The sequence below is a fragment of the Heterodontus francisci genome, chromosome 8 (genome assembly GCF_036365525.1).
Source record: "Heterodontus francisci isolate sHetFra1 chromosome 8, sHetFra1.hap1, whole genome shotgun sequence".
NCBI classification, from domain to species: domain Eukaryota; kingdom Metazoa; phylum Chordata; class Chondrichthyes; order Heterodontiformes; family Heterodontidae; genus Heterodontus; species Heterodontus francisci.
The window spans coordinates 120,990,141-121,134,319 of record NC_090378.1 but is presented as its reverse complement, the minus strand read 5'-3'; the positions used below and the strand labels follow the sequence as shown (position 1 = coordinate 121,134,319).

General features: G+C 43.4%; 1 long non-coding RNA gene and 1 gene segment (V, D, J or C); one reads left to right on the top strand and one right to left on the bottom strand.

The window, feature by feature from the left end:
- Positions 1-49,009: 49,009 nt before the first annotated feature.
- On the bottom strand, positions 49,010-129,667 carry LOC137373120 (Ig kappa chain V region Mem5-like). The segment is given in 4 exon segments: positions 49,010-50,026; positions 60,814-60,847; positions 129,026-129,321; positions 129,508-129,667. Coding segments are annotated over 4 exon segments (708 nt in total).
- LOC137373121 (uncharacterized) lies at positions 60,372-139,174 on the top strand. Its single transcript, XR_010975590.1, has 2 exons — positions 60,372-60,607; positions 136,172-139,174. It is a non-coding gene; the product is annotated as an uncharacterized lncRNA (long non-coding RNA).
- Positions 139,175-144,179: the final 5,005 nt, after the last annotated feature.

Genomic DNA, 144,179 nt, shown 5'->3' with positions numbered 1-144,179 from the left:
TTATCCCAAGTTACTTCACCCTGACTTGGTGAACTGCTAGTTTGGAGCTCCCCCTTTGGTGAATCCTTGTTCACCGCTTTCCAAACATAAGGCAAATAAATGAGCACAAACAGGCTTTCTTAGGTTTAAAGAAGAAAAGTCAACTTTATTAAAATTTAAACGGTAATTTGGTTAATGCCCACGGATACACATCACGCCCCACGCCCTGTAGGGTGTTTCAGATCGTGGGAGGTTCATTCAGCCTTGCTGGTCAAGACCGAACCCACTTATTTACAGTCGAAGGTCTGGGCTTACCTTCATGAATCACAGTGAAGGATGATGAATGATGCAATTGACAGAGGTTTCAGATTTTTAATAATGAAAGTGTGTTCAATATGTACTGCGAATCTCAATATGGCAAAACCCATGCTAATGTTCCTATATGACTAACAAAAAATAGATTACCTTCCCTTGGACTTCTTAAACTAAGCCCCTCTGTGTTCCCTAACTCACAGCGGCACAGTGGCGCAGTGGTTAGCACCGCAGCCTCACAGCTCCAGCGACCCGGGTTCAATTCTGGGTACTGCCTGTGTGGAGTTTGCAAGTTCTCCCTGTGTCTGCGTAGGTTTTCTCCCACATGCCAAAGACTTGCAGGTTGATAGGTTAATTGGCCATTATAAATTGCCCCTAGCATAGGTAGGTGGTAGGGAAATATAGGGACAGTTGGGGATGTGGTAGGAATATGGAATTAGTGTAGGATTAGTATAAATGGGTGGTTGATGGTTGGCACAGACTCGGTGGGCCGAAGGGCCTGTTTCAGTGCTGTATCTCTAAAACTAAACTAAACTCCCAACACGACACTAACCCCCTTTTCTAAGGTTTGGTCGGGACATGCAGAGGTAACTCTCCACATGGCTGTGAGTTGAGTATTCTACAGGCTGTGGATGAAATGCTCATCCTGCTGACTTTGGATGCCGGGTCGTGTCTTCTACGATCGAAGTCCTTGGAGCCGTAACCATTCCTTAGGGCATGCGACTTCCTTTGGTCCTGGTTGTAGAGGGAGCAGCGTGCTCTGATCTTCTGTCCTGGAGAGCTGTGTGGCTGCTGTCCATTTGACATTAACTGTTCAATCCTCTCCTTCCTCAGGCTGCTTCACTTCTACTGATCAGCGGTCTTGCTTTTTCCACCAAAACCGGAATGTTCCCTTTTTTTCTGACTGATCTTGTCAGACGATGGAAAATGTTTTGATTGGTCCCTGGAGAGAAAGCTTTGTTTGAATCTGTAGTATTTTCCCGCCTCTCATCTAGCTGGTTTCGGTGGGGGAGGGGGGGACGGACAGTGGGAACTGTTGGTCTTGCGTCATCTAGTTGAGTACTATACAAGGTGTGAACTGTTTCCGATGAGTTCTGTTGTCCAGACCGATTGACTTGATTATATCAACTGATGGATTTCATTGTCTCCTGGGGCAGCTTGGAACCTGTGGTGATGTGGGTGGCTGGCTGAGAGCAGAAGGCAATGTCTCTGTTGCGTGGAGTGAGTTTTGGTTCAGCATTTGAAAAGCTTGTCCTTCCTGGTCTGAGACCAACAGCCTGTCCTCTGGTAACTGTGTTTTAATCACTGTCCTTTTTACAGCCATTTTCCCCAAACTGGGGTGTTACTCCTGGCGAATAAAGTCTTGGATTAAAAATGATAATCCTTTAGTTGCCCCTACGAGGATCTTCTGTCTACCGAGACTGAGACCCCTTGCACAAATATCTTCCTTCGTCCTCTTCTTGTCGTGTGTGAGCACCCCTCATGTTCAAATCAAACCATATCCTTCCCCGTTAAACTAAACTCTGGGGAAACCCTCCCTCCCGCTTTAAACAAACTTACTATTGCTAAAACACATACAAACAAGACAGTACATTCCTCTTGTCAAAACATATAGCCTTGGCAAAAACTCTCCTCTCTTATGCCACATAGAAACTTCACTTTACAGTATACAGAAAAGAGAAAAACCTTTGTACATACAAGTACTGGTTTTATACAGTCTGCAAAAATAACTCTTCCCTCCTGACCCAAATCTTTAAAATCACAATTTTCTCTCGGTGAGAGCAATCCATTGGCGTCGGAGGGCTTTCTTGCGTTTCTGCAGTCAATAAAAACCAAGTAACACACTACTCTAGACTGTGCCACTGCCAGGAGGTGAAACATCAATTGGGATCTCTACATTTAAACTGAAATCCCACCATGGAGGGGACGTTATGTCTTTTATTTCTTCCACCTTCTCCCACCTTCTCTCTGTTGCATTGTTCGAATGTGTAAAAATGTTTTTGGGACACCACCACTTGTTTTAGGAGTTTTTTGAGATGTACGGGCAGGGCTGGTATCTCATACCCGTACGTGGTGATGTAACTCTGTAGATTGTCTACAGACTTGTTAATGTCGAGGTGAACTGTGGTCTCGATTGTGGGAAGAATTCTGAACCTCTGTGCGGGGTTTAAAGCAGAAGGGCCGCTTGTTCACAGGACACCAGGTGTCGTTGTGAACCCTGTCGTGGTCGAGGCGAGTCGTCACACAGTATGTTCCACTGCCAGAATATGCTACCTGAGGTGACACGTGGGCCAGGACCATCACCTCCATGGTGCAATTGACTGGCTCTAAGCCTTTGTATTTAAACCCACACACAGGCCTGCACCTGGCAGCCTTTGAGGTCACTGTCAGTCATGGCTTGCTCCCACCTAACCACGTACAGTGGGACCTCACGATAGTGCACGTATACCCCAACTCAGATGACGCCGATGCTCTCCACGTGGTACACCGGTGCAGGCGTTTGGGTCTAGCTCAGTACTGGCATCCGCAACACTATCCCCATAATCATGTGGTTTGACTGACCACAGTCCACAGGAACCGGGTAGGCTTCTGAAGCCAGCCTGAGCTGACACGGGCTCAAACGGTTGCTGTACAGACTGAGGTGCCTGTTACTAACCCAAGAAGGAACGTGATCTTCCCTCAGGTCCTCCAATTACTGCGTCCTTCATTTAGCAACCAGGCCCCATAAAGTACACACGTGTCATTCCTTGCAGTCTGAGCCGAGGCATTCCTATCCTCCTTGATTAACTCGTTAATGGAGTGTGCCTGAGACTCCAACTGTGCTATGACCTCCCTTAAATGGATAGTCATAGCCTGGTCTTCATGCAACTCCCCTGCCTCGACCGCGTTCCCCTCTCCCAGGACCTTTCGTAACTGGTTCTGAGGGTATTGACCTGAATCTGCAATTCAGCATCATCTAAACTATTGATGGCTGACGTTCCTGTGCCGAAAGCGGTTGCAGCATCATTTATCAATCCCCATTTGTACCTTATAGAGCCAACGCTGCTCTCCTTATCCTGTGTATACAATACATCTAACTGTACATCCCATTAAATTAACTCATAAAATTGATGGTACATTTCCTGGAGCAGGGTTTCATACAAATGCTCCATTTCCACCAGACACCATTCTGGCAGATGCACACAGATCAGGTTTCAAACAACTGAAATGACCTGATGGTGCACCATGTGGTACAGTATCTTTCCTGTGGGGACTAAAACCAAGCCATTCCCTGAGCCCGGTGTGGTGGCGGGGCAATTGATCTCAGCTCCCCTTACCAGTGGGGCTGTGGACAGAGGCTTTCTTTCCTGGGCAACAAGTTCTGTGGCATTTACTGTGTTGGGATGTCTCAGGGTTTCCCCGGAGACCATATTCCTGTGCCAACCCACCCCTGCCCTGAAATCCTCCCATTGCCTTATAAACGCAATCGACATTCCTTTGGGGCAGGCCCTCAGAGACCCCCCCACACACACGTAAATGCCCTGTTCCTCCTTCCACCACTTGTTCCAGCACACCTCTACACCCCTTTCTACCCCGTGATCATCCGTTATGTGTCGTTCCCCAGTCATTCCCGGTCCGTGGTCTGGTTCCCTTTTACTGGGTCTAACTTTCTCAACCACCACCAAATTCCCGGGGAATGTTTCCTTCACGTCTGAGATAGACGCTTTTCCCTTCAGTCACCCTAACCCTCGTGGCAGTAACCTTTATTTTTACACACGGCATGGAAGCCTCCCCGAAAGTGTAGCCAGCGTGGTTCATGTGCCTGGCCGAATTCGACCCCACCCACCCTGGCCACCTTCCCTTGTGGAAATAGACCCTCTGTCCGTCCATCACCCCTGTATCACCTTTAGTCACAGTGGGTCCGTGTCCTCCAGAGCCCCCGCACAGAATGGATGCTTCAGTGTCTCCCCTTCTCACCCTGCCGGTCTATACGGCCATCAATAATATGAATTCCCATCGGGAGGTCTGCATCGTTCATTCTTCTGATGTTTCCCTGCTTGAAAACAAACTGACCGAATGCATAATCCTCTGTGAGAGGTTTGATCCTCCACAGGTCCAACTGCTTATTTACAAAACATGGAAAAACTATCTACAAAACTCCACTGCCTTACTTGAGGCACCCACGGCCAGATGGTATCCAGCCAGGGCCTCTTGTGTTTCTGCACTGGCTCGTCGGGAGATGGCCATGGAACTCTTGGCCTTGAGGTCCTGTTGCTCCTCCTTACAGCCCCGGATATTGGGTCCTCGTCATCGTCCCAGATGAACAGTGACAGGCCCGTATCCACCAGACTCATGACTGGGCCTGGGCTCCTTTTGACCGTTACCTTCCCTTCCTCAGGAGTAAACAGTTTACACTGGTTGATGTGAAACCATTTTGTCCTCCTGGGAGGCTTCACTGCATAGACCATGGGGCTCGCCTCATCAACGATGTTGTACGTCCCCATGTCCAGTGGTTCGAAAACCCCTCCCCGGGCGTAATTCCTCACCATCATCATGTCTCCTATCTTCCATTCCTGGCAGCACTGTGGTTCTTGCAGCAACTGGCTCTGGCGATGCTGCTTCCCCAGATTGCTGACAGCCTGTCAGTGAATGCTCTGGAGTGTCTCGTACAGATTCTGCACAAAATGATCCTGGATGACCTCCCTCACCTGTAGCTCTGATAGCCCTGGAGCTGTCACATGTATGGGAGCTTTCATTACTCTTCCCGTCATGAGCACATGTGGGCAGTACCTTGTGCTTTTAGAGGGACTGGATCGAACTCCCATTAGAATCAATGGAAGGACTTCATCCCAGCACTGAGGGAACAACCCTATCTCCTTCCTCATCCTTTCTTTTAAAGTTTGGTTCATGCGCTCCACAATCCCTGAAGACTGGGGATTGTGAGACACATGCCACCTTCCGTGTATTCCCAAGAGTCTGAGGGTATTCCTCCTGACCTGGCCTGTGAAATGACTCCCCTGGTAGGATTCCACCACATGTGGTAATCCCCACCAGGATTACAACTCTCTCCCCAGCAGCCTCACGGTTGCTAGTGCGGTGGCTGATCTACAAGGAAAAGCTTCGACCAACTTGGCGAATACATCGACCAGGACCAAGCAGTACTTGTTCCCAGCCTTTGTCCTCGGTAGCAGTCCAATAAAGTCGATCTGCAAAGACCACCATGGCCCCTCTACCCTTCTCGCGTGTCCTAAGGGTGCCTTTCTTTTCTGGGGATCAGGGTTGTTCACCGTGCACACCAAACAGTTCACACAGAACTCCCAAGCTTCTTCCCTGAGCTGGGCCCAACACCCTACCTCCTCTACCCTCTTCCAGGTGGTTTCTGGCCCTGGCTGCCCTGTTCCCAGACCCACGTGGGCCAACTGAAGAAATTGTTCCCGGTGCTGTTCGGGAACTACCCATCGATCCCCCTTAAAGAGCATACCCTCTTTGACAACCATGTCCGCTGCCCCGACCGCACCTTCAACCTTTTCTTCCCGAACCAGCTTTTCTCGGACCGCTCTGATAGCCGAGTCCTCTGCCCAGACCTTGGTTAGGTCAGGGGCTAACACTATCTCCTGGGTCCCTCCTTTGTCCCGAAGTGCTGTGAGCAGCCCTGCCTGATAGGGATCCCAGAATTCTCTCTCTCTTGTTCCCTGTTTTTCAAGCTCGTTGGCCTTAAAGTTTCCCTGCCACCTCGGCTCTGACCTGGAGTGGGCTTTCACTTTGTGGATGTAAAAGTCCTCTCCACTGCCTACGGCCGCAAGGATCATTTTCAACAAAGGGGCCGTTGTAAAGGGTTTCCCGTCTGCTGCTTTAAAGTCACGGTGGCTCCAAATTGCCAGATATTCGGTACACGGGTTGCAGGTGAACATCAAGTCCAAACAAATGGTGAAAGGAGGGGGGAATTCCTCGGGATGTGTAACCACATACGCCACCACTGAGAATTCTGTGTATCGGACACTCATGGTGTCGGGGAGTTTAATTGCCTTGGCCACCTTGGCCTGAAGGTCACAAATCCCACATCCCGTGAGTCGCGTCCCGTTTACGACAGAACCTGATCCAGCAACATAGGTGTCCCTGCCGGAAGGTTGGACTGCGGCCTTGACCCCTACATCGCGATCCCAAACCCCTTCAACGGTGCACCTAAGAGCTTCCCCTGCATATGTGAGGTTCATGGTGAGTTTGGGCTCCGTGAGCCCCAGCACTTTCAAATTTAGCTGAGACAGTAGTAAAGTCCAGCGCGCAATGTGAGCACTGGTCTCTGTGCCGTCCTTTATTCTTCCGTCCAGCAGTATTTGAGTGGGGATATGGATAGTTAACAATGTGATGAGCGAGCACCCCGTGAAAAGCTGAGAGTGTTTCATGGCCCAATAGGTGGTATAGAAGATGCCTTTCGCAATTGGAGTATCCTTGCTCCACGTCTATGAGGACCCTTGAGGAGTACACTCCTGGAGCAACACTGCACCTAAGGTATCCCCACTGGAGGTTACTTCCAAGAAGAAACTCTCACCCCCATTAATCACCACTCGTGCTGGTGCCATTTGGAGGTCCTCCTTGAGGCACACTAACACTGCCTGGCAGTTCTCATCCCACTCCCATCCGACTCCCTTCAGGAGGAGCCGGAGCAGAGAGGCTGCTGTGGTGGTGTAGCGCTCAATGAAGTTGTGGCAGTACCCTGTGAGCCCCAGGAAAGACCTTACCCCGGTCACGTCTTTCGGCGCTGGCAACTCCTGTATTGCCTTCCTCCTTGCCTCATCTATGCAGCGCTTTCCTGCCAGCATGGTCAAACCCAGAAATTTTACTTCAGGCTGACCAATCTGGGCTTTCTTGGGATTCACCTTGAATTCCATTTCCTTCGTTAGCCCCAGCAACTCTGCTAATAATGGGCCATGTTTCTCCTCCCCCTCTGAGAAGAGCAACAAATCGTCCATGTATTGGACTAGTTGGTGTGGCCGGCTGAACGCTTTGAGTGCATCAGCCATGCTCTGGTGAATGATAGATACAGTTGTAGAAGCCCTGGGGAAGACAAGGCCAAGTATATTGTTGGCCTTTAAAAGTGAAAGTGAACTTATACCAGTCCTCCTATTTCAAGGGGATTGAACAGAACCTGTTTGAAATATCCAGCACTGAAAATGTGGTTGCGGTGGCTGGCATGCTCCCTATGAGGTCAGCTACTGCTGTCACTGCAGGCGCGTATGCTGGAATGTTTTTATTGAGGACTCGATAGTCCACAGTAGCTCTCCACGAATTGTCCGGTTTCGTGACCAGCCAAAGTGGTCGAAGGTCTGGGCTTAGCCTTATGAATCACACTGAAGGATGATAAATAATTCAATCGACACAGGTTTCAGATTTCGAATTATAAAAGTATGTTTAATATGTACAGTAAATATCAATATGGCAAAACCCATGCTAATGTTCCTATATGACGAACAACAAATAGATTACTTCCCCTTGGACTTCTTAAACTAATCCCCTCTGTGTTCCCTAACTCACAGTCAGTTAACTCCCAACACGACACTAACCCACTTTTCTAAGGTTTGGTCGGGACATGCAGAGGTAACTCTCCACATGGCTGTGAGTTGAGTATTCTGCAGGCTGTGGATGAAATGCTCACCCTGCTGACTTTGGATGCCGGGTCGTGTCTTCTACGATCGAAGTCCTTGGGGCCGTACCCATTCCTTAGGGCATGCGACTTCCTTTGGTCCTGGTTGTAGAGGGAGCAGCGTGCTCTGATCTTCTGTCCTGTAGAGCTGTGTGGCAGCTGTCCATTTGACATCAACTGCTCGACCCTCTCTTTCCTCAGGCTGCTTCACTTCGACTGATCAGCGGTCTTGCTTTTTCCACAAAAACCAGAATGTTCCCTTTTTTTCTGACTGATCTTGTCAGACGATGGAAAATGCTTTGATTGGTCCCTGGAGAGAAAGCTTTGTTTGAATCTGTAGTATTTTCCCTCCTCTCATCTAGCTGGTTTCGGTGGGGGAGGGGGCGGACGGACAGTGGGAACTGTTGGTCTTGCATCATCTAGTTGAGTACTATACGAGGTGTGAACTGTTTCCGATGGGTTCTGTTGTCCGATTGACTTGATTATATATAAAACCGGTGGCTTTCATTGTCTCCTTAGGCACCTTGGAACCAGTGATGATGTGGGTGGCTGGTTGAGAGCAGAAGGCAATGTCTCTGTTGGGTGGAGTGGGTTTTGGTTTGGCATTTGAAAAGCTTGTCCTTTCCGATGTGAGACCAACAGCCTGTCCTCTGGTAACTGTGTTTTCAACACTCGACTTTTCACAGCCATTTTCCCCCAACTGGGATGTTACCCCTGGCGAGTAAAGTCTTGGATTAAAAATGATAATCCTTCAGCTCGCATGCATACGCAATAGGCACATGCAAATAGAGACAGAAAGAGAAGAAAAATCAAGTGGAGAGATTTGAGGCAATCTCTGAACAGTTTCTTGTTACTGTGCTTCGAGCTCACTGTAGAGTCCTTTTGTCGGTAGTTCTTTCTTGTAGGTAATTCTTGCTTTTCATTGGGGCCCAGTATTCTTAAACCTTGCTCGCTGTCGGAGACATTTCTTTCTCTTGGGTTTCTTGTGTCTTCAATGGATTTCAAAGCTGGGGAGAATGAGATGAGAGCAGACAGGAGTGAGATGTTCTCAATCCAGGAGCCAGTAGCTTTCTGTCTTCAAATTCACTGTGGCGAGTTCAAAACCTGCAACAGCCAGTTAGTCATGTGACTCAAATAAAAGCACAATACTGCAAATGCTATATTATAATTATTTATTACAGTCATGTGACTAAACTAGTCTAACCACGTCGTCTGTGTATCGGGAGCAGGGACTGGTTCCTTTGTGCCAACACTGTCTGCTAGTTTGCAAAAATGTATTTCTGGCCAGGGGCCTGGAAATTTCTTGTAAGAGGCCCTCTTTTCCCAGCAACAATTTGAAGTTTAACGTGCATGTGGTGAAATTAATGTGCCTCATTCTTGGCTGGTGGGGGCCTGCATGACAATGTATATATATATTTGTAAATGTTAGCCTTGTTTGGGAAAGAAATCTTCAAAGGATGCAGAGGGGGGACCAGATCCCTGAGATATGAATACTTTTACACTTATTTTTGTCCCCCATTTATCCTTATTTGTGTTCAATTACTTGGAACTGCCATTATCCCGTGTGGGCTAGCCTACAGTGATCTGTTAAAAGAATAAGCAATACCCTTTGTGAGTGAAAGTGCAGGGGCCTTGATGTTCAAGATCCTCATAAGACACCAATTCATTGACCTCTTCATTTTAGTGCAATCACTTCACAGGTGTAGGACAGCATTGATTCTGTATGTTCACTCAATAGATTTATCCAAAACAAAATCCCTTCAAAGTAGCAAAAATGCCAAGAATGTCTTAACAGTATATGAGACCCAATGAAATTCAGTTTTGCACTATGTGTAAATTAACCAGCAGAGAAAGCAAGTGTTGAAGCACTTTAACATTTCTAGTGTCTTCCACACACACTGTTCAAGTGTCCTTTCCCAATATGAATCTATGTGCTGTGATGAGGAGGGTCTTTATGGAGCTCATTACCCTGGTTTTGGGAGGCCTATGTATTTTCTTTCCTCCTCCTATCCATCACTTGGTGCCCTGTAAAGGATTTACTAATCAGACACAATTACAGAAAGCCACTCACTATAAAAAGGTTCAGAATCTGGGCTTTGCCAACAACAGTAGACACAGATATTAAAGGAAATCATCTGAGTTATTTGTGACATTTTCTAAGTGTACATTTTTGTAAATATTTTCCATATTCCTTTTATATTATGTAATTTGTTTTAAAAAGTTACTAAAATACATTTCAGTGCATAAATGTTTTGTGATTTTATTTTGAAATGGAAGCAAAGTTCTGGTATGATGTGTGTACTTCATATATAAATAATGTTACTTCACTGCCCATAATTACTGCCATCTGCATGTTTCATGAATTGAGAGCTCACCTACTTGAATGAGACCATCTGACCTTTATTGATAGCCGTATCCTCGAAACCAAGGCCAGTGACTGGGTAACAGCAGTGTTACCATGTTTTTACAACAGCTGATCAAAACAGAGTAACAAAGCCACATACACTTCAATGGCCTAGTCGCTGGAAAACAATATAGTGAACTATTTGCATTCTTCATATGCAAGGTCTTTGTTTTTCCTCCTGATTTGTACCAGTTTTCCCCAGTAAGTATTTTTTATTATTGATCATCAGCTGGAAAATGACAGTGGGCATATCCACAGAATATCTGATGTGGTCAGTATGACTTCCAACATCAGCCCACACCTCCGACCCCCCACCGCCCCCACACCACCACCAACACCCCCCCCCCCCACCCGCCCTCCCCGCGCCCCCACCGCACCCACACCACCACCAACACCCCCCACCCCCCGCCCTCCCCGCCCCCACCACCTCAGGTACTCAGGTACAACACACTTCACAATCCAGTCTGTGTACTCAGGTACATCACACTTCACAATGCACTCTTTGTACTCAGATACATCACACTTCACAATCCAGTCTGTGTACTCAGATACATCACACATCACAATCTGGTCTGTGTACTCAGGGACATCACACTTCACAATCCAGTCTGTGTACTCAGGTACATCACACTTCACAATCCAGTCTGTGTACTCAGGTACATCACACTTCACAATCCAGTCTGTGTACTCAAGTACATCACACTTCACAATCCAGTCTGTGTACTCAGGTACATCACACTTCACAATCCAGTCTGTTTACTCAAGTACATCACACTTCACAATGCAGTCTCGGTACATAGGTACATCACACTTCACAATTCAGTCTGTGTACTCAGGTACATCACACTTCACAATCCAGTCTGTGTACTCAGGTACATCACACTTCACAGTCCAGTCTATGTACTCAATTACATCACACTTCACAGTCCAGTCTGTGCACTCAGGTACATCACACTTCACAATCCAGTCTGTGCAATCATGCACATCACACTTCACAATCTGGTCCGTGTACTCAGTTACATCACACTTCACAATCCAATCTGTGTACTCAGGTACATCACAGTTCACAATACTGACTGTGTACTCAGGTACATCACACTTCACAATCCAGTCTGTGTACTCAGGTAGATCACACTTCACAATCTGGTCCGTGTACTCAGTTACATCACACTTCACAATCCAGTCTGTGTACTCAGTTACATCACACTTCACAATCTGGTCTGTGTACTCAGGTACATCACACTTCACAATGCAGTCTGTGTACTCAGGTACATCACACTTCACAATCCAGTCCGTGTACTCAGGTACATCAGACTTCACAATCCAGTCCGTGTGCTCTGGTGCATCACACTTCACAATCTGGTCTGTGTACTCAGATACATCACACTTCACAATCCATTCTGTGGACTCAGGGACATCACTCTTCACAATCCGGTCTGTGTACTCAGGTACATCACACGTCACAATCGAGTCTGTGCACTCAGATACATCACACTTCACTATCCGGACTGTGGACTCAGATACATCACACTTCACAATCCAGTCTGTGTACTCAGGTACATCACACTTCACAATCCAGTCTTGTACTCAGGTACACCACACTTCACAATCCAGTCTTGTACTCAGGTACATCACACTTCACAATCCAGTCTGTTTACTCAAGTACATCACACTTCACAATCCAGTCTGTGTACTCAGGTACATCACACTTCACTATCCGGTCTGTGTACTCAGGTACATTACACTTCACAATCCAGTCTGTGTACTCGGATACATCACACTTCACAATCCAGTCTGTGCACTCAGGTACATCACACTTCACAATCCAGTCTGTGCACTCAGGTACATCACACTTCACAATCCAGTCTGTGTACCCAAGTACATCACACTTCACAATCCAGTCTGTGTACTCAGATACATCACACTTCACAATCCAGTCTGTGTACTCAAGTACATCACACTTCACAATCCATTCTGTGTACTCAGGTACATCACACTTCACAATCCAGTCTGTTTACTCAAGTACATCACACTTCACAGTCCAGTCTATGTACTCAGATACATCACACTTCACAGTCCAGTCTGTGCACTCAGGTACATCACACTTCACAATCCAGTCTGTGTACTCAGGTACATCACACTTCACAATCTGGTCCGTGTACTCAGTTACATCACACTTCACAATACGGTCTGTGTACTCAGGTACATCACACTGCACAATCGAGTATGTGTACTCAGGTACATCACACTTCACAATCTGGTCCGTGTACTCAGTTACATCACACTTCACAATCCAGTCTGTGTACTCAGTTACATCACACTTCACAATCCAGTCTATGTACTCTGGTACATCACACTTCACAATCCGAACTGTGTACTCAGATAAATCACACTTCACAATCCGGTCTGTGTACTCAGGTACATCACACTTCACAATCCAGTCCGTGTGCTCTGGTACATCACACTTCACAATCTGGTCTGTGTACTCAGGTACATCACACTTCACAATCCCAACTGTGTACTCAGATACATCACACTTCACAATCCATTCTGTGGACTCAGGGACATCACACTTCACAATCCGGTCTGTGTACTCAGGTACATCACACTTCTCAATCGAGTCTGTGTACTCAGGTACATCACACTTCACAATCCAGTCTGTGTACTCAGATACATCACACTTCACAATCCGGACTGTGTACTCAGATACACCACACTTCACAATCCGGTCTGTGTACTCCGGTACATCACACTTTACAATACGGACTGTGTACTCAGATACATCACACTTCACAATCCGGTCTATGTACTCAGGTACATCACACTTCACAATCCAGTCTGTGTACTCAGGTACATCACACTTCACAATCCAGTCTGTGTACTCAGATACATCACACTTCACAGTCCAGTCTGTGCACTCAGGTACATCACACTTCACAATCCAGTCTGTGTATTCAGGTACATCACACTTCACAATACGGACTGTGTACTCAGGTACATCATACTTCACAATCCAGTCTGTGTACTCAGGTACATCTCACTTCACAGTCCAGTCTATGTACTCAGATACATCACACTTCACAGTCCAGTCTGTGCACTCAGGTACATCACACTTCACAATCCAGTCTGTGCACTCAGGTACATCACACTTCACAATCCAGTCTGTGTACTCAGGTACATCACACTTCACAATACGGACTGTGTACTCAGGTACATCACACTTCACAATCTGGTCCGTGTACTCAGTTACATCACACTTCACAATCCAGTCTGTGTACTCAGGTACATCACACTTCACAATCTGAACTGTGTACTCAGATACATCACACTTCACAATCCGGTCTGTGTACTCAGGTACATTACACTTCACATTCCAGTCCGTGTACTCAGGTACATCACACTTCACAATCCATTCTGTGGACTCAGGGACATCACACTTCACAATCTGGTCTGTGTACTCAGGTACATCACACTTCACAATCCAGTCTGTGTACTCAGGTACATCACACTTCACAATACGGACTGTGTACTCAGGTACATCACACTTCACAATCTGGTCCGTGTACTCAGTTACATCACACTTCACAATCCAGTCTGTGTACTCAGGTACATCACACTTCACAATCTGAACTGTGTACTCAGATACATCACACTTCACAATCCGGTCTGTGTACTCAGGTACATTACACTTCACATTCCAGTCCGTGTACTCAGGTACATCACACTTCACAATCCATTCTGTGGACTCAGGGACATCACACTTCACAATCTGGTCTGTGTACTCAGGTACATCACACTTCACAATCCAGTCTGTGTACTCCGGTACATCAAACTTCACACTGCAGTCTGTGTACTCAGGTTCATCACACTTCACAATCCAGTCTGTGTACTCAGGTTCATCACACTTCACAATCCAGTCTGTGTACTCAGATACATCACACTTCACAATCCAGTATGAATACAACATGCAGTGTTTCACTCACAAGTCTTATCCTAATTCTACTTTGTCTACATCTACATTCCATTCATACTGCCACTGAATCAGAGGACATCAAAGATACATAAAAGTGATATTAGAATAACCACATGGAGCCAGCATAGGCTCTTTATTCCTCTCTATCCCTTCAAATCATCCTGTTTCAATGGTTATATTGCCCTCTGAAGCTCCATGATTATATTGCTGTTACAAATTCCTCTGATGATTTGAATATTATAAACACAAGTGAGCAGATTAACATTTCCAGACTATCAGAGACATGGATGAGTGAATTGCAGTACAAGTAGAGGCCACCCCAATGTCTGAGTGCTGCAGTGGAAGCTCAGACTGAGGTATTGTAATCTGAGCTTGCTGCCACACAGGCTCAGACTGCTGCCATCATGGCTGTGGATGCCAGTGCTCAAAGGGGCTTGCAGGCTCACACAGCAACCCAGCACCAAGTCCAGCTTGATGGAGTACTGCTTCAACAGATACCTAACTCGGAGAATTGGGGATTGAGGGAATTCAGTGCAATGACTGAAGAGGTTCTGTTCTGATCTTTTGCAAAACACGGAGCAGTCTGAGTGATGAAGCGGGAGACAGCGAGACCTGGTGATCAGCTCTAAGTGTTTCTAGATATTAGTCTAGAAAGTAAAACATGGCAGGGAACCTCAGCCCCGTGGAATACACACCCTGTGTCATGTGGGAAATCCTGGACACTTCACATGAACTGGATGACCACATGTACAGGAAGTGTCACCGGTGACAGCAGCTCGAGCTCTGGGTTTCGGAGTTTGTGCAGTGACTGGAGTCACTATGTAGCATCCACGAGGCTGAGAGCTTTCTGGAGGTGGTCAGCCTGCAGTTTAAAAATGTGCTGGCAGAGGGGGAATGGGTGAGGGCCAGAAGAACAAGGAGGACCAGGCATGCAGGACAGTGATCCCATGAGTACATCTCACTCTCCAACTGGTATTCAGTTCTGAATACTGGTCAGAGTGATGGTTCCTCTGGGGAGTGCAGGCAGAGCCAAGTCCACTGCACCATGGGTGTCTCAGCTGTACAGGGAGGGAGGAAGAAGAGTGGAAGAGCAATAGTGGGAGGGGATTCGTTATTGAGGAGAATAGAGAGGTGCTTCTGTGACTGCAGAGGTGTCTCCATGATGGTATGTTGCCTCCCTGGTGCCAGGGACAAGGATATCACTGAGCGGCTGCAGGACATTCTGACGGGGAAGAGTGAACAGCCAGAGGTCGTGGTCCATATTGGCACCAATGACAGAGGCAGAAGGAGGGATGAGGTCCTGAGGCAGAATTTAGGCAGCTAGGAGGGAGATTGAAAAGCAGAACCTCAAAAGTATTAATCTCCAGATTACTCCCAGTGCCACGTGTTAGTGAGTACAGAAATAGGAAGATAGAGCTGATGAATACATAGAGCTGGAGATATTATGCAGGAGGGAGGGCTTTAGATTCCTGAGGCATTGGGACTGCTTCTGGAGGAGGTGGGACCTGTACAAGACGGACTGTTTGCAAATCAACAGGGTCGGGACCAATATCCTCACAGTGAGTTTTACTCGTGCTGTTGGGGAGAGTTTAAACTAGTTGAGCACAGGGATGGGAACCTGAGAGTAGATTCAGAAGGGAGAGAAGAAAAGTTGGAAATGGAAGGCAGTAAATTAGTCAGCGTGTTTGGAAGGCAGAGAAAACGAAGGTTAGAAAATTAACAAGGGAGTTTGACAGAGCTAAATAATATATACTTCAATACAAGTTGAGGAAATAAGGCAGATGAGCTGAGAGCACAGATTGACACACGGCAGTATGATATTATAGTTATTACTGAGACATGGCTGAAAGAAGGGCAGGAATGGCAACTCAACATTCCTAGTTACAGGGTTTTCAGACGAGACAGAGATGGGGATATCTCAGGAGGGGGTGCGTTGCAATATTGATTAAAGAAACAATTATAGCTGTGAGGAGAGAAGATATGGTAGAAGGATAAACAAATGTTGCCATATGGGTTGAACTGAAGAACAAAACAGGGGCAATCACATTACTGGGAGTGTGCTGTAGACCCTGAAACTGTTAGAAGGAGAGAGAAGAGCAAATATGTAGACAAATTTCAGAAGTGCAAAAACAATTAAACAGTAATAGTGGGGGATTTCAACTGCCCTAATATTAAAAGGCGTAGAGTTTATGTGAAAGACTCGGGGCATAGAATTCTTAATATACATTCAGGAGAACTTTTTTTATCCAGTATGTATCAAGTCCAACATGACAGATTCTGGTTCTGGACTTAATTTTAGGGAATGAAGCTGGGCAGGTGGAAGGGGGATCAGACGGGGACAACATTGGTGGAAGTGATCATAATTCAGTTAAATTTAGGGTAGTTATGGAAAAGGACAAAGACAGACCAGGAATAAAAGTTCTCAACTGGGGAAAGCTAATTTTACTAAGCTGAAATGTGATGTAGCTAAATGGGATTGGAAACAGTTACTTGAAAGTAAATCAGTGCTGGATCAGTGGGAGGCATTCAAGGAAGAGATAGTGAGGGTTCAGAGCAAGTATGTTCCCTTAAAGAAAAAGGGTGGGACTAACAAATCCAGAGTCTTGTGGATGTCAAGGGGCTGAAAGGAGAGGATAAAGTAAAACAGGAAGATTAATGACAGATACCAAGGGCCGAAAATCTAGAGGAGTATAAAAAGTGTAGGGGAGAAATTAAATAGGTAATTAGGAAAGCAAAGAGAGGGCATGAAAAAATATTGGCAAGTCAAATCAAATCAAGGAAAACTCAAAGATTTTTAAAAAATACATAAAGAGCAACATTATAACTAAAGAAAGAGGAGGGCCTATGAGGGTCCACAAGGGTAACCTGTGGGTACAGGCAGAGGATGTTGGTATGGTTCTTCATAAATAATTTGCATCTGTTTTCACTAAAGAGTGGGATGACACAGAAATTGCAATCAGGGAGGAGGACTGCGAAATACTACATAAAATTATTTTAATGAGATGAGGTATTAAGGGATTTAACACGTTGAAAGTGGTTAAATCCCCAGGCCCAGATGAAATATATCCTGGGCTGTTAAGTGAAGCAACAGAAGAAACAACAGAGGCTCTGACCATAATTTTCCAATATTCTCTGTCTACAGGTGTGGTGCCAGAGGACTGGAGGACAGCTCACATTGTACCATTGTTTAAAACGGAAGAAAGGAATAAATTACAGACCAGTCTGCCTACCTCCGTTAGTGGGAAAAATATTGGAAAAAGCTCTGATGGACAGGATAAATCTTCACTTAGACAGACATGGATTAGTCACAGACAGTCAGCATGGATTTGTTAAGGGAAGGTCGTGTCAGACTAACGTGATTGAATTTTTTGAGGAGGTAACAAGGAGGGTCGATGAGGGTAGTGCATTTGATGTAGTCTATATGGATTATAGCTAGGTTTATGATAAAGTCCCACATGGCAGACTAGTCATGAAAGTAAAAGCCCAGGGGATCCAAGGCTAAATGACAAATTGGATCCAAAATTGGCTCAGAGGCAGGAAGCAAAGAATGATGGTCAATGGGTGTTCTTGTAACTGGAAGACTGTTTCCAATGGGGTTCTGCAGCGTTCAGTAATAGGCTCCTTGATTTTTGCGGTATATATCAACAGTTTGGACTTCAATGTAACGGGTATGAATAAGAAATTTGCAGACGATACAAATATTGTCCGTGTGGTTGTTAATAAATAAGAAAGCTGTAGACTGCAGGAAAATATCAATGGACTAGTCAGGTGGGCGGAGCAGTGTCAAATGGAGTTCAATCCAGAGATGTGTGAGGTAATGCATTTGGAGAAGGCTGACAAGGTAAAGGAATACACAATAAATGGTCGGTTACTGAAAAATGGAGAGGAGCAGAGGGACCTTGGAATGCACGTTCACAGATCCCTGAAAGTGGCTGGACAGGTAGATATGGTGGTCCGAAGGCACATGGGATACTTGTCTTCATTAACTGAGACATGAAATATAAGAACTGGGAGGTTATAATGGAACTGTATAAAACACTAGTTAGTCCACAGCTGGAGTACTGTGTGCAGTTCTGGTCACTGCACACCGCAGGAAAGATGTGATTGCACTGGAGAGGATACAAAGGAGATTTACAAGGATGTTGCTGGGACCGGAGAATTTTAGTTATGAGGAAAGATATGATTGGCTGGGGTTGTTTTCTTTGGAACAGAGAGGGCTGAGGAGAGACCTAAATGAAGTGTATAAAATTATGAGGGGTCTCGATAGAGTGGATAGGAAGGACCTATTCCCCTTGGCTGGAGGGTCCATAACCAGAGGCATAGATTTAGGGTAAGATGTAGGAGGTTTAGAGGGAATTCAGGGGGACTTTTTAACCCAGAGTGTGGTGAGAATCTGGAACTCACTGCCTGAAAGGATGGTAGAGGCAGAAACCCTCGTAACATTTAAAAAGTTCTTGGATATGCACTTGAAGTGATAAAGACTATGGACCAAGAACTGGAAAGTGGGATTAGGCTGGATGGCTCCTTGTCAGATAGTGTGGACACAATGGGCTGAATGGCCTCCTTCTGTGCTGTAAATTGTATGATTTCTGTAACTCTGTGCTCCAGCAGATTACTAGGATTGTGGAGGTGTCACCCTGGGCAGTGGCAGTGGCTCCGTGGAGCACAAACCTGCTGTCCTCTCTCAGGATGAAAGTGTTTATATTCCCACCACTGTCACTCTCCAGTACCCCTGCTGTTGCCTGTTAGTCAGCCAGCTAAATACTGCCACCCATGCTGTGGTGCTGCAGTCTGAAGCCAGGCCTCCTAGGCCTAGAGCAGCTTGAGGACTTCCTGCAAGGCTATCTGCAGTCTCCCCCAGTGAAAGTCAGTAACCTTCCACCAGCCATGCTGTATCCACTGGGGTAGCACTGTGTAGGAGCACTAGAACAGGCAAAGGACCCACAAGGCAGGCACTAAGGGAATGCACAAGGGGGATTAGTTGAGTTTTGGAGGGATTATTGGATGTTTTGTTGCCTAATGGTGGGGTGGAATGGTTGTTTTGTGGTGGCTTTTATTTCAGGAATGTTTTGAAGAAGATTCTGTGATGGTCAGTAACAGAGGGATGGTCAGGTGTGGGACTGTCAGACAATGTGGATCTGGAATTGTATTCAGCAGAAGCAGAGTCCAGTTAGGTGCTCTGTGGCCCACGGAGAACCCCTCTGGCAAAACCTCCACCTCCCTGGACTCCCCTCCCCCTGGAATTCATCCCCACCTTCCCATCCCACCTCACTGGGGCCTTCCAGACCGGCCCCGACGACCCTGCCTCACTTACCTGAGGTCTGTGCTTCCAGTGCTGGGTCTGGTTCCAAGGCCTCTGCAGTACCTGTGGTGCTGCCGATACTGCTGAGTTACTGGCCCTGTAATTGGCCGGCAGCTCTTGGAGGTGGAATCCCTGTCTTTAAAGGGACAGGGTACCCGACACCGGAAACTTCACCTCTGGATCAACGGAGGATTGTGACAGTGGAGGGTGGTGGGGGGCATAAGAAGGCCGAGGTGGGGCTCCCTGCCTTTTGAACCTGATCCCGAAGCCCCATCACCTCCATAAGAGACCAACCAAACATTGGCGGCACAGTGGCGCAGTGGTTAGCACCGCAGCCTCACAGCTCCAGCGACCCGGGTTCAATTCTGGGTACTGCCTGTGCGGAGTTTGCAAGTTCTCCCTGTGTCTGCGTGGGTTTCCTCCGGATGCTCCAGTTTCCTCCCACATGCCAAAGACTTGCAGGTTGATAGGTTAATTGGCCATTATAAATTGCCCCTAGTATCGGTAGGTGGTAGGGAAATATATAGGGACAGGTGGGGATGTGATAGGAATATGGGATTAGTGTAGGATTAGTATAAATGGGTGGTTGATGGTCGGCACAGACTCGGTGGGCCGAAGGGCCTGTTTCAGTGCTGTATCTCTAAACTAAACTAAACTAAACAAAGAGTCTGAAAAGGAATATAGATAGGTTATGTGAGTTGGCAAAAATTTGGCAGGTGGAGGATAATGTAGGAAAATGTGAGGTTGCCGACTTTGGCAGGAAGGATAGAAAAGAGATTTTGGTGTTTTCGCACATGAAACACAGAAAGATAGCATGCAGGTACAGCGAGACTGCACTTAGAGTAATGCATTTTTAACCCCCTGACTTAAGGAAGGATATACTTGCTTTGGAAGCAGTTCAGAGAAGGATCACGAGGCTGATTCCTGGGATGAAGGGGTTGTTTTATGAGGAAAGGTTGAGCAGGTTGGGCCTATACTCATTGGAGTTTAGAAGAATGAGAGATGATCTTTTTGAAACATATAAGATTTTGAGGTGACTTTACAAGGTAGGTGCTGAGACAATGTTTCCCCTTGTGGGGGAATCTAGAATTAGGGGACACAGTTTCAGAACAAGGAGATGAGGAGGAATTTCTTCTCTCAGAGGATTGTTAATCTTTGGAAATCTCTACGCCAGAGAGCAGTGGAGGCTGGGTCATTGAATATATTCAAGGCTGAGTTAGACTGATTTTTAATCTACAAGGGATTCAAAAGTTAGAGGGGACAGGCAAGAAAGTGGAGTTGAGGCCACAATCCGATCAGCCATGATCTTATTGAATGGCACCTGGTGGAAATTGGAAGTCGCTCCAAGGTTACGGCTGTAATGACCCTAATGTGCTGCAGTTTGAACTGGCAGCAAAACTCAACTTTCATCTGTAGCTGAAGATGCTGCTTCTGCTTCAATTTGTGAAGTTGTGTTTTGTGTTTAGTATCTCGGGAAGTAAACACAGAAGCAGAAACCCAGCAAAGAACAAAGCCCCAGATATGAGCCTCCAAATGAGCACTTAACTGTTACTCTGCTATGTAGAATATAGGAACAGGGGTAGGCCATTCAGCCCCTTCAAGACTGTTCCATCATTCAGTTCAATCATGTCTGATCTGTACTCCATTTACCTTTGATCCATATTCCTTATTATCCTTATCTAATAAATATCAGTCAATCTCTGCCTTTAAAATGTCAATTGACCAACATCTCCAATGTTTTAGAGGAGAGAATTCCAATTTCCACCACCCTTTGTGTGAAGAAGTGCTTCCTGATTTCGAATCTTCTAATTTTAGGATTATGTCACCTTGTTGTGGATTCCCGAACTTGATAAAATAACTTCTCTTCATCAAACCTATCAAATCCTTTTATTATTTTAAGCAACTTAATTAAATCATCCGTTCAACTTTCTAAACTCAGAGGAATACAAGACAATATTTGGTAACTTCACAAATGCATTTTAACAGGAGTTTGTGAGTTTTATATAAAAACTTGAATTAAATTAAAGTGTCAGTTTCCAATCACTGTACATGTTACTCACTAGAAAGTCTGTATGTTGGGTTGTCAGATTATTACAGAATCAGGTTTCCTGTGATGCCCCCATGATTGAATAGCCTGTTGCCACTCACTGTCAACCTGTTTAACCTTGGAGCAATTGAGGCGATTAATTTGATGCTATTGTTAATTTGATTTGTGAAGAATTATTTCCACAGAACACACACACATTCTTGGAGTGAAAATTAATTTCAATTAAACCATTGATCCAGGATGGTACATTTTGTACAACCATATCAGTTTGTTACATATTTCCTATTTTCTTGTGTGTATCTCCCGTTTCCAACAACATTCTCGAGCAACAGACAGTAATTGGAGACCAAGAGACACCTCGAAGCAAATGTCTGCTCAGGGCCCTGGTGGATTATAAACTCCTGTCGACTATACTTGAGTATGACTAATGGTTCAGTGTATTCTGTGTATGTGACAGCGATGACAGTCAATAGAGGGCACCCTTTACTAAGTAGTTAAACTATCCTGGGCCTAATGCAGTTCACTGCTTTGCTGCTTTATAAACAGTAACATTCTTTGTACAGCTTGCTGGGCATTCGTGCTTGAAGTTAAATTGTGTTTCTCGAAAATAACTTCCGAGCTGGTTCCTGTGATGTTGATTATTACTGATTTCACTGAGAAACAAAGTTCGTGCATCATTTAATAGGATAGGGATGTGGTTCGTGTCTGTCTGAATGTGCTGTGTAGTTCACTCACTGTCAGTGTGGGCAGATTCTGTCATTTGTGATCACATTGGAAGCATTGTGAATTGTGAGGAGGATAGTGTAGAACTTCCAAAGCACATAGACAGGTTGGTGGAATGGGCAGACAAGTGGCAGATGAAATTTAATGTAGAAATGTGTGAAGTGATTTATTTTGGTAGAAAGAATGTGGAGAAACAATATAAAATAAAGGGTAAGATTCTAAAGTGGGTGCAGTAACAGAGGGACCTGGGTGTATACGTGTGTAAATCATTGCAGTGGCAGGACAGGTTGTGAGGGTGGTTAATAAAGCATACATCATCCTAAGTTTTATCAGTAAGGGCATAGAGTACAAAAGCAAGGAAGTTATGTTAAACATGTATAAAACACCGGTTCAGCTTCAACTGGAGCATTGCATCCAGTTTAGGAAGGATGTGAAGGCATTGGAGAGGGTGTAGAAAAGATTCACAAGAATAGCTCCATGTTAATGAGGTCCAGATATACCTGCATAATTATCTATAAACTCACCACAATATCCCGTCAGTCTGAAAAATGATCTTAAAGCTGAAACCTCCTGTGGTATCGGTAACTCTTGTACTGCTTTCCTTTTTGCCTCATCTCTGTCTCTCTCTCCCAGTCTCAGCGAAAGCCCCAAATATTGTACCTCCTTTTGCCCGATCTGGGCCTTTTTAGGGTTTACCTTCAACCCGTATCACATTAGGAGCTGCAACAACTCCCTCAGCAATACCATATGTTCCTCAAGAGTCTGTGTGAATAGTAATAAATCATCTACATACTGGATCAGCTTGTCCCTGCCAGAGAGCCCTTCGATACACTTCACCATTTACTGATTGAATATTGACGGGTTATTATGAAACCCTTGTGACAGACATGTCCACATGTACTGCTGCCCCTTAAACATACGAATTAGGAGCAGGAGTAGGCCACTCGGCCCCTCTAGCATGCTCTGTCATTCAACAAGATCATGGCTGATCTGATTGTAACCTCAACTCCACATTAAAGGTGAAGACAAATTTGTATTGATCTTCTGTCCTCATCGGAATAGACCAAAACCCATTTGAAATATCCAATAGAGTTTACACTTTCACAGAAGTGGGTATACTGCCAAGCAAATCTGCAACAGCAGCAACCATTGGGTCACAGACTGGAATGTTCTTATTTAATATTCTATAATCTATCGTCATTCTCCATGATCATCTGGTTTCTTAACAGGCAAATTGGTGAACTTACGTGTGTTATCAGAGGTCTTAAGACCCCTTGATTCACGATGGACTTTACTGCTCTCTCTAAATCCTTCTCTGCTTCTTTGGGGAAATGATATTGCCTCTGTGGGGTTTTCATAGGTTCACCTTCCACTACTACCTCTACTCCTGGCTTTCTCCTGCAGTCGTGTTTGTGCTGGGCAAACGCTCCCTTCTCCTGCTCTACAATGGCTTTACTCCACTCCAGGCTTCTTTTCACTAATGTCTCCCAGTCGGATGCCCCCTTTCCTGAAACCACACACATCATTCCTTGTCCATCCAGCAGAACGCACTGTCCTTCATTCCCCTCCATAAACAGTGATTAACTAGATCTATCACTAACCCATTTGCTTCCATACAGTCTGATCCCAATACTCCTCTCTCCTCATCCCAATTCATTAATATGCATATCCACTTTGTTTCGAGTGGCCCCACTTGTATGTGAAGAGGACTTTAATCCCGTGCCAGCCAGTGTATTTCCTGTAAATCCTCCCAAATTGTAAAGTTTGTCGCTAGACCATTTGGACCTCTGCGGATCCTTTGTGTGGACCACAGTATGTGACACCCCTGTATCTACCAGGTATTCCCCTTTCTTTCCTTCTACTATTAAATCTCCAGTCAGACTTCCATGGCTGTCATACCCGAATGGGCACAGGAATGATAACTGGCTCTGACGACCCCTTCATTGGTCAGAGGGTGCGGAGAGTTCCAGCTCAGGTTCCTCTCCGACTTCTCTCTTGGTGGAATTACATTCACCTCCAGCCTGGCTTCCTACCTTCTCCAAGGTATGGGCCAGATGTACCATTGCATCCTGAGATCCCCCAGCCTCAGGATTCTTTCTCAGTCCTTCCCTGTTCCTCGACACATAGCACTCCCATGTTAGATGACTGAATTTCCTGCAGTTATACCATTCCCTGATACCTCTACCTGGCTGGTTACCTACATTCACTTTTCTCACAGGTTTTACTCCTTCATATCTACACTGTCTCCCCAGGTTCTGCTTAGAGGTCGGGTCTGGAGTTACCTGGGGTTTCATCTTCTGTACATTTCATTTCTTCCCCCTTTTCTACCTTATTCCTATCCTGCTTGTCCTGTTAATCCTCCCAAAATATAATCAATTCCTCGACACCGAGCTTCTGTTCTGCCTGTGTTACGTGGACAGATTGGAGAAGCTGAGATTGTTCTCCTGGGGAAGAGAATCTTGAGAGGAGGTTTGATAGAAGTGTTCGAAATCATGAGCGGTTTGGACAGAGTAGATAGAGAGAAACTGGTCCCATTGGTGGAAGGGTTGAGAACCAGAGGACACCAATTTAAGGAGGTTGGTAAAGGAACCAATGATGACATGAGGAAAAACTGTTTTACCCAGAGAGTGGTCAGGATCTGGAATGAACTGTCTGAGAGTATGGTGGAGGCTGATTCAATCGGGGCTTTCAGAAGGGGATTGGATAAACACCTGAAGAGAAACGATTTGCAGGGCAATGGGGGAAAGGCAGGGGAGTGGAATGAGTTGAGTTGCGTTTTTTTTGATTCGTTCGTGGGATGTGGGTGTCGCTGGCTGGGCCAGCATTTATTGCCCATCCGTAATTGCTATTGAGAAGGTGGTGGTGAGCTGTCTTCTTGAACTGCTGCAGTCCATGTGGGGTTGGTAGACCCACAGTGCTGTTCGGAAGGGAGTTCTAGGATTTTGACCCTGCATCAGTGAAGGAACAGCGATCGAGTTCCAAGTCAGGATGGTGTGTGACTTGGTGGGGAACTTGCAGGTGGTGGTGTTCCCAAGCATCTGCACCCCTTGCCCTTCTAGGTGGTAGAGGTCGCGCGTTTGGAAGGTGCTGTCAAAGGAGCCTTGGTGCGTTGCTGCAGTGCATCTTGTAGATGGTACACACTGCTGCCACTGTGCGTCGGTGATGGAGGGAGTGAATGTTTGTGGATGAAGTGCCAATCAAGCAATTGCTTTGTCCTTGATGGTCTCGAGCATCTTGAGTGTTGTTGGAGCTGCACCCATCCAGGCAAGTGGAGAGTATTCCATCACACTCCTGACTTGTGCCTTGTAGATGGTGGGCAGCCTTTGGGGAATCAGGAGGTGAGTTACTCACTGCAGGATTCCTAGCCTCTGACCTGCTCTTGTAGCCACGGTATTTATATGGCTAATTCAATTAAGTTTCTAGTCAATGATAACTCCCAGGATGTTGATAGTGGGGGATTCAGCGATTGTAATGCCATTGAATGTTGGTTAGATTCTCTTTTATTGGAGATGGTCATTGCCTGGCACTTGTGTGGCGCGAATGTTATGTGCCACTTATCATCTCAAGCCTGGATATTGTCCAGGTCTTGCCTTATTTCTACACAGACTGCTTCAGTATCTGAGGAGTCGCGAATGGAGCTGAACATTGTGCAATCATGAGCGAACATCCCCACTTCTGACCTTATTATTGAAGGAAGGTCTTTGATGAAGCAGCTGAAGATGGATGAACCTGGGAAACTACCCTGAGGAACTCCTGCAGCGATGTCCTGGAGATGAGATGACTGACCACCAACAGCAACAGCCATCTTCCGTTATGCTCGGTATGACTCCAACCAGCAGAGAGATTTCCCACTGATTCCCATTGACTCCAGTTTTACTGGGGCTCCTTGATGCCAGTCAAATGCTGCCTTAATGTCTTTTGGAAAAAGCTGGCACAGATGTGACAGGCCGAATGGCCTCCTTCTGTGTTGTAACCATTCAATGAGCCTATGATTCTCACAACCATTGTGGGATTTGAACTCCCACAGTTTGGATTATTAGTCCATTGGATTCCAAGTTGAGTATCATATCCACTTCATCACCGTACCCATAACAAAGATCAAATTATAGAATGAGAGACAGGTTTTGTTTTAAATGAACAAAACACGAGGCTGGAATGCATTCTGTTTATAACTGGGGACTGAACAGAAACGTGGTGTATGGGCTGGAACTGGTTTGAGGAAGAGACTTGTGAATTTTCCAAGTTTATATCCCAGTTTTCCCTTCTCCTGTGGACTGTAAGCACTGGGAGGTTGCGTTCTGTCAGTGAGAGTGCTGTAGACATGGAACTTGCTTTTTGTCTGCTCATATCTGTGACTTTTCAGCTCATTGTTAAGTCTGAGACCTGGAATCTTGTCCTGTTACACTATTGTGGAATTTATACAGAGTTCCAGTGGCCTATAATTGTGCCTTAAAACTGGAAAGTCATTCCCTCGCTGAACTTCCCAACATTGGATCTGACTGATGCTGGTTCTGATGTACAATCAGACTCACCAGTTCCAACTCTCAGAAGACACAACAATCAGAGAAAGGTCTCAGTCACAACTTCCAAACTCACTGTTCTCCAGTAACCAGAGCTCCTTTCCTTAATAGACATTGTGAATCCTCAATGGCCAATAAGGACATGGGAACAACCAACATACCAGGATGTATTGTTACCCAGTGGTGCAGTGCAATTCACATGGGAGAACAGCACAGAGTCAGAGAGCTGGACTTTTCACCATGAATCTTCTAGAGACAGACAACACTGTAATTTGTGTGGAATACTATGTTAAGTTCAACTTTGGGGGAATGTCCAGATGGAGCTGCCCTGGGACAGAACACAACGTCCAGATGGAGCTGTCCCGGGACAGAACACAATGTCCAGATGGAGCTGCCCTGGGGGAGAACTCAATGTCCAGATGGAGATGCCCTGGGACAGAACACAATGTCCAGATGGAGCTGCCCTGGGGGAGAACTCAATGTCCAGATGGAGCTGCCCTGGGACAGAACACAATGTCCAGATGGAGCTGCCCTGGGGCAGAACACAATGTCCAGATGGAGCTGCCCTGAGGGAGAACACAATGTCCAGATGGAGCTGCCCTGTGACAGAACACAATGTCCAGATGGAGCTGCCCTGGGACAGAACACAATGTCCAGATGGTGTTGCCCTGGGGGAGAACACAATGTCCAGATGGAGCTGCCCTGTGACAGAACACAATGTCCAGATGGAGCTGCCCAGGGGGAGAACACAATGTCCAGATGGAGCTGCCCTGTGACAGAGCACAATGTCCAGATGGTGTTGCCCTGGGGGAGAACACAATGTCCAGATGGAGCTGCCCTGGGACAGAACACAATTTCCAGATGGAGTTGCCCTGTGACAGAACACAATGTCCAGATGGAGCTGCCCTGGGACAGAACACAATGTCCAGATGGTGTTGCCCTGGGGGAGAACACAATGTCCAGATGGAGCTGCCCTGGGACAGAACACAATGTCCAGATGGAGCTGTCCTGGGACAGAATACAATGTCCAGATGGAGCTGCCCTGGTTCAGAACACAATGTCCAGATGGAGTTGCCCTGGGACAGAACACAATGTCCAGATGGAGCTGCCCGGGGGGAGAACACAATGTCCAGATGGAGCTGCCATGGGACAGAACACAATGTCCAGATGGTGTTGCCCTGGGGGAGAACACAATGTCCAGATGGAGCTGCCCTGGGACAGAACACAATGTCCAGATGGAGCTGCCATGGGACAGAACACAATGTCCAGATGGAGCTGCTCTGGGACAGAACACAATGTCCAGATGGAGCTGCCCTGGGACAGAACACAATGTCCAGATGGAGCTGCCCTGGGACAGAACACAATGTCCAGATGGAGCTGCCCTGGGACAGAACACAATGTCCAAATGGAGCTGCCATGGGACAGAACACAATGTCCAGATGGAGCTGCTCTGGGACAGAACACAATGTCCAGATGGAGCGGCCCTGGGACAGAACACAATGTCCAGATGGAGCTGCCCTGGGACAGAACACAATGTCCAGATGGAGCTGCTCTGGGACAGAACACAATGTCCAGATGGAGCTGCCCTGGGACAGAACACAATGTCCAGATGGAGCTGCCCTGGGACAGAACACAATGTCCAGATAAAGCTGCTCTGGGACAGAACACAATGTCCAGATGGAGCTGCCCTGGGACAGAACACAATGTCCAGATGGAGCTGCTCTGGGACAGAACACAATGTCCAGATGGAGCTGCCCTGGGGGAGAACACAATGTCCAGATGGAGCTGCCCTGGGACAGAACACAATGTCCAGATGGAGCTGCTCTGGGACAGAACACAATGTCCAAATGGAGCTGCCCTGGGGGAGAACACAATGTCCAGATGGAGCTGTCCTGGGACAGAACACAATGTCCAGATGGAGCTGCCCTGGGGGAGAACACAATGTCCAGATGGAGCTGTCCTGGGACAGAACACAATGTCCAGATAGAGCTGTCCTGGGACAGAACACAATGTGCAGATGGAGCTGCCCTGGTTCAGAACACAATGTCCAGATGGAGCTGCCCTGGGACAGAACACAATGTCCAGATGGAGCTGCCCTGGGGGAGAACACAATGTCCAGATGGAGCTGCCCTGGGGGAGAACACAATGTCCAGATGGAGCTGCCCTGGGACAGAACACATTGTCCAGATGGAGCTGCCCTGGGGGAGAACACAATGTCCAGATGGAGCTGCCCTGGGACAGAACACAATGTCCAGATGGAGCTGCCCTGGGACAGAACACATTGTCCAGCTGGAGCTGCCCTGGGGGAGAACACAATGTCCAGATGGAGCTGCCCTGGGACAGAACACAATGTCCAGATGGAGCTGCCCTGGGACAGAACACAATGTCCAGATTGAGCTGCCCTGGGGGAGAACTCAATGTCCAGATGGAGCTGCCCTGGGGGAGAACACAATGTCCAGATGGAGCTGCCCTGGGACAGAACACAATGTCCAGATGGAGCTGTCCTGGGACCGAACACAATGTCCAGATGGAGCTGCTTTGGGGGAGAACACAATGTCCAGATGGAGCTGCCCTGGGACAGAACACAATGTCCAGATGGAGCTGTCCTGGGACAGAACACAATGTCCAGATGGAGCTGCCCTGGGACAGAACACAATGTCCAGATGGAGCTGCCCTGGGACAGAACACATTGTCCAGATGGAGCTGCCCTGGGGGAGAACACAATGTCCAGATGGAGCTGCCCTGGGACAGAACACAATGTCCAGATGGAGCTGCCCTGGGACAGAACACATTGTCCAGATGGAGCTGCCCTGGGGGAGAACACAATGTCCAGATGGAGCTGCCCTGGGACAGAACACAATGTCCAGATTGAGCTGCCCTGGGGGAGAACTCAATGTCCAGATGGAGCTGCCCTGGGACAGAACACAATGTCCAGATGGAGCTGCCCTGGGACAGAACACAATGTCCAGATTGAGCTGCCCTGGGGGAGAACTCAATGTCCAGATGGAGCTGCCCTGGGGCAGAACACAATGTCCAGATGGAGCTGCCCTGGGACAGAACACAATGTCCAGATTGAGCTGCCCTGGGGGAGAACTCAATGTCCAGATGGAGCTGCCCTGGGGCAGAACACAATGTCCAGATGGAGCTGCCCTGGGGGAGAACACAATGTCCAGATGGAGCTGTCCTGGGACCGAACACAATGTCCAGATGGAGCTGCCCTGGGGGAGAACACAATGTCCAGATGGAGCTGTCCTGGGGGAGAACACAATGTCCAGATGGAGCTGCCCTGGGACAGAACACAATGTCCAGATGGAGTTTCCAAAGTGATACTTGTTGAAAACCTCCCTCAGATAAGAAGGGAAAGCTGTGCTGAGACATCACTGTTGATCACATATTGCACTGAGCCGTCCGATCACTCAGTCACACTCACTCAACTCCTGTTTTCAAATAGATCAGATACAATTTTCAAATGAAAACATCGAATAGCAAGTAGGACAATATAATTTATTAATCATTACATCAAACAGTACTTTGCAGGAAATATTTCTCAAGTTCACAATTTTTATACGAAGTATGAAATCTGAACAACAGAAGCTGTTTAAAACCCCACATTGTTGTGTTTGTTTATGGAGTGGGAAATATAGTGAATGTCGTCATGTTTTAACATCAGGAATAGGTCAGTATCTAAACTGGGGAGAGGGCGGGGGAACATGGGAGGGGGAGAGTGTTTGTGGTCACAGTCCCTTTCAACTCAGTGCCCTACAGTAGCAGCCTGCGGCACGTGATAATCCCTCACCCACTGCCACCCCCTCCCCCATCGCCCTCACCTACCCCCTCCCCCATCACCCCTCACCCATCCCTTTCCCCCATCACCCCTCACCCACCCCAGTCCCCTTCCACCTCACATGCTCCATTCTACTTCCTCCACCTCCACATAATGGAAATGTGGCTTCAATTTGACAAGAACTGGGTGCTTAATATTCAAGGATACAAAGTGTTCAGAAAAGTTAGGGAAGGTAAAAATGGAGGTGGAGTAGGAGTACTGATTAGAGAAGACATTGTAGTGTTGGAAAGGAAGGATGTTATTGAGGGGACAAAGACAGAATCCATTTGGTTAGTGTTGAGAAACAAAAGGGGATGATCACACAACTGGGGGTTTTCTATAGGCCTCCACATAGACTGTCATGCAGGCCCCGCACCTGCCAAGAATGAGGCACACATTATTTCACCACATGAACATTAAAATTTAACATTGCTGCTGGGATGGAAAGGGGGCCTATCACAAGGAATTGCCAGGCCCCTCGCCAGAAAGACCTTTTTTGCAAACTAGCAGCCAGTGCTGGAACAAAGGAACCAGTCCCTGCTTCTCCAATACACAGAAGACCTGGTCAGACCAGTTTAGTCACATGACTAACTGCCTGTTTGAATTTGAACTTGCCACATAGTGTTTTACACTCAGAAAACTGTTTGCTCCTGGACTGGAAAAGACCTCTCATGGCTGGCTTGCTGCCGCCTCTCTCCTGTCTGCTCATCTCTTTCACCCCAGCTTTGGAATCGATTGAAGACACAGGAACCTCAAGAGAGAAAAGTCTCCTACAGTGAACAAGGTTTAAGAAGAATACTGGGCCCCAACGAAAAGCAAAAATTACCTGCAAGCAAGAACGACCTCGAAAGAATGACAGTGAGCTCGAAGCACAGTAATAAGAAACTCTTCTGATATTGCCTCAAACCTCTCTACTTTATTTTTTCTTTAGCTCTTTTCTGTCTCTAATTGCATGTATGTATCGCACATGCATGCTAGCGTGGGGCACAGCGTGTATGCGTAGGCGTTAACCGAATTAGAGTTTTTAGTTTAAGTTTTAAGTATTTTTTCAGCATTTGTTGCTCATCCCTAATTGGCCTTGAACTGAGTGGTTACTGGGCCATTTCAGAGGGCAGTTAAGAGTTAACCACATTCCTGTGGGTGTGGAGTCACATGTCGGCCAGACCAGGTAAGGATGGCAGATTTCCTTCCTGAAAGGGCATTAGTGAACCAGATGGGTTTTTACAACAATCGATGATATTTCCTGGCACCCATGACTGAGACTAGCTTTCAATTCTAGATTTTTATTGATTATTTGAATTTAAATTCTACCAGTTGCTGTGGTGGGATTTGAACCCATGCCTCCAGGGCATTAGCCCAGGCCTCTGGATTCCTACTCCAGTGACTTTACCATGACACCATCATCTTCCTTTATCATTCCATCATTCCAAGCAGGCTGTGTGAAGTCCAGTCATGCCATCTCTCAAGACAAGAACATCTCAGCAGAGAGGGGCTCCCATTGAGGGCTGGGCCCAGGTTTGGTCACATGGGTAACATCCCAAGCCCTGGGTGTGGTGCTGAGATGGGCCAGGAGGCTGACACTGTGTGTTAGAGGACAGTGTTGGGAGGAAAGGTCAGAGAGACTCAGGATCTAAACCATGAAAGGAGGGATTGACGACAGGAAGTGTAATAGAATAGGTTAATCCAGAGCACTGTTGTCAGTTCAGTCACAATTGCAGGAAGTGTGTTCTGATTGGTAGAAGGTAAGTTCAGGTCTAAGGTCAGGAAGGAATTCTTCAAACAAACAGTGATTAAGAGGAATTTCTGGAGGTACAAGCCAGGAATATTCTTGCAGGTTCTCTTGATCAGTCCCTGGGCAAGTTTTGAACTGATTGGATCCAGAGTAAAGCTCTCTCTACACTGTCCCATTAAACAGTCCCAGGGCAGTTACAGCACAGGTTCAATACAGAGTAATGCTCCATCTACCTATGCTATCCTCAATCTTCCTGTCTCCCCAACCTGCAACACCATGTCTCTGTCTCTCTTTCTCCTTCTCCCCATCTGGAGAGCAAAAGGGAGAGATCAGGAGAGAGAGGATACAGAGGAAGGAAGAGATGGAGAGAGAAAAGGGAGAGATGAACAGAGAATTGAAATAGGAATTGAGAGAGTAAAAGAGAAGGGAAGAAAGAGACAGGGTTAGATACAGAGTAAAGCTCCTTCTGCACTGTCCCTTCAAACGCTACCAGGGCAGGTACAGCATGGGGTATGTCTGCTGCCTAATTTAATTGCTGACTGCTGATTGCAGCAACGAAGAACAGCTGACAGTGCTAGAGTCAGTTGCTGGAGGTGTTGTTGTAGAAGGAGAGACTGAGATTGAAAGATACGTTTATCCATGTTGGCACGAAAGGAATGCAAAGAACTGAAAGCTCTTCTGTGAGTTTGTTTCACATTGAAGTCTTTTTCATTGATTGTTGGGGTGGGGGAAGAAGAGACCTGAAGATCTTGGGTGGGGCTGTATTGTTGAAAAGGGAGCTCCTGTGTTTAACACCTTTGGATGGGAACTCCCTCCCCACCCCAACTACCTCGCCTGGGACAGCTGGAGCTGCCCAGGTGAAGAGACGATTTATCTCAATATCAGAAGAGGCGTGTGCCTGGGCAGCTTACAGCTTTCCCAGGTGAAGACAACCCCCACCCTCCCAACCGGAAGACCAGCAAAAATACTTTTCTTTTGTAAATGCCAACAAAGTCTGATTCCTCCTGGCCTTCCTCTCTCTCAGCCTCTTCCCCTTTGTTACAATCATTTAAGTGTTTGCATTATCGATTTATTATAGTGTATACTTTTTTTTTGCTCTCTAAACAAACAGTGCGTGTAACTCTTCTACCCCATGGCTTCTCCTCCTCTCCGATGGCGGGGCCTTCCTATTCTGCAGCAGCTGCTGCAGCCTCTCCCTGTTGCCCCGTCACTATTTAAAATCATGACAACAAAGCATGGGGCGATGAGTTACGCCCACCCAACTATGACTATTGAGGCTTGCGTTAAGGCAATGGCCGAGGTTGTCGGCCCCTCGGCCATTGTCGGAGCCTCAAAGATATACAAGAAAGCTGTGTTCCTCCTGAAGATCGAGCGGGCAGTGTCTTTGGCCGTGAGTAAGGGGCTCTCTGTGGGGGACATTCCTGCCGGTGGACCCTCTGGGGTCCACTGTGCAGCGGATCATGCAATCAAATGTCCTGCCTTTCATTCCCCATGAGCTCCTCCACCCACATCTGCACCATCTGGGGGTGATGAGCTCGGAGATCACCCCAGTCCCACAAAGTCTTCAGGAGAACAGCCTCCAGCATGTGTACTCCTTCTGCCACCAGCTATTTATGTAACTGGCATGGGAGGAGGTCTTGGAGGGCCATTCAATCTGGAGTTCCAGAGGTCGGCCTACCGCGCCTTCTGCCCTAATCTCCCAGCTGCCAACTCCACCTTGGCGGCCCAGGGTGGCGATGATGTACCTCCCCCTACTCCCCCTGTACCTGTATCAGACACTGCTCAGGCAGTTCCGGAGGCTGTGGTCTTCACGGCCTCCGGTGGGGAGGTAGAGACCCGTCCGGGTGGAAGGAGGGTGCGGCGCAAAACAAAAACCTGAAGGTGTGTCCCCTGGACATGGAAAAAATTCCTGAGCCTGAGTTCAGCCCTACAGCTGATCCAGGGGAGCCCATGTGCCTCGCGGATAAGCTCGGGCCCAAGAAACCTGGGAAAGGGGGCGCGGAGGGAGAAGCAGAGCCCTCTGCTGAGATGGAGGTCTCTGAGCATACGTGCCCTCCCGAAATAAGAGGAGGTGACGTACCTCCTCTGAAGAGGGCTGTGAGTTGCAGGGCCCATCTCCTGGCGCGGGTCCTCGGGCTCCCTCCACGTCCAGCACCATGAGAGCACCCTCTGCCCCTCTGAACAGAAGGGGGGAGATGCTGCTGTAATCTCAGTAACTCCTGAGGAGGGGGGCCTGCCCGTGGTGGGGGATCCTGTGTATTCCCCGGGAGAAAATATTCCATCTGCCACTGGGTCGGGTGTCCTGGGTGGGGGTGAGCCCTGTGAGGGTCAATCCTCCCAGCAGCCTGATGCTGTTGCCCAGGATGTGCCCGACCCAGATGGCAATTTGTGTAATCCCCATCTGCTGGGTCTGTGGGCACTGGTGGGGTGGGAGATGGCCTCCTCTCTGTACCTCCATGCCCGGCTCCAGCTGGATTTTCGGAGTCGGCAACTCCTGTCTCCCCTGGGCTGCTCAATGGCCAGGGGACGGAGGTGGAGGGGGGGTAGTTTCCCCTGGGCTCCAGTCCCATTCAAGAACCCAGAGAGGACTCCACCATCGGTCCTGGGGGTGGGATCGTGATGGAGGCGGGACCAGCTTGTGTGGCCGGGACGTCTGCCGCATGGTGAGTGGTGGATGTGTCGGCCACTGGCGGTGACGACCCGGAGAAGGATGGGGACTCGATGTGGGGCACGGAGGATGACTTGAATCCATTGCCAGTAAGGGGGTGGACTCCCTCGTGCCTCCCATCGAGTCTCCTCTCATCCCCACGGCGGAACTCCGGGACTTCCTTGTGGAATGCAAGTGTTGCCGCAATAAAGTTCAGCTGGCACTCGGCCGATGGTCAAATCTGGCGCTAATCATCCAGGCCGTCGGTTCCGCCCTCAACAAAGCGGGAAGGGCGTGGGCATGAAACTGATTGAGAGGCGATTATTTAAGTTGTTCCTCAATGGGTCGGTGGAGGAGTGGAAGGCGAGGTCACTTCCGCACCCTCCTCACAGTGAGGTGTTGGTGACAGGTTTCTAAGTACTTTTGACATGAAGAGAACCATAGCCAGCCTCAACATCAATGGCAGTAGGGAGTCTCACCACAGATTTCACAATCTCTCAGTCCTCAGGGAAGGGAGATATGTGGTGAGCATTCTGCAGGAAACACACACTGTTCTGGGAGACGAAGCCACCTGGCTCCTGGAGTGGCAGGGTGGGGTCTACATGAGTCACCTCACCCCTATTTCTAGTGGCGTGGCTGTCTTGTTGGCCCCGACTTTTCAGCCGGGGATTGTGGGGGTCAAGGAGGTCGTGCTGGGCCGCTTGCTCCACCTTGCCGTTCGCCTGGGTACCGTGCCGCTCCACTTTGTGAACATGTACGCGCCCAGGCCCGGTGCGTTGCAAACGTGCATCTTTGAAGAAGTGTCCACTCTCTTGAGCCCTATCGATAGCGGCGAGTGCATCATCCTCAGGGGGAATTTTAACTGTACCCTCGAGGTGGGGGATCGCTCTGATCCCCAGCATGGCCAAGCATCGGTGGAAAACTTGAGGGAATTGATCAGCTCCTTTAACTTGGTGGACGTTTGGCGGAATCTCCATCCCAACTCCAGCGCCGTCACATGCAGGTTTGGAGGAGGAGGGTCCCGAATCGACCGCCTCTATGTTCCGCAGGCATTCGTCTCCCACGTCTCGGCGGCCTCCATGTGGCTGGTGCCGTGCTCAGACCACCACCTGGTGTGAGCGGAGTTCACTCCACTCCGCACGCGGGGAGGGTCCACGTACTGGCACGTTAACAACCGGGTGCTGGAGGATGAGCAATTCCGGGACTCGATCAGTCGATTCTGTGCCGACTGGAGAAGGAAGCAAGGGGGCTTCCCCTCCTTGAGGCTATGGTGGGATGTGGGCAAGACTCACATCTGTGTCTTCTGTCAGGAGTACGCGAAGGGGTCGACCAAGAGGTAGGAAACCGAGATCGGGCGCCTAGGGAGGGAGGTGCTCGACTTGGAGTTCCGACTCGGCCATGACGTCACGGACCCGGCCATGTGGCAGGTGTACAAAGAGAAGAAGGGCGTGCTGAGGGACCTGCAGCTCGTAGGGTCCCGAGCCGTGTACGTGAGGTCGTGGATCCAGATCCTGGAAGATTTGGACCGCGCGTCACTTGTCTTCTCTTTCTCTTTGGCCTCCTTGTCTCGAGAGACAATGGGTAAGCGCCTGAAGGTGGTCGGTGGTTTGTGGAGCAGTCCCTGGAGTGGCTATAAAGGCTAATTCTAGAGTGACAGACCCTTCCACAGGTGCTGCAGATAAAATTGGTTGTCGGAGCTGTTACACAGTTGGCTCTCTCCTTGCGCTTCTGTCTTTTTTCCTGCCAACTGCTAAGTCTCTTCGACTCGCCATTCTTTAGCCCCGCCTTGATCACTGGCAACTGACTCCCACGACTTGTGGTCAATGACACAGGACTTCATGTCGCGTTTGCAGATGTCTTTAAGGTGGAGACATGGACGGCCAGTGGGTCTGATACCAGTGGCGAGCTCGCTGTACAATGTGTCCTTGGGGATCCTGCCATCTTCCATGCGGCTCACATGGCCAAGCCATCTCAAGCGCCGCTGACTCAGTAGTGTGTATAAGCTGGGGATGTTGGCCGCCTCGAGGACTTCTGTGTTGGAGATACGGTCCTGCCACCTGATGCCAAGGATTCTCCGGAGGCAATGAAGATGGAATGAATTGAGACATCACTCTTGGCTGACATACGTTGTCCAGGCCTCGCTGCCGTAGAGCAAGGTACTGAGGACACAGGCTTGAAACACTCGGACTTTTGTGTTCCGTGTCAGTACGCCATTTTCCCACACCCTCTTGGCCAGTCTGGACATAGCAGCGGACGCCTTTCTCATGCGCTTGTTGATTTCTGCATCGAGCGACAGGTTACTGGTGATTCCATCAATATCGGCGACACGCTCTGGAAGTGGTTCAAGAGTTCACCTACCTAGGCTCAGCTATCACCTCTCTTCTTCTACTCGCTGAAAAAATGGCGGGGGGTCCGTAAGCAGCTTGTTGAGCTGCTGGCCACAACGGATCCTCCATCCCGGATCCGGAGGGAATGACCCTCGTTGTCCGCATCTATTAATGTGTGGTGTTCTCTCCGATCCATCCAACGAGGACGCATGCAGAGTTTTGTGGGAGGACCTGTTGAAGGTCAGCCTGGAGGGCGCCGAAGGATTGGAGGCTTCACTCATGTTGGTGGAGCTGACCGGTGCCCTCCATCACCTCTCAGGGGGAAAATCCCAGTGTTGGATGGACTGACCGTGGAGTTCCTCAGGACGTTCTGGGACATCCTGGGCAACAATTATGTGCGGATCCTGGGCAACGATTATGCGCGGGTCATGGGGGAAAGCCTGGCGACCAGAGAGATGCCCCTCTCGTGGCGCAGGTCAGTCATCACCCTGCTGCCGAAGGGGGGCGATCTCCACTTGCTTAAAAACTGGCATCCGGTCTCCCTCCTCGGCATGGATTATAAGATCTTTGCCCGGGCTATGTCTACCCGCCTGGGCACCGTGCTGGCCCACATGATCCACCCTGACCAGGTTCTGGGCCAGTACATCCAGGACAACATCCTCCTGATCCAAGACTTGATCTAACTTTCCCAGAGGGCTGGTCTGTCGGTCGCCTTTCTCTCCCTCGATCAGGGGAAGGCGATCGACAGGGTGGATCACGAATACCTTTTCGGGACTCTGTGCGCATTCGGACTCGGGCCTCATTATGTGGCCCGGGTACGACTTTTATACGCCGGCACAGAGTGTCTGGTCAAAGTTAACGGGTCGTTGATGGCTCCCCTTCACTTTGGGAGAGGAGTGCGTCAGGGATGCCCCATGTCCGGCCAATTGCATACCATCTGCGTGGAGCCCTTCCTGTGCCTGCTTCGCAGGAGGTTGACGGGATTGGCTCTGTTTGGGCTGGCCATGTGGGTCGTCCTCTCAGCTTACGCCAATGATGTGCTCCTCACGATCACAGATCCCGTTGACTTGCGGAGGATGCGCGACTGCCAGCAGACCTTTTCTGCCGTGTCCTCCGCAAGGATCAGTTGGGAGAAATATTCCGGACTCCTGGTGGTCAGTGGCGGGTCGACACCCTGCCGGAGGAGTTGACACATTTTGCGTGGAGCATCAAGCACCTCCTCTATCTGGGACTCCACCTTAGCTCCACTGAGGAAGCCTGGCCGGCAAACTGGCAGGTGTTGGAGGCAAAAGTCACCACTCGGCTGGGGCGCTGGACAGGACAGCTCCGAGTGCTTTCCTACAGGGGCCAAGCGCTGGTCATAAGCAAACTGGTGGCCTCGCTGCTGTGGAACCGGTTGGCCACTTTGGCCCCGCCCCCTGCATTTGCTACCAAGATCCAGAAGAAGCTCGTCGATTTCTTCTGGGGCAAGACGAAACACTGGGTCTCTGCTGCGGTCTTGAGCCTCTTGATCGAGGAGGGCAGCCAGTCGCTGGTGTGCGTCCGCACCCAGACTGCGACTCTCCGCCTTCAGTCCCTGTAGACCCTGTATGTGGAGCATCCTCCCAGATGGTGTGCGATGGCGATGTACTTTTTTCCACCAGGGGCACTGCCTTTAAGACAACACGCAGCTCCCAGTGGAGAACGTTAGCCGCGCCTCTCTGAGGGAGTTGCGTGTCTTTTCCCGGGATCTATTTAGAGTCTGGAACATGGTCGTCTCCAGTCAGGGTGCTCCCACGTCGGCAGAGGAGAGCGCCTCGGCTGTCCAGGCGGCCAACTCTGGGGACGGACCGACGGGCGGAGGAGTAGCTGAAGCCCCCAGGACGCCCCTCATTGCAGGTGACGAGGGGGCTTGGGAGAGCGGAGAGCTCCTGGCCGAGCTACCCCCGCTCGGCTCGGCGTGCTCATCAGACCCAGGCCCCGAAACCCACCTCGGGAGCCGGTCCCGCACAACCCGAAATGCCTCTTGGAAATAACTTCCGTTCCATTCCACACGGCGCGGAGGGGTTTCCTGTACAGGCTGCTTCTGCACACTCTCCACTTCCTCGCTCTCATCAGTCAGCGTCATGTCCTTGCAGTCCATGTTGCCATCTTGCGGCGAGGGGAAACCCCAGTGGAGGTCTCTCTTTGTGGGAGTCCTCCCCCTTTACATTGGGTACCCGGGGTGGAGAGTGCTGTATAGGGTAGTCTCTTGCAATATTCTTTTAAGTTGGTTCACGGACCCCCAGGCTGCCTGTAATTTCTGCGGCCTGGACGGGTTTGTGTTCCATGTTTATATGGAATGTGCGAGGTTGCAGCCCCTCTTTGAGAATTTGAAGGGGCTGCTCCTCCAGTTCTGGCTGCACTTCTGCCCCACGCTCCTGATCTTTGGGCACCCGGTGCGGAGGGGCATTGGCCGGGGGAGGGATCTCCTCGTCGGTCTGCTCCTGGGCCTGGCCAAGATGGCAATTCACAGGTCCAGGCTGCGGGCCATCAGGGGGTTTATCCGCCCTGATTGCCTGTCCCTCTTCCCAGGTTACGTTCGTGCCCGGGTGTCCCTGGAGAAGGAGCACGCGGTGATCGCGGGTTCGATCGAGGCCGTCTGCCACCGGTGGTCACCGCAGGGGCTGGAGTGCATCATCAATGCTGAGAATGGCATTTTAATTTGATTTTTGTTCTATTTATCTGTTTTTAGTCAAGTTATTTTTTATTTAAAGGGGACCTGAGGAATAAAGGCCCCCTCAGCAAAATAAAAGGGGCCTGGGGTATAAAAGCTTTCTTCAAAATAAATAAGATGCACTGCAGCAACACACCATGTTTCCTTAGACAGAACCTTCCAAACCCGCGACCTCTACCACCAAGAAGGACAAAGACAACAGATGCATGGGAACAGCACCACCTGCAAGATCCCCTCCAAGTCACACACCATCCTGACCTGGAACTATATCGCTGTTCCTTCACTGTCACTGGATCAAAATCCTGGAACTCCCTTCCTAACAGCTCTGTGGGTTCACCTACGCCACACGGACTGCAGGGGTTCAAGAAGGCAGCTCACCACCACCTTCTCAAGGGCAATTAGGGATGGGCAATAAATGCTGGCCTAGCCAGCGGCACCCACATCCCAAGAAAGAATTTTAAAAATGTAGATCAAAGCAGATTCCAACAACAGGCCCGAGGGGCTGAATGGCCTCCTTCAGTGTTGTGTGATTCTCGGATTCGATGGTAAAAGCTGATGAAGTTAATGGAAAGTAGTGACAGAAAAATTACAGCATCGATCAGGTAAATATTCCTGACTCAGAGGGGAATATGTTTGGAATAATAAGGAAAACAAGGAAACAGAGGGAAAACCATTGGAATTATTCAGATTACAGTTTGGAGCCATGATGAGAGAGATAAAGTAGCCAAGGGAAAGCTTCACTGGGAGAGTTCAGGTATCAGAGGTTCGGGCTCTCCACAGGTAATGACCCCCTCGCTCTCAAAATCATCATCATCACCATCACCATCTCCTCAAAAAATCCACACTCAACCAATGTGTCCTTGTAAACTACCCCATCACTAATCTCCCTTTCCTCTCCAAAGTGTGAATGTATTTTTGCCTCATTAATCTGTGCCCATTTTCCCCAGACTTCCCTCTTTGAATCTCTCCAATCAGGTGGATGGGGCTGGATTTTCATATCGGGGGCAGGAAATGGACGTCGGGACTTTTTCCGGGTCCCAAACCCGTCCCTGGGGGGAAACAGAAATGAGTTCCGGGTTTCACAGTGGTGACCAGTTAATTAATGCAATAACGGGGGTTTTGGGGGGCACCTCAAGTGTGAGTCCAATTTAAACTCACCACGGCAGCCATTCCTGTGGCCGCTGTTTGAGTGCTCATACTGCAGAGTGGGAGAACACAGAGCACTTGATTTACATAATGGTCCAGCAAAGCCAGAGGCTTGGCTGCCTTCCCGCTGGTCACATGGCCACCCAATTGTCCGTGGCAGCCTCGCCCCCTGTTCTTCTGCCCTCACGATGCCAAGAGGGTGACGATCCTCTCCACTGCCCAATCACTCACAGCCCACTCCAGCCCAACAGCGAGTGATGTCCTCGGGACTTAGTGAGGTTTAGCCGAGTTTAGGATGAGATATGTGAGACTGAGACTGCAGGCTGTAAAACACAAAGGCTTCTTCTTTATTCTGTTTTATTTCCACTTTCCCTTTGCTAGCCTGTGTGTTCTACAGTGGCTTCAAGTTGTACAAAATGTACAATGCAATTTCAAAACAGGACAACACGACATTCCTCCCCTTCTCAGTAAATGAGAGATGTTGTATGTGTCAATGGTTTGTTTCCAAAAATGTAAAGTATAAACTTACACATAAATAGTTCACTTCGTTATATAGTCACCTATGTATGATGGGCATTTTCTCTCACAAGTAGGATATTGTCTGACATCAGGTGAAGTCTCATTTAACTCATGTTCTTCATCGGAGGTGTCGATGCTGAAATTGGATTCAATGTTTACAAGAGGTGTTTTCAGTGTTTGAAGAATGACACGTTTCTTGTGATAATTTGTGAATCGTGCTCAGCAGTGATCATTGATCCTTTTGTGTTGGTCACAACAAATGGTTGGATGTTATAAGGGGTTGTTTGTTTTCCAACATGACCATCACGTTTCACAAGTACTTTATCTCCTGGCTTTAATGGTGTAGCTCGAAGTTTCATGTTTCGTTCTGCATTTACCTTCAATCTATCCTTCTGATATCGATCGTGTTGATGTATATGTTGATCATTATCTCCGTAGGGTAATTGAGGAAGACGTGTGCACAGAGGATGTGTAAAGATGAGAGTGACTGGAGGTTTTCCAGTAGTTGAGTGAGGAGTCACTCTGTAATTATGAAGAAAGTGATATAACTCTTGCTCCCATGACTTGTTCACAGCTGTAGCTGTCCGTATCACTATTTTCAAGGTTCACATAAATGTCTCGACTTCTCCATTAGCTCTTGGCCAATGGGGTGTGATTTCCCAATGAGTGAACACTAGGTAGTTTGTGAATTTACTGAACTCATTGCTGTTGAATGGGGGTTCATTGTCACTTCTTACTGTTTGAGGGATTCCAAACAAGGTAAAGATCTGGTCAAGCTTTGGAATCACTGCTTTTGTTGGAGTTGACTTAACTAATTCCACGATTGGGAATCTGCTGTAGTCGTCAGTGACAACAAGCAGGTGTTCACCTGTGGGTAAATCTGTGACATCAACACTGACACAATCCCTGGTCCTGGAGGTAGTTCAGACATCACGAGAGGATCATGAAGATTTGACATTGTGGGTAGTTGACATGGTAAACACTGATTGATTTTATCACTGCCATGCAGTTCATTCCTGGAACCTAAACCTTTTGCCTAAGGAGTTGTTTGCTCTTGACTATTCCCTGGTGTCCTTTATCAACAGCACATTCTCTTAATGAGTGTGAAATGACCATACAGTTGTTGTGTAATATGAGATCAGATGTAGTTGTAACAGTGAGCTCATTTCGAACATTCGTGTGAAGATCTTCATAATCATAAGATCATAAGAACGAGGAGCAGGAGTAGGCCGTCCGGCCCCTCAAGCCTGCTCCGCCATTCAAAAAGATCATGGCTGATCTTTTCGTGGACTCAGATCCACTTACCCGCGCTTCCACCGTATCCCTTAATTCCTTTATTGTTCAAAAAGATATCTACCTTAGCTTTAAAAACGTTTACTGAAGAAGCATCAACTACTTCACTGGGCAAGGAATTCCATAGATTAACAACCCTCTGGGTGAAGAAGTTCCTTCTTAATTCAGTCCTAAATCTGCTCCCTCTAATCTTGAGGCTATGCCCTCTTGTTCTAGCTTCACCTGCCAGTGGAAACATCCTCTCTACTTGTATCTTATCTATTCCCTTCATGATTTTATATGTTTCTGTAAGATCCCCCCTCATTCTTCTGAATTCCAATGAATATAATCCCAATCTACTCAGTCTCTCCTCATAAACCAACCCCCTCAACTCTGAATCAACATAGTGAACCTCCTCTGCACCCTCTCCAGTGCCAGTACATCCTTTCTCAAGTAAGGAGACCAAAACTGCACACAGTACTCCTGGTGCGGCCTCACCAGTACCTTATACAGCTGCAACATAACCTCTCTGCTTTTAAACTCAATCCCTTTAGCAATGAAGGACAAAATTCCATTTGCCTTCCTAATTACTTGGTGTACCTGCAGACCAACCTTCTGCGATTCATGCACAAGGACACCCAGGTCCCTCTGCATAGCAGCATGCTGCAACTTTTTACCATTCAAGTAATAATCCTTTTTACTGTTACCCCTACCGAAATGAACGACTTCACAGTTATTAACATTGTATTCCATCTGCCAGACCTTTGTCCACTCACTCAATGTATCTATGTTCCTCTGCAAAGTTTCACAGTCATCTGCACACTTTGCTCTGCCACTCATCTTAGTGTCATCTGCAAACTTTGACACCCTACACGTGGTCCCCAACTCCAAATCATCTGTATAAATTGTAAATAATTGCGGTCCCAACACCGATCCCTGAGGCACACCACTAGTGACTGATTGCCAACCAGAATAGCACTCATTTATCCCCACTCTCTGCTTCCTGTTAGTCAACCAATCCTCTATCCATGCTAATACTTTACCCCTAACGCCATGTTATCTTATGCAGCAGCCTCTTGTGCGGCACCTTGTCGAAGGCCTTTTGGAAATCTAGGTACACCACATCCACTGGGTCCCCATTGTCCACCTTGCTCGTAATGTCATCATAGAATTCCAAAAGATTTGTCAAGCATGACCTGCCCTTCATGAACCCATGCTGCGTCTGCCCAACGGGACAATTTCTATTGAGATGCACTGCTATTTCTTCCTTGATAATAGACTCAAGCATCTTCCCCACTACAGAGGTTAAGCTAACCGGTCTATAATTCCCCATCTTTGTCTACCTCCCTTTTTAAACAGTGGCGTCACATCTGCTGTTTTCCAATCTGCTGGGACAGGTCCTCCATCCTAGCCTTGCCTAAGTTGTTAGTCCCAATTTGGACCACAACAACTGGATCCTCCCCCTCCCGCTCCAATATCCTTTCAAGCCGGTCAGAGATGTCCTGCACCCTGGCAGGCAACACACCATGCGGGACTCCCGATCCGGCTTGCAAATGTTACTATCTATCCCCCTAATTATAGAATCCCCTATAACTACCACTTGTCTTTTTGCTCCCCCCTCTTGAATGGCCTTCTGCACCATGGTGCCATGGTCAGTTGGCTCATCCTCCCCACAACCCTTTTCCTCATCCACACAGAGAGCAAGTATCTCATACCTGTTGGATAAGGTCAAAGGCTGAGGCTCCTCTACTCCTGAACTCAGGATCCCCCTACCTGCCTCACTTGCAATCACACCCTGCTGTCCCTGATCACTAACTGAATTTGAATTACTTAATCTACCAGGTGTGACTGCCTCCTGAAACAAAACGTCCAGGTAACTCTCCCCCTCCCGGATGTGCCGCAGTGTTTGAAGCTCAGATTCCAGATCATCAACTCTGAGCCGGAGTTCTTCCAGCAACCAACACTTGCTGCAGATGTGGTCCCTGCCGTTCACAATGTGGTCAGCCAGCTCCCACATCATACAGCTACAGCACATCACCTGCCCAGCCATCTCTACTTAGTTAATTACTTTATTACTTTATATAAATTTATGAGTTAAATACTTTGACGCTTCTCTGCTATGGTCTTTGTCAAATAACCAATTAATAGATAAATCAAAAAAAAAGTAAAAAAAGAAAGTAAATTTTTAACCGATCACACGATACAGAAGAAATAACAAAGTTACCTTATCAACACACCAGAGTCCTTTTTTTTGGGTAGAGAACGAGGGCGGGTGGGAGACACTACACGTGTCGTTTCTCAGGTTCAGCCACTGCCCAGATATAAAGGTTTTTACTTGCCCAGCAGTCCCCTGGTCCGCCGAAACAAAAGGTAATTTACTTTAAGCTGAAACTGACCTTGCCAGCTGATAACTCGCTCGTACTATCTCTGCTTCCGAAAAAGCTGCTGCAACAAAAGGAAAGTTATTTTAAACTGCCCAAATATATAGGTGTTTACTTACCCAGCAGTCCCCTGGTCCGCCAAAACAAAACGTAATTTACTTGAAGTTGAAACTGACCTTCCCAGATGATAACTCGCTCGCACTATCTCTGCTTCCGAAAAAGCTGCTGCAACAAAATCTTGTAGTGTGTCAGAATTAATCTGTAGACGTTTCTAGATCACGTCTTTCCAGTTTTGTGATTTGATAACAGGGGTGTCCAACTTTTTCGTGTCAGTGGCCAGATTCCAATTTTTACCCTCCAGAGGGGGCCAGTGAGAACATTTTGGAAGATAAAGGCATTAAAAATTTATCCTTGTATGAAAACTACAATAAATGTGCATTTTTATGGAGAAGCTTTAATTGAGAAGTAATTTATTGACGTACTTTCTCATCACTATGTTGAACATTAATTTAGTGACCTACCTGACATTGTTTTTGCTTGCATTAATACTCAATCTCTGCCTGTGCACTTGACAAAGCGATGCAGAGTATTCCAGATAGATGTCCATGTGTCAGAGAGATATTGATCTTTCTTCCTCTCTCCTCTTGCTCTCTGTATCTTTCTGTCTCTCTTTCCCCCCTCCATCTCTCTCTCCCCCTCTCAGTCCCTCCCTCTCCCCTACCTCTGTCTCCCCACTCTCTCTGTCACTCTCCCTCTCTCTGTCTGTCCCACTATCCCCTCTCTCTGTCTCTCTCTCCCCTCTCTCTGTCCCTCTCTATTCCCTCTCTGTCTCTTCCTTCCCCCGCATTCAATCTCTCTCCCCACTTTCTGTCTTTATCACCCTCCCCATCTCTCCCTCTCCCCCTCTCTCTTTCTCCCACCTCTCTCTGCCTTTCTCTCTCTCCTCCATGTCTCTCTCTCTTTCTCCCTCTATCTGTCTCTCCCTCTCCCCCGTCTGTATCTCTCTTTCTCCCTCCTCTCTCCCCTTCTCCCTCTCCCCCCTCTCTGTCTCTCTCTCCCCCTCTCTGTCCCACTTTCATCCGCCTTTGTCTCTCTCCCCTCCCTCCCTCTCTCTCCCCCTCTCTCTCTCTCTCCCCCTCCCTCTGACTCCCTCTCTCTCATCCCCACTCCACACTCCACTCCCCGCATCCCACACCCCTCTCTCCAGTCCCCACTCCTCGTCTCTGCTGCCCATTCCCCATCTGTTCACTCTCCAGCAATGTGCATTACAGAGACAGGATGTGAATGCCGCTCTCCCGCTGGGCACAGCCACCTTGTTTGGGTAGAGGATCCTAATAAAAATATAGCTGCCCACCAAAGTGCTTTGAAGGGCGAAAGTCTGGCCCGTGGGCCGTATGCTGGAAAACCATATTCTAATTCTTCACCTCCAAGTGTCGAAGTAAGGCCTTTTTCCTTGTGATGTCTGTGATAGTGGAACGTGCCATTGCATCTTCAAAACGTAGCAGCCACACCTACAGACAGTACTGGGTAACACACTCAAACTCAGAGACACACACCTACAGACAGTACTGGGTAACACACCCACACTCAGAGACACCCACCTACAGACAGTACTGGGTAACACACCCACACTCAGAGACACACACCAACAGACAGTACTGGGTAACACACCCACACTCAGAGACACACATGTACAGACAGTACTGGGTAACACACCCACACTCAGAGAGATACGCCTACAGGCAGTACTGTTCAACAGACCCACACTCAGAGAAACACACCGACAGAGTGCACTGTGTAATACACACATACTCAGACATACACACCTACAGAGAGTACTGGATAGCTATGAATAGAGACTGGATAGGCGAGAGTTATTTTCCTTAGAGCAGAGAAGGCTGAAGGAGGACCTGATTGAGGTATACAAAATTATGAGGTGCATTGAAAGGATAGATAGGAAGAAACCTTTTGCCTTTGCAGAGGGGTCAATAACCAGTGTGCATAGATTTAAGGTAAGGGGTAGGAGGTTTAGAGGGGATTTGAGGACAAGAAATTTCACCCAGAGGGTTGTGCGAATCTGGAACGCACTGCCTGTAGAGGTGGTAGAGGCAGGAACCCTCACAACATTTAAGATGTATTTAGATGAGCACTTGAAATGCCATAGTATACAAGGCTACGGGCCAAGTGCTGGAAAATGTGATTAGAATAGATAGGTGCTTGATGGCTGGCAAAGACATGATGGGCTGAAGGGCCTGTTTCTGTGCTGTATAACTCTATGATTCTATAACACACCCACACTCAGACTCACACACCAACAGACAGTACAGGGTAACCCAGACACACACCTACAGACAGTACAGGGTAACACACACACACTCAGACACACACACCAACAGACAGTACTGGGTAACACACCCACACTCAGAGACACACACCTACAGACAGTACAGGGTAACCCACACACACTTAGACACACACACCTACAGACTTTACAGGGTAACACGCACACTCAGGCACACACACCTACAGACCGTACAGGGTAACCCACACACACTCAGAGACACACACCTACAGACGGTACAGAGTAACCCACACACACTCAGAGACACACACCTACAGACAGTACTGGGTAACCCACACACACTTAGACACACACACCTACAGACCGTACAGGGTAACCCACACACACTCAGACACGCACACCTACAGACAGTACAGGGTAACCCACACACACTCAGACACACACACCTGCAGACAGTACTGGGTAACACACACACACTCAGAGACACACACCTACAGACAGTACAGGGTAACCCACACACACACAGACACACACACCTACAGACAGTACAGGGTAACCCACACACACTCAGAGACACACACCTACAGACAGTACAGTTTAACACACACACACTCAGACACATACACCTGCAGGATGTAAATGTGTTGGAATCAGTTCAGAGAAGGTTTATTAGACTAATACTTGGAATGTGCAGGTTTTCCTCTGAGGAAAGGTTGGACAGGTTAGGTTTATATCCACTGGAGTTTAGAAGAGTAAGAGGTGACTTGATGGAGACATATAAGATTCCTGAGGGGTTTTGACAGGGTGGATGTGGAAAGGTTGTTTCTTCTTGTTGGAGAAACTAGAACTTGGGGTCACAATTTAACAATGAGGTGTCACCCATTTAATACAGAGTTGAGAATTCTTTTATTTCCAAGGGTCGTGACTCTTTGGAACTCTCTTTCTCAAAAGGCGATGGAAGCAGAGTCTATAAATATTTTTAAGGCAGAGGAAGATAGATTCTTGATAAGCAAGGGGGTGAAAGGTTATCAGGGGTAGGAGGGAATGTAGTGTTGAGATTACAATCAGATCAGCCATGATCTTATTGAATGGTGGAGCAGGTTCGAGGGGCCGAGTGGCCTACTCCTGCTCCTAATTCATATGTTGTATATATGTTTGGAATCAAATCTTATGCTAATGTGCTATTGATTGAGAGTTCAACCAGCCAATCATTAGAGTCACTTGTTGAAATACAGCCAATCAGCTGACAGGAAGGTGGGACATTTCCAAAGTACTCCCGAGACATTTACTGAATATTCTTAATGTTTATTACCTTTTACTGATTTACATTTACAGAAAAAAGACTTGAATAAACAGCTCAGTGAGAGGAAGCTGGAGAAATTCACAGGGAGAATGAAGGTTTATTAAAACAGTTGTGGAGATTTTCTCAATAACATGAGAATCCTGTCGCTTTAAACAGAGACTAAACTTTAAATTGTAACTGCAGGGTGAGCAGGAAGGAGATCTGGTTTACTGAAGCAGCGACTTCTGAGGTTCACATTATTTTAGCTCAGCTGACAGTCTTCAGCATCTTGGAGAGGTTTTACTTGGCATCACGAGTCTACATTGTCCAATCAAACACTCCCAGGACAGGTACAGTACGGGTTAGATACATAGTAAAGCTCCCTCTACACTGTCCAATCAAACACTCCCAGGGCAGGTACAGCACAGGGTTAGATACAGAGTAAAGCTCCCTCTACACTGTCCCCATCAAACACTCCCAGAACAGGTACAGCACGGGGTTAGATACAGAGTAAAGCTCCCTCTACACTGTCCCAATTTCGAGCCTTAACCCCTGATCCTCAGAAGTGTCTCAGACCCAGTCACGAGAAGGAAGAGACTTGAAATTCCGTGCTGACAATGACCTTTATCCTCCCAGCTCACCCCTGTTATATTTAAAGTTGTGTCTCCTCTGCGGACTGTCTCTAACATTCTACACACATTCTGATCTGCTCACACTCTTACTGAGGGGAGAGGAGAGGGTCTCATGGGTGAGGGCACAGGAGAAGCGGGCATTGGACTCCCAGTCGGAGCCAGAGATGGTCAGCAGGCTGCTGACACTGTAGGTGCTGTCCGAAGCTCGCAGGTAGTTGCTGGTCTGAACCCCGGCCGAAATGGCTGCACCGTCCTTCTTCCACTCCACCCCCACTTCATCGGGATAGAAGTGATCGGCAAGGCACAACAGGGTGGCAGTGCCCTTGGCCTTGACCTCCTCCGGGGAGGGGGGCATCAGGGTCAGTGTGGGTTGAGACTTTTCTCGGCCTGAAAGAGAAGAGAAATACTGTGAATCACTGCATGTTTGTGTATTTCTGTGTTCTATGTGTATATTTTGTGCTCTCTGTATATTTGTGTCTTCCATATATATATTTGTGTGTCCCATGTGTATATCTGTGTGTTCCATGTGTATATTTGTGTGTTCCATGTGTATATTTGTGTGTTCCATGTCTATATTTGTGTGTTCCATGTGTATATTTGTGTGTTCCATGTATATATTTGTGTGTTCCATGTGTATATTTGTGTGTTCTGTCTGTACATTTGTGTGTTCCATGTATATATTTGTGTGTTCCATGTGTATATTTGTGTGTTCTGTCTGTACATTTGTGTGTTCCATGTATATATTTGTGTGTTCCATGTATATATTTGTGTGTTCCATGTGTATATTTGTGTGTTCCATGTCTATATTTGTGTGTTCTGTCTGTACATTTGTGTGTTCCATGTATATATTTGTGTGTTCCATGTGTATATTTGTGTGTTCCATGTGTATATTTGTGTGTTCCATGTCTATATTTGTGTGTTCTGTCTGTACATTTGTGTGTTCCATGTCTATATTTGTGTGTTCCATGTATATATTTGTGTGTTCCATGTGTATATTTGTGTGTTCCATGTCTATATTTGTGTGTTCTGTCTGTACATTTGTGTGTTCCATGTATATATTTGTGTGTTCCATGTGTATATTTGTGTGTTCCATGTCTATATTTGTGTGTTCCATGTGTATATTTGTGTGTTCCATGTATATATTTGTGTGTTCCATGTGTATATTTGTGTGTTCCATGTGTGTATTTGTGTGTTCCATGTCTATATTTGTGTGTTCTGTCTGTACATTTGTGTGTTCCATGTATATATTTGTGTGTTCCATGTATATATTTGTGTGTTCCATGTGTATATTTGTGTGTTCCATGTGTATATTTGTGTGTTCTGTCTGTACATTTGTGTGTTCCATGTATATATTTGTGTGTTCCATGTATATATTTGTGTGTTCCATGTGTATATTTGTGTGTTCCATGTATATATTTGTGTCTTCTGTCTGTATTGGTGTGTCCTGTATATATTTGTATGCTTTTGTATATATTTGTGTGTTCTGTCTGTACATTTGTGTATTCTCTGTGTATATTTGTGTGTTCTATGTGTATATTTATGTGTATGTTTCTGTGGGTGTTTCTGTGTTTGGATATGTCACATCAGATAACAGACAGCTGGGTTGATGAACTACGGCTGGTGTTGAATCGTTAGAAATGAGCACCATCACTTCTTAATTTGCCTCGCTTGCTAGGTTTAGTCTAAAATACAAAGACAGTGGATGGTTTGATGTTCAACTGGTTAAATTGTGTTCGACTGCACTTGGAAGTATGATATGGTAGTTTTTTTTTATTCATTCATGGGATATGGGCATCGCTGGCCAGGCCAGCATTTATTGCCCATCACTGATTGCCCTTGAGAAGGTGGTGGTGAGCTGCCTTCTTGAACTGCTGCAGTCCATGTGGGGTAGGTACACCCACAGTGCTGTTAGGCAGGGAGTTCCAGGATTTTGACCCAGTGACAGTGAAGGAACGGCGATATAGTTCCAAGTCAGGATGGTGTGTGACTTGGAGGAGAACTTGCAGTTGGTGGTGTTCCCATGCAACTGCTGGCCTTTCCTCCTAGGTGGCTAGCCTTTGACCTGCTCTTGTAGCCACAGTATTTACAGGGCTACTGCAGTTCAGGTTCTGGTCAATGGTAACCTTCAGGATGTTGATAGTGGGGGATTCAGCGATCGTAATGCCATTGAATGTCAAGGGGAGATGGTTAGATTCTTTCTTATTTGAGATAGTCATTGCCTGTCACTTGTGTGACGTGAATGTTACTTGTTACTTATCAGCCCAAGCCTGGACAGTGTCCAGGTTTTGCCGCATTTCTACACGAACTGTTTCAGTTTCTGCAGATTCGCGAATGGTGCTGAAGATTGTGCAATCATCAGCGAACATCCCCTCTTCTGACCTAATGGTGGATGGAAGGTCATTGATGAAGCAGCTGAAGATGGTTGGGCCTAGGACACTACGCTGAGGAACTCCTGCAGTGGCATCCTGGAGCTGAGATGATTGACCTCCAACAACCACAGCTATCTTCCTTTGCACTAGGTATGACTCCAAACAGTCGAGAGACTTCCCCCTGATTCACATTGACTCCAGTTTTGCTCGGGCTCCTTGATTCCAGACTCGCTCAAATGCTGCCTTGATGACAGTTATTACTGAAATGTTTCTTAAAGAAGGGCAGGAATGGCAGCTCAACATTCCCGATACTGGGTTTCCCAACGGGATAGAGAGCGAGATAAAAAAGGCAGGGGTTTCACAATATTGGTCAAAAGAAAAAATCGCAGCTGTGAGGAGGGATGATATTCAAGCAGGATCATCGAATGAGGACATATGATTGAACGTAGGAACAAAAAAGGGGCAATCACATTGCTGCACTATATATAGACCAGGGGTCGGTAACCTTTATTACCTGAAGAGACTGTTTTCAAATAATTACCTAAAATAAAAACTACTGGGAGTGTCAAGACCAAAATGCAGCATTTCTAAACCAAATACCTTCTAAATTGCCAAGTGTCTCTGGTAGAATGCACACTTTGTATATATAATAAATAAAATACATGTATTGAATTTATGTATCAATAAAAATAAATCAAAATCAGAATAGGTTTCACTCTGAATTATTGTGTTTTTTTGACTTGTTTTTGTATAATTTCGTCAGTAAAGTCTAAATTTAAAAAAAAACTTTGACTTCAGATGTGTAAAATTAAGACAATTTTTTCAGCTATTGATTCTCGTAATAAAAAAGAAGTTTCTAATAGCAGAATAATTTATCATCTCAGTGATATTAGAAACAATAATGGTCACAAACATAAAAGCTGTTCCTCCAATGGAAGCTGTACCACTCAAACAAGTTCATTTAGACAATGATAATGTTTTGCATTCAAATAATCATTTGAAACTATAAAGTACAACATAATGATTAGTCTTTTATCCCCACAATAAAAACATGGTTTATTTTTCTTGATTTAATTTTTTTGGCCTTTTTCATGTTAATGTAATCCAACTGGAAAAGGTTGGCAGCTGTAAATGAGCTGTTAAAGAGTCACATGTGGCTCCGGAGCCGCAGGTTCCAGACTCCTGCTATAGACCCTCAAACAGTCAGAGGGAGAGAGAAGAGCAAATGTGTCGGCAAATTACTGAAAAGTGCAGAAACAACAGGCCAGTAATAGGAGGGGATTTCAACTTTCCAAAAATTAACTGGGATAAATTCAGGGCGCAGGATTCCTAAAATACATTCGGGAGAACTTTTCTCGTCAGTAGAAAGACCAACAAGAGAAGGGACAGTTCTGGACTTAGTTTTTGGGAATGAATCTGGGCAGGTGGAAGGGGATCAATGTGAGAGTGTTTTAGTGGCAGTGATTATAATTCAATTAGATTTAGAGCAGTTATAGAAAAGGATAAAGCTGGACCAAGAGTAAAAGTTTTAAACTGGGGAAAGGCCAATTTTACTAAGCTGAGATGTGATTTGTCAGAATTAGACTGGAAACAGCTTCTTGAAGGTAAATCAGTGTCAGAGCAGTGGGAGGCATTCAAGGAGGAGATAGTGAGGGCTCAGAACAAACATGTTCACACAAAGAAAAAGGGTGAGACTCCCAAATCTCCATTTACCGCAGATGTCAAACAGCATATGCAGTAGGATAAGGGACAAAAGGGAAACTTATATCAGATTCTGAGATCTTGATACTGCAGAAAACCTGGAGGAGTGTAGATATTTCAGGGGTGAAATTGAAAAGGAAATTAGGGAAACAAAGAGAGGACATGAAAAAATATTGGCAAATAAATTCGCCAGAAAAAACAACATACCTGAAGATTGGGAGCAGTTCAGAATTCAGCAAAGGAGGACCAAGGGATTGTTTAAGAAGGGGAAAATAGAGAGTGAGAGCAAGCTTGCAAGAAACATAAAAACTGACTGTAAAAGTTTCTATAGGTATGTGAAGAGAAAAAGATTAGTGAAGACAAATGTAGGTCCCTTACAGTCAGAAACAGGGGAAATTATTGTGGGGAACAAAGAAATTGCTGACCAACTAAATGCATACTTTGGTTCTGTCTTCACAAAGGAGGACACAAATATCATACCAGAAACACAGGGTTCAGTGAGAGAGAAAAACTGAAGTAAATCAGTATTAATGGAGAAATGGTGTTGGGGAAATTGATGGGATTGAAGGCCGATAAATCCCCAGGGCCTGATGGTATGAATCCCAGAGTACTTAAGGAAGTGGCCCTAGAAATAGTGGATGCATTGGTGGTCATCTTCCAAGATTGTATAGACTCTGGAACAGTTCCTACAGATTGGAGGGTAGTTCATGAAACCCCATTATTTAAAAAGGGAGGTAGAGAGAAATCAGGGAATTATAGACCAGTCAGCCTGACGTCGGTAATGGGGAAAATTCTAGAGTCCATTATCAAAGATTTTACAGCAGAGCATTTGGAGAACAGTGGTAGAATCGGACAGAGTCAGCATGGATTTACGAAAGGGAAATCATGCTTGACAAATCTACTAGAATTCTTTGAGAATGTAACTAGTAGAGTTGATGACGGGGAGCCAGTGGATGTGGTTCATTTGGACTTTCAGAAGGCTTTCAACAAAGTCCCACATAAGAGGTTAGCGTGTAAAATTAAAGCGCATGAGGATTGGGGGTAGTGTATTGCAATGGATAGAAAATTGGTTGGCAGACAGGAAACAATGAGTAGGGAACAATGGGTCTTTTTCTGAATGGCAGGCAATGACTAGTGGGGTACTGCAGGGATCAGTGCTAGGAACCCAGCTATTCACAATATATATTAATGATTTAGATGAGGGAGCTAAATGTAATATCTCCAAATTTGCAAATGACACAAAACTGGGTGGGAGGGTGGGTTGTGAGGAGGATGCAGAGAGACTTCAGGGTGGTTTAGACAAGTTGTGTGAGTGGGCAAATGCATGGCAGATGCAGTATAATGTGGATAAATGTGAGGTTATCCACTTTGGTAGCAAAAACAAGAATGCAGATAATTATCTGAACGGCTATAAACTGAGAGGGTGGAATATGCAACGAGACCTGGGTGTTCTCGTACACCAGTCGCTGAAGGTAAGCATGCAGGTCCAACAGGCGGTAAAAAAGACAAATGGTATGTTGGCCTTCATAGTGAGAGGATTCGAGTACAGGAGCAGGGATGTTTTGCTGCAATTATACAGGGTCTTGGTGAGGCCACACCTGGAATATTGTGTGCAGTTTTGGTCTCCTTATCTGAGGAAGGATGTTCTTGCTATAGAGGGAGTGCAGTGAAGGTTTACCAGACAGATTCCTGGGATGGTGGGACTGACGTATGAGGAGAGATTGATTCGGTTAGGATTATATTCACTGGAGTTCAGAAGAGTGAGAGGGGAATCTCATAGAAACCTATAAAATTCGAACAGGATTTGACAGGGTAGATGCAGGAAGGATGTTCCCCGATGGTGGGGGAGTCCAGAACCAGGGGTCATAGTCGAAGGATATGGGGTAACCCTTTCAGGACTGAGATGAGGTGAGTGGTGAGCCTGTGGAATTTGATCCCACAGAAAGCAGTTGAGGCCAAAACATTGTATGTTTTCAAGAAGGAGTTAGATATAGCTCTTGGGACGAAAAGGATCAAAGGATATGGGGGAAAGCGGGAACAGGTTAGTAAGTTGGATGATCAGCCATGATCATAATGAATGGCGGAGCTGGCTCGAAGGGCCGAATGGCCTACTCCTGCTCCTATTTTCTAAGTTTCTTTGTAAATAAAATCAAGGAAACCCAAAGATGTTTAATGAATACATAAAGAGCAGGAGGATCACTAAGAAAAGAGTGGGGTCAATTAGAGTCCATAAACCTAACCTGTGCGTGGATGTGGAGGATGTGGACATGTTTCTGAATGAATACTTTGTGCCTTTTTTCACAAAAGAGAAGTGACAAAGCAGACATTGTAGTTAAAGAGGAGGAGCGTGAAATCTTGGATGGGATAAACTTAGTGAGGGAGGAAATATGAAGTTTTTAAGCATCCTAGAAAATGGATAAATCACCAGGCCCAGATGAAATGCATCCCAGGTTCCAAAGGAAGCAATGGAAGAAATAGCAGAGGCTCTGATCCTCATTTTCCGATCCTCTCTTGTTAAAGGCATGGTGCCTTAATTCAAGACAGTCAGCATGGATTTGTTAAGGGAAGTTTGTGTCTGACTAACGATTACATTTCTTGAAGAGGTTACAAGGAGTGTCAATGTGGGCAGCATGTTTGATATAGTCGACATGGATTTTAGCAAGGCTTTTGATAAGATCCCACATGGCAGACTGATCAGAAAATTAAAAGCCCATGGGATCCAAGGGAAAGTAGCAAATTGGATCCAAAATTGACTTAGTGACAGGAAGCAAATGTTTATTGTTGATGGATGTTTTTGTGAGTGGAAAGCTGTTTCCAGTGGGGTTCTGCAGGGCTCAGTACTGGGTCCCCTGCTGATTATAGTATATATCAATGATTTCGACTTAAATGCAGGGGGCATGATTAAGAAGTTTGCAGATGATACAAAAATTAACCTTGTGGTTGTTCATGAGGAAGAGAGCTGTAGACTGCAGGAAGATATCAATGGTCTGGTCAGGTGGACAGAAAATGGAGAATGGAATTCAGTCCAGAGAAATGTGAGGTAATGTATTTGGGGAAGACAAACGAGGCAAAGGAATATACAATAAATGGTCGGATGCCAAGAAGTGTAGAAAAACAGAGGGACATTGGAGTTCATGTCTACAGATCCCTGAAGGTAGCAGGACATCTAGATAAGGTGGTTAAGAAGGCTTACGGGATGCTTGCCCTTATTTGCTGAGGCCTGGAGTATAAGGGTAAGGAGGTTATGCCAGAACTGTAGAAAACACTAGTTAGACCACAGCTAGAAAACTGTGTACAGTTCTGGTCACCACATTACAGGAAGGATGTGATCAAACAAAAGCAGGTACAGAGGAGATTTACGAGGATGTTACCAGGAATGGAGAATTTTACCTATGAGGAAAGATAGGATCGGCTGGGATTGTTATCTCTGGAACAGAGGGGTCTGAGGGGAGATTTAATTGAGGTGTATAAAATTATGAGGAGCCTAGATAGAGTGGATAGGAAGGACCTACTTCCCGCAGCAGAGAGGTCAATAACCCAGTGGCATAGATTTAAATTAATTGGTGGAAGGATGAGAGGTGAGTTGAGGAGTAATTTTTTCACCCAGAGGGTGTTGGGGGTCTGGAACTCACTGCCTGAAAGGGTGGTCGAGGCAGAAACACTCATTACATTTAAAAAACACTTGGATATGCACTTGAGGTGCTGAAACCTACAGGGATATGGGAATAAGAGCTGGAAAGTGGGATTAGGTTTGTTAACTCATTTTCAGCTGGCATGGACACCATGGGCCGAATGGCCTCATCTGCATTGTAAATCTTTCTATATTTCTCTGTTTAAACTTTTATAATGAAGGGTTATCACCAATTCAGCACTGAAATGGTTAATAGTAAGAGTGTTTAAAGACTCAGTGTCCCTTTAAGACACTGTTAACCTGGCAGGAAGCTCGAACTATAGATCAGTCTATCCGGAGGAAACAGGCTCAGTGTTAACAAATCTCAGATCACACACACTTCAGGAGAACTTTCTCCGAGAACATTGGGTGGCGCAGTGGTTAGCACCGCAGCCTCACAGCTCCAGGGACCCGGGTTCGATTCCGGGTACTGCCTGTGTGGAGTTTGCAAGTTCTCCCTGTGTCTGCGTGGGTTTTCTCCGGATGCTCCGGTTTCCTCCCACAAGCCAAAAGACTTGCAGGTTGGTAGGTAAATTGGCCATTATAAATTACCCCGAGTATAGGTAGGTGGTAGGGAAATATAGCGACAGGTGGGGATGTGGTAGGAATATGGGATTAGTGTAGGATTAGTATAAATGGATGGTTGATGGTCGGCACAGAGTCGGTGGGCCGAAGGACCTGTTTCAGTGCTGTATCACTAAACTAACATTGGAGCAGACTTGTATCAACACACGTCAGAAAGGATTCATGTTGGGTGTCGGTGTAGAATGTTCTAGATTTCATTTAAAATCTTCTTGCCCAGCACTGGGGTGAGGTCAAGGGTGAGGCTATAATTAGTCTCAGTGTACTGGGGTCAGGCAGGGTCACTGCTCCAAATGACCCCATGACCCCTGGAAGGTGAGAGTGTGCGCACACTGGGCGAGGGTCAGGATCAGGAGCCTCCAAACTCACAGAAAGACTTGCATTTCTATATCGCCTGTCACCACCTCAGGATGTCCCAAAGTGCTTTACAGCCAATTGTGCACAACAAGATCCCAGACAGCTGAGTGATAATGAGCAGATCATCTGATTTTCAGTGCCGTTGGTTGAGTGATAAACATTGTCCAGAACACCGAGGAGAACTCCCCTGCTCTTCTAATAGCGCAGTGGGATCCTTTACATCCACCTGAGAGGGCAGACGTCAGTTTGTCTCATCTGAAAGACAGCACCTCTGACAATGCAGCACTCCCTCAATACTGCACTGCAGTGTCAGCCTGGATTATGTGCTCCAGTCTCTGGAGTGGGACTTGAAGCCACGACATTCTGACTCAGAGGTGAGAGTGTTACCCACTGAGACAACACTAACACCTCACAGTCGAATAGCCTGCCATTCTCAACCTCCCGGCTCACACTTGGAGGAATGAGGCCACTTGGGGAGGGTGGAGCTGTGCCCCAGCCAGAGATAGTGCCTTCAGGAGAGAGATGGAGAGCAGATTGTGGGAGACCTGTAGTCTAGAGGGGTGACATTTAACCAGTCGATGGCAGGTGCTGAGCCCTTTCCCCGTAAGTATTATGTAAGTCGATGGGGAAAGTGGGAGGGGCACTAGAGTAACACCTTTGTTGCTGCTGAAACTCTTGCTATCTGCTCAGTCATGTCTAATAAACACACAGACAAATCAGACAAACATTAGTCAGTTTTCTGTGGATTTTCTGCTGGGTTCAGCTTTAATCAACAGGGGTATTGTGGGAGCTCCCGGTTAATAAAAAGAAAAGAAAGACTTGTATTTATATCGAGTATTTCACACCTCAGGACCTCCCAAAGTCATTTACAGACAATGAAGGACTTGTTTAAAGAGCAGTCACTGTTGGAATGTAGGAAATGTGGCAGACAATTTGTGCACAGCAAGATCCCGCAATAGCATTAAGGTAAATGAGCATTTTTAGTGATGTTGGTTCAGAGATAAATATCAGTGTCATGCAGGCCCCCACCTGCCAAGAATGAGGCACATTAATTTCACCATATGAACGTTGATTTTTAAACTGTCACTGGAGTGAAGAAAGAACTTGCTTTAAAAAAAAACTGACCCTGAACTGGAAAGACATTTGCATAGTAACAGACAGTACTTGGAAGGGACAAAAGATCATTTCCTGACAAATTTAATCCACAATGGACTTTTGATTACCAGACATTGAGGGTGAGGAGCTCCCATTCCGGCTTGACTACTAAGATGGCCGACAACACCATCGGACATGGCCAGACCAGTTTAGTCACATGACTAACTGGCTGTTGTAGTTTTTTGAATTTGAACTTGCCACAGAGAATTTGAACTCAGAAAGCTGTTTGCTCCTGGACTGAAAAGACTTTTCATGGCTGGCTTGCCACTGTCTCTCTCCCATCGGCTTTCATCTCTCTCACCAGCTTCAGAAATCATTGAAGACATATGAACCGCAAGAGGGAAAAGTCTCCCACAGTGAACAAGGTTTAAGAAGAATACTGGGCCCCAATGAAAAGCAAGATCTACCGACAAGCAAGGACTCCAGTGAGCTCGAAGCACAGTAACAAAAACTCTCTTCAGAGATTACCTCAAACCTCTGTACTTTATTTTTCTTCTGCTCTTTTCTGTCTCTATTTGCATGTTCGTATCGCATATGCATGCTAGCGTGGGGCATGGCGTGTATCCGTACGCGTTAACTGAATTACAGTTTTAGTTTATGTTTTAATAAATTTCACTTTTCTTCTTTAAACCTAAGAAAACCTGTTTGTGCTCATTTCTTTGCCTCACAATTGGAAAGCGGTGAACAAGGATTCACCGAGAAGGAGCTCAAAACACAGTGTGTTTCAAATTAAATCTTGTTACAGTAAGACCAGGTGAAGGCTGTGAAAGACCCCTAGAGACTTTCATCACCTGGTCAGAACAATCGACCTGAACTCGACCCAAAGACAAAGCAACTGAGAGTTTCCCCAAAACCCTGGAACACTGAAGCCACTGGATTGCGAGCCCTGCTGTCACTGTTTGTCATCAGAACTTTGACAAGAGATAAGCAGGGAGTGGACAGAGCAGAGTTAAAGCTGGGGGAGGTGGGACCTCGGTGTCTCACTGTGCTGGTGCTGAGATCAGTTATATCAGAGACTGTGACAGAGACCCAGAGCTCACACTGAGACTGGCAGGAGTCTAGTGAGGGATTTCACTCCATGGAGCAGGAATGTGACCACAGTCTGCAAACGTCCAGATCTCCTCTACACACTCGGTAAAAGTTGGTTACTTATATCTTGCTGGTTAAAGGGGGAATGTAACTAAAGAAATACAGCTGGGCACCCTGTTATACACAGTGCTCTTCAATGAAACATTTCATTGACTGCAGTTCCTTACTAACACCTTCCACTATTCAGCATTTGTGTTTTAGAAAGTTTCAGTATTTAAAGGATTAGTAACGGAGGATTGAGGTTTACTTACTCAGTCTGAGCTTGGTTCCTTTACCAAACGTATACCACACTGACAGCTTCCAGTGCAGGGGCTGTACAATATCCTCTGCTCTGTGTTTCACTCACTCACTCTCACCCTCTCTCTGTCTTTCACTGTCACTGTGTCTCTCTCTCTGTCACTCTTTGCCTGTGTGTATGTGTGTCTCTGTCTCTCACACTCTCTCTATATATATCTATTTGTCTCTGTCTCTATGTGTGCTTCTGTCTGTCTCTGTCTGTGTTTGTCGCTTTCAGTGTGTCACACTCTGTTTCTGCTACTTTGGGTTTCTCTCCCATTCTGTCCCTCTCTCATTGTTTTCTCTCACTCTGTCTCTTTCACCCTCTCATTATGTCCCTCTCTCCCAATCGCTGTTACTCTGTCTCTGTCACACGCTGTCTCTCTCTCACTTTGTCTCCCTCTCTCACTCTGCCTCTCTTTTTCTCTCTCTCTCTCATTCACTCTCTCTCTCTCTCTCTCTCATTCACTCTCTTTCACTCTCTCTCTCATTCTCTCACTCCCTCTCTCACGCTCTCACTCTGTCTCTCACAGGCTGGGATGAATACTCCCGGTGCCATGGAGACAGTATTCTGGGTTGGAGGCAGGAAGGACTGGGAAAATAGTGGGGAGCTGCATCAACACGGCTCCCTGACACATTCCCACCTCCGGGGTACTTTCCCAGGGGCGGACTGGGAATTGGGTCAGCTGGCAGCTCCATGGAGATGGGCAGACAATTAGAGCAATGAAGGCCCCACTTAGGGGCCATTTTGAGCCGGTGATTGTATTTTACCAACGTCGGAGCGGCCTCCCCACCCCCGTGTGTGGAAGCCCCCAGCTCAATGGAGGTGGCTTCCCGGCAGCAGGCCAGGGGACCATCGGAGACGGAGACACCATGTCCCAATGACGGAGCCAGAGGGATGAAAGGCTGCTGCCCTGTCCATGAATAATCCTGTGGAGGGGTGTCACCTCCAACCTGATGGACCTACTGGCTTCAGCCCTTTTTATTTTACTATTCCTCTGCAGGCAGCCGAGGGCGTCTCCATGTTGAGGGGTCCTCACTCTCACCTGCCTGTTTCAGCAGGGCCCACCTCTCCCGGTGGAGCTGCCAGCCTGACATCACTGCGGGCCCTCTGATTGGGCCTACAGCCTCGGGAGTCTGACCGCCATCATTAATAGGACAGTGAGTATGGAGGTGACCAATTAGGAGGCTGCCTCCCAGAAGGTTGGTCCGGCGGGCGTGATGACATGGGCAGGCTCGGGACCCTCATATAGGCCAAACGTCAGGGTCCCAATGTCCACTGGGACATCCAGACATCTCTCTCTCTATCACTCCATCCCTCTAGCACTCTATCTTTCTCTCTGTTTCTCTCTCTATCTCTCACTCTGACTCTCTTTTTCTCACTCATTCTGTCTCTGTCTCAATCTGTCCCTCTCTTTGTCTTTTGGTGCTTCTCACTCTTTCTCTCTCTCTCTCTCTCTCTCTCTCTCCATCTCACACTCTCACCCGATATCTCTCTTTCTCTCTCTCTCTCTCTCCCACTGTCTCTGTTTCTCTCTCTCTTTCACTGTCTCTCTCCCACTGTCTCTCTTTCTCTCTCTCTCTCCCTCTGTCTTTCTTTCTCACTCTCTCACTGTCTCTCTTTCTCTTTCCCACTGTTTCTGTTTCTCTCTCTATCTCTCTCTCTCACTTTCTCTCTCCCACTGTCTCTGTCTCTCTCTCTCCCACTGTCAGTATTTTTCTCTCTCTCGCTCACACTGTCTCTCTTTCTCTCTCCCACTGTCTCTGTTTCTCTCTCTCTCCCACTGTCTCTGTTTCTCTCTCTCTCTCTCTCCCACTATCTCTGTTTCTCCCTCTCTCTCCCACTCTCTCTCTCTCTCTCTCTCTCTCTCTCTCCCACTGTCTCTGTTTCTCTCTCTCTCTCTCTCCCACTATCTCTGTTTCTCCCTCTCTCTCCCACTCTCTCTCTCTCTCTCTCTATCTCCCACTGTCTCTGTTTCTCTCTCTCTCTCTCTCCCACTATCTCTGTTTCTCTCTCTCTCTCCCACTCTCTCTCTCTCTCTCTCTCTCCCACTGTCTCTCATTCTCTCTCTCTCTCTCTCTCTGTCTGAATTCCATGCTGCCGTGCTTGGGAAAGTTGGGAATTCTACTTGTCGATGATAAATCTTCCAGCTGCTCTTCCCACCACATCAGATGGAAAAGCCTGGAGCCACTCAATTCCTGGAAAATGAAAATCTCCCAGCAAACCGAGCTCACCTGCCTGTGCCCTGGAAAAAAGGGGAGGAGTGTTTCTGTAAATGTGATGTTTCTGTTGCTGACTCTGGTCTTCCTCATGGACCATTTGAAAACAGTGAGTTTCAGAGTCGGTGGATCATGTCTACATGGAGTGGGAGAGGTTGTGGCCCCTGTTCCATTATTTGAAGGGGCTGCTCCTCATCCTCTGGTTCTAAATCAGGCCCACGCTCCTGATCTTTGGCCACCCAGTGCAGAGGGGAGTGGGCAGGTTGGAGGCCCCTCCTCGTGGGTCTGCTCCTGGGCCAGGCTAAGGTGTCCATCCACAGGCCTGAGATGGATGGACTCCACCAGAACCCAGAGAGAATCGGATGAAGCAAAATGTCAAATCTCCAGAGCTGTGAGATTCTCACTGATGAAGACAGCAGCTCCTCGTCCTCTCTAAACTCCTCCATCCTTTCCCAATTCCTCACACCGTTCAGGGGAATGTTTCTGTCAACACTCTCATCGACACATGTGGCAGCAATGCACAAAACAGGAAATATTTCCCAGACAGATAAGACAGGAGATTGAAGCAACTGTTTTAACAGAACGTCTGTTTATTATATAATAAATATAACTGTGGATGTGTCAGCAGAGAAATTGGGAAAGTGTGTCCATTATTATATATTATATATAACTGTGGGATGTGTCAGTGCAGGAGGTGGGACTGTGTGTCCATTATTATATATTATATATAACTGTGGGATGTGTCAGTGCAGGAGGTGGGACTGTGTGTCCATTATTATATATTATATATAACTGTGGATGTGTCAGTACAGGAGGTGGGACTGTGTGTCCATTATTATATATTATATATAACTGTGGGATGTGTCAGTGCAGGAGGTGGGACTGTGTGTCCATTATTATATATTATATATAACTGTGGGATGTGTCAGTGCAGGAGGTGGGACTGTGTGTCCATTATTATATATTATATATAACTGTGGGACGTGTCAGTACAGGAGGTGGGACTGTGTGTCCATTATTATATATTATATATAACTGTGGGACGTGTCAGTACAGGAGGTGGGACTGTGTGTCCATTATTATATATTATATATAACTGTGGGACGTGTCAGTACAGGAGGTGGGACTGTCTGTCCATTATTATATATTATATATAACTGTGGAATGTGTCAGTACAGGAGGTGGGACTTTGTGTCCATTACTATATATTATATATAACTGTGGGATGTGTCAGTGCAGGAGGTGGGACTGTGAGTCCATTATTATATATTATATATAACTGTGGGATGTGTCAGTACAGGAGGTGGGACTTTGTGTTCATTATTATTTATTATATATAACTGTGGGATGTGTCAGTACAGGAGGTGGGACTGTGTGTCCATTATTATATATTATATATAACTGTGGGAAGTGTCAGTACAGGAGGTGGGACTGTGTGTTCATTATTATATATTATATATAACTGTGGGATGTGTCAGTGCGGGAGGTGGGACTGTGTGTCCATTATTATATATTATATATAACTGTGGGAAGTGTCAGTGCGGGAGGTGGGACTGTGTGTCCATTATTATATATTATATATAACTGTGGGATGTGTCAGTACAGGAGGTGGGACTGTGTGTCCATTATTATATATTATATATAACTGTGGGAAGTGTCAGTGCGGGAGGTGGGACTGTGTGTCCATTATTATATATTATATATAACTGTGGGAAGTGTCAGTGCGGGAGGTGGGACTGTGTGTCCATTATTATATATTATATATAACTGTGGGAAGTGTCAGTGCGGGAGGTGGGACTGTGTGTCCATTATTATATATTATATATAACTGTGGGAAGTGTCAGTGCGGGAGGTGGGACTATGTGTCCATTATTATATATTATATATAACTGTGGGAAGTGTCAGTGCGGGAGGTGGGACTGTGTGTCCATTATTATATATTATATATAACTGTGGGACGTGTCAGTGCAGGAGGTGGGACTGTGTGTCCATTATTATATATTATATATAACTGTGGGATGTGTCAGTACTGGAGGTGGGACTGTGTGTCCATTATTATATATTATATATAACTGTGGGAAGTGTCAGTGCGGGAGGTGGGACTGTGTGTCCATTATTATATATAATATATAACTGTGGGACGTGTCAGTGCAGGAGGTGGGACTGTGTGTCCATTATTATATATTATATATAACTGTGAGATGTGTCAGTACAGGAGGTGGGACTGTGTGTCCATTATTATATATTATATATAACTGTGGGATGTGTCAGTACAGGAGGTGGGACTGTGTGTCCATTATTATATATTATATATAACTGTGGGATGTGTCAGTACAGGAGGTGGGACTGTGTGTCCATTATTATGTGTTACATATAACTGTGGGATGTCTCAGTGCGGGAGGTGGGACTGTGTGTCCATTATTATATATTATATAAACTTGTGGGATGTGCAACGGCGGGAGGTGGGGCTGTGTGTCCATTATTATATATTATATAAACTTGTGGGATGTGCAACGGCGGGAGGTGGGACTGTGTGTCCATTATTATATATAATATATAACTGTGGGATGTGTCAGTGCAGGAGGTGGGACTGTGTGTCCATTATTATGTATTGTATATAACTGTGGGATGCGTCAGTATGGGAGGTGGGACTGTGTCTCCTTTATTATATATTAGATAAACCTGTGGGATGTGTCAGTACAGGAGGTGGGACTCTGTGTCCATTATTATATATTATATATAACTGTGGAATGTGTCAGTACCGGAGGTGGGACTGTGTGTTCATTATTATTTATTATATATAACTGTGGGATGTGTCAGTACAGGAGGTGGGACTCTGTGTCCATTATTATATATTATATATAACTGTGGGATGTGTCAGTACAGGAGGTGGGACTGTGTGTTCATTATTATTTATTATATATAACTGTGGGATGTGTCAGTACAGGAGGTGGGACTCTGTGTCCATTATTATATATTATATATAACTGTGGAATGTGTCAGGACCGGAGGTCAGACTGTGTGTTCATTATTATTTATTATATATAACTGTGGGATGTGTCAGTACAGGAGGTGGGACTGTGTGTCCATTATAATATATTATATATAACTGTGGGACGTGTCAGTGCAGGAGGTGGGACTGTGTGTCCATTATTATATATTATATATAACTGTGGGACGTGTTAGTACAGGAGGTGGGACTGTGTGTCCATTATTATATATTATATATAGCTGTGGGACGTGTCAATGCAGGAGGTGGGACTGTGTGTCCATTATTATATATTATATAAACTTGTGGGACGTGTCAGTGCAGGAGGTGGGACTGTGTGTCCATTATTATATATTATATATAACTGTGGAATGTGTCAGTACAGGAGGTGGGACTTTGTGTTCATTATTATTTATTATATATAACTGTGGGATGTGTCAGTACAGGAGGTGGGACTGTGTGTCCATTATTATATATTATATATAACTGTGGAATGTGTCGGTGCAGGAGGTGGGACTGTGTGTCCATTATTATATATTATATATAACTGTGGGACGTGTCAATGCAGGAGGTGGGACTGTGTGTCCATTATTATATATTATATAAACTTGTGGGACGTGTCAGTGCAGGAGGTGGGACTGTGTATCCATTATTATATATTATATATAACTGTGGGCTGTGTCAGTACAGGAGGTGGGACTGTGTGTTCATTATTATTTATTATATATAGCTGTGGGACGTGTCAGTGCAGGAGGTGGGACTGTGTGTCCATTATTATATATTATATATAACTGTGGGATGTGTCAGTACTGGAGGTGGGACTGTGTGTCCATTATTATATATTATATATAACTGTGGGATGTGTCAGTACAGGAGGTGGGACTGTGTGTCCATTATTATATATTATATATAACTGTGGGACGTGTCAATGCAGGAGGTGGGACTGTGTGTCCATTATTATATATTATATAAACTTGTGGGACGTGTCAGTGCAGGAGGTGGGACTGTGTGTCCATTATTATATATTATATATAACTGTGGGATGTGTCAGTACAGGAGGTGGGACTGTGTGTCCATTATTATATATTATATATAACTGTGGGACGTGTCAGTGCAGGAGGTGGGACTGTGTGTCCATTATTATATATTATATATAACTGTGGGATGTGTCAGTACAGGAGGTGGGACTGTGTGTCCATTATTATATATTATATATAACTGTGGGACGTGTCAGTGCAGGAGGTGGGACTGTGTGTCCATTATTATATATTATATATAACTGTGGGATGTGTCAGTACAGGAGGTGGGACTGTGTGTCCATTATTATATATTATATATAACTGTGGGACGTGTCAGTGCAGGAGGTGGGACTGTGTGTCCATTATTATATATTATATATAACTGTGGGATGTGTCAGTACAGGAGGTGGGACTGTGTGTCCATTATTATATATTATATATAACTGTGGGATGTGTCAGTGCAGGAGGTGGGACTGTGTGTCCATTATTATATATTATATATAACTGTGGGATGTGTCAGTGCAGGAGGTGGGACTGTGTGTCCATTATTATATATTATATATAACTGTGGGATGTGTCAGTACAGGAGGTGGGACTGTGTGTCCATTATTATATATTATATATAACTGTGGGACGTGTCAGTGCAGGAGGTGGGACTGTGTGTCCATTACTATATATTATATATAACTGTGGGATGTGTCAGTGCAGGAGGTGGGACTGTGAGTCCATTATTATATATTATATATAACTGTGGGATGTGTCAGTACAGGAGGTGGGACTTTGTGTTCATTATTATTTATTATATATAACTGTGGGATGTGTCAGTACAGGAGGTGGGACTGTGTGTCCATTATTATATATTATATATAACTGTGGGAAGTGTCAGTACAGGAGGTGGGACTGTGTGTTCATTATTATATATTATATATAACTGTGGGATGTGTCAGTGCGGGAGGTGGGACTGTGTGTCCATTATTATATATTATATATAACTGTGGGAAGTGTCAGTGCGGGAGGTGGGACTGTGTGTCCATTATTATATATTATATATAACTGTGGGATGTGTCAGTACAGGAGGTGGGACTGTGTGTCCATTATTATATATTATATATAACTGTGGGAAGTGTCAGTGCGGGAGGTGGGACTGTGTGTCCATTATTATATATTATATATAACTGTGGGAAGTGTCAGTGCGGGAGGTGGGACTGTGTGTCCATTATTATATATTATATATAACTGTGGGAAGTGTCAGTGCGGGAGGTGGGACTGTGTGTCCATTATTATATATTATATATAACTGTGGGAAGTGTCAGTGCGGGAGGTGGGACTATGTGTCCATTATTATATATTATATATAACTGTGGAAAGTGTCAGTGCGGGAGGTGGGACTGTGTGTCCATTATTATATATTATATATAACTGTGGGACGTGTCAGTGCAGGAGGTGGGACTGTGTGTCCATTATTATATATTATATATAACTGTGGGATGTGTCAGTACTGGAGGTGGGACTGTGTGTCCATTATTATATATTATATATAACTGTGGGAAGTGTCAGTGCGGGAGGTGGGACTGTGTGTCCATTATTATATATAATATATAACTGTGGGACGTGTCAGTGCAGGAGGTGGGACTGTGTGTCCATTATTATATATTATATATAACTGTGAGATGTGTCAGTACAGGAGGTGGGACTGTGTGTCCATTATTATATATTATATATAACTGTGGGATGTGTCAGTACAGGAGGTGGGACTGTGTGTCCATTATTATATATTATATATAACTGTGGGATGTGTCAGTACAGGAGGTGGGACTGTGTGTCCATTATTATGTGTTACATATAACTGTGGGATGTCTCAGTGCGGGAGGTGGGACTGTGTGTCCATTATTATATATTATATAAACTTGTGGGATGTGCAACGGCGGGAGGTGGGGCTGTGTGTCCATTATTATATATTATATAAACTTGTGGGATGTGCAACGGCGGGAGGTGGGACTGTGTGTCCATTATTATATATAATATATAACTGTGGGATGTGTCAGTGCAGGAGGTGGGACTGTGTGTCCTTTATTATGTATTGTATATAACTGTGGGATGCGTCAGTATGGGAGGTGGGACTGTGTCTCCTTTATTATATATTAGATAAACCTGTGGGATGTGTCAGTACAGGAGGTGGGACTCTGTGTCCATTATTATATATTATATATAACTGTGGAATGTGTCAGTACCGGAGGTGGGACTGTGTGTCCATTATTATATATTATATATAACTGAGGAATGTGTCAGTACCGGAGGTGGGACTGTGTGTTCATTATTATTTATTATATATAACTGTGGGATGTGTCAGTACAGGAGGTGGGACTCTGTGTCCATTATTATATATTATATATAACTGTGGGATGTGTCAGTACAGGAGGTGGGACTGTGTGTTCATTATTATTTATTATATATAACTGTGGGATGTGTCAGTACAGGAGGTGGGACTCTGTGTCCATTATTATATATTATATATAACTGTGGAATGTGTCAGGACCGGAGGTCAGACTGTGTGTTCATTATTATTTATTATATATAACTGTGGGATGTGTCAGTACAGGAGGTGGGACTGTGTGTCCATTATAATATATTATATATAACTGTGGGACGTGTCAGTGCAGGAGGTGGGACTGTGTGTCCATTATTATATATTATATATAACTGTGGGACGTGTTAGTACAGGAGGTGGGACTGTGTGTCCATTATTATATATTATATATAGCTGTGGGACGTGTCAATGCAGGAGGTGGGACTGTGTGTCCATTATTATATATTATATAAACTTGTGGGACGTGTCAGTGCAGGAGGTGGGACTGTGTGTCCATTATTATATATTATATATAACTGTGGAATGTGTCAGTACAGGAGGTGGGACTTTGTGTTCATTATTATTTATTATATATAACTGTGGGATGTGTCAGTACAGGAGGTGGGACTGTGTGTCCATTATTATATATTATATATAACTGTGGAATGTGTCGGTGCAGGAGGTGGGACTGTGTGTCCATTATTATATATTATATATAACTGTGGGACGTGTCAATGCAGGAGGTGGGACTGTGTGTCCATTATTATATATTATATAAACTTGTGGGACGTGTCAGTGCAGGAGGTGGGACTGTGTATCCATTATTATATATTATATATAACTGTGGGCTGTGTCAGTACAGGAGGTGGGACTGTGTGTTCATTATTATTTATTATATATAGCTGTGGGACGTGTCAGTGCAGGAGGTGGGACTGTGTGTCCATTATTATATATTATATATAACTGTGGGATGTGTCAGTACTGGAGGTGGGACTGTGTGTCCATTATTATATATTATATATAACTGTGGGATGTGTCAGTACAGGAGGTGGGACTGTGTGTCCATTATTATATATTATATATAACTGTGGGACGTGTCAATGCAGGAGGTGGGACTGTGTGTCCATTATTATATATTATATAAACTTGTGGGACGTGTCAGTGCAGGAGGTGGGACTGTGTGTCCATTATTATATATTATATATAACTGTGGGATGTGTCAGTACAGGAGGTGGGACTGTGTGTCCATTATTATATATTATATATAACTGTGGGACGTGTCAGTGCAGGAGGTGGGACTGTGTGTCCATTATTATATATTATATATAACTGTGGGATGTGTCAGTACAGGAGGTGGGACTGTGTGTCCATTATTATATATTATATATAACTGTGGGACGTGTCAGTGCAGGAGGTGGGACTGTGTGTCCATTATTATATATTATATATAACTGTGGGATGTGTCAGTACAGGAGGTGGGACTGTGTGTCCATTATTATATATTATATATAACTGTGGGACGTGTCAGTGCAGGAGGTGGGACTGTGTGTCCATTATTATATATTATATATAACTGTGGGATGTGTCAGTACAGGAGGTGGGACTGTGTGTCCATTATTATATATTATATATAACTGTGGGATGTGTCAGTGCAGGAGGTGGGACTGTGTGTCCATTATTATATATTATATATAACTGTGGGATGTGTCAGTGCAGGAGGTGGGACTGTGTGTCCATTATTATATATTATATATAACTGTGGGATGTGTCAGTACAGGAGGTGGGACTGTGTGTCCATTATTATATATTATATATAACTGTGGGACGTGTCAGTGCAGGAGGTGGGACTGTGTGTCCATTATTATATATTATATATAACTGTGGGATGTGTCAGTACAGGAGGTGGGACTGTGTGTCCATTATTATATATTATATATAACTGTGGGACGTGTCAGTGCAGGAGGTGGGACTGTGTGTCCATTATTATATATTATATATAACTGTGGGATGTGTCAGTACAGGAGGTGGGACTGTGTGTCCATTATTATATATTATATATAACTGTGGGATGTGTCAGTGCAGGAGGTGGGACTGTGTGTCCATTATTATATATTATATATAACTGTGGGATGTGTCAGTGCAGGAGGTGGGACTGTGTGTCCATGATTATATATTATATATAACTGTGGGATGTGTCAGTGCAGGAGGTGGGACTGTGTGTCCATTGTTATATATTATATATAACTGTGGGATGTGTCAGTGCAGGAGGTGGGACTGTGTGTCCATTATTATATTATATAACTGTGGGCTGTGTCAGTACAGGAGGTGGGACTGTGTGTTCATTATTATATATTATATATAACTGTGGGATGTGTCAGTGCAGGAGGTGGGACTGTGTGTCCATTATTATATATTATATATAACTGTGGGATGTGTCAGTGCAGGAGGTGGGACTGTGTGTCCATTATTATATATTATATATAACTGTGGGACGTGCCAGTACAGGAGGTGGGACTGTGTGTCCATTATTATATTATATAACTGTGGGCTGTGTCAGTACAGGAGGTGGGACTGTGTGTTCATTATTATTTATTATATATAGCTGTGGGACGTGTCAGTGCAGGAGGTGGGACTGTGTGTTCATTATTATATATTATATATAACTGTGGGATGTGTCAGTGCAGGAGGTGGGACTGTGTGTCCATTATTATATATTATATATAACTGTGGAATGTGTCAGTGCAGGAGGTGGGAATGTGTGTCCATTACTATATATTATATATAACTGTGGGATGTGTCAGTACAGGAGGTGGGACTTTGTGTCCATTACTATCTATTATATATAACTGTGGGATGTGTCAGTACAGGAGGTGGGACTGTGTATTCATTATTATTTATTATATATAACTGTGGGATGTGTCAGTACAGGAGGTGGAACTTTGTGTCCATTACTATATATTATATATAACTGTGGAATGTGTCAGTACAGGAGGTGGGACTTTGTGTCCATTACTATATATTATATATAACTGTGGAATGTGTCAGTACAGGAGGTGGGACTTTGTGTCCAATACTATATATTATATATAACTGTGGGACGTTTCATTGCAGGAGGTGGGACTGTGTGTCCATTATTATATAATATATATAACTGTGGGATGTGTCAGTACAGGAGGTGGGACCGTGTGTGCATTAATATATATTAGATAAACCTGTGGGATGTGTCAGTACAGGAGGTGAGTCTGTGTGTCCAATATTATGCATTATATATAACTGTGGGATGTGTCAGTCCGGGAGGTGTTACTGTTTGTACATTATCATATATTAGATATAACAATGGGATGTGTCAGTGCAGGAGGTGGGACTGTGAGTCCATTATTATATCTTATATAAACACTGTGGGATGTGTCAGTGCGGGAGGTGGGATTCTGTGTCCATCATTATGTATTGTATGTAACTCTGGGATGTGTCAGTGCGGGAGGTGGGACTGTGTGTCCATTATTATAGATTATATATAACTGTGGAATGTGTCAGTACAGGAGGTGGGACTTTGTGTCCATTACTATATATTACATATAACTGTGGGATGTGTCAGTACAGGAGGTGGGACTGTGTGTTCATTATTATTTATTATATATAACTGTGGGAGGTGTCAGTTCAGGAGGTGGGACTGTGTGTCCATTACTATATATTATATATAACTGTGGGATGTGTCAGTACAGGAGGTGGGACTGTGTGTCCATTATTATAGATTATATATAACTGTGGAATGTGTCAGTACAGGAGGTGGGACTTTGTGTCCATTACTATATATTACATATAACTGTGGGATGTGTCAGTACAGGAGGTGGGACTGTGTGTTCATTATTATTTATTATATATAACTGTGGGAGGTGTCAGTTCAGGAGGTGGGACTGTGTGTCCATTACTATATATTATATATAACTGTGGGATGTGTCAGTACAGGAGGTGGGACTGTGTGTCCATTATTATAGATTATATATAACTGTGGGATGTGTCAGTACAGGAGGTGGGACTGTGTGTCAATTATTATATATTATATATAACTGTGGGATGTGTCAGTACAGGAGGTGGGACTGTGTGTTCATTATTATTTATTATATATAACTGTTAGAGGTGTCAGTTCAGGAGGTGGGACTGTGTGTCCATTATTATATATTATATATAACTGTGGGACGTGTCAGTGCAGGAGGTGGGACTGTGTGTCCATTATTATATATTATATATAACTGTGGGATGTGTCAGTGCAGGAGGTGGGACTGTGTGTCCATTATTATATATTATATATAACTGTGGGATGTGTCAGTGCAGGAGGTGGGACTGTGTGTCCATTATTATATATTATATATAACTGTGGGATGTGTCAGTGCAGGAGGTGGGACAGTGTGTCCATTATTATATATTATATATAACTGTGGGATGTGTCAGTGCAGGAGGTGGGACTGTGTGTCCATTATTATATATTATATATAACTGTGGGATGTGTCAGTGCAGGAGGTGGGACTGTGTGTCCATTATTATATATTATATATAACTGTGGGACGTGTCAGTGCAGGAGGTGGGACTGTGTGTCCATTATTATATATTATATATAACTGTGGGATGTGTCAGTGCAGGAGGTGGGACTGTGTGTCCATTATTATATATTATATATAACTGTGGGATGTGTCAGTGCAGGAGGTGGGACTGTGTGTCCATTATTATATGTTATATATAACTGTGGGACGTGTCAGTGCAGGAGGTGGGACTGTGTGTCCATTATTATATATTATATATAACTGTGGGACGTGTCAGTGCAGGAGGTGGGACTGTGTGTCCATTACTATATATTATATATAACTGTGGAATGTGTCAGTGCAGGAGGTGGGACTGTGTGTCCATTACTATATATTATATATAACTGTGGGATGTGTCAGTACAGGAGGTGGGACTTTGTGTCCATTATTATATATTATATATAACTGTGGGATGCGTCAGTACAGGAGGTGGGACTGTGTGTCCATTACTATATATTATATATAACTGTGGAATGTGTCAGTGCAGGAGGTGGGACTGTGTGTCCATTACTATATATTATATATAACTGTGGGATGTGTCAGTACAGGAGGTGGGACTTTGTGTCCATTATTATATATTATATATAACTGTGGGATGCGTCAGTACAGGAGGTGGGACTGTGTGTCCATTACTATATATTATATATAACTGTGGGATGTGTCAGTACAGGAGGTGGGACTTTGTGTCCATTATTATATATTATATATAACTGTGGGATGCGTCAGTACAGGAGGTGGGACTTTGTGTCCATTACTATATATTATATATAACTGTGGGATGCGTCAGTACAGGAGGTGGGACTTTGTGTCCATTATTATATATTATATATAACTGTGGGATGCGTCAGTACAGGAGGTGGGACTTTGTGTCCATTACTATATATTATATATAACTGTGGGATGCGTCAGTACAGGAGGTGGGACTTTGTGTCCATTACTATATATTATATATAACTGTGGGATGCGTCAGTGCAGGAGGTGGGACTTTGTGTCCATTATTATATATTATATATAACTGTGGGATGCGTCAGTACAGGAGGTGGGACTTTGTGTCCATTACTATATATTATATATAACTGTGGAATGTGTCAGCACAGAAGGTGGGACTTTGTGTCCATTACTATATATTATATATAACTGTGGAATGTGTCAGTACAGGAGATGGGACTTTGTGTCCAATACTATATATTATATATAACTGTGGGATGCGTCAGTACAGGAGGTGGGACTGTGTGTTCATTATTATTTATTATATATAACTGTGGGATGTGTCAGTACAGGAGGTGGGACTTTGTGTCCATTACTATATTTAATATATAACTGTGGAATGTGTCAGTACAGGAGGTGGGGCTTTGTGTCCATTACTATATATTATATATAACTGTGGGATGTGTCAGTACAGGAGGTGGGACTGTGTGTCCATTATTATATATTATATATAACTGTGGAATGTGTCAGTACAGGAGGTGGGACTTTGTGTCCATTACTATATATTATATATAACTGTGGGATGTGTCAGTACAGGAGGTGGGACTGTGTGTCCATTACTATATATTATATATTACTGTGGAATGTGTCAGTACAGGAGGTGGGACTTTGTGTCCATTACTATATATTATATATTACTGTGGAATGTGTCAGTACAGGAGGTGGGACTTTGTGTCCATTACTATATATTATATATAACTGTGGGATGTGTCAGTACAGGAGGTGGGACTGTGTGTTCATTATTATTTATTATATATAACTGTGGGATGTGTCAGTACAGAGGTGGGACTGTGTGTTCATTATTATTTATTATATATAACTGTGGGATGTGTCAGTGCAGGAGGTGGGAATTTGTGTTCATTATTATTTATTATATATAACTGTGGGATGCGTCAGTACAGGGGGTGGGACTGTGTGTCCATTACTATATATTATATATAACTGTGGGATGCGTCAGTACAGGGGGTGGGACTGTGTGTTCATTATTATTTATTACATATAACTGTGGGATGTGTCAGTACAGGAGGTGGGACTTTGTGTCCATTACTATATATTATATATAACTGTGGAATGTGTCAGTACAGGAGGTGGGACTGTGTGTTCATTATTATTTATTATATATAACTGTGGGACGTGTCAGTACAGGAGGTGGGACTGTGTGTTCATTATTATTTATTATATATAACTGTGGGATGTGTCAGTACAGGAGGTGGGACTGTGTGTCCATTATTATTTATTATATATAACTGTGGGACGTGTCAGTACAGGAGGTGGGACTGTGTGTTCATTATTATTTATTATATATAACTGTGGGATGTGTCAGTACAGGAGGTGGGACTTTGTGTCCATTACTATATATTATATATAACTGTGAAATGTGTCAGTTCAGGAGGTGGGACTTTGTGTTCATTATTATTTATTATATATAACTGTGGGATGTGTCAGTACAGGAGGTGGGACTTTGTGTCCATTACTATATATTATATATAACTGTGGAATGTGTCAGTACAGGAGGTTAGACTTTGTGTCCATTATTATATATTATATATAACTGTGGGATGCGTCAGTGCAGGAGGTGGGACTGTGTGTTCATTATTATTTATTATATATAACAGTGGGTTCTGTCAGTACAGGAGGTGGGACTTTGTGTCCATTACTATATATTATATATAACTGTGGGATGTGTCAGTACAGGAGGTGGGACTTTGTGTCCATTATTATATATTATATATAACTGTGGGATGTGTCGGTACAGGAGGTGGGACTTTGTGTCCATTATTATATATTATATATAACTGTGGGATGTGTCAGTACAGGAGGTGGGACTGTGTGTTCATTATTATTTATTATATATAACAGTGGGTTCTGTCAGTACAGGAGGTGGGACTTTGTGTCCATTACTATATATTATATATAACTGTGGGATGTGTCAGTACAGGAGGTGGGACTTTGTGTCCATTATTATATATTATATATAACTGTGGGATGCGTCAGTACAGGAGGTGGGACTTTGTGTCCATTACTATATATTATATATAACTGTGGGATGCGTCAGTGCTGGAGGTGGGACTTTGTGTCCATTATTATATATTATATATAACTGTGGGATGCGTCAGTACAGGAGGTGGGACTTTGTGTCCATTACTATATATTATATATAACTGTGGAATGTGTCAGTACAGGAGGTGGGACTTTGTGTCCATTACTATATATTATATATAACTGTGGAATGTGTCAGTACAGGAGGTGGGACTTTGTGTCCAATACTATATAATATATATAACTGTGGGATGCGTCAGTACAGGAGGTGGGACTGTGTGTTCATTATTATTTATTATATATAACTGTGGGATGTGTCAGTACAGGAGGTGGGACTTTGTGTCCATTACTATATTTTATATATAACTGTGGAATGTGTCAGTACCGGAGGTGGGACTTTGTGTCCATTACTAGATATTATATATAACTGTGGGATGTGTCAGTACAGGAGGTGGGACTGTGTGTCCATTATTATTTATTATATATAACTGTGGAATGTGTCAGTACAGGAGGTGGGACTTTGTGTCCATTACTATATATTATATATAACTGTGGGATGTGTCAGTACAGGAGGTGGGACTGTGTGTTCATTATTATTTATTATATATAACTGTGGGATGTGTCAGTACAGGAGGTGGGACTTTGTGTCCATTACTATATATTATATATTACTGTGGAATGTGTCAGTACAGGAGGTGGGACTTTGTGTCCATTACTATATATTATATATAACTGTGGGATGTGTCAGTACAGGAGGTGGGACTGTGTGTTCATTATTATTTATTATATATAACTGTGGGATGTGTCAGTACAGGAGGTGGGACTTTGTGTCCATTACTATATATTATATATTACTGTGGAATGTGTCAGTACAGGAGGTGGGACTTTGTGTCCATTACTATATATTATATATAACTGTGGGTTGTGTCAGTACAGGAGGTGGGACTGTGTGTTCATTATTATTTATTATATATAACTGTGGGATGTGTCAGTACAGGAGGTGGGACTGTGTGTTCATTATTATTTATTATATATTACTGTGGGATGTGTCAGTACAGGAGGTGGGACTGTGTGTTCATTATTATTTATTATATATAACAGTGGGATGTGTCAGTACAGGAGGTGGGACTGTGTGTCCATTATTATAGATTATATATAACTGTGGAATGTGTCAGTGCAGGAGGTGGGACTTTGTGTTCATTATTATTTATTATATATAACTGTGGGATGTGTCAGTACAGGAGGTGGGACTGTGTGTCCATTATTATATATTATATATTACTGTGGGATGTGTCAGTACAGGAGGTGGGACTGTGTGTCCATTATTATAGATTATATATAACTGTGGAATGTGTCAGTGCAGGAGGTGGGACTTTGTGTTCATTATTATTTATTATATATAACTGTGGGATGTGTCAGTACAGGAGGTGGGACTTTGTGTCCATTACTATATATTATATATAACTGTGGGATGCGTCAGTACAGGAGGTGGGACTGTGTGTTCATTATTATTTATTACATATAACTGTGGGATGTGTCAGTACAGGAGGTGGGACTTTGTGTCCATTACTATATATTATATATAACTGTGGGATGTGTCAGTACAGGATGTGGGACTGTGTGTTCATTATTATTTATTATATATAACAGTGGGTTCTGTCAGTACAGGAGGTGGGACTTTGTGTCCATTACTATATATTATATATAACTGTGGGATGTGTCAGTACAGGAGGTGGGACTTTGTGTCCATTATTATATATTATATATAACTGTGGGATGCGTCAGTACAGGAGGTGGGACTTTGTGTCCATTACTATATATTATATATAACTGTGGAATGTGTCAGTACAGGAGGTGGGACTTTGTGTCCATTACTATATATTATATATAACTGTGGAATGTGTCAGTACAGGAGGTGGGACTTTGTGTCCATTACTATATATTATATATAACTGTGGAATGTGTCAGTACAGGAGGTGGGACTGTGTGTTCATTATTATTTATTATATATAACTGTGGGATGTGTCAGTACAGGAGGTGGGACTTTGTGTCCATTACTATATATTATATATTACTGTGGAATGTGTCAGTACAGGAGGTGGGACTTTGTGTCCATTACTATATATTATATATAACTGTGGGATGTGTCAGTACAGGAGGTGGGACTGTGTGTTCATTATTATTTATTATATATAACTGTGGGATGTGTCAGTACAGGAGGTGGGACTGTGTGTTCATTATTATTTATTATATATAACTGTGGGATGTGTCAGTACAGGAGGTGGGACTTTGTGTCCATTACTATATATTATATATTACTGTGGAATGTGTCAGTACAGGAGGTGGGACTTTGTGTCCATTACTATATATTATATATAACTGTGGGATGTGTCAGTACAGGAGGTGGGACTGTGTGTTCATTATTATTTATTATATATAACTGTGGGATGTGTCAGTACAGGAGGTGGGACTGTGTGTTCATTATTATTTATTATATATAACTGTGGGATGTGCCAGTACAGGAGGTGGGACTTTGTGTCCATTACTATATATTATATATAACTGTGGGATGTGTCAGTACAGGAGGTGGGACTGTGTGTTCATTATTATTTATTATATATAACTGTGGGATGTGCCAGGACAGGAGGTGGGACTGTGTGTTCATTATTATTTATTATATATAACTGTGGGATGTGTCAGTACAGGAGGTGGGACTGTGTGTTCATTATTATTTATTATATTTAACTGTGGGATGTGCCAGTACAGGAGGTGGGACTTTGTGTCCATTACTATATATTATATATAACTGTGGAATGTGTCAGTAAAGGAGGTGGGACTTTGTGTCCAATACTATATATTATATATAACTGTGGTATGTTTCATTGCAGGAGGTGGGACTGTGTGTCCATTATTATATATTATATATAACTGTGGGATGTGTCAGAGCGGGAGGTGGGACTGGGTGTCCATTATTATATAATATATATAACTGTGGGATGTGTCAGTACAGGAGGTGGGACCATGTGTGCATTAATATATATTAGATAAACCTGTGGGATGTGTCAGTGCGGGAGGTGGGACTTTGTGTCCATTATTATTTATTATATATAACTGTGGGATGTGTCAGTACAGGAGGTGGGACTGTGTGTTAATTATTATTTATTATATATAACTGTGGGATGTGTCAGTACAGGAGGTGGGACTTTGTGTCCATTATTATTTATTATATATAACTGTGGGATGTGTCAGTACAGGAGGTGGGACTGTGTGTTAATTATTATTTATTATATATAACTGTGGGATGTGTCAGTACAGGAGGTGGGACTGTGTGTTAATTATTATTTATTATATATAACTGTGGGATGTGTCAGTACAGGAGGTGGGACTGTGTGTTCATTATTATTTATTATATATAACTGTGGGATGTGCCAGTACAGGAGGTGGGACTTTGTGTCCATTACTATATATTATATATAACTGTGGAATGTGTCAGTACAGGAGGTGGGACTTTGTGTCCAATACTATATATTATATATAACTGTGGTATGTTTCATTGCAGGAGGTGGGACTGTGTGTCCATTATTATATATTATATATTACTGTGGGATGTGTCAGAGCGGGAGGTGGGACTGGGTGTCCATTATTATATAATATATATAACTGTGGGATGTGTCAGTACAGGAGGTGAGTCTGTGTGTCCAATATTATGCATTATATATAACTGTGGGATGTGTCAGTCCGGGAGGTGTGACTGTTTGTACATTATCATATATTATATATAACTATGGGATGTGTCAGTACAGGAGGTGGGACTGTGTGTTCATTATTATTTATTATATATAACTGTGGGATGTGACAGTACAGGAGGTGGGACTTTGTGTCCATTACTATATATTATGTATAACTGTGGGATGTGTCAGTACAGGAGGTGGGACTGTGTGTTCATTATTATTTATTATATATAACTGTGGGATGTGTCAGTACAGGAGGTGGGACTGTATGTCCATTACTATATATTATAAATAACTGTGGAATGTGTCAGTACAGGAGGTGGGACTTTGTGTCCATTACTATATATTATATATAACTGTGGAATGTGTCAGTACAGGAGGTGGGACATTGTGTCCATTACTATATATTATATATAACTGTGGAATGTGTCAGTGCAGGAGGTGGGACTGTGTGTCCATTATTACATATTATATATAACTGTGGGATGTGTCAGTGCAGGAGGTGGGACTGTGTATCCATTATTATATCTTATATAAACACTTTGGGATGTGTCAGTGCGGGAGGTGGGATTCTGTGTCCATCATTATGTATTATATGTAACTCTGGGATGTGTCAGTGCGGGAGGTGGGACTGTGTGTCCATTATTATGTATTATATAAACCTGTGGGATGTGTAAGTGCTTGAGGTGGGACTGTGTGTCCATTATTATATATTATATATAACTGTGGGATGTGTCAGTGCGGGAGGTGGGACTGTGTGTCCATTATTATGTATTATATAAACCTGTGGGATGTGTCAGGACAGGAGGTGGGATTGTGTGTACATTATTATATATTATATGTAACTGTGGGATGTGTCAGTGCAGGAGGTGGGACTGTGTGTCCATTATTATATATTATATAAATGTGGGATGTGTCAGTGCGGGAGGTGGGACTCTGTGTCCATTATTATATATTATATATAACTGTGGGATGTTTCAGTGCAGGAGGTGGGACTGTGTGTCCATTTTTATATATTATATATAACTGTGGGATGTGTCAGTGCAGGAGCTGGGACTGTGTGTCCATTATTATATATTATATATAAGTGTGGGATGTGTCAGTGCAGGAGCTGGGACTGTGTGTCCATTATTATATATAATATATAACTGGGATGTTTCATTGCAGGAGGTGGGACTGTGTGTCCATTTTTATATATTATATATAACTGTGGGATGTGTCAGTGCAGGAGCTGGGACTGTGTGTCCATTATTATATATTATATATTACTGTGGGATGTGTCAGTGCAGGAGGTGATCCCGTGTGTCCTTTATTATGTATTATATATACGTTTGGGATGTGTCAGTACAGGAGGTGGGACTGTGTGTCCATTATTATATATTATATATAACTGTGGGATATGTCAGTGCAGGAGATGGTACCATGTGTCCTTTATTATGTATTATATAAACGTTTGGGATGTGTCAGTACAGGAGGTGGGACTGTGTGTCCATTATTATATATTATATATAACTGTGGGATGTGTCAGTGCGGGAGGTGGGACTGTGTGTCCTTTATTATGTATTATATATAACTGTGGGATGTGTCAGAATAGGAGGTGGGACTGTGTGTCTATTATTATATAATATATATAACTGTGGGATGTGTCAGTGCTGGAGGTGGGACCGTGTGTGCATTATTATATATTAGATAAACCTATGGGATGTGTCAGTACAGGAGGTGGGACTGTGTGTCCATTATTATATATTATATATAACTGTGGGATATGTCAGTGCAGGAGATGGTACCATGTGTCCTTTATTATATATTATATATAACTGTGGGATGTGTCAGTACAGGAGGTGGGACTGTGTGTCCATTATTATATATTATATATAACTGTGGGATGTGTCAGTGCTGGAGGTGGGACTGTGTGTCCTTTATTATGTATTATATATAACTGTGGGATGTGTCAGAATAGGAGGTGGGACTGTGTGTCCATTATTATATATTATATATAACTGTGGGATGTGTCAGTGCGGGAGGTGGGACTGTGTGTCCAATATTATATATTATATATAACTGTGGGATGTGTCAGTGCTGGAGGTGGGACTGTGTGTCCTTTATTATGTATTATATATAACTGTGTAATGTGTCAGTACCGGAGGTGAGTCTGTTTGTACATTATCATATATTATATATAACTATGGGATGTGTCAGTGCAGGAGGTGGGACTGTGAGTCCATTATTATATATTATATAAACACTGTGGGATGTGTCAGTGCGGGAGGTGGGATTCTGTGTCCATTATTATGTATTATATATAACTGTGGGATGTGTCAGTACAGGAGGTGGGAATGTTTGTACATTATCATTTATTATATATAACTATGGGATGTGTCAGTGCAGGAGGTGGGACTGTGTGTCCATTATTATATATTATATAAACCTGTGGGATGTGTAAGTGCTTGAGGTGGGACTGTGTGTCCATTATTATATATTATATATAACTGTGGGATGTGTCAGTGCAGGAGGTGGGACTGTGTGTCCATTATTATATATTATATATTACTGTGGGATGTGTCAGTACAGGAGGTGGGACTCTGTGTCCATTATTATATATTATATATAACTGTGGGAAGTGTCAGTACGGGAGGTGGTACTGTGTGTCTATTATTATAGATTATATAAACTTGAGGGATGTGTAAAGGTGGGAGGTGGGGCTGTGTGTCCATTATTATATATTATATATAACTTTGGGATGTGTCAGTACGGGAGGTGGTACTGTGTGTCCATTATTATATATTATATGTGACTGTGGGATGTGTCAGCACAGGAGGTGGGACTGTGTGTCCATTATTATATATTATATATAACTGGGATGTTTCAGTGCAGGAGGTGGGACTGTGTGTCCATTATTATATATTATATATAACTGTGGGATGTGTCAGTGCAGGAGGAGGTCCCGTGTGTCCTTTATTATGTATTATATATAAGTGTGAGATGTGCCAGTACAAGAGGTGGGACTGTGTGTCCATTATTATATATTATATAAACGTTTGGGATGTGTCAGAGCGGGAGGTGGGACTGTGTGTCCATTATTATGTATTATATATAACTGTGGGATGTGTCAGTACAGGAGGTGGGACTCTGTGTCCATTATTATGTATTATATATAACTGTGGGATGTGTCAGAGCGGGAGGTAGGACTGTGTGTCCATTATTATATATTATATAACCGTTTGGGATGTGTCAGTGCGGGAGGTGGGACTCTGTGTCCATTATTATATATTATATATAACTGTGGGATGTGTCAGTGCGGGAGGTGGGACTGTGTGTCCATTATTATGTATTATATATAACTGTGGGATGTGTCAGTACAGGAGGTGGGACTCTGTGTCCATTATTATGTATTATATATAACTGTGGGATGTGTCAGTACAGGAGGTGGGACTCTGTGTCCATTATTATATATTATATATATCTGTGGGATGTGTCAGAGCGGGAGGTAGGACTGTGTGTCCATTATTTTATATTATATATAACAGTGGGATGTGACAGTGCAGGAGGTGGGACCGTGTGTGCATTATTATATATTAGATATAACTGTGGGATGTGTCAGTGCAGGAGGTGGGACTGTGTGTCCATTATTTTATATTATATACAACAGTGGGATGTGACAGTGCAGGAGGTGGGACCGTGTGAGCATTATTATATATTAGATATAACTGTGGGATGTGTCAGCACAGGAGGTGGGACTGTGTGTCCATTATTATATATTATATATAACTGTGGGATGTGTCAGTACAGGAGGTGGGACTGTGTGTCCATTATTATATATTATATATAACTGTGGGATGTGTCAGTGCAGGAGGTGGGACTGTGTGTCCATTATTATATATTATATAAACCTTTGGGATGTGTCATTGCGGGAGGTGGGACTCTGTGTCCATTATTATATATTATATATAACTGTGGGATGTGTCAGTGCAGGAGGTGGGACTCTGTGTCCATTATTATATATTATATATAACTGTGGGATGTGTCAGAACATGATGTGGGACTGTGTGTCCATTATTATATATTATATATAACAGTGGGATGTGTCAGTGCAGGAGGTGGGACTGTGTGTCCATTCTTATATATTATATAAACCTTTGGGATGTGTCAGTGCAGGAGGTGGGACTGTGTGTCCATGATGATATATTATATATTACTGCGGGATATGTCAGTAGAGGAGGTGGGACTGTGTGTCCATTATTACATATTATATATAACTGTGGGATGTGTCAGTACAGGAGGTGGGACTCTGTGTCCATTATTATATATTATATATAACTGTGGGATGTTTCATTGCGGGAGGTGGGACTGTGTGTCCATTATTATATATTATATATAAATGTGCTATGTTTCAGTGCAGGAGGTGGGACCGTGTGTCCATTATTAAGTATTATATATAACTGTGAGATGTTTCAGTGCAGGACGTGGGACTGTGTGTCCATTATTACATATTATATATAACTGTGGGATGTTTCATTGCGGGAGGTGGGACTGTGTGTCCATTATTATATATTATATATAACTGTGGGATGTGTCAGTCCAGGAGGTGGTACTGTGTATCCATTATTATATATTATATATTACTGTGGGATGTGTCAGTACAGGAGGTGGGACTGTGTGTCTATTATTATATATTATATATAACTGTGAGATGTTTCAGTGCAGGACGTGGGACTGTGTGTCCTTTATTATATATTATATATAACTGTGGGATGTGTCAGTACAGGAGGTGGGACTGTGTGTCTATTATTATATATTATATATAACTGTGGGATGTGTCAGTACAGGAGGTGGGACTGTGTGTCCATTATTATATATTATATATAACTGTGGGATGTGTCAGTGCAGGAGGTGGGACTGTGTATCCATTATTATATATTATATATAACTGTGGGATGTGTCAGTGCAGGAGGTGGGACTGTGTGTCCATTATTATATATTATATATAACTGTGGGATGTGTCAGTACAGGAGGTGTGACTGTGTGTCCATTATTATATATTATATATAACTGTGGGATGTGTCAGTGCAGGAGGTGGGACTGTGTATCCATTATTATATATTATATATAACTGTGGGATGTGTCAGTGCAGGAGGTGGGACTGTGTATCCATTATTATATATTATATATATGTGTGGGATGTGTCAGTGCAGGAGGTGGGACTGTGTGTCCATTATTATATATTATATATAACTGTGGGATGTGTCAGTACAGGAGGTGGGACTGTGTGTCCATTATTATTTATTATATATAACTGTGGGATGTGTCAGTGCAGGAGGTGGGACTGTGTGTCCATTATTATTTATTATATATAACTGTGGGATGTGTCAGTACGGGAGGTGGGACTGTGTGTCCATTATTATATATTATATATAACTGTGGGATGTGTCAGTGCGGGAGGTGGGACTGTGTGTCCATTATTATATATTATATATAACTGTGGGATGTGTCAGTGCCGGAGGTGGGAATGTGTGTCCATTATTATATATTATATATAACTGTGGGATGTGTCAGTGCAGGAGGTGGGACTGTGTGTCCATTATTATTTATTATATATAACTGTGGGATGTGTCAGTACAGGAGGTGGGACTGTGTGTCCATTATTATATATTATATATTACTGTGGGATGTGTCAGTACAGGAGGTGGGACTGTGTGTCTATTATTATATATTATATATAACTGTGGGATGTGTCAGATCATGAGGTGGGACTGTGTATTCATTATTATATATTCTATATAACTGTGGGATGTGTCAGTACAGGAGGTGGGACTGTGTGTCCTTTATTATATATTATATATAAATGTGGGATGTGTCAGATCATGAGGTGGGACTGTGTGTCCATTATTATATATTATATATAACTGTGGGATGTGTCAGTACAGGAGGTGGGACTGTGTGTTCATTATTATTTGTTATATATAACTGTGGGATGTGTCAGTACAGGAGGTGGGACTGTGTGTTCATTATTATTTATTATATATAACTGTGGGCTGTGTCAGTACAGGAGGTGGGACTGTGTGTTCATTATTATTTATTATATATAACTGTGGGATGTGTCAGTACAGGAGGTGGGACTGTGTGTCCATTATTTTATATTATGTATAACTGTGGGATGTGTCAGTACAGGAGGTGGGACTGTGTGTCCATTAATATATATTACATATAACTGTGGGATGTGTCAGTACAGGAGGTGGGACTGTGTGTCCGTTACTATATATTAGATATAACTGTGGGATGTGTCAGTACAGGAGGTGGGACTGTGTGTCCATTAATATATATCACATATAACTATGGGATGTGTCAGTGCAGGAGGTGGGACTGTGTGTTCATTATTATTTGTTATATATAACTGTGGGATGTTTCATTGCAGGAGGTGGGACTGTGTGTCCATTATTATATATTATATATTACTGTGGGATGTGTCAGAGCGGGAGGTGGGACTGTGTGTCCATTATTATATATTATATATAACTGTGGGATATGTCAGTGCAGGAGATGGTACCGTGTGTACATTATTATGTCTTATATCTAACTGTGGGATGTGTCAGTACCGGAGGTGAGTCTGTGTGTCCATTATTATATATTATATAGAACTGTAGGATGTGTCAGTACAGGAGGTGGGACTGTGTGTCCATTATTATATATCACATATAACTATGGGATGTGTCAGTGCAGGAGGTGGGACCCTGTGTCCATCATTATATATTATATATAACTCTGGGATGTGTCAGTGCGGGAGGTGGGACTGTTTGTCCATTATTATATATTATATAAACCTGTGGGATGTGGAAGTGCGGGAGGTGGGAATGTGTGTCCATTATTATATATTATATATAACTGTGGGATGTGTCAGTACGGGAGGTGGTACTGTGTGTCCATTTTTATATATTAAATGTAACTGTGGGATGTTTCAGTGCAGGAGGTGGGACTGTGTGTCCATTGTTATATATTATATATTACTGTGGGATGTGTAAGTGCGGGAGGTGGGACTGTGTGTTCCTTATTATATATCATATATAACTGTGGGATGTGTCAATACGGGAGGTGGTACTGTGTGTCCATTTTTATATATTAAATGTAACTGTGGGATGTTTCAGTACAGGAGGTGGGACTTTGTGTCCATTATTATATATTATCTATAAATGTGGGATGTGTCAAAACATGAGGTGGGACTGTGTGTCCATTATTATATATTATATATAAATGTGGAAAGTGTCAAAACATGAGGTGTGACTGTGTGTCCATTATTATATATTATATATAACTGTGGGATGTGTCAGTCCGGGAGGTGGTACTGTGTGTCCATTTTTATATATTAAATGTAACTGTGGGATGTTTCAGTGCAGGAGGTGGGACTGTGTGTCCATTGTTATATATTATATATAACTGTGGGATGTTTCATTGCAGGAGGTGGGACTGTGTTTCCATTATTATATATTATATATAACTGTGGTATATGTCAGTACAGGAGGTGGGACTGTGTGTACATTATTATGTATTATATATAACTATGGGATGTGTCAGTACCGGAGGTGAGTCTGTGTGTCCATTATTATATATTCTATAGAACTGTGGTATGTGTCAGTGCGGGATGTGTGACTGTTTTTACATTATTATATATTATATATAACTATGGGATGTGTCAGTACAGGAGGTGGGACTGTGTGTTCATTATTATTTATTCTATATAACTCTGGGATGTGTCAGTGCGGGAGGTGGGACTGTGTGTCCATTATTATATATTATATAAACCTGTGGGATGTTTAAGTGCTTGAGGTGGGACTGTGTATCCATTATTATTTATTCTATATAACTCTGGGATGTGTCAGTACAGGAGGTGGGACTGTGTGTCCACTATTATATATTCTATGTAACTGTGGGATGTGTCAGTACAGGACGTGGGACTGTGTATCCATTATTATATATTATATATAACTGTGGGATGTTTCAGTGCAGGAGGTGGGACTGTGTGTCCATTATTATATATTATATATAACTGTGGGATGTGTCAGTGCAGGAGGTGGGACTGTGTGTCCATTATTATATATTAGATAAACCTGTGGGATGTGTCAGTCCAGGAGGTGGGACTGTGTGTCCTTTATTATGTATTATATATAACTGTGGGATGTGCCAGTACAGGAGGTGGGACTGTGTGTCCATTATTATATATTATATAAACCTGTGGGATGTGTCAGTCCAGGAGGTGGGACTGTGTGTCCATTATTTTATATTTTATATAACTGTGGGATGTGCCAGTACAGGAGGTGGGACTGTGTGTCCATTATTATATATTATATAAACCTGTGGGATGTGTCAGTCCAGGAGGTGGGACTGTGTGTCCATTATTATATATTATATATAACTGTGGGATTTGTCAGTGCAGGAGGTGGGACCGTGTGTGCATTATTATATATTATATATAACTGTGGGATGTGTTAGTACAGGACGTGGGACTGTGTGTTCATTATTATATATTATGCATAGCTGTGGGATGTGTCAGTTCAGGAGGTGGGACTGTGTGTGCATTATTATATATTAGATAAACCTGTGGGATGTGTCAGTCCAGGAGGTGGGACTGTGTGTCCATTATTATATATTATATAAACCTGTGGGATGTGTCAGTCCAGGAGGTGGGACTGTGTGTCCATTATTATATATTATATTTAACTGTGGGACGTGTCAGTGCGGGAGGTGGGACTCTGTATCCATTATTATATATTATATATAACTGTGGGATGTGTCAGGACAGGAGGTGGGTCTCTCTGTCCATTATTATATATTATATATAACTGCGGGATGTGTCAGAACATGAGGTGGGACTCTGTGTCCATTATTATATATTCTATATAACTGTGCGATGTGTCAGTGCAGGAGGTGGGTCTCTCTGTCCATTATTATATGTTATATATAACTGCGGGATGTGTCAGAACATGAGGTGGGACTGTGTGTGCATTATTATATATTATATATAACTGCGGGATGTGTCAGAACATGGGGTGGGACTGTGTGTCCATTATTATATATTATATATAATTGTGGGATGTCTCAGTACGGGTGGAGGGACTGTGTGTCCATTATTATATATTATATATAACTGTGCGATGTGTCAGTGCAGGAAGTGGGTCTCTCTGTCCATTATTATATATTATATATAACTGCGGGATGTGTCAGAACATGAGGTGGGACTGTGTGTCCATTATTATATATTATATATAACTGTGGGATGTCTCAGTACAGGAGGTGGGACTGTGTGTCCATTATTATATATTATATATGACTGTGGGATGTCTCAGTACAGGAGGTGGGACTGTGTGTCCATTATTATATATTATATATAACTGTGGGATGTGTCAGTACAGGAGGTGGGACTGTGTGTCCATTATTATATATTATATATAACTGTGGGATGTCTCAGTACAGGAGGTGGGACTCTGTGACCATTATTATGTATTATATATAACTGTGGGATGTGTCAGTACAGGAGGTGGGACTGTGTGTCCATTATTATATATTATATATAACTGTGGGATGTCTCAGTACAGGAGGTGGGACTGTGTGTCCATTATTATATATTATATATAACTGTGGGATGTCTCAGTACAGGAGTTGTGACCCAGTGTCCATTATTATATATCATATATAACTGTGGGATGTGTCAGTGCGGGAGGTGTGACTGTTTGTACATTATTATATATTATATATAACTATGGGATGTGTCAGTACAGGAGGTGGGACTGTGTATCCATTATTATATATCATATATAACTGTGCGATGTGTCAGTGCAGGAGGTGGGTCTCTCTGTCCATTATTATATATTATATATAACTGTGGGATGTGTCAGAACATGAGGTGGGACTGTGTGTCCATTATTATATATCATATATAACTGTGGGATGTGTCAGTGCGGGAGGTGTGACTGTTTGTACATTATTATATATTATATATAACTATGGGATGTGTCAGTGCGGGAGGTGGGACTGTTTGTACATTATTATATATTATATCTAACTATGGGATGTGTCAGTGCGGGAGGTGGGACTCTGTGTCCATCATTATATATTATATATAACTCTGGGATGTGTCAGTGCAGGAGGTGGGACTGTGTTTTTCCATTATTATATATTATATGTAACTGTGGGATGTGTCAGTGCAGGAGGTGGGACTGTGTGTCCATTATTATATATTATATATAACTGCGGGATGTGTCAGAACATGAGGTGGGACTGTGTGTCCATTATTATATATTATATATCATTGTGGGATGTCTCAGTACGGGTGGAGGGACCGTGTGTCCATTATTATATATTATATATAACTGTGGGATGTGTCAGTACAGGAGGTGGGACTGTGTATCCATTATTATATATTATATATAACTGTGGGATGTTTCAGTGCAGGAGGTGGGACTGTGTGTCCATTATTATATATTATATATAATTGTGGGATGTTTCAGTGCAGGAGGTGGGACTGTGTGTCCATTATTATATATTATATATAACTGTGGGATGTGTCAGTGCAGGAGGTGGGACTGTGTGTCCATTATTATATATTATATATAACTGTGGGATGTGTCAGTGCAGGAGGTGGTACCGTGTGTCCTTTATTATGTATTATATATAACTGTGGGATGTGCCAGTACAGGAGGTGGGACTGTGTGTCAATTATTATATATTATAGAAACCAGTGGGATGTGTCAGTGCAGGAGGTGGGACTGTGTGTCCATTATTATATATTATATATAACTGTGGGATGTGTCAGTGCGGGAGGTGGGACTGTGTGTCCACTATTATATATTATATATAACTGAGGGATGTGTCAGTGCAGGAGGTTGGACTGTGTGTCCATTATGATATATTATATATTACTGTGGGATGTGTCAGTACAGAAGGTGGGACTGTGTGTCCATTATTATATATTATATATAAATGTGGGATGTGTTAGTACAGGAGATGGTACCGTGTGTACATTATTATATATTGTATATAACTGTGGGATGTTTCATTGCGGGAGGTGGGACTGTGTGTCCATTATTATATATTTTATAAAACTGTGGAACGTGTCAGTGGAGAAAGTGGGACTGTGTGTCCATTATTATCTATTATATATAACTGTGGGATGTGTCAGGGCGGGAGTTGGGACTGTGTGTCCATTATTATATGTTATCTTCAACTGTGGGATGTGTCAGTGCAGGAGGTGGGACTGTGTGTCCATTATTATACATTATATATAACTGTGGGATGTGTCAGTGCAGGAGATGGTACCGTGTGTACATTATTATGTATTATATATAACTGTGGGATGTGTCAGTACCGGAGGTGAGTCTGTGTGTCCATTATTAGATATTATATAGATCTGAGGGATGTGTCAGTGCAGGAGGTGGGACTGTGTGTCCATTATTATTTATTATATATAACTGTGGGATGTGCCAGTACAGGAGGTGGGACCCTGTGTCCATCATTATATATTATATATAACTCTGGGATGTGTCAGTGCGGGATGTGGGACTGTTTGTACATTATTATATATTATATCTAACTATGGGATGTGTCAGTGCGGGAGGTGGGACTCTGTGTCCATCATTATATATTATATATAACTCTGGGATGTGTCAGTGCAGGAGGTGGGACTGTGTTTTTCCATTATTATATATTATATGTAACTGTGGGATGTGTCAGTGCAGGAGGTGGGACTGTGTGTCCATTATTATATATTATATATAACTGCGGGATGTGTCAGAACATGAGGTGGGACTGTGTGTCCATTATTATATATTATATATCATTGTGGGATGTCTCAGTACGGGTGGAGGGACTTTGTGTCCATTATTATATATTATATATAACTGTGGGATGTGTCAGTACAGGAGGTGGGACTGTGTATCCATTATTATATATTATATATAACTGTGGGATGTTTCAGTGCAGGAGGTGGGACTGTGTGTCCATTATTATATATTATATATAATTGTGGGATGTTTCAGTGCAGGAGGTGGGACTGTGTGTCCATTATTATATATTATATATAACTGTGGGATGTGTCAGTGCAGGAGGTGGGACTGTGTGTCCATTATTATATATTATATATAACTGTGGGATGTGTCAGTGCAGGAGGTGGTACCGTGTGTCCTTTATTATGTATTATATATAACTGTGGGATGTGCCAGTACAGGAGGTGGGACTGTGTGTCAATTATTATATATTATAGAAACCAGTGGGATGTGTCAGTGCAGGAGGTGGGACTGTGTGTCCATTATTATATATTATATATAACAGTGGGATGTGTCAGTGCGGGAGGTGGGACTGTGTGTCCACTATTATATATTATATATAACTGAGGGATGTGTCAGTGCAGGAGGTTGGACTGTGTGTCCATTATGATATATTATATATTACTGTGGGATGTGTCAGTACAGGAGGTGGGACTGTGTGTCCATTATTATATATTATATATAAATGTGGGATGTGTTAGTACAGGAGATGGTACCGTGTGTACATTATTATATATTGTATATAACTGTGGGATGTTTCATTGCGGGAGGTGGGACTGTGTGTCCATTATTATATATTTTATAAAACTGTGGAACGTGTCAGTGGAGAAAGTGGGACTGTGTGTCCATTATTATCTATTATATATAACTGTGGGATGTGTCAGGGCGGGAGTTGGGACTGTGTGTCCATTATTATATGTTATCTTCAACTGTGGGATGTGTCAGTGCAGGAGGTGGGACTGTGTGTCCATTATTATACATTATATATAACTGTGGGATGTGTCAGTGCAGGAGATGGTACCGTGTGTACATTATTATGTATTATATATAACTGTGGGATGTGTCAGTACCGGAGGTGAGTCTGTGTGTCCATTATTAGATATTATATAGATCTGAGGGATGTGTCAGTGCAGGAGGTGGGACTGTGTGTCCATTATTATTTATTATATATAACTGTGGGATGTGCCAGTACAGGAGCTGGGACTGTTTGTCAATTGTTATATATTATAGAAACCTGTGGGATGTGTCAGTGCGGGAGTTGGGACTCAGTGTCCATTATTATCTGTTATATATAACTGTGGGATGTGTCAGTGCAGGAGGTGGGGCTGTGTGTCCATTATTATGTATTGTATATAACTGTAGGATGCGTCAGTCTGGGAGGTGGGACCGTGTGTGCATTATTAAGTATTATATATAACTGTGGGATGTTTCAGTGCAGGACGTGGGACTGTGTGTCCATTATTCTATATTATATATAACAGTGGGATGTGTCAGTCCAGGACCTGGGACTGTGTGTCCATTAATATATATTATATATAAAGCTGGGATGTCTCAGTATGGGAGGTGGGACTGTGTGTCCATTATTATATATTATATATAACTGTGGGATGTGTCAGTACGGGAGGTGGGACTGTGTGTCCAATATGATATATTATATATTACTGTGGGATGTGTCAGTACAGGAGGTGGGACTCTGTGTCCATCATTATGTATTATATATAACTCTGGTATGTGTCAGTGCGGGAGGTGGGACTGTGTGTCCATTATTATATATTATATATAAATGTGGGATGTGTCAAAACATGAAGTGGGACTATATGTCCATTATTATATATTATATATAACTGTGGGATGTGTCAGTACGGGAGGTGGGACTCTGTGTCCATCATTATGTATTATATATAACTGTGGGATGTGTCAGTACAGGAGGTGGGACTGTGTATACATTATTATATATAACTGTGGGATGTTGCAGTGCAGGAGGTGGGACTGTGTGTCCATTATTATATATTATATATAACTGTGGGATGTGTCAGTGCAGGAGGTGGGACTGTGTGTCCATTATTATATATTATATATAACTGTGGGATGTGTCACTGCAGGAGGTGGGACTGTGTGTCCATTATTATATATTATATATAACTGTGGGATGTGTCAGTACAGGAGGTCGGACTGTGTGTCCATTATTATATATTATATATAACTGTGGGATGTGTCAGTGCAGGAAGTGGTACTGTGTGTCCTTTATTATGTATTATATATAACTGTGGGATGTGCCAGTACAGGAGGTGGGACTGTGTGTCCATTATTATATATTATATATAACTGTGGGATGTGTCAGAACATGAGGTGGGACTGTGTGTCCCTTATTATATATTATATATAACTGTGTGATGTGTCAGTGCAGGAGGTGGGTCTGTCTGTCCATGATTATACTTAATATATAACTGTGGGATGTGTCAGTGCGGGAGGTGGGACTGTGTGTCCATGGTTATGTATTGTATATAACTGTAGGATGCGTCAGTATGTGAGGTGGGACCATGTGTCCATTATTAAGTATTATATTTAACTGTGGGATGTGTCAGTACGGGAGGTGGGACTGTGTGTCCATTATTATATATTATATATAACTGTGGGTAGTGTCAGTACAGGAGGTGGGACTGTGTGTCCATGATGATACATTATATATTACTGTGGGATGTGTCAGTACAGGAGGTGGGACTGTGTGTCCATTATTATATATTATATATAACTGTGGGATGTGTCAGTGCAGGAGGTGGGTCTGAGTGTCCATTATTATATATTATATAAATCTGTGGAATGTGTCAGTACAGGAGGTGGGACTGTGTGTCCATTATTGTATATTATATATAATTGTGGGATGTATCAGTACGGGAGGTGGGACTCTGTGTCCATCATTATGTATTATATATAACTCTGGTATGTGTCAGTGCGGGAGGTGGGACTGTGTGTCCATTATTATATATTATATATAACTGTGGGATGTGTCAGTACAGGAGGTGGGACTGTGTATACATTATTATATATAACTGTGGGATGTTGCAGTGCAGGAGGTGGGACTGTGTGTCCATTATTATATATTATATATAACTGTGGGATGTGTCAGTGCAGGAGGTGGGACTGTGTGTCCATTATTATATATTATATATAACTGTGGGATGTGTCACTGCAGGAGGTGGGACTGTGTGTCCATTATTATATATTATATATAACTGTGGGATGTGTCAGTGCAGGAAGTGGTACTGTGTGTCCTTTATTATGTATTATATATAACTGTGGGATGTGCCAGTACAGGAGGTGGGACTGTGTGTCCATTATTATATATTATATATAACTGTGGGATGTGTCAGAACATGAGGTGGGACTGTGTGTCCCTTATTATATATTATATATAACTGTGTGATGTGTCAGTGCAGGAGGTGGGTCTGTCTGTCCATGATTATACTTAATATATAACTGTGGGATGTGTCAGTGCGGGAGGTGGGACTGTGTGTCCATGGTTATGTATTGTATATAACTGTAGGATGCGTCAGTATGTGAGGTGGGACCATGTGTCCATTATTAAGTATTATATTTAACTGTGGGATGTGTCAGTACGGGAGGTGGGACTGTGTGTCCATTATTATATATTATATATAACTGTGGGTAGTGTCAGTACAGGAGGTGGGACTGTGTGTCCATGATGATACATTATATATTACTGTGGGATGTGTCAGTACAGGAGGTGGGACTGTGTGTCCATGATGATACATTATATATTACTGTGGGATGTGTCAGTACAGGAGGTGGGACTGTGTGTCCATGATGATACATTATATATTACTGTGGGATGTGTCAGTACAGGAGGTGGGACTGTGTGTCCATTATTATATATTATATATAACTGTGGGTAGTGTCAGTACAGGAGGTGGGACTGTCTGTCCATTATTATATATTATATATAACTGTGGGACGTGTCAGAACATGAGGTGGGACTGTGTGTGCATTATTATATATTATATATAACTGAGGGATGTGTCAGTGCAGGAGGTTGGACTGTGTGTCCATTATGATATATTATATATTACTGTGGGATGTGTCAGTACAGGAGGTGGGACTGTGTGTCCATTATTATATATTATATATAACTGTGGGATGTGTCAGAACATGAGGTGGGACTGTGTGTGCATTATTATATATTATATATAACTGAGGGATGTGTCAGTGCAGGAGGTTGGACTGTGTGTCCATTATGATATATTATATATTACTGTGGGATGTGTCAGTACAGGAGGTGGGACTGTGTGTCCATTATTATATATTATATATAAATGTGGGATGTGTTAGTACAGGAGATGGTACCGTGTGTACATTATTATATATTGTATATAACTGTGGGATGTTTCATTGCGGGAGGTGGGACTGTGTGTCCATTATTATATATTTTATAAAACTGTGGAACGTGTCAGTGGAGAAAGTGGGACTGTGTGTCCATTATTATCTATTATATATAACTGTGGGATGTGTCAGGGCGGGAGTTGGGACTGTGTGTCCATTATTATATGTTATCTTCAACTGTGGGATGTGTCAGTGCAGGAGGTGGGACTGTGTGTCCATTATTATACATTATATATAACTGTGGGATGTGTCAGTGCAGGAGATGGTACCGTGTGTACATTATTATGTATTATATATAACTGTGGGATGTGTCAGTACCGGAGGTGAGTCTGTGTGTCCATTATTAGATATTATATAGATCTGAGGGATGTGTCAGTGCAGGAGGTGGGACTGTGTGTCCATTATTATTTATTATATATAACTGTGGGATGTGCCAGTACAGGAGCTGGGACTGTATGTCAATTGTTATATATTATAGAAACCTGTGGGATGTGTCAGTGCGGGAGTTGGGACTCAGTGTCCATTATTATCTGTTATATATAACTGTGGGATGTGTCAGTGCAGGAGGTGGGGCTGTGTGTCCATTATTATGTATTGTATATAACTGTAGGATGCGTCAGTCTGGGAGGTGGGACCGTGTGTGCATTATTAAGTATTATATATAACTGTGGGATGTTTCAGTGCAGGACGTGGGACTGTGTGTCCATTATTCTATATTATATATAACAGTGGGATGTGTCAGTCCAGGACCTGGGACTGTGTGTCCATTATTATATATTATATATAAAGCTGGGATGTCTCAGTATGGGAGGTGGGACTGTGTGTCCATTATTATATATTATATATAACTGTGGGATGTGTCAGTACAGGAGGTGGGACTGTGTGTCCAATATGATATATTATATATTACTGTGGGATGTGTCAGTACAGGAGGTGGGACTCTGTGTCCATCATTATGTATTATATATAACTCTGGTATGTGTCAGTGCGGGAGGTGGGACTGTGTGTCCATTATTATATATTATATATAAATGTGGGATGTGTCAAAACATGAGGTGGGACTATATGTCCATTATTATATATTATATATAACTGTGGGATGTGTCAGTACGGGAGGTGGGACTCTGTGTCCATCATTATGTATTATATATAACTGTGGGATGTGTCAGTACAGGAGGTGGGACTGTGTATACATTATTATATATAACTGTGGGATGTTGCAGTGCAGGAGGTGGGACTGTGTGTCCATTATTATATATTATATATAACTGTGGGATGTGTCAGTGCAGGAGGTGGGACTGTGTGTCCATTATTATATATTATTTATAACTGTGGGATGTGTCACTGCAGGAGGTGGTACTGTGTGTCCTTTATTATGTATTATATATAACTGTGGGATGTGCCAGTACAGGAGGTGGGACTGTGTGTCCATTATTATATATTATATATAACTGTGGGATGTGTCAGAACATGAGGTGGGACTGTGTGTCCCTTATTATATATTATATATAACTGTGTGATGTGTCAGTGCAGGAGGTGGGTCTGTCTGTCCATGATTATACTTAATATATAACTGTGGGATGTGTCAGTGCGGGAGGTGGGACTGTGTGTCCATGGTTATGTATTGTATATAACTGTAGGATGCGTCAGTATGTGAGGTGGGACTGTGTGTCCATTATTATATATTATATATAACTGTGGGTAGTGTCAGTACAGGAGGTGGGACTGTGTGTCCATGATGATACATTATATATTACTGTGGGATGTGTCAGTACGGGAGGTGGGACTGTGTGTCCATTATTATATATTATATATAACTGTGGGTAGTGTCAGTACAGGAGGTGGGACTGTGTGTCCATTATTATATATTATATATAACTGTGGGTAGTGTCAGTACAGGAGGTGGGACTGTGTGTCCATGATGATACATTATATATTACTGTGGGATGTGTCAGTACAGGAGGTGGGACTGTGTGTCCATGATGATACATTATATATTACTGTGGGATGTGTCAGTGCAGGAGGTGGGACTGTGTGTCCATTATTATATATTATATATAAATGTGGGATGTGTCAGTACAGGAGGTGGGACTGTGTCTCCATTATTATATATTATATATAACTGTGGGATGTGTCAGTGCAGGAGGTGGGTCTGTGTGTCCATTATTATATATTATATAAATCTGTGGAATGTGTCAGTACTGGAGGTGGGACTGTGTGTCCATTATTGTATATTATATATAATTGTGGGATGTATCAGTACGGGAGGTGGGACTCTGTGTCCATCATTATGTATTATATATAACTCTGGTATGTGTCAGTGCGGGAGGTGGGACTGTGTGTCCATTATTATATATTATATATAACTGTGGGATGTGTCAGTACAGGAGGTGGGACTGTGTATACATTATTATATATAACTGTGGGATGTTGCAGTGCAGGAGGTGGGACTGTGTGTCCATTATTATATATTATATATAACTGTGGGATGTGTCAGTGCAGGAGGTGGGACTGTGTGTCCATTATTATATATTATATATAACTGTGGGATGTGTCACTGCAGGAGGTGGGACTGTGTGTCCATTATTATATATTATATATAACTGTGGGATGTGTCAGTGCAGGAAGTGGTACTGTGTGTCCTTTATTATGTATTATATATAACTGTGGGATGTGCCAGTACAGGAGGTGGGACTGTGTGTCCATTATTATATATTATATATAACTGTGGGATGTGTCAGAACATGAGGTGGGACTGTGTGTCCCTTATTATATATTATATATAACTGTGTGATGTGTCAGTGCAGGAGGTGGGTCTGTCTGTCCATGATTATACTTAATATATAACTGTGGGATGTGTCAGTGCGGGAGGTGGGACTGTGTGTCCATGGTTATGTATTGTATATAACTGTAGGATGCGTCAGTATTTGAGGTGGGACCATGTGTCCATTATTAAGTATTATATTTCACTGTGGGATGTGTCAGTACGGGAGGTGGGACTGTGTGTCCATTATTATATATTATATATAACTGTGGGTAGTGTCAGTACAGGAGGTGGGACTGTGTGTCCATGATGATACATTATATATTACTGTGGGATGTGTCAGTACAGGAGGTGGGACTGTGTGTCCATGATGATACATTATATATTACTGTGGGATGTGTCAGTACAGGAGGTGGGACTGTGTGTCCATTATTATATATTATATATAAATGTGGGATGTGTCAGTACAGGAGGTGGGACTGTTTGTCCATGATGATACATTATATATTACTGTGGGATGTGTCAGTACAGGAGGTGGGACTGTGTGTCCATGATGATACATTATATATTACTGTGGGATGTGTCAGTACAGGAGGTGGGACTGTGTATCCATTATTATATTTTATATATAACTGTGGGATGTGTCAGAACATGAGGTGGGACTGTGTGTGCATTATTATATATTATATATAATTGTGGGATGTATCAGTATGGGTGGTGGGACTGTGTATCCATTATTATATTTTATATATAACTGTGGGATGTGTCAGAACATGAGGTGGGACAGTGTGTGCATTATTATATATTAGATAAACCTGTGGGATGTGTCAGTGCGGGAGGGGGGACCGTGTGTCCATTATTGTATATTATATATAATTGTGGGATGTATCAGTACGGGTGGTGGGACTGTGTATCCATTATTATATTTTATATATAACTGTGGGATGTGTCAGTACAGGAGGTGGGACTGTGTGTCCATTATTATATATTATATATAATTGTGGGATGTATCAGTACAGGAGGTGGGACTGTGTGTGCATTATTATATATTATATATAATTGTGGGATGTATCAGTATGGGTGGTGGGACTGTGTATCCATTATTATATTTTATATATAACTGTGGGATGTGTCAGAACATGAGGTGGGACAGTGTGTGCATTATTATATATTAGATAAACCTGTGGGATGTGTCAGTGCGGGAGGGGGGACCGTGTGTCCATTATTGTATATTATATATAATTGTGGGATGTATCAGTACGGGTGGTGGGACTGTGTATCCATTATTATATTTTATATATAACTGTGGGATGTGTCAGTACAGGAGGTGGGACTGTGTGTCCATTATTATATATTATATATAATTGTGGGATGTATCAGTATGGGTGGTGGGACTGTGTATCCATTATTATATTTTATATATAACTGTGGGATGTGTCAGAACATGAGGTGGGACAGTGTGTGCATTATTATATATTAGATAAACCTGTGGGATGTGTCAGTGCGGGAGGGGGGACCGTGTGTCCATTATTGTATATTATATATAATTGTGGGATGTATCCATACAGGAGGTGGGACTGTGTGTCCATTATTATATATTATATATAATTGTGGGATGTATCAGTACAGGAGGTGGGACTGTGTGTCCATTATTATATATTATATATAATTGTGGGATGTATCAGTACGGGTGGTGGGACTGGGTATCCATTATTATATTTTATATATAACTGTGGGATGTGTCAGAACATGAGGTGGGACTGTGTGTGCATTATTATATATTAGATAAACTGTGGGATGTGTCAGTGCGGGAGGTGGGACTGTGTGTCCATTATTATATATTATATATAACTGTGGGATGTGTCAGTTCAGGAGGTGGGACTGTGTGTCCATTATTATATATTAGATAAACTGTGGGATGTGTCAGTGCGGGAGGTGGGACTGTGTGTCCATTATTATATATTATATATAATTGTGGGATGTGTCAGTACAGGAGGTGGGTCTCTCTGTCCATTATTATATATTATATATAACTGCGGGATGTGTCAGTACAGGAGGTGGGACTGTGTGTGCATTATTACATATGATATATAATTGTGGGATGTCTCAGTACGGGTGGTGGGAATGTGTATCCATTATTATATATTATATATAATTGTGGGATGTCTCAGTCCGGGCAGTGGGACTGTGTGTCCATTATTATATATTATATATAACTGTGCGATGTGTCAGTGCAGGAGGTGGGTCTCTCTGTCCATTATTATATATTATATATAACTGCGGGATGTGTCAGTACAGGAGGTGGGACTGTGTGTGCATTATTACATATGATATATAATTGTGGGATGTCTCAGTACGGGTGGTGGGACTGTGTGTCCATTATTATATATTATATATAACTGTGGGATGTGTCAGTACAGGAGGTGGGACTGTGTGTCCATTATTATATATTATATATAACTGTGGGATGTGTCAGTCCAGGAGGTGGGACTGTGTATCCATTATTATATATTATATATAACTGTGGGATGTGTCAGTACAGGAGGTGGGACTGTGTGTCCATTATTATATATTATATATAACTGTGGGATGTGTCAGTACAGGAGGTGGGACTGTGTGTCCATTATTATATATTATATATAACTGTGGGATGTGTCAGTCCAGGAGGTGGGACTGTGTATCCATTATTATATATTATATATAACTGTGCGATGTGTCAGTGCAGGAGGTGGGTCTCTCTGTCCATTATTATATATTATATATAACTGCGGGATGTGTCAGAACATGAGGTGGGACTGTGTGTGCATTATTATATATTATATATAATTGTGGGATGTGTCAGAACATGAGGTGGGACTGTGTGTGCATTATTATATATTAGATAAGCCTGTGGGATGTGTCAGTGCGGGAGGTGGGTCTGTGTGTCCATGATTTTATTTAATATATAACTGTGGGATGTCTCAGTGCGGGATTTGGGACTGTGTGTCCATTATTATATATTATATATAACTGTGGGATGTGTCAGTGCGGGATTTGGGACTGTGTGTCCATTATTATATATTATATATGACTGTGGGATGTTTCATTGCAGGAGGTGGGGCTGTGTGTCCATTATTATATATTAGATATAACTGTGGGATGTGTCAGTGCGGGAGGTGTGACTGTTTGTACATTATTATATATTATATATAACTATGGGATGTGTCAGTGCGGGAGGTGGGACTCTGTGACCATTATTATGTATTATATATGACTCTGGGATGTGCCAGTACAGGAGGTGGGACCCTGTGTCCATCATTATGTATTATATATAACTCTGGGATGTGTCAGTGCGGGATGTGGGACTGTGTGCCCATTATTATCTATTATATATAATTGTGGGATGTTTCAGTGCAGGAGGTGGGACTGTGTGTCCATTATTATATATTATAGAAACCTGTGGGATGTGTCAGTGCGGGAGGTGGGACTGTGTGTCCATTATTATATATTATATATAACTGTGGGATGTGTCAGTGCGGGAGGTGGACTGTGTGCCCATTATTATCTATTATATATAATTGTGGGATGTTTCAGTGCAGGAGGTGGGACTGTGTGTCCATTATTATATATTATAGAAACCTGTGGGATGTGTCAGTGCGGGAGGTGGGACTGTGTGTCCATTATTATATATTATATATAACTGTGGGATGTGTCAGAACATGAGGTGGGACTCTGTGTCCATTATTATATATTATATATAACAGTGGGATGTGTCAGTACAGGAGGTGGTACCGTGTGTCCTTTATTATGTATTATATATAACTGTGGGATGTGCCAGTGCAGGAGGTGGGACTGTGTGTCAATTATTATATATTATAGAAACCTGTGGGATGTGTCAGTGTGGGAGGTGGGACTGTGTGTCCATTATTATATATTATATATAACTGTGGGATGTGTCAGTGCGGGGGTGGGGCCGTGTGTCCATTATTATGTATTGTATATAACTGTGGGATGTGCCAGTACAGGAGGTGGGACTGTGTGTCAATTATTATATATTATAGAAATCTGTCGGATGTGTCAGTGCAGGAGGTGGGACCGTGTGTCCAGTATTATATATTATATATAACTGTGGGATGTGTCAGAACATGAGGTGGGACTGTGTGTCCATTATTATATATTATATATAACAGTGGGATGTGTCAGTGCAGGAGGTGGTACCGTGTGTCCTTTATTATGTATTATATATAACTGTGGGATGTGCCAGTACAGGAGGTGGGACTGTGTGTCAATTATTATATATTATAGAAACCTGTGGGATGTGTCAGTGTGGGAGGTGGGACTGTGTGTCCATTATTATATATTATATATAACTGTGGGATGTGTCAGTGCGGGGGTGGGGCCGTGTGTCCATTATTATGTATTGTATATAACTGTGGGATGTTTCATTGCGGGAGGTGGGACTGTGTGTCCATTATTATCTATTATATATAACTGTGGGATGTGTCAGTGAGGGATTTGGGACTGTGTGTCCATTATTATATATTATATATAAATGTGGGATGTGTCAGTGCAGGAGATGGTACCGTGTGTACATTATTATGTATTATATATAACTGTGGGATGTGTCAGTACAGGAGGTGAGTCTGTGTGTCCATTATTATATATTATATATAACTGTGGGATGTGTCAGTACCGGAGGTGAGTCTGTGTGTCCATTATTATATTTTATATAGAACTGTGGGATGTGTCAGTGCAGGAGGTGGGACTGTGTGTCCTTTATTATGTATTATATATAACTGTGGGATGTGCCAGTACAGGAGGTGGGACTGTGTGTCCATTATTATATATTATATATAACTGTGGGATGTGTCAGTGCGGGAGGTGGGACTCAGTGTCCATTATTATATATTATATATAACTGTGGGATGTGTCAGAACATGAGGTGGGACTGTGTGTCCATTATTATATATTATATATAACTGTGGGATGTCTCAGTCCAGGAGGTGGGACCGTATGTGCATTGTTATATATTAGATAAACCTGTGGGATGTGTCAGTACAGGAGGTGGGACTGTGTGTCAATTGTTATATATTATAGAAACCTGTGGGATGTGTCAGTGCGGGAGGTGGGACTCAGTGTCCATTATTATCTATTATATATAACTGTGGGATGTGTCAGAACATGAGGTGGGACTGTGTGTCCATTATTATATATTATATATAACTGTGGGATGTGTCAGTACATGAGGTGGGACCGTATGTGCATTGTTATATATTAGATAAACCTGTGGGATGTGTCAGTGCGGGAGGTGGGACTGTGTCTGCATTATTAAGTATTATATATAACTGTGGGATGTTTCAGTGCAGGACGTAGGACTGTGTGTCCATTATTATACATTATATGTAACTGTGGGATGTGTCAGTGCAGGCGGTGGGACTGTGTGTCCATTATTATATATTAGATAAACCTGTGGGATGTGTCAGTGCGGGAGGTGGGACTGTGTGTCCATTATTATATATTATATATAACTGTGGGATGTGTCAGTGCAGGCGGTGGGACTGTGTGTCCATTATTATATATTATATATAACTGTGGGATGTGTCAGTACAGGAGGTGGGACTGTGTGTCCATTATTATATATTAGATAAACCTGTGGGATGTGTCTGTGCGGGAGGTGGGACCGTGTGTCCATTATTATATATTATATATAACTGTGGGATGTGTCAGAACATGAGGTGGGACTGTGTGTCCATTATTATATATTAGATAAACCTATGGGATGTGTCAGTGCGGGAGGTGGGACTGTGTGTTCATTATTATATATTATGCACAGCTGTGGGATGTGTCAGTTCAGGAGGTGGGACTGTGTGTCCATTATTATATATTATATATAACTGTGGGATGTGTCAGTACAGGAGGTGGGACTGTGTGTCCATTATTATATATTAGATAAACCTGTGGGATGTGTCTGTGCGGGAGGTGGGACCGTGTGTCCATTATTATATATTATATATAACTGTGGGATGTGTCAGAACATGAGGTGGGACTGTGTGTCCATTATTATATATTAGATAAACCTATGGGATGTGTCAGTGCGGGAGGTGGGACCGTGTGTCCATTATTATATATTATATATAACTGGGATGTGTCAGTACAGGAGGTGGGACTATGTATCCATTATTATATATTATATATAACTGTGCGATGTGTCAGTGCAGGAGGTGGGACTGTGTGTGCATTATTATATATTATATATAATTGTGGGATGTCTCAGTACGGGTGGTGGGACTGTGTGTCCATTATTATATATTATATATAACTGTGGGATGTGTCAGTACAGGAGGTGGGACTGTGTGTCCATTATTATATATTATATATTACTGTGGGATGTGTCAGTGCAGGAGGTGGGACTGTGTGTGCATTATTATATATTATATATAATTGAGGGATGTCTCAGTACGGGTGGTGGGACTGTGTGTCCATTATTATATATTATATATAACTGTGCGATGTGTCAGTGCAGGAGGTGGGACTGTGTGTGCATTATTATATATTATATATAATTGTGGGATGTCTCAGTACGGGTGGTGGGACTGTGTGTCCATTATTATATATTATATATAACTGTGGGATGTGTCAGTACAGGAGGTGGGACTGTGTATCCATTATTATATATTATATATAACTGTGCGATGTGTCAGTGCAGGAGGTGGGTCTCTCTGTCCATTATTATATATTATATATAACTACGGGATGTGTCAGAACATGAGGTTGGACTGTGTGTGCATTATTATATATTAGATAAGCCTGTGGGATGTGTCAGTGCGGGAGGTGGGACCGTGTGTCCATTATTAAGTATTATGTATAACTGTGGGATGTGTCAGTACCGGAGGTGAGACTGTGTGTCCATTATTCTATATTATATATAACTGTGGGATGTTTCAGTGCAGGACGTGGGACTGTGTGTCCATTATTATATATTATATATAACTGTGGGATGTGTCAGTACAGGAGGTGGGACTCTGTGTCCATTATTATATATTATATATAACTGTGGGATGTTTCAGTGCAGGACGTGGGACTGTGTGTCCATTATTATATATTATATATAACTGTGGGATGTGTCAGTACAGGAGGTGGGACTGTGTGTCCATTATTATATATTATATATAACTGTGGGATGTGTCAGTACAGGAGGTGGGACTGTGTGTCCATTATTATATATTATATATAACTGTGGGATGTGTCAGTACAGGAGGTGGGACTGTGTGTCCATTATTATATATTATATATAACTGTGGGACGTGTCAGTCCAGGAGGTGGGACTGTGTGTCCATTATTATATATTATATATAACTGTGGGATGTGTCAGTACAGGAGGTGGGACTGTGTGTCCATTATTATATATTATATATAACTGTGGGACGTGTCAGTCCAGGAGGTGGGACTGTGTGTCCATTATTATATATTATATATAACTGTGGGATGTTTCAGTCCAGGAGGTGGGACTGTGTGTCCATTATTATATATTATATATAACTGTGGGATGTTTCAGTCCAGGAGGTGGGACTGTGTGTCCATTATTATATATTATATATAACTGTGGGATGTTTCAGTCCAGGAGGTGGGACTGTGAGTCCATTATTATATATTATATATAACTGTGGGATGTGTCAGTACAGGAGGTGGGACTGTGTGTCCATTATTATATATTATATATAACTGTGGGATGTGTCAGTCCAGGAGGTGGGACTGTGAGTCCATTATTATATATTATATATAACTGTGGGATGTGTCAGTACAGGAGGTGGGACTGTGTGTCCATTATTATATATTATATATAACTGTGGGATGTGTCAGTCCAGGAGGTGGGACTGTGTGTCCATTATTATATATTATATATAACTGTGGGATGTGTCAGTACAGGAGGTGGGACTGTGTGTCCATTATTATATATTATATCTAACTGTGGGATGTGTCAGTACAGGAGGTGGGACTGTGTGTCCATTATTATATATTATATCTAACTGTGGGATGTTTCAGTACAGGAGGTGGGACTGTGTGTCCATTATTATATATTATATATAACTGTGGGTTGTGTCAGTGCGGGAGGTGGGACTGTGTGTCCATTATTATATATTATATATAACTGTGGGATGTGTCAGTCCAGGAGGTGGGACTGTGTGTGCATTATTATATATTATATATAACTGTGGGATGTGTCAGTACAGGAGGTGGGACTGTGTGTCCATTATTATATATTATATATAACTGTGGGATGTGTCAGTACAGGAGGTGGGACTGTGTGTCCATTATTATATATTATATATAACTGTGGGATGTTTCAGTCCAGGAGGTGGGACTGTGTGTCCATTATTATATATTATATATAACTGTGGGATGTGTCAGTCCAGGAGGTGGGACTGTGTGTGCATTATTATATATTATATATAACTGTGGGATGTGTCAGTGCGGGAGGTGGGACTGTGTGTCCATTATTATATATTATATATAACTGTGGGATGTGTCAGTCCAGGAGGTGGGACTGTGTGTGCATTATTATATATTATATATAACTGTGGGATGTGTCAGTACAGGAGGTGGGACTGTGTGTCCATTATTATATATTATATATAACTGTGGGATGTGTCAGTACAGGAGGTGGGACTGTGTGTCCATTATTATATATTATATATAACTGTGGGATGTTTCAGTCCAGGAGGTGGGACTGTGTGTCCATTATTATATATTATATATAACTGTGGGATGTGTCAGTACAGGAGGTGAGACTGTGTGTCCATTATTATATATTATATATAACTGTGGGATGTGTCAGTCCAGGAGGTGGGACTGTGTGTCCATTATTATATATTATATATAACTGTGGGATGTGTCAGTCCAGGAGGTGGGACTGTGTGTCCATTATTATATATTATATATAACTGTGGGATGTGTCAGTACAGGAGGTGAGACTGTGTGTCCATTATTATATATTATATATAACTGTGGGATGTGTCAGTCCAGGAGGTGGGACTGTGTGTCCATTATTATATATTATATATAACTGTGGGATGTGTCAGTACAGGAGGTGAGACTGTGTGTCCATTATTATATATTATATATAACTGTGGGATGTGTCAGTCCAGGAGGTGGGACTGTGTGTCCATTATTATATATTATATATAACTGTGGGATGTGTCAGTCCAGGAGGAGGGACTGTGTGTCCATTATTATATATTATATATAACTGTGGGATGTGTCAGTACAGGAGGTGGGACTGTGTGTCCATTATTATATATTATATATAACTGTGGGATGTTTCAGTCCAGGAGGTGGGACTGTGTGTCCATTATTATATATTATATATAACTGTGGGATGTGTCAGTCCAGGAGGTGGGACTGTGTGTCCATTATTATATATTATATATAACTGTGGGATGTGTCAGTACAGGAGGTGGGACTGTGTGTCCATTATTATATATTATATATAACTGTGGGATGTGTCAGTACAGGAGGTGAGACTGTGTGTCCATTATTATATATTATATATAACTGTGGGATGTGTCAGTACAGGAGGTGAGACTGTGTGTCCATTATTATATATTATATATAACTGTGGGATGTTTCAGTCCAGGAGGTGGGACTGTGTGTCCATTATTATATATTATATATAACTGTGGGATGTGTCAGTACAGGAGGTGGGACTGTGTGTCCATTATTATATATTATATATAACTGTGGGATGTTTCAGTCCAGGAGGTGGGACTGTGTGTCCATTATTATATATTATATATAACTGTGGGATGTGTCAGTACAGGAGGTGGGACTGTGTGTCCATTATTATATATTATATATAACTGTGGGATGTTTCAGTCCAGGAGGTGGGACTGTGTGTCCATTATTATATATTATATATAACTGTGGGATGTGTCAGTCCAGGAGGTGGGACTGTGTGTCCATTATTATATATTATATATAACTGTGGGATGTGTCAGTGCAGGAGGTGGGACTGTGTATCCATTATTATATATTATATATAACTGTGGGATGTGTCAGTCCAGGAGGTGGGACTGTGTGTCCATTATTATATATTATATATAACTGTGGGATGTGTCAGTCCAGGAGGTGGGACTGTGTGTCCATTATTATATATTATATATAACTGTGGGATGTGTCAGTGCAGGAGGTGGGACTGTGTATCCATTATTATATATTATATATAACTGTGGGATGTGTCAGTCCAGGAGGTGGGACTGTGTGTCCATTATTATATATTATATATAACTGTGGGATGTGTCAGTCCAGGAGGTGGGACTGTGTGTCCATTATTATATATTATATATAACTGTGGGATGTGTCAGTCCAGGAGGTGGGACTGTGTGTCCATTATTATATATTATATATAACTGTGGGATGTGTCAGTGCAGGAGGTGGGACTGTGTGTCCATTATTATATATTATATATAACTGTGGGATGTGTCAGTACAGGAGGTGGGACTGTGTGTCCATTATTATATATTATATATAACTGTGGGATGTGTCAGTGCCGGAGGTGGGACTGTGTGTCCATTATTATATATTATATATAACTGTGGGATGTGTCAGTCCAGGAGGTGGGACTGTGTGTCCATTATTATATATTATATATAACTGTGGGATGTGTCAGTACAGGAGGTGGGACTGTGTGTCCATTATTATATATTATATATAACTGTGGGATGTGTCAGTCCAGGAGGTGGGACTGTGTGTCCATTATTATATATTATATATAACTGTGGGATGTGTCAGTACAGGAGGTGGGACTGTGTGTCCATTATTATATATTATATATAACTGTGGGATGTTTCAGTCCAGGAGGTGGGACTGTGTGTCCATTATTATATATTATATATAACTGTGGGATGTGTCAGTCCAGGAGGTGGGACTGTGTGTCCATTATTATATATTATATATAACTGTGGGATGTGTCAGTGCAGGAGGTGGGACTGTGTATCCATTATTATATATTATATATAACTGTGGGATGTGTCAGTCCAGGAGGTGGGACTGTGTGTCCATTATTATATATTATATATAACTGTGGGATGTGTCAGTCCAGGAGGTGGGACTGTGTGTCCATTATTATATATTATATATAACTGTGGGATGTGTCAGTGCAGGAGGTGGGACTGTGTATCCATTATTATATATTATATATAACTGTGGGATGTGTCAGTCCAGGAGGTGGGACTGTGTGTCCATTATTATATATTATATATAACTGTGGGATGTGTCAGTCCAGGAGGTGGGACTGTGTGTCCATTATTATATATTATATATAACTGTGGGATGTGTCAGTACAGGAGGTGGGACTGTGTGTCCATTATTATATATTATATATAACTGTGGGATGTTTCAGTCCAGGAGGTGGGACTGTGTGTCCATTATTATATATTATATATAACTGTGGGATGTGTCAGTACAGGAGGTGGGACTGTGTGTCCATTATTATATATTATATATAACTGTGGGATGTTTCAGTCCAGGAGGTGGGACTGTGTGTCCATTATTATATATTATATATAACTGTGGGATGTGTCAGTCCAGGAGGTGGGACTGTGTGTCCATTATTATATATTGTATATAACTGTGGGATGTGTCAGTCCAGGAGGTGGGACTGTGTGTCCATTATTATATATTATATATAACTGTGGGATGTGTCAGTACAGGAGGTGGGACTGTGTGTCCATTATTATATATTATATATAACTGTGGGATGTGTCAGTGCAGGAGGTGGGACTGTGTGTCCATTATTATATATTATATATAACTGTGGGATGTGTCAGTGCAGGAGGTGGGACTGTGTATCCATTATTATATATTATATATAACTGTGGGATGTGTCAGTGCAGGAGGTGGGACTGTGTATCCATTATTATATATTATATATAACTGTGGGATGTGTCAGTCCAGGAGGTGGGACTGTGTGTCCATTATTATATATTATATATAACTGTGGGATGTGTCAGTGCAGGAGGTGGGACTGTGTATCCATTATTATATATTATATATAACTGTGGGATGTGTCAGTCCAGGAGGTGGGACTGTGTGTCCATTATTATATATTATATATAACTGTGGGATGTGTCAGTCCAGGAGGTGGGACTGTGTGTCCATTATTATATATTATATATAACTGTGGGATGTGTCAGTCCAGGAGGTGGGACTGTGTGTCCATTATTATATATTATATATAACTGTGGGATGTGTCAGTGCAGGAGGTGGGACTGTGTATCCATTATTATATATTATATATAACTGTGGGATGTTTCAGTCCAGGAGGTGGGACTGTGTGTCCATTATTATATATTATATATAACTGTGGGATGTGTCAGTACAGGAGGTGGGACTGTGTGTCCATTATTATATATTATATATAACTGTGGGATGTGTCAGTACAGGAGGTGGGACTGTGTGTCCATTATTATCTATTATATATAACTGTGGGATGTGTCAGTACAGGAGGTGGGACTGTGTGTCCATTATTATATATTATATATAACTGTGGGATGTGTCAGTACAGGAGGTGGGACTGTGTGTCCATTATTATATATTATATATAACTGTGGGATGTGTCAGTACAGGAGGTGGGACTGTGTGTCCATTATTATATATTATATATAACTGTGGGATGTGTCAGTACAGGAGGTGGGACTGTGTGTCCATTATTATATATTATATATAACTGTGGGATGTTTCATTGCGGGAGGTGGGACTGTGTGTCCATTATTATATATTATATATAACTGTGAGATGTGTCAGTACAGGAGGTGGGACTGTGTGTCCATTATTATATATTATATATAACTGTGGGATGTGTCAGTACAGGAGGTGGGACTGTGTGTCCATTATTATATATTATATATAACTGTGGGATGTGTCAGTACAGGAGGTGGGACTGTGTGTCCATTATTATCTATTATATATAGCTGTGGGATGTGTCAGTCCAGGAGGTGGGACTGTGTGTCCATTATTATATATTATATATAACTGTGGGATGTGTCAGTCCAGGAGGTGGGACTGTGTGTCCATTATTATATATTATATATAACTGTGGGATGTTTCATTGCGGGAGGTGGGACTGTGTGTCCATTATTATATATTATATCTAACTGTGGGATGTGTCAGTACAGGAGGTGGGACTGTGTGTCCATTATTATATATTATATATAACTGTGGGATGTGTCAGTTCGGGAGGTGGGACTGTGTGTCCATTATTATATATTATATATAACTGTGGGATGTGTCAGTACAGGAGGTGGGACTGTGTGTCCATTATTATATATTATATATAACTGTGGGATGTTTCAGTCCAGGAGGTGGGACTGTGTGTCCATTATTATATATTATATATAACTGTGGGATGTTTCATTGCGGGAGGTGGGACTGTGTGTCCATTATTATCTATTATATATAACTGTGGGATGTGTCAGTGAGGGATTTGGGACTGTGTGTCCATTATTATATATTATATATAAATGTGGGATGTGTCAGTGCAGGAGATGGTACCGTGTGTACATTATTATGTATTATATATAACTGTGGGATGTGTCAGTACAGGAGGTGAGTCTGTGTGTCCATTATTATATATTATATATAACTGTGGGATGTGTCAGTACCGGAGGTGAGTCTGTGTGTCCATTATTATATTTTATATAGAACTGTGGGATGTGTCAGTGCAGGAGGTGGGACTGTGTGTCCTTTATTATGTATTATATATAACTGTGGGATGTGCCAGTACAGGAGGTGGGACTGTGTGTCCATTATTATATATTATATATAACTGTGGGATGTGTCAGTGCAGGAGGTGGGACTGTGTGTCCTTTATTATGTATTATATATAACTGTGGGATGTGCCAGTACAGGAGGTGGGACTGTGTGTCCATTATTATATATTATATATAACTGTGGGATGTGCCAGTACAGGAGGTGGGACTGTGTGTCCATTATTATATATTATATATAACTGTGGGATGTGTCAGTACAGGAGGTGGGACTGTGTGTCAATTGTTATATATTATAGAAACCTGTGGGATGTGTCAGTGCGGGAGGTGGGACTCAGTGTCCATTATTATCTATTATATATAACTGTGGGATGTGTCAGAACATGAGGTGGGACTGTGTGTCCATTATTATATATTATATATAACTGTGGGATGTGTCAGTACATGAGGTGGGACCGTATGTGCATTGTTATATATTAGATAAACCTGTGGGATGTGTCAGTGCGGGAGGTGGGACTGTGTCTGCATTATTAAGTATTATATATAACTGTGGGATGTTTCAGTGCAGGACGTAGGACTGTGTGTCCATTATTATATATTATATGTAACTGTGGGATGTGTCAGTGCAGGCGGTGGGACTGTGTGTCCATTATTATATATTAGATAAACCTGTGGGATGTGTCAGTGCGGGAGGTGGGACTGTGTGTCCATTATTATATATTATATATAACTGTGGGATGTGTCAGTGCAGGCGGTGGGACTGTGTGTCCATTATTATATATTATATATAACTGTGGGATGTGTCAGTACCGGAGGTGAGTCTGTGTGTCCATTATTAGATATTATATATAACTGTGGGATGTGTCAGTGTGGGATTTGGGACCGTGTGTCCATTATTATATATTATATATCACTGTGGGATATGTCAGAACATGAGGTGGGACTGTGTGTCCATTATTATATATTAGATAAACCTGTGGGATGTGTCAGTGCGGGAGGTGGGACCGTGTGTCCATTATTATATATTATATATAACTGTGGGATGTGTCAGTACAGGAGGTGGGACTGTGTGTCCATTATTATATATTAGATAAACCTGTGGGATGTGTCTGTGCGGGAGGTGGGACCGTGTGTCCATTATTATATATTATATATAACTGTGGGATGTGTCAGAACATGAGGTGGGACTGTGTGTCCATTATTATATATTAGATAAACCTATGGGATGTGTCAGTGCGGGAGGTGGGACTGTGTGTTCATTATTATATATTAGATAAACCTGTGGGATGTGTCTGTGCGGGAGGTGGGACCGTGTGTCCATTATTATATATTATATATAACTGTGGGATGTGTCAGAACATGAGGTGGGACTGTGTGTCCATTATTATATATTAGATAAACCTGTGGGATGTGTCAGTTCAGGAGGTGGGACTGTGTGTCCATTTTTATATATTAGATAAACCTGTGGGATGTGTCAGTGCGGGAGGTGGGACCGTGTGTCCATTATTATATATTATATATAACTGGGATGTGTCAGTGCAGGAGGTGGGACTATGTATCCATTATTATATATTATATATAACTGTGCGATGTGTCAGTGCAGGAGGTGGGACTGTGTGTGCATTATTATATATTATATATAATTGTGGGATGTCTCAGTACGGGTGGTGGGACTGTGTGTCCATTATTATATATTATATATAACTGTGGGATGTGTCAGTACAGGAGGTGGGACTGTGTGTCCATTATTATATATTATATATTACTGTGGGATGTGTCAGTACAGGAGGTGGGACTGTGTGTCCATTATTATATATTATATATTACTGTGGGATGTGTCAGTACGGGTGGTGGGACTGTGTGTCCATTATTATATATTATATATAACTGTGCGATGTGTCAGTGCAGGAGGTGGGTCTCTCTGTCCATTATTATATATTATATATAACTACGGGATGTGTCAGAACATGAGGTTGGACTGTGTGTGCATTATTATATATTAGATAAGCCTGTGGGATGTGTCAGTGCGGGAGGTGGGACCGTGTGTCCATTATTAAGTATTATGTATAACTGTGGGATGTGTCAGTACCGGAGGTGAGACTGTGTGTCCATTATTCTATATTATATATAACTGTGGGATGTTTCAGTGCAGGACGTGGGACTGTGTGTCCATTATTATATATTATATATAACTGTGGGATGTGTCAGTGCAGGAGGTGGGACTGTGTGTCCATTATTATATATTATATATAACTGTGGGATGTGTCAGTGCAGGAGGTGGGACTGTGTGTCCATTATTATATATTATATATAACTGTGGGATGTGTCAGAACATGAGGTGGGACTGTGTGTGCATTATTATATATTATATATAACTGTGGGATGTTTCAGTACCTGAGGTGGGACTGTGTGTCCATTATTATATATTATATATAACTGTGGGATGTGTCAGTCCAGGAGGTGGGACTCTGTGTCCATTATTATATATTATATAGAACTGTGGGATGTGTCAGTCCAGGAGGTGGGACTTTGTGTCCATTATTATATATTATATATAGCTGTGGGATGTTTCAGTCCAGGAGGTGGGACTTTGTGTCCATTATTATATATTATATATAGCTGTGGGATGTGTCAGTCCAGGAGGTGGGACTGTGTGTCCATTATTCTATATTATATATAACTGTGGGATGTTTCAGTGCAGGACGTGGGACTGTGTGTCCATTATTATATATTATATATAACTGTGGGATGTGTCAGTGCAGGAGGTGGGACTGTGTGTCCATTATTATATATTATATATAACTGTGGGATGTGTCAGTGCAGGAGGTGGGACTGTGTGTCCATTATTATATATTATATATAACTGTGGGATGTGTCAGTGCAGGAGGTGGGACTTTGTGTCCATTATTATATATTATATATAGCTGTGGGATGTGTCAGTCCAGGAGGTGGGACTGTGTGTCCATTATTCTATATTATATATAACTGTGGGATGTTTCAGTGCAGGACGTGGGACTGTGTGTCCATTATTATATATTATATATAACTGTGGGATGTGTCAGTGCAGGAGGTGGGACTGTGTGTCCATTATTATATATTATATATAACTGTGGGATGTGTCAGTGCAGGAGGTGGGACTGTGTGTCCATTATTATATATTATATATAACTGTGGGATGTGTCAGTGCAGGAGGTGGGACTTTGTGTCCATTATTATATATTATATATAGCTGTGGGATGTTTCAGTCCAGGAGGTGGGACTTTGTGTCCATTATTATATATTATATATAGCTGTGGGATGTGTCAGTCCAGGAGGTGGGACTGTGTGTCCATTATTCTATATTATATATAACTGTGGGATGTTTCAGTGCAGGACGTGGGACTGTGTGTCCATTATTATATATTATATATAACTGTGGGATGTGTCAGTGCAGGAGGTGGGACTGTGTGTCCATTATTATATATTATATATAACTGTGGGATGTGTCAGTGCAGGAGGTGGGACTGTGTGTCCATTATTATATATTATATATAACTGTGGGATGTGTCAGTCCAGGAGGTGGGACTTTGTGTCCATTATTATATATTATATATAGCTGTGGGATGTGTCAGTCCAGGAGGTGGGACTGTGTATCCATTATTATATATTATATATAACTGTGGGATGTTTCAGTACAGGAGGTGGGACTGTGTATCCATTATTATATATTATATATAACTGTGGGATGTTTCAGTGCAGGACGTGGGACTGTGTGTCCATTATTATATATTATATATAACTGTGGGATGTGTCAGTGCAGGACGTGGGACTGTGTGTCCATTATTATATATTATATATAACTGTGGGATGTTTCAGTCCAGGAGGTGGGACTGTGTATCCATTATTATATATTATATATAACTGTGGGATGTTTCAGTGCAGGACGTGGGACTGTGTGTCCATTATTATATATTATATATAACTGTGGGATGTGTCAGTGCAGGAGGTGGGACTGTGTGTCCATTATTATATATTATATATAACTGTGGGATGTGTCAGTACAGGAGGTGGGACTGTGTGTCCATTATTATATATTATATATAACTGTGGGATGTGTCAGTGCAGGAGGTGGGACTTTGTGTCCATTATTATATATTATATATAACTGTGGGATGTTTCAGTCCAGGAGGTGGGACTGTGTATCCATTATTATATATTATATATAACTGTGGGATGTTTCAGTGCAGGACGTGGGACTGTGTGTCCATTATTATATATTATATATAACTGTGGGATGTTTCAGTCCAGGAGGTGGGACTGTGTATCCATTATTATATATTATATATAACTGTGGGATGTTTCAGTGCAGGACGTGGGACTGTGTGTCCATTATTATATATTATATATAACTGTGGGATGTGTCAGTGCAGGAGGTGGGACTGTGTGTCCATTATTCTATATTATATATAACTGTGGGATGTTTCAGTGCAGGACGTGGGACTGTGTGTCCATTATTATATATTATATATAACTGTGGGATGTGTCAGTGCAGGAGGTGGGACTTTGTGTCCATTATTATATATTATATATAACTGTGGGATGTGTCAGTCCAGGAGGTGGGACTGTGTGTCCATTATTATATATTATATATAACTGTGGGATGTGTCAGTGCAGGAGGTGGGACTTTGTGTCCATTATTATATATTATATATAACTGTGGGATGTGTCAGTACAGGAGGTGGGACTGTGTGTCCATTATTCTATATTATATATAACTGTGGGATGTGTCAGTGCAGGAGGTGGGACTGTGTGTCCATTATTATATATTATATATAACTGTGGGATGTGTCAGTACAGGAGGTGGGACTGTGTGTCCATTATTCTATATTATATATAACTGTGGGATGTGTCAGTGCAGGAGGTGGGACTGTGTGTCCATTATTATATATTATATATAACTGTGGGATGTGTCAGTCCAGGAGGTGGGACTGTGTGTCCATTATTATATATTATATATAACTGTGGGATGTTTCAGTACCTGAGGTGGGACTGTGTGTCCATTATTATATATTATATATAACTGTGGGATGTGTCAGTCCAGGAGGTGGGACGGTGTGTCCATTATTATATATTATATATAACTGTGGGATGTTTCAGTGCAGGAGGTGGGACTGTGTGTCCATTATTATATATTATATATAACTGTGGGATGTGTCAGTGCAGGAGGTGGGACTGTGTGTCCATTATTATATATTATATATAGCTGTGGGATGTGTCAGTCCAGGAGGTGGGACTGTGTATCCATTATTATATATTATATATAACTGTGGGATGTGTCAGTGCAGGAGGTGGGACTGTGTGTCCATTATTATATATTATATATAGCTGTGGGATGTGTCAGTCCAGAAGGTGGGACTGTGTATCCATTATTATATATTATATATAACTGTGGGATGTGTCAGTCCAGGAGGTGGGACTGTGTATCCATTATTATATATTATATATAGCTGTGGGATGTGTCAGTCCAGGAGGTGGGACTGTGTATCCATTATTATATATTATATATAGCTGTGGGATGTGTCAGTGCAGGAGGTGGGACTGTGAGTCCATTATTATATATTATATATAACTGTGGGATGTGTCAGTGCAGGAGGTGGGACTGTGTGTCCATTATTATATATTATATATAGCTGTGGGATGTGTCAGTCCAGGAGGTGGGACTGTGTATCCATTATTATATATTATATATAACTGTGGGATGTGTCAGTCCAGGAGGTGGGACTGTGTATCCATTATTATATATTATATATAGCTGTGGGATGTGTCAGTCCAGGAGGTGGGACTGTGTATCCATTATTATATATTATATATAGCTGTGGGATGTGTCAGTCCAGGAGGTGGGACTGTGTATCCATTATTATATATTATATATAGCTGTGGGATGTGTCAGTCCAGGAGGTGGGACTGTGTATCCATTATTATATATTATATATAGCTGTGGGATGTGTCAGTCCAGGAGGTGGGACTGTGTATCCATTATTATATATTATATATAACTGTGGGATGTGTCAGTCCAGGAGGTGGGACTGTGTGTCCATTATTATATATTATATATAACTGTGGGACGTGTCAGTACAGGAGGTGGGACTGTGTGTCCATTATTATATATTATATATAACTGTGGGATGTTTCAGTACCTGAGGTGGGACTGTGTGTCCATTATTATATATTATATATAACTGTGGGATGTGTCAGTCCAGGAGGTGGGACTGTGTGTCCATTATTATATATTATATATAACTGTGGGATGTGTCAGTCCAGGAGGTGGGACTGTGTGTCCATTATTATATATTATATATAACTGTGGGCCATGTCAGTACAGGAGGTGGGACTGTGTGTCCATTATTATATATTATATATAACTGTGGGATGTGTCAGTACAGGAGGTGGGACTCTGTGTCCATTATTATATATTATATATAACTGTGGGATGTTTCAGTACCTGAGGTGGGACTGTGTGTCCATTATTATATATTATATATAACTGTGGGATGTGTCAGTCCAGGAGGTGGGACTGTGTGTCCATTATTATATATTATATATAACTGTGGGATGTGTCAGTCCAGGAGGTGGGACTGTGTGTCCATTATTATATATTATATATAACTGTGGGCCATGTCAGTACAGGAGGTGGGACTGTGTGTCCATTATTATATATTATATATAACTGTGGGATGTGTCAGTACAGGAGGTGGGACTCTGTGTCCATTATTATATATTATATATAACTGTGGGATGTTTCAGTACCTGAGGTGGGACTGTGTGTCCATTATTATATATTATATATAACTGTGGGATGTTTCAGTACCTGAGGTGGGACTGTGTGTCCATTATTATATATTATATATAACTGTGGGATGTGTCAGTCCAGGAGGTGGGACTGTGTGTCCATTATTATATATTATATATAACTGTGGGATGTTTCAGTACCTGAGGTGGGACTGTGTGTCCATTATTATATATTATATATAACTGTGGGATGTGTCAGTGCAGGACGTGGGACTGTGTGTCCATTATTATATATTATATATAACTGTGGGATGTTTCAGTACCTGAGGTGGGACTGTGTGTCCATTATTATATATTATATATAACTGTGGGACGTGTCAGTACAGGAGGTGGGACTGTGTGTCCATTATTATATATTATATATAACTGTGGGATGTTTCAGTACCTGAGGTGGGACTGTGTGTCCATTATTATATATTATATATAACTGTGGGATGTGTCAGTCCAGGAGGTGGGACTGTGTGTCCATTATTATATATTATATATAACTGTGGGATGTGTCAGTCCAGGAGGTGGGACTGTGTGTCCATTATTATATATTATATATAACTGTGGGCCATGTCAGTACAGGAGGTGGGACTGTGTGTCCATTATTATATATTATATATAACTGTGGGATGTGTCAGTACAGGAGGTGGGACTCTGTGTCCATTATTATATATTATATATAACTGTGGGATGTTTCAGTACCTGAGGTGGGACTGTGTGTCCATTATTATATATTATATATAACTGTGGGATGTGTCAGTCCAGGAGGTGGGACTGTGTGTCCATTATTATATATTATATATAACTGTGGGATGTGTCAGTCCAGGAGGTGGGACTGTGTGTCCATTATTATATATTATATATAACTGTGGGCCATGTCAGTACAGGAGGTGGGACTGTGTGTCCATTATTATATATTATATATAACTGTGGGATGTGTCAGTACAGGAGGTGGGACTCTGTGTCCATTATTATATATTATATATAACTGTGGGATGTTTCAGTACCTGAGGTGGGACTGTGTGTCCATTATTATATATTATATATAACTGTGGGATGTTTCAGTACCTGAGGTGGGACTGTGTGTCCATTATTATATATTATATATAACTGTGGGATGTGTCAGTCCAGGAGGTGGGACTGTGTGTCCATTATTATATATTATATATAACTGTGGGATGTTTCAGTCCAGGAGGTGGGACTGTGTGTCCATTATTATATATTATATATAACTGTGGGATGTGTCAGTGCAGGACGTGGGACTGTGTGTCCATTATTATATATTATATATAACTGTGGGATGTGTCAGTGCAGGAGGTGGGACTGTGTGTCCATTATTATATATTATATATAACTGTGGGATGTTTCAGTGCAGGACGTGGGACTGTGTGTCCATTATTATATATTATATATAACTGTGGGATGTGTCAGTGCAGGAGGTGGGACTGTGTGTCCATTATTATATATTATATATAACTGTGGGATGTGTCAGTCCAGGAGGTGGGACTCTGTGTCCATTATTATATATTATATATAACTGTGGGATGTTTCAGTACCTGAGGTGGGACTGTGTGTCCATTATTATATATTATATATAGCTGTGGGATGTGTCAGTGCAGGAGGTGGGACTGTGTATCCATTATTATATATTATATATAACTGTGGGATGTGTCAGTCCAGGAGGTGGGACTGTGTGTCCATTATTATATATTATATATAACTGTGGGATGTGTCAGTACAGGAGGTGGGACTGTGTGTCCATTATTATATATTATATATAACTGTGGGATGTGTCAGTCCAGGAGGTGGGACTGTGTGTCCATTATTATATATTATATATAACTGTGGGATGTTTCAGTACCTGAGGTGGGACTGTGTGTCCATTATTATATATTATATATAACTGTGGGATGTGTCAGTCCAGGAGGTGGGACTGTGTGTCCATTATTATATATTATATATAACTGTGGGATGTGTCAGTCCAGGAGGTGGGACTGTGTGTCCATTATTATATATTATATATAACTGTGGGATGTGTCAGTACAGGAGGTGGGACTCTGTGTCCATTATTATATATTATATATAACTGTGGGATGTTTCAGTACCTGAGGTGGGACTGTGTGTCCATTATTATATATTATATATAACTGTGGGATGTGTCAGTCCAGGAGGTGGGACTGTGTGTCCATTATTATATATTATATATAACTGTGGGATGTGTCAGTACAGGAGGTGGGACTGTGTGTCCATTATTATATATTATATATAACTGTGGGATGTTTCAGTACCTGAGGTGGGACTGTGTGTCCATTATTATATATTATATATAACTGTGGGATGTTTCAGTCCAGGAGGTGGGACTTTGTGTCCATTATTATATATTATATATAGCTGTGGGATGTGTCAGTCCAGGAGGTGGGACTGTGTATCCATTATTATATATTATATATAACTGTGGGATGTGTCAGTCCAGGAGGTGGGACTGTGTGTCCATTATTATATATTATATATAACTGTGGGATGTGTCAGTACCTGAGGTGGGACTGTGTGTCCATTATTATATATTATATATAACTGTGGGATGTGTCAGTCCAGGAGGTGGGACTCTGTGTCCATTATTATATATTATATATAACTGTGGGATGTGTCAGTCCAGGAGGTGGGACTGTGTGTCCATTATTATATATTATATATAACTGTGGGATGTGTCAGTCCAGGAGGTGGGACTGTGTGTCCATTATTATATATTATATATCACTGTGGGATGCGTCAGTACGGGAGGTGGGACTGTGTGTCCATTATTATATATTATATATAACTGTGGGATGTGTCAGTACAGGAGGTGGGACTGTGTGTCCTTTATTATATATTATATATAACTGTGGGATGTGTCAGTCCAGGAGGTGGGACTGTGTGTCCATTATTATATATTATATATCACTGTGGGATGTGTCAGTCCAGGAGGTGGGACTGTGTATCCATTATTATATATTATATATAACTGTGGGATGTGTCAGTCCAGGAGGTGGGACTGTGTGTCCATTATTATATATTATATATCACTGTGGGATGCGTCAGTACGGGAGGTGGGACTGTGTGTCCATTATTATATATTATATATAGCTGTGGGATGTCTCAGTCCGGGAGGTGGGACTATTTGTCCATTATTATATATTATATATAACTGTGGGATGTGTCAGTCCAGGAGGTGGGACTGTGTGTCCATTATTATATATTATATATCACTGTGGGATGTGTCAGTCCAGGAGGTGGGACTGTGTATCCATTATTATATATTATATATAACTGTGGGATGTGTCAGTCCAGGAGGTGGGACTGTGTGTCCATTATTATATATTATATATCACTGTGGGATGCGTCAGTACGGGAGGTGGGACTGTGTGTCCATTATTATATATTATATATAGCTGTGGGATGTCTCAGTCCGGGAGGTGGGACTATTTGTCCATTATTATATATTATATATAACTGTGGGATGTGTCAGTCCAGGAGGTGGGACTGTGTGTCCATTATTATATATTATATATAACTGTGGGATGTCTCAGTACAGGAGGTGGGACTGTGTGTCCATTATTATATATTATATATAACTGTGGGATGTGTCAGTACAGGAGGTGGGACTGTGTGTCCATTATTATATATTATATATAACTGTGGGATGTCTCAGTACAGGAGGTGGGACTGTGTGTCCATTATTATATATTATATATAACTGTGGGATGTCTCAGTACAGGAGGTGGGACTGTGTATCCATTATTATATATTATATATAACTGTGGGATGTCTCAGTACAGGAGGTGGGACTGTGTGTCCATTATTATATATTATATATCACTGTGGGATGTGTCAGTCCAGGAGGTGGGACTGTGTGTCCATTATTATATATTATATATAGCTGTGGGATGTGTCAGTCCAGGAGGTGGGACTGTGTATCCATTATTATATATTATATATAACTGTGGGATGTGTCAGTCCAGGAGGTGGGACTGTGTGTCCATTATTATATATTATATATAACTGTGGGATGTCTCAGTACAGGAGGTGGGACTGTGTGTCCATTATTATATATTATATATAACTGTGGGATGTGTGAGTCCAGGAGGTGGGACTGTGTGTCCATTATTATATATTATATATAACTGTGGGATGTGTCAGTCCAGGAGGTGGGACTGTGTGTCCATTATTATATATTATATATAACTGTGGGATGTGTCAGTCCAGGAGGTGGGACTCTGTGTCCATTATTATATATTATATATAACTGTGGGATGTGTCAGTCCAGGAGGTGGGACTCTGTGTCCATTATTATATATTATATATAGCTGTGGGATGTGTCAGTCCAGGAGGTGGGACTGTGTGTCCATTATTATATATTATATATAACTGTGGGATGTGTCAGTCCAGGAGGTGGGACTGTGTGTCCATTATTATATATTATATATAACTGTGGGATGTGTCAGTACAGGAGGTGGGACTGTGTATCCATTATTATATATTATATATAACTGTGGGATGTGTCAGTCCAGGAGGTGGGACTGTGTATCTATTATTATATATTATATATAATTGTGAGATGTGTCAGTGCAGGAGGTGGGACTGTGTATCCATTATTATATATTATAGATCACTGTGGGATGTGTCAGTCCAGGAGGTGGGACTGTGTATCCATTATTATATATTATATATAACTGTGGGATGTGTCAGTCCAGGAGGTGGGACTGTGTGTCCATTATTATATATTATATATCACTGTGGGATGTGTCAGTCCAGGAGGTGGGACTGTGTGTCCATTATTATATATTATAGATCACTGTGGGATGTGTCAGTCCAGGAGGTGGGACTGTGTATCCATTATTATATATTATATATAACTGTGGGATGTGTCAGTCCAGGAGGTGGGACTGTGTGTCCATTATTATATATTATATATCACTGTGGGATGTGTCAGTCCAGGAGGTGGGACTGTGTGTCCATTATTATATATTATAGATCACTGTGGGATGTGTCAGTCCAGGAGGTGGGACTGTGTATCCATTATTATATATTATATATAACTGTGGGATGTGTCAGTCCAGGAGGTGGGACTGTGTGTCCATTATTATATATTATATATCACTGTGGGATGTGTCAGTCCAGGAGGTGGGACTGTGTGTCCATTATTATATATTATATATAACTGTGGGATGTGTCAGTACAGGAGGTGGGACTGTGTATCCATTATTTTATATTATATATAACTGTGGGATGTGTCAGTCCAGGAGGTGGGACTGTGTATCCATTATTATATATTATTTATAACTGTGGGATGTGTCAGTCCAGGAGGTGGGACTGTGTATCCATTATTATATATTATATATAACTGTGGGATGTGTCAGTCCAGGAGGTGGGACTGTGTATCCATTATTATATATTATATATAGCTGTGGGATGTGTCAGTCCAGGAGGTGGGACTGTGTATCCATTATTATATATTATATATAACTGTGGGATGTCTCAGTCCAGGAGGTGGGACTGTGTGTCCATTATTATATATTATATATCACTGTGGGATGTGTCAGTCCAGGAGGTGGGACTGTGTATCCATTATTATATATTATATATAACTGTGGGATGTGTCAGTCCAGGAGGTGGGACTGTGTATCCATTATTATATATTATATATAGCTGTGGGATGTGTCAGTCCAGGAGGTGGGACTGTGTATCCATTATTATATATTATATATAACTGTGGGATGTGTCAGTCCAGGAGGTGGGACTGTGTATCCATTATTATATATTATATATAACTGTGGAATGTGTCAGTACAGGAGGTGGGACTGTGTATCCATTATTATATATTATATATAGCTGTGGGATGTGTCAGTCCAGGAGGTGGGACTGTGTATCCATTATTATATATTATATATAACTGTGGAATGTGTCAGTACAGGAGGTGGGACTGTGTATCCATTATTATATATTATATATAGCTGTGGGATGTGTCAGTCCAGGAGGTGGGACTGTGTATCCATTATTATATATTATATATAACTGTGGGATGTGTCAGTCCAGGAGGTGGGACTGTGTATCCATTATTATATATTATATATAACTGTGGGATGTGTCAGTCCAGGAGGTGGGACTGTGTATCCATTATTATATATTATATATAACTGTGGGATGTGTCAGTCCAGGAGGTGGGACTGTGTGTCCATTATTATATATTATATATCACTGTGGGATGTGTCAGTCCAGGAGGTGGGACTGTGTATCCATTATTATATATTATATATCACTGTGGGATGTGTCAGTCCAGGAGGTGGGACTGTGTGTCCATTATTATATATTATATATCACTGTGGGATGTGTCAGTCCAGGAGGTGGGACTGTGTATCCATTATTATATATTATATATAACTGTGGGATGTGTCAGTCCAGGAGGTGGGACTGTGTGTCCATTATTATATATTATATATCACTGTGGGATGTGTCAGTCCAGGAGGTGGGACTGTGTGTCCATTATTATATATTATATATAGCTGTGGGATGTCTCAGTGCGGGAGGTGGGACTATTTGTCCATTATTATATATTATATATAACTGTGGGATGTGTCAGTACAGGAGGTGGGACTGTGTGTCCATTATTATATATTATATATCACTGTGGGATGTGTCAGTCCAGGAGGTGGGACTGTGTATCCATTATTATATATTATATATAACTGTGGGATGTGTCAGTCCAGGAGGTGGGACTGTGTGTCCATTATTATATATTATATATCACTGTGGGATGTGTCAGTCCAGGAGGTGGGACTGTGTATCCATTATTATATATTATATATCACTGTGGGATGTGTCAGTACAGGAGGTGGGACTGTGTGTCCATTATTATATATTATATATCACTGTGGGATGTGTCAGTCCAGGAGGTGGGACTGTGTATCCATTATTATATATTATATATAACTGTGGGATGTGTCAGTCCAGGAGGTGGGACTGTGTGTCCATTATTATATATTATATATCACTGTGGGATGTGTCAGTCCAGGAGGTGGGACTGTGTATCCATTATTATATATTATATATAGCTGTGGGATGTGTCAGTCCAGGAGGTGGGACTGTGTGTCCATTATTATATATTATATATCACTGTGGGATGTGTCAGTCCAGGAGGTGGGACTGTGTATCCATTATTATATATTATATATAACTGTGGGATGTGTCAGTCCAGGAGGTGGGACTGTGTGTCCATTATTATATATTATATATCACTGTGGGATGTGTCAGTCCAGGAGGTGGGACTGTGTGTCCATTATTATATATTATATATAACTGTGGGATGTGTCAGTCCAGGAGGTGGGACTGTGTATCCATTATTATATATTATATATAACTGTGGGATGTGTCAGTCCAGGAGGTGGGACTGTGTGTCCATTATTATATATTATATATAACTGTGGGATGTGTCAGTCCAGGAGGTGGGACTGTGTGTCCATTATTATATATTATATATAACTGTGGGATGTGTCAGTCCAGGAGGTGGGACTGTGTATCCATTATTATATATTATATATAACTGTGGGATGTGTCAGTCCAGGAGGTGGGACTGTGTATCCATTATTATATATTATATATAACTGTGGGATGTGTCAGTCCAGGAGGTGGGACTGTGTATCCATTATTATATATTATATATAACTGTGGGATGTGTCAGTCCAGGAGGTGGGACTGTGTATCCATTATTATATATTATATATAACTGTGGGATGTGTCAGTCCAGGAGGTGGGACTGTGTGTCCATTATTATATATTATATATAACTGTGGGATGTGTCAGTCCAGGAGGTGGGACTGTGTGTCCATTATTATATATTATATATAACTGTGGGATGTGTCAGTCCAGGAGGTGGGACTGTGTATCCATTATTATATATTATATATAACTGTGGGATGTGTCAGTCCAGGAGGTGGGACTGTGTATCCATTATTATATATTATATATAACTGTGGGATGTGTCAGTCCAGGAGGTGGGACTGTGTATCCATTATTATATATTATATATAACTGTGGGATGTGTCAGTCCAGGAGGTGGGACTGTGTATCCATTATTATATATTATATATAACTGTGGGATGTGTCAGTCCAGGAGGTGGGACTGTGTGTCCATTATTATATATTATATATAACTGTGGGATGTGTCAGTCCAGGAGGTGGGACTGTGTATCCATTATTATATATTATATATAACTGTGGGATGTCTCAGTACAGGAGGTGGGACTGTGTATCCATTATTATATATTATATATAACTGTGGGATGTGTCAGTCCAGGAGGTGGGACTGTGTATCCATTATTATATATTATATATAACTGTGGGATGTGTCAGTCCAGGAGGTGGGACTGTGTGTCCATTATTATATATTATATATAACTGTGGGATGTGTCAGTACAGGAGGTGGGACTGTGTATCCATTATTATATATTATATATAACTGTGGGATGTGTCAGTCCAGGAGGTGGGACTGTGTATCCATTATTATATATTATATATAACTGTGGGATGTGTCAGTCCAGGAGGTGGGACTGTGTGTCCATTATTATATATTATATATAACTGTGGGATGTGTCAGTCCAGGAGGTGGGACTGTGTATCCATTATTATATATTATATATAACTGTGGGATGTCTCAGTACAGGAGGTGGGACTGTGTGTATTGAGGATTTTGTACGGCTCTGTCTCACTGTGTAAGGGGTGTTGTAACCGTTCTGACAGTAATAATCTGCGACATCCTCATTCTGCACATTGCTGATTGTCAGAGTGAATTTGAGGTTCTGTTGACTGCCGGTGAATCGGTCGGATGTTCCTGTGCATCGAGTTGTTGCACTATAGATCAGGAGAGTGGGTTTCTGACCGTCTCGCTGCTGATACCATTGAACATATTTGCTAACGTATTCCCTGGCCGTACAGGTGATCGTTGCGGTCTGTCCCAGTGTCACTGACAGTGCCGGTGGAGACTGGGTCATGATTGCGTCTCCACTGATACCTGAAGGGCAATAGAGAAACAGAGTGAAGTAAGAACTGTCGCAGAAAGATCTTGCAAAATGAAATATTGTTAGAGACAGTAACCGTTCCTCTTGTTTCAGCATTTTCCCTCCAATCACAAGTCAGTAGAATTGGACTGAAATAAACAGCAGGAAAATATTAACCGTGGAAGGAGAGAGATTTGTACCTGCGACGCAGAATGCCAGAGGCCAGATCAGCTGGATGGGTGAAATCATGGTGCCTGCTCCTGTCTCTGTGCCTGGTTACTGATAAACTCTCCCTTCACTGGGCTCTGCTTTATAAAGCTGCAGCCTGTGAGAGTCTGACTGCCTGTTTCTCAGTATGTAAATGGTATCACCCAGAGAAAGGAACGTCAGCAACTCTCATTTCCTCTTATCTTTCCCTCTTCCACCCTCTTCCACCCTCTCTCTCCCTCTCCATCCCCTTCTCTCTCTCTCTCTCTTTCTTTGTCCCTTTCCTTCTCTCACTGTCCGTTTCCCTTATTCTTTTTTTCTCATTTTCCGTCTCTCCTTGTCTCTCTTGCTTTTTGAAAGTCTTTCTTTGCCTGTCATCTCTCTCTGTCTCTCTCTGTCACTCTGTCTCACTGTTTCTCCTCTCTCGCTCACCCTCTTTCTCTCTCTCCATCTCTCTATCACAATATTCAAGCCTCTATCTTTGTCACCCTGTTTCTCCATGTCTTCGTGTCAGTCTCTCTGAATCATACTTCCTCCTCTCTCTTCCCCTTCTCTTTCTCTCTCTCTCTCTCCATTTCAGTCTCACAGCCTCTATCTCTCTCTCACTTGTTCTCGGCCTGTCACCCTGTAAAACCACTCCCTGTTTTGCTCTCTCTCCCTCCCTTTCTCTCTCTCTCTATTTTTTGTCTCTCTGCTGACTCATCTCTCTCTCCCACTCTCCATTGTTCTGTAATTCTGTTACTGATCTCTATAACAGGAGTTATTACTGGAGACTGGAACACTTTGAGGCCTGGTGCAGCAGTTAAATGTCTCCCTCTCTCTCTCACTCTGTCTCACAATCTCCACCATGCTCTCTCTTTCCCACAGTCTCCCAGGTGGAGCACAGTTAAATGAAAGGTAAAACTCCCTGTGCTCTGCCCCATCAATGGATGTTAACTCTTGACCCCAGAAGCATGCCTTCTCCTGGAGTAAGGCCCCATACCCCACAGTGACCATGCTTTGGCCTCTCTCAGTAAGACTGGCAGATTATTGTCAAATTTAGGACAGTTCTGTGCTGTTGGCCTATTCTCACTGGGACTGGTTTGGACAGAAAGCTCATTTCATGAAGGCCCAGCAGAGAGAGGAGATCCTCACCCCATCACTGGGAGCTGGAGGGACAGGATAGGGTCTGACCCACTGCCCCATCCTGTCAGCTCATAACATGTTCAAATCCCTTCCCCTCTCCATCCCCTTCCATGGTCAGGCTCCGGGTCGTGGAGTTTTACTGGGATGAGGGGTCGGCAATTACACATTTACAACAAAAAGGAACTGACCACCACATCAACCATAATGTTCATGTTCCACTGGATCTACAATAGGGACCAGTAAACATGGGCCTCCTTCCCTCTGGACCTCCAATAGGGACCAGTAAACATGGGCCTCCTTCCCTCTGGACCTCCAATAGGTACCAGTAAACATAGGCCTCCTTCCCACAGGACCTTCAATATGGACCAGTAAACATGGGCCTCCTTCCCTCTGGACCTCCAATAGGTACCAGTAAACATGGGCCTCCTTCCCACTGGGTCTCCAATAGGGACCAGTAAACATGGGCCTCCTTCCCTCTGGACCTCCAATAGGTACCAGTAAACATGGGCCTCCTTCCCAGTGGGTCTCCAATAGGGACCAGTAAACATGGGCCTCCTTCCCACTGGACCTCCAAAAGGGACCAGTAAACATGGGCCTCCTTCCCACTGGACCTCCAAAAGGGACCAGTAAACATGGGCCTCCTTCCCACTGGACTTCCAATAGGGACCAATAAATATGGGCCTCCTTCCCACTGGACCCTCCAATAGGGACCAGTAAACATGGGCCTCCTTCCCACTGGACCCTCCAATAGGGACCAGTAAACATGGGCCTCCTTCCCACTGGACCTCCAAAAGGGACCAGTAAACATGGGCCTCCTTCCCACTGGACTTCCAATAGGGACCAATAAATATGGGCCTCCTTCCCACTGGACCCTCCAATAGGGACCAGTAAACATGGGCCTCCTTCCCACTGGACCCTCCAATAGGGACCAGTAAACATGGGCCTCCTTCCCACTGGACCTCCAATAGGGACCAGTGAACATGAGCCTCCTTCCCACTGGACCTCCAATTGGGACCAGTAAATATGGGCCTCCTTCCCACTGGACCTCCAATAGGGACCAGTAAACATGGGCATCCTTCCCACTGGACCTCCAACTGCGACCAGTAAATATGGACCTCCTTCCCACTAAGCCTCCAGTAGTTGAGCTTCAAACCCCACATCCTCTCCATCATGTTGGCCTCTTATGTCTATCTCCACAACATTGCCCGTCTCTACACTACATCAGCCCCTTGACCATACAAACCCTCATCCCTGCTTGCCTCGCCTCCTAACTCCATTATTCCCACAGTCTCTGCCAGATTCCTTCATTCACAAACCTCAACTTGTCTGAAATGCAGTTGTCCCCTCATCCCAACCCCTCCCCACTATTTCTCTTACTCTGGCTCTGTGAAGCATTTTGGGATGTTTTGTACATGCTATATAAATGCAAATTCTGTGTGGATTTCAGGTGGGGACAGAATTGGACACTGTGATGATGGCCAATGTAGTCAAATGTCTTGTTGACAGGCTTACACACACAGAATGGGGAAGTGGATGAGGCTGGAATGTGATGTTGGGGCCCATGGAACTATTACCCCAGCATGAAGTGTCCCTCAGGAGGGGTGACGGAATGTTCGGAGTCCTGAGCTCCATTTCCCACACCAGGCATTTTGTCTTCCAATGAATGAATGAGATGCCAATTTCGAGCCTAGTTTAGGGACAGTCTCGTGCTGTGGGCCCAGGTCTCGAAGAGGGAATTGGAGATATACCTGAAAAGAAAAGATTTGCTGGGTTATGGGGCTAGAGAGGGGCAGTAGGACTAATTGGGTAGCTCACAGGCACGATGGGCTGAATGGCCTCCTTTGTGCTGTAAGATTCTAGGTAGTGTGTGCAGTTCACAGTTTTCTCCCGTGTCATTACCAAACGTCCAGCTGCTCCGAGCTCCTTCTTTCACTTCCTCTGTTGGTTAAGTTTCAATCTTCCGATCTGACAGTCTTTGCAGTTATTTTTTACATTGGGGATTTGTGCTGTGGTCGGAGTCTCTAATAATAACTGTCCAATCAGTGAAAATAACAGCAGCTAAGAGCAGTCAGCACTGAGGACCCAGTCTCACTGGGGAACACACTGGGAAGATCAAAGCCATTGTCTTCAGTTCCTGGTACAAACTCCATCCCTCTCCCTGAACACTGTCTGCTGCCGAACCAGACTCTTTACAACCTTAGCCTCATCTTTGACCCTGATCTGACCCCAAATCCTCCACATCTCAATGATTATCCACTTCCCCCTCTGTAACATTGCCCATCTCTGCCCCTCCCTCACTCCTTCCGCTACTGAAACTCTTCTTCATGTCTTTGTCACCTCCAACTTTACTATTCCAGTGCTCTCCTGACCAGACTGCCATCCTCCACTCTCTGTATTCTTCAGCTCATCCGAAGCTCTGCTCTCTCTATCCTGTTCCAAACCAAGTCCTGTTCACCATCACCCCCGTCCATGCTGACCTACATTGGGCTTCCATCCCCCAACACCCTCAAATTTCAATGTAAAATTCTACTCTCTGGATTTAAATCCCTCCGTCGTCTTGACCCACCCCCCGTATCTAGAACCTCCTTTAACCTTGGTCTCCTTGAAACACTTCACCCTCCTTAAAACCCACATCTTTAACCAAGCATTTGGTCACCCCTCCTAATCTCTCTGCATTACTTGTGTCTGTTTTCCTGATGTCATGTGAGGTGGCGTGCGATGTTTCTCTACATTAAAGAGGTGACTTGTTGCTGATATATATCGATGATTTGGTCTTGGACAGAGGGAGCACGATCATTGGAATGTGCTGATTACACAGAAGGAGAGGTTTGACAAACAGGGAGGAGAAGAGACAAAGACTCGGGGAGAGGGATCAGGGAAGGGACAGATCGGAGACTGACACAATTCAATGTCGAGGGGTTTGAGATGATGGGTTTTGGAAGGAAAACGAGTGAAAAGCTGATGAAGGATGTGTAGAAGCAGAGAGATCTCGGGTTCAATTACATCATTCCTTGAAAGTGGAAATGCAGATTAATAAACCCTTGAATTAAAACAATCAACAGCGTTTGGAAACTAAAAACTACAGATAGTAGAAATCTGAAATCAAAACCGAGAATTCACTAAACATTCAGCAGCCTCTCGGGATTAAACTTCAGGTTTTTATTCAAATTGTATTCAATAAACATGTGAATCTGAGGAGAATACAGGACTATGGGGATAGAGCAGGGTAGTGGGATTGGGAATATAGGAACAGGAGGAGGCTGTTCAGCCCATCGAGCCTGTTCTATCCTCCAGTTTGATCATCTGATCTGTATCTGATCTCCATCTCCCTGCCTTGGTTGCATAACCCACAATACCCCGACCCAACAAAATCTATCAAGCTCATTGTTAAATGTTTAAATTGATCTTCAGCCTCAACAGCTTTATGAGGGAGAGAGTTCCCGATTTCCACTCGCCTTTATGTGAAGAAATGCCTCCTGACATCACCCCGAGCTCTAATATTAAGATTATGTCCCCTTGTTCTCGACTCCCCCACCAGTGGAAACAGTTTCTCTCCATCTCTCCGAATCATCTTAATCCTTTATTCATCTTCAATAGCTCAATGAGATCACCCCTAAATTCTCTAAACTCAAGGGAATACAAGCCTAGTCTATACAGTCTGTCCTGATAATTTAACCCTTTCAGTCCCGGTATCATTCTGGTGAATCTGTGCTGCACCCCCTCCAAGGCCAATCTCTTCTTCCTGAGGTGCGGGGCCCAGAACTGAACACAGTTACTCCAGATGCAGTCAAACCAGAGCTTTATACAACTGGAGTAAAACCCCTTTGTATTCCAGTCCCCTTGATAGAAAGACCAACATTCCATTCGCCTTATTCAATATGTTTTATACCTGTCACTAGATTTTAATGCTTTCTGTACTTGGACCCCTAAATCTCTCTGTTCCTCCACAGTTCCCAGCTTCTCACCATTTAGAAATTACTCTGATTTATCTTTCTCAGGTCCAAACTGGATGACCTCACACTGTCCACATTGAACTCCATCTGCCATTGTCTTCGGTCCCCGTCACAAACTCCATTCCCGAGCCACCGATTCCATCCCTCTTCCAGGGACTGTCTGAGACTGAACCAGGCAGTTCACAGCCATGGTGTTGTATTTGACCCTGAGATGTGTTACTGACCACATAAACCACATCATCATTAAAACCACCTATTTCCACCTCCGTAACCTCGCCCGAGTCCTCCCTGCCTCAGCTCATCTACTGCTGAAACCCTCATCCATGCCTTTGTTACCTCTAGACTTGACTATTCCAATGTTCTCCTGACCGCATCACAGTTACCATCCTCTGTAAACTAGAGCTGATCCAAAACTCTGCTGCCCATGTCTGAACCCAGACCATGTCACATTCCCCCATCACTGTGATCACTGACCTACATTGGCTCCTGTTCCAGCAACACCTCAAATGTTGCCTCATCTTGGATATTTGTGTCATCTGCAATCTTGGATAGATGTCTCTATTCCTTCATCCAAGTCATTGATCAATATAGTGAAAAGCTGACACTCCAGCACAGATCCCTGGGGACACCACTATTCACATCTTGCTAACTGGAGTAAATACACATTATCCCTACTCTCTGTCTCCTACCTCCTAACCAATTCCTTACCCATGTCAAAACATTTCCTCACATTCCATATGCTTCCATTTTGCGAACAGTCTCTTGTGTGGAACCTTCTCAAATGCCTTCTGGAAATCCATATAAATAACATCCATAGACATTCCCTTATCGACCACATTAGTGACCGCTTCAAAAAATACAACTCGGTTAGTTAAACATGTTTCACCCTTTTTAAATCCGTGCTGACTCTCTCTGATCAGTTTATATTTGTCAGTCATTCTGTCCCTAATAACAGATTCGAATAACTCGAGCAAACAGCTGGCAGAGAGACGAGTGGCTGAACGGCCTCCTCCTGTGCTGCAGAATTATACGGCTCTTTGGCTGAAACATGTGGATTGGAACAGGAGGTGTGCTGGAGTTTAAACAATGAGTTAAATGTGGACGTAGTGTCATTAATTTAGTTGAGTTTAGTTTCGAGATACAGCACTGAAACAGGCCCTTCGGCCCACTGAGTCTGTGCCGACCATCAACCACCCATTTATACTAATCCCACACTTATCCCATATTCCTACCACATCCCCACCTCTCCCTATATTTCCCTACCACCTACCTCTACTAGTGGCAATTTATAATGGCCAATTTACCTACCAACCTGCAAGTCTTTTGGCTTGTGGGAGGAAACCGGAGCACCCGGAGAAAACCCACGCAGACACAGGGAGAACTTGCAAACTCCACACAGGCAGTACCCGGAATCGAACCCGGGTCCCTGGAGCTGTGAGGCTGCGGTGCTCACCACTGCGCCACTGTGCCGCCCTGACTGGGACATTATTCCCTGGAATTTAGAATAATGGGTAATGCACAGTCTACATTGTGTCCATGACCCTCTCTAAAAGATGTCTTTCTCTTTTTCCCTTTTCAGGTCCAGGGCTGTAATTAAGGAGCTGAAAGAATATTTAGTGAAGAAGTTTCCGGACTGTGCGGTGTGTGTGAAGGTGTTCGGCAGTGACTGATGATTACAGCTCCTTGTTCAGTCTGCTCCGCCCTCACCACTGATCAAGCCATGTAACCTCCTGTCACACTGAGTGAAATTACAATCGATATCATAGTGTCAGTCACAGAAAACAACAGCATCACAGTCTGAGTCACTGGGACAGACATCACTGCCTCACATCAAAGAACAGGCCCCTTATCCCCTCTCACCATGTTCATAAACAATACAGTAGAGAAAATATACTGACAAACACCACCTGAGATTAAACACTCACATCCATAGAACACCATCAGAGGTAGAAGACGGGATACAGATTGAGAGAGAGATAGATAGAGAGAGTGAGATGGAGAGAGAGAGAGAGAGAGAGACTCTGTGTCAGCTCCTGTACATGGAAGAGTGAAGAAGTCTTATTGCAGTTGGATCGGACCTTGCTGAGACCACACCCGGAGAACTGTGGACAGTTTTGGTCTCTTTACCTCAGGAAGGATATACTGGCCTTGGAAGGAGTGCAGCAAAGATTCACCAGACTGATTCCTGGGATGAGGGGATTGTCCTATGAGGAGAGATTGAATAGACTGGGACATTATTCCCTGGAATTTAGAATAAGAAGAGATGATCTCATTGAAACGTATACAATTTGTAATGTGATTGACAGGATAGATACTGGGAGGATGTTTTCCCCTGGCTGGGGAATCTCGAACTAGGGGTCACAGTCTCAGAATAAGGGGTCGGCCATTTAGGACTGAGATAAGGAGAAAGTTCTTCACTCAAGGGGCTGTGAATCTTTGGAATTCTGTTTCCCAGAGAGCAGTGGATGCTCAGTCATTGAAGACAGGAGTCTATAGATCCGGAGTGCGCCAGTTCCTGCCCAATTTCTAATACAATGGTGGAATTACATTCGAACCCTTGCTGCATGTAAAGTATCAGCCATGGCTCAGTGTTTGGAGTCAAGATTATATTCATCAGTTTCCAGCCAGGGCTCCATTCATCCTGTGCAATCTCCAGCCAGGGCTCCGTTCATCCAGTGCAGTCTCCAGCCAGGGCTCCATTCATCCAGTGCAATCTCCAGCCAGGGCTCCATCCATCCTGTGCAGTCTCCAGCCAGGGCTCCGTTCATCCAATGCAGTCTCCAGCCAGGGCTCCGTTCATCCAGTGCAGTCTCCAGTCAGGGCTCCATCCAACCTGTGCAGTCTCCAGCTAGGGCTCCATTCATCCAGTGCAGTCTCCAGCCAGGGCTCCATCCATCCAGTGCAGTCTCCAGCCAGGGCTCCGTTCATCCAGTGCCCTCTCCAGTCAGGGCTCCATTCATCCAGTGCCGTCTCCAGCCAGGGCTCCGTTCATCCAGTGCAGTCTCCAGCCAGGGCTCCATTCATCCAGTGCAGTCTCCAGCCAGGGCTCCATTCATCCAGTGCAGTCCCCAGCCAGGGCCCCATTCATCCATCATATCAGTAAAAAGTACAAGGTGAAAACCATCTAACTGTAGTGGAGTCTGTCCTCAGGATGGGGGAGCAGGGAGCTGCATGGATTGGTGAAGGGACAACCTCTTTCCTCTCAGATAAACACCTCCCTGAGCTCCATCCCTTCCTCCGTCTGAGCTCCACCCCTCCCCCTATCTGAGCTCCATCCCTCCCTCTATCTGAGCTCCATCCCTCCCTCTATCTGATCTCCATCCCTCCCTCTATCTGAGCTCCATCCCTCCCTCTATCTGAGCTCCATCCCTCCCTCTATCTGACCTCCAACCCTCCCTCTATCTGACCTCCAACCCTCCCTCTATCTGATCTCCATCCCTCCCTCCATCTGATCTCCATCCCTCCCTCCATCTGATCTCCATCCCTCCCTCTGTCTGATCTCTATCCCTCCCTCTATCTGATCTCCATCCCTCCCTCCATCTGATCTCCATCCCTCCCTCCATCTGATCTCCATCCCTCCCTCTGTCTGATCTCTATCCCTCCCTCTATCTGACCTCCATCCCTCCCTCCATCTGACCTCTATCCCTCCCTCCATCTGACCTCCATCCCTCCCTCTATCTGACCTCCATCCCTCCCTCCATCTGTTCTCCATCCCTCCCACTATCTGATCTCCATCCCTCCCTCCATCTGACCTCCATTCCTCACTCTATGTGATCTCCATCTCTCCCTCCATCTGACCTCCATCCCTCCCTCCATCTGACCTCTATCCCTCCCTCCATCTGACCTCCATCCCTCCCTCTATCTGACCTCCATCCCTCCCTCCATCTGATCTCCATCCCTCCCACTATCTGATCTCCATCCCTCCCTCTATCTGATCTCCATCCCTCCCTCCATCTGATCTCCATCCCTCCCTCCATCTGATCTCCATTCCTCACTCCATGTGATCTCCATCTCTCCCTCGATCTGATCTCCATCCCTCCTTCTATCTGACCTCCATCCCTCCCTCTATCTGATCTCCATCCCTCCCTCCATCTGATCTCCATCCCTCCCTCTATCTGATCTCCATCCCTCCCTCCATCTGATCTCCATCCCTCCCTCTATCTGAGCTCCATCCCTCCCTCCATCTGATCTCCATCCCTCCCTCTATCTGATCTCCATCCCTCCCTCTATCTGATCTCCATCCCTCCCTCCATCTGATCTCCATCCCTCCCTCTATCTGAGCTCCATCCCTCCCTCCATCTGATCTCCATCCCTCCCTCTATCTGATCTCCATCCCTCCCTCCATCTGTTCTCCATTCCTCCTTCTCTCTATTTCAGCTGCTGGGAGTCAGATCTGAGCTAGTTACAGTCAATACCATTCAGAATAATGACTGCATATTTTAAATGTAAGTTTGATGAAGTAAATTTGAACAGCACCAAAAACATTACAAATGGTTTCTACATACAGCAAAGCAGAAACCAGAGCTTTCTGCCAATAAACACAGAATGGATGAAAGATACAATAAAAGAATTATGAAGATGATTATCAGAGATGTGTCATTATTATAGTTAAAAAGGTCTCCTTCTCAGTGAAGATATATCCTGCTGAGTAATATATACAGACAGGCTGTGCTAAAGTTGGACAATGTTGAGATGTAGATTTTATATTTTACCAAAAAGCAGAATTGAGTAAACAAGATGTGAACAAGATGATTAGAAATTGTTTACAGACACTGATGACAGTCTCTGTGTTCCTCAGGTGGTCCCAGTCGTGTTGTTCACAAACCATGGGGGGAGTTTTATTCCCTCCCCCATGGCGGGTTTGGAGGTGGGAGAGACGATAATCGGGTGGGATGGTGACGGGGGAGGGACCACCGCCAATTAAGGCCCTTTAGAGGGTAATTAATTCCCAATTACCTCATTACACTGCCACCACAATTAGCCCAGCTGTGGGCGGGGCCTGTCGCCACACGGGGAGCATAACAAGAAAAACCGTGCGAGTTGCTTCCTGGCTCCATTTGGGGAGGGGAGTGTCCCTTGTTAAAAGACACTTAGTGCCTGAACGCAGAACCCAGTATCGGGAATGGGGGCCCGCTGAGAGTCAACCCCCCTTCCCTTGATGCTGACCCCCCTACACACCTCTCAAATATGACCCCCACCCCACGGGACCACTCCTGCCCTGACCTACCTGTGACCTGGTTCCTGCACCGCTCCGAGGCCTTGGGTTGGTTCTCCACTGCCAGCAGCCATTGCCTCCACTGTGGCGCTGCTCAGTTACTCTGATTGGCCGGCAGTTCTCAGAGGGCGGGACTTCAGTGGGGTCCTTGATCCCAGGAAAGGCCCACTGCTGTCCAGTTACGTGCCTAATTGGTACTTTATTTGGTGAGCCTCCCACAGAAAAGGTAACGCGGGGTTCTTGGTGGGTCTTTTGCTGGAGTCGGGACCCTGTCACCTGGATAAACTCCTGTCCCATGTTTTGCAGTCAGCCTGCTCTTCTTAACGGCAGGCTGTCCCTTTTAAAGGAAATCTGAACTGAATAATATTAATGCAATTTAAATGGTTTCAAAGTGAATGCTGGGATGATGGATGTGATGCTGGAGGCATTAGCGGTGAAGGTGGTTAGGAAGAGAGACATTATGGATCCAGTGAAAAGGAAGGACTGGAAGAAAAGGGGTAATCTGCCATGGGTGTCTAAGGAAATAAGGGAGGCTATCAAATTGAAAAAGAAGGCATACAAAGTGGCCAAAAGCAGCATGAAACTAGAAGATTGGGAAAACTTTAAAGGTCAACAGAAAGCTACAAAAAGAGCTATAAAGAAAAGTAAGATAGAACATGAGAAAAAACTAGCACAGAATATAAAGACAGATAGCAAAAGTTTCTATAAATATATAAAACGAAAAAGAGTGGCTAAAGTAAACGTTGGTCCTTCAGAGGATGAGAAGGGGAATTTAGTTATGGGATATGATGAAATGGCTGAGGCATTGAACAGGTATTTTGTATCGGTCTTCACAGTGGAGGACATTAATAACAAGCCAGTAATTGACAAAGAGACGAACGTAGGTGAGGACCTGGGAACAATCATTATTACGGAAGAGGTAGTGTTGGGCAAGCTAATGGAGCTAAGGATCGATAAGTCTCCTGGCCCTGATGGAATGCATCCCAGGGTACTAAAAGAGATGGCGGGAGAAATAGCAGGTGCACTGACGGTAATTTTCCAAAATTCGCTGAACTCTCGGGTAGTCCCAGCTGATTGGAGAGCAGCAGATGTGACGCCACTGTTTAAAAAGGGAGGTAGACAAAAGATGGGGAATTATAGACCGGTTAGCTTAACCTCTGTAGTGGGGAAGATGCTTGAGTCTATTATCAAGGAAGAAATAGCAGGGCATCTCGATAGAAATTGTCCCGTTGGGCAGACACAGCATGGGTTCATGAAGAGCAGGTCATGCTTGACAAATCTTTTGGAATTCTATGATGACATTACGAGCAAGGTGGGCAATTGGGACCCAGTGGATGTGGTGTACCTAGATTTCCAAAAGGCCTTCGACAAGGTGCTGCACAAGAGGCTGCTGCATAAGATAAGGATGCATGGCGTTAGGGGTAAAGTATTAGCATGGATAGAGGATTGGTTGACTAACAGGAAGCAGAGAGTGGGGATAAATGAGTGCTATTCTGGTTGGCAATCAGTCACTAGTGGTGTGCCTCAGGGATCGGTGTTGGGACCGCAATTATTTACAATTTATATGGGTGATTTGGAGTTGGGGACCACGTGTAGGGTGTCAAAGTTTGCAGATGACACTAAGATGAGTGGCAGAGCAAAGTGTGCAGATGACTGTGAAACTTTGCAGAGGAACATAGATACATTGAGTGAGTGGGCAAAGGTCTGGCAGATGGAATACAATGTTAACAAATGTGAAGTCATTCATTTCAGTAGGAGTAACAGGAAAAAGCATTACTACTTGAATGGTAAAAAGTTGCAGCATGCTGCTATGCAGAGGGACCTAGGTGTCCTTGTGCATGAATCGCAGAAGGTTGGTCTGCAGGTACAGCAAGTAATTAGGAAGGCAAATGGAATTTTGTCCTTCATTGCTAAAGGGATTGAGTTTAAAAGCAGAGAGGTTATGTTGCAGCTGTATAAGGTACTGGTGAGGCCGCACCTGGAGTACTGTGTGCAGTTTTGGTCTCCTTACTTGAGAAAGGGTATACTGGCACTGGAGAGGGTGCAGAGGAGGTTCACTAGGTTGATTCTGGAGTTGAGGGAGTTGGCTTATGAGGAGAGACTGAGTAGATTGGGATTATATTCATTGGAATTCAGAAGAATGAGGGGGGATCTTATAGAAACATATAAAATCATGAAGGGAATAGGTAAGATACAAGTAGAGAGGATGTTTCCACTGGCAGGTGAAGCAAGGACAAAGGGCATAGCCTCAAGATTAGAGGGAGCAGATTTAGGACTGAATTAAGAAGGAACTTCTTCACCCAGAGGGTTGTTAAGCTATGGAATTCCTTGCCCAGTGAAGTAGTTGACGCTTCTTCAGTAAACTTTTTAAAGCTAAGGTAGATATCTTTTCGAACAATAAAGGAATTAAGGGATACGGTGGGAGCACGGGTAAGTGGATCCGAGTCCACGAAAAGATCAGCCATGATCTTATTGAATGGCGGAGCAGGCTTGAGGGGCCGGACGGCCTACTCCTGCTCCTAGTTCTTATGATCTTATGATCTTATGATCCTCGGAGTGGGGGGAGGGTGCGGTGTTTGCGGGGTGGTCAGGAGGCATTGATGGGAGTGTGAGGATGAGATGGAGAATCTGACTCTGCGGAGTGAGTCCTGAGTGCCAGGGATTGGTACTGGGTGAGTGATCGGGGTGTGGTGTAATGACCAGCGGGAGATGTTGGTGCTGTGCTTGGTGAAAGATGTCCTGCGAAGATACATTCACTGACCTTGACCACCCGTGTGAGGTCATTGAACTTCTTGCGACACTGCTGTCAGGTCCTCAGGTCCAGACTCCATGAACTGAACTCCCTGGTCACCACTCCCATTCTCTTCTCAGCGTTTTGCATTGAGGGCCTCCTGGCAATTTGTGCAAACATTGATTCTCTCCTCCTTTGTACCTCCTGTATTAATGTCTCCAGTGTCACATCGGGAAACGTGAGAGCCCTCTCTCTGCTCTCCAGTCTACGTTTTCAGGTACATCACACTTCACAATCGAGTCCGTGTACTCAGGTAATCACAATTCACAATCCAGTCTGTGTACTCAGTTACATCACACATCACAATCCGGTCTGTGTACTCAGGTACATCACACTTCACAATCCAGTCTCTGTACTCAGGTACATCACACTTCACAATCCGGTCTGTGTACTCAGAAACATCACACTTCACAATCCGGTCTGTGCACTCAGGTACCTCACACTTCACAATCCAGTCTGTGTACTCAGGTACATCACACTTCACATTCCAGTCTGTGTATTCAGGTACATCAAACTTCACAATCCGGTCTGTGTACTCAGGTACATCACACTTCACAATCCAGTCCGTGTACTCAGGTACATCACACTTCACAATCCAGTCTGTGTACTCAGATATATCACACTTCACAATCCAGTCCGTGTACTCAGGTACATCACACTTCACAATCCAGTCCGTGTACTCAGGTACATCACACTTCACAATCCAGTCTGTGTACTCAGGTACATCACAATTCAGAATCTAGACTGTGTACTCAGGGACATCACACTTCACAATCCGGTCTGTGTACTCAGGTACATCACAATTCAGAATCTTGTCTGTGTACTCAGGGACAACACACTTCACAATCCAGTCTGTGTCCTCAGGTACATCACACTTCAAAATCTGGTGTGTGTCCTCAGGTACATCACACTTCACAATCCAGTCTGTGTACTCCGATACATCACACTTCACAATGCAGTCTGTGTACTCAGATACATCACACTCACAAACTGGTCTGTGTACTCAGGTACATCATACTTCACAATCTGGTCTGTGTACTCAGATACATCACACTTCACAATCCAGTCTGTGTACTCAGGGACATCACACTTCACAATGCAGTCAGTGTACTCAGATACACCACACTTCACAATCCAGTCTGTGTACTCAGATACATCACACTTCACAATCTGGTCTGTGTACTCAGGTACATCACACTTCACAATCCAGTCAGTGTACTCAGGTACGTCACACTTCACAATGCAGTCTGTGTACTCAGATACAGCACACTTCACAATCCAGTCTGTGTACTCAGGTACATCACACTTCACAATCCAGTCTGTGTACTCAGGTACATCACACTTCACAATCAGGTCTGTGTACTCAGGGACATCACACTTCACAATCTAGTCTGTGTACACAGGTACATCACACTTCACAATCCAGTATGTGTACTCAGGTACATCACACTTCATAATCCGGTCTGTATGCTCAGGTACATCACACTTCACAATAAAGCCTGTGTACTCAGGTACATCACACTTCACAATCCAGTCTGTGTACACAGGTACATCACACTTTGCAATCCGGTCTGTGTACTC